At 38.3% G+C, this 108,532-nt stretch overlaps 2 protein-coding genes across 3 annotated transcripts in view; one reads left to right on the top strand and one right to left on the bottom strand.

The window, feature by feature from the left end:
- Window positions 1-11,541: 11,541 nt before the first annotated feature.
- On the bottom strand, window positions 11,542-84,957 carry LOC145999033 (M-phase inducer phosphatase-like). 2 transcript variants are annotated; one of them, XM_083135954.1, is made up of 12 exons: window positions 84,794-84,957; window positions 80,759-81,061; window positions 76,673-76,733; window positions 31,223-31,273; window positions 29,434-29,602; window positions 28,404-28,543; window positions 26,003-26,207; window positions 22,164-22,346; window positions 21,517-21,823; window positions 19,952-20,117; window positions 17,900-18,082; window positions 11,542-12,537 (listed from the first exon to the last, which is right to left on the bottom strand). In XM_083135954.1, exons 2-12 carry the CDS (start codon window positions 81,000-81,002, stop codon window positions 12,270-12,272), a joined length of 1,977 nt encoding a protein of 658 aa, XP_082992080.1. In that variant the 5' UTR covers window positions 81,003-81,061; window positions 84,794-84,957; the 3' UTR covers window positions 11,542-12,269. The 2 variants fall into 2 exon arrangements, with proteins under 2 accessions (XP_082992080.1, XP_082992090.1); XM_083135964.1 differs by lacking the exons at window positions 76,673-76,733; window positions 80,759-81,061; window positions 84,794-84,957 and adding an exon at window positions 35,392-35,573.
- Window positions 84,958-90,655: 5,698 nt separating this feature from the next.
- The window catches only part of Slbp (Stem-loop binding protein), a 22,525-nt gene continuing 4,648 nt past the window's right edge, over window positions 90,656-108,532 (top strand). Inside the window, exons 1-3 of the mRNA XM_083135978.1 lie at window positions 90,656-90,753; window positions 99,252-100,091; window positions 103,964-104,116. Coding sequence (XP_082992104.1) covers window positions 99,259-100,091; window positions 103,964-104,116 — 986 coding nt within the window. The 5' untranslated portion in view covers window positions 90,656-90,753; window positions 99,252-99,258. The remainder of the gene's footprint in view (window positions 90,754-99,251; window positions 100,092-103,963; window positions 104,117-108,532) is intronic.

The following is a 108,532-nucleotide window of genomic DNA, read 5'->3' on the forward strand; positions in this document are numbered from 1 at the left end:
ACATAAAAGCCAGCATAGTGGAACGTTTCAACCGAACCTTGAAAATGCACATGTGGAAACTGTTCACGCTTCAGGGTAATTACAAATGGGTCTACATCCTACCGGAACTCGTAAACGATTATAATCAGACAGTTCACAGCACAATATGCATGAAACCCGTCGACGTTATTAAATCTGATGTGCGGCGTTTAATTTCTACGGTTTATTGTCCAAAGTACATTCCCACAACCAAAAAATCAAAATATAAAGTTGGAGAGCAGGTGAGGATCAGCAAATTCAAACGTACATTCAAGAAGGGATTCACAAAAAATTGGAGTACAGAACTTTTTACTGTAGTTCGAGTTCTACCCGGAAACAGTCACATGTATATAATATAGTAGGGATGGGCCGATATGAAATTTTGGCCGATACCAATAAAGTACCGATTTTCTACCGATCCGATATAAAATTAGAAACGGTCCTTGAAGAACCTGAAATGTTAATTGATCTACTTAATAAATGTGTGTTTCGAGGTGACCACAGTGCAAAAGAAGTTGAATATTTAGACTTTTACTTTTTTAGATAGAAGGGCATGGAGATTATCCATAAAAATTATAACAAAATGGCAGAATTTTGCACTAAATTATAAGATTTTATCGATATATCGGATCGGTAAAATAATCGGTAATTTTACTGATACACCGATATGCCTATATCGGCCGATACCGATAGAGTACCGATTAATCGGTCCCATCCCTATAATATAGATAGACGAAATTTTGAAAGGAAGGTTTTACGAAGAGGAGCTCTCTAAAACTAAATACCCAGACACGTATCTCATCGAGAAAGTATTTCGTAAAAAAGATAAACTGTTGGTGAAATGGGTGGGACTTCCAGAAAAGAGTTAGATCAATGCAAACGAAGTGATTCTATGAGTACGTGGAACGTGGTGAAGCACCTACCACATTTCAAATTTCAAACTAAAAGAAAAAATGGCGAGTTGCTACCTGATAACATTCGTTGTCTTATTGTTGGTCTTTCCGATTGTGGAAAAACTACGTTACTGGTGGACAATTTTCTCCTCCCACCTAATTGGTTAGATTGGAAGAACAGACACCTGTACGTGTTCTCCAAAAGTTTGGAGCAATCAAAATACCAGCAACTTATGAAACTGTACGAGGGACTGGGCATAGCAACTTTTGAATCCGAAATAAAACCACTCAACTGTTGTCACGAAAATTCTGTAGTAGTATTCAACGACGTAATTTTAGAAAACCAGAATGAAATTCACAATTTTTTCACTCAAGGTCGTTACAGGAGAATGGATTGCTTTTACCTAGCTCAAACGTTTTCCAAAATTCCAAAACAGTTACTACGCGACAATGCTAATTTTATTTGTTTGTTTCGTCAAGATCACACCAATCTCAAACATGTGTGATGACTACGTAGGAGGAGATTTAAACTACAATCAATTTTCGAAATTCTGCTCTTCTTGCTGGAACAGTGACGATTTTGACATGACTCAAAAACCATATGACGGGAAGTACAGAAACAAAATCAACGACTTTGCAAATGTTGCAAAGTTACACGACATTTAAAATAGCCCCATATCAAAAAATGACAAAACGAAAAATTAAAGACAACTTGAAATTGCGCGATTACCTTGCGAAACGCCTCAAAGGTTGGAAATCCGAAAATCTTGGATTTTACGAAGAGAAAAAGCGCGAGGGTCAACCTATAATCGATGCCATATGCGGTCTCGGTAAAGAGATTAAAAATGTTACAGAACAGAACAAGGATCTCATCACGGAACTCATACCTCTTGCCGCTCGAAATTATGTCGATTTCCCATCCACGCCTCTTTCTAGCATTCGCATTCCTCTCGAACTCAGACAACCTCCGAAACTACAAGCCATAGGAAGCACTTCATCCTCTTCGGATAAGTTCGAGTTGGGTCTATTGGCAAGAGATTAATTACCTAAGCACCACAAAATTTGACAAGGATGAGGTGTTCGGATTATACCCATTCATCAAAACCAATGAAGGAGTGATTTGGAAAATCGAAAGTCACATTCGAAGGAGACAACGTAAAAGTTAACTTAGGTGAAAAAAATAGTTCGGTTAGGTACCCCGGTATGGTAGGATTGTGGGAACTCATCACCAAAAAATATCCGAAAGATTACACGGACATTATAATATTGTTGGATGCTCTGCACCAAAAAAAACGACGCTACTCAGAATCATGTCAAATCCAGCAGTGGAGAAAAATACAGGAATCTCATCAAACCTATTTGGAACAATATAAAAAGTGAAAGCGGTGTCAAACGCTACAACACGTTACCGAAGGAATTTTGTGTGGGTGGACGATGTTAGGAAATTCGTGGATTGTTTACTTGTCATAGCAGGTGAAGAAACTGCAGGTAATCGTAACTTTCACAACAAAAAGGTAGGTACCGTGGACATGATCTGCACCAAACTCTCCAACTTCATTGTGAACAATAGTAAAGGAATAGGATACCTGATCAAAATAATCAACACTCTTCCACCGAAATTTTGGAATGTGGCTGAAGGAAAGGGTCTTATGAACGACATCATAAACAAATTACCGTTCGAAATGCATATCTCAGGTTATCACTACTGTGGACCAGGTACCAAACTCGAACAATGCTTGGGAAAAGGAGACAGGGGAGTGAATCCGTTGGATGCTGCATGCAAAGATCACGACATCACTTACAACACTCACACAAATCTAGATGCACGTCACGAAGCAGATAGAAAATTGGAACATGCAGCATTCGGGACACTCATCATCAGGGATGCTTCTCTGGGGGAATGGGTTGCAGCATTGGGCAGGACCATCGCCATGAACACAAAACGAAAATTGGGATGGGGTCTATAAAAACACCACATAAAAAAAATGACACTCTTGCATAACTCAACTTCCTCCCGAACTGTTGCATAACACATTTACATTCACTTTCGATGAAGGTGATGGGAATGTCGATTTGGTCAAAGTAACGTCAGAATTTCCACCACCATGCAAAATGGTTCTCATGGAGCACCTTCGGAAAATATGCGACACAAAAAGCTTGCAAGATCTCGATGCCTTTTTTCAGACTGCAGGGGAAAAGTTGGGACAACCCGAAGCACGAACTTTCTTCTTCCACTCCCACGATATATAAATAACCGATTGTCAAAAATAAAAAAAATAAACTTATCACGTGAATTATTCACAAAACTCGTAGACCTAGTGAGAAATTAGATCAGATGACATCGAACACAGAGATTAATAATATTATCGATCACATCGCGCTGAGTGAGACAAAAAAAAAAATTATTTTTTTTCCCCAGAATATATATGTAAATAACATAGCATCATCATGAAGCCCAAGGGTGTCATGTACCAAGTACCGTACTCGAATCTTAAAACTCTGGGTGCCCTCGATGGGTTACTCACCAAAAAACAACGCGAAAAGAAACTTTCTTGCTTGTCCAAAGGTCACGGAATAAAATTGTTGCTCAGCACTCTTCAATTGAAAAGATTGCAGCATTCGAGGAAAAAAACTCATACGGGAGGTTTCATATTCAGCATTCCAGCAATTCTAGTGGCTTTGGGTGCCGTGGGAAGTTTAGCAGGTGGTAGCGCCGCCATAGCAAAAACCGTAATCAACGCGAAAAAGAACAAACGTCACAACCTAGAAATGGAGAAAAAAAGTAAAGGTGTCAAGAGAAAACATATCGACGCTTTGAGCAAGTTTAAAAAAAAGAACCACTACATTGAATCTCTGATCGAATCGTTTGAAATCGAACACTTCAGAGGCATTTTCATGTCAGATTCTTTACCCTCCACCATAAGAAAAAAAAAGTGTGTGGAGTCGTCAACTTGGACAATTACGAAAATCCAGGTACACATTGGATATGTTATCTCAGACATTCAAATACCGCTTTCGTTTTAGATTCTTTCAGGTGTTCCACCATCGGGTTTAGTAAAATATCTCAAAGCTTCCAATCTCTACTACAACAAGAGAATCCAAGGTTTCACGGACATGAACTGCAGCCACCTCTACGTTTCCATGCTAGTCTTTTTATCTCGAATAAATAACCCATCAATTCAAGATTTCCAGAAAGCATTGTGGAACCTGAAACATTATGGGAGTGTTCCATCTCACAAGCGAAACTTCGGTCTTGAAACTCACGTTGCACAACGATATCATCTATCCTAAATCCATCGCTCTTCGTGCATTCTACAGCATGTACCTGATTCGCAACGTCACCGAACACAACACCACCATCAAGATTGGAAACGAAAAAATCAGCATCATGCCAGGACAGTACAATTTATCCACTTTTGGCCGCGGTGGCTCAGTCGGTAACGCGTCTGACTACCATGCTAAAGGTTCCAGGTTCGATCCCCGGCCGGTTCAAATCCGGGAACTTTTCTAACGATGGAAGCGGTCCCGGCACCCACCCAGCGTCGAATAACATGGGTACCTGGGGGAAACCCTGGGGGGTAAAGGCAGTCAGGGGCGTGATCACAACCCCACTCACGACCGGATCAAGAAAGTGTGGGGCGTTACCCCCACACCCCCTATATGCCTTCATGCCGTAGTGCTAAGCAAAGGAGAGCACTTTACTTTTTTTTTTTTCAAGCCGAATTACCAAAAGGAGTATTTCTCTCTAAAATTCCTTGACCCACAGAGTTGAGTTGGTATCCGCAACAGAAACCGTGGATCTGGGTATGAACGGAGAGCTTTTGGGTTTCGAGAACAACACCAAACTCAAACCTGGCATCAAACACTTCGGCGCCAACATTCCTAAATTCCTGATCATCGAGACTTTGAATGTGCACTGCAACGTGGCAGAAGGCATGATCACAAAAGCAGACAATATCGGCAGTCACAAACAAACAGGAATCATTGCAACGTTCAAACCAAATTCAGAATTCATGGAACCGATCATCTTCACGCCATCGTCACCGATATACTTTCCGGTGTGTCGCAACAGAATCGATCATATAGAATTGGTGGTGACCAACGAAAAAGGTGAAGTTGTGGATTTCGCAGGAGCCATGTCAACAGCCATCATTGAGATCAACATATAAATAACTACAATGGAACAAATCAAATGTTACGAATTGAAATCTTTCCCTCCCAACCGTCGCATGTTCGCAAATCTCAACGAACCGAACCGAGAAATAGAGGTGGACATCAATGTTGGAGACTGATTCGTTCATCCTCACAGAGCAGACCTTTACGTTAAATTCGACATGGTGAAAAGGGAAAACGGAGAAGCATTTCCGACCAACAAAAATTTGAAACTCGTAGACAACTTCGTGCCTCACCTGTTCTCGCAAGTTGAAGTTAGAAAACACGGAACGATCATCGATAGAGTTGATCATCCAGGCATCACTTCCACAGTAGTGGGAACATTGAAACTATCGAAAACAGATGCCGATTACTACCAGGTTAGAGGATTCGAAGCGGGAACGAAAATCTTGACAAAAATCGCATCGTATTGTTTCCCACGTGTCTACTTCCGGGTTTCTTCTCAGACTACAAGTAGATCATGTGGAAAGGAGGTTTGAGAATCACTTTTCGCAGAGTCTCGAACGACAACAATGTTTTGATACGATACAGTAACTTGAACGCCGACGGCATGCCACTGCCCAACACCCTAGATATTAACACTAATTATTACCTCAAACTGTATGAAGCGTACACCACATACAAAAGGGTAACCATGGATAACGTGGACATGTACTACACTCCAAGCGAATTCAAAGCACAGAGACCCATGTTCGTAATCAACACGTCAAAAAGAAAGCAGGTTGTGGTCAACGATCGCACCAACATCAAAATAGTGTGTCTATTTCATTACACCCTCCCTGACGACAGTGTGCAGCGTAATCCTGATGGCAGAGAAGTCATTCGTCCAAGATGTCAAAAATGAGAGAATCGCAGAACAGTTTTAGCACCAAGAAGTTTCAAAATTAAGAAGAAGTATCAGCATTTTAGAAATCATAAAAATTTGCACAAAATTGTTAAAAATTCAAAATACTAAAGAAAAAATGTTTACGTACTGAAAAAAAATTCCAACATCCGAGTTTTGCTATGTCGTCGTCGCCTATCAAAAATTCCGCGACCCTTACAAAAAAAAGTTCCGAAAATCTAAAAATGGTGACCGGAAGTGGACGTATCTCGAAAACTGTAAGAGATATCACGAAAATAACTCGAAAAATTCCCCCGTTGACTCCCCTGTCGATTTTGACGATGTAGAGTACGAAATTTGGTGGTCCTGAGGTCAAGAGGTGGGCCAATTGCCGAAATTATTTTTTTTCGATCGCTCGTAGCTTTCGAAAGAATGATCGTAGGAACATGATTTTTTTTTGCATTAGCATCGTCTCGATGTCCTCTCCTACCAAAATTGGTATAGTTCGTCACGGAACCAAATTGACCCCCTCTGAAAATTTTCTAAGTCCAGTGTTAAAAAACCTAAAATTGCGAATATCTCAAAAACAGTGAGAGATAGGACAAAAATAAATTGAAAAATCTCCCCATTGGACAACCTTGTCGATTTTGGTGATGTAGAGTACGTGTACCAAATTTGGTGGATCTAAGTTCAAGGCGGCAGGGGGGTTTGGTCTAAACACCAATTGTCATTTTTTTTTTTTCATTGCTAGTAACTTCCGAACAGATGGTCGCAGAGAGCTCTGATTTGGTGCGTTAACATCGTCTCGGTGTCCTCCCCGACTGGAAGAAATTCAAAATGGCAACCGGAAGTGGATGTATCTCGAAAACAATTACACTTGGTCAAAATCTATTTTCGCAAATTAGGAAAGACATGCATACGTATAGGTGGTCTAGGAATTAATTCGTGCGCCTGGACAAGAGATGGCGTAACGAGCATATCGTCCCACAGTTCCGTGTATCCACACATGCGTTGAAAACTCCTGTCAGCGTGCATCGTTCGTAGTATAGGGCAGTTGATTGGCACGTCAACAACAGCATTTTGTAGTCAACTGAACATGGCGCAGTTCGTGCCAGATAAAGTGTTTTTGTCGGGTGTTCTGCTTCATTACTTTAACATGCAAAAAAGTGCTACCGAAAGTCACCGTATTTTGGTGGAAGTGTATGGTGACCATGCGCTAGCTGAGCGAACGTGTCAGAAGTGGTTTGCACGGTTTAGAAGTGGTGATTTCTGCCTGGAAGACCAAGAGCGACCTGGAGAGCCAAAAAAATTTGAAGACGAAGAATTGAGAACATTGCTCTATCAGGATTCGTGTCAAACGCAGGAAGAACTTGCAGAAGCATTAGGCGTTGATCAAACAACAGTTTCCAAATGCCTCAAAGCCATGGGAATGATTCAAAAGATGTCACATTGGGTTCCACATGAATCGAAAGACGAAAAACCATTTGCGAATTGCTGCTTCAAAGACAGAAAAGAATGGGGTTTTTGCATCGCATTTTTACTGGCGATGAGAAGTGGATCCATTACAAAATCCGAAACGAAAAAAGGCCTGGGTGAAGCCAGGTGAACCAGGTCCATCACAACCAAAACGAGATGTTCACTGTGCAAAGGTTATGCTGTGCATATGGTGGGATATGAAAGGTGTGGTGTACTATGAGCTGCTGCAACCGGGTGAAACTATTAATGGAGAACGTTATCGACGACAATTAATGCGTTTGAAGCAAGCTCTGGCCAGGAAATGACCAGAATGGGAGAACAGACATGATAAACTTATTTTTCAACATGATAACGCTCGCCCACATGTCGCAAAACCTATTTAGAAAATGTCAGATGGGAAGTACCCCACCCGCCGTATTCACCAGACGTTGCTCCTTCGGACTACTACTTGTTCGATTGCATGAATAACGATTTGATTGGACAGTGGTTCACTTCTTCAGAAGATATCGAAAAATGGGTTTCTGACTGGATCGCTTCAAAGGATGAGGACTTCTTTCACCATGGAATCCGTAACTTGCCTGACAGATGGGCGAAAGTGGTGGCTCGCGATGGACAATATTTTTCTTAAGGTATTTATGTATTTTGTGTTTGAACTACAGCTTCAATGTGTGCGTAACAACCGCACGAATTAATTCCTAGACAATATATATATATATATATATATATATATATATATATATATATATATATATATATCCTAGTGAAAGGCCGTAAAAAAAATGAATATGTTAAGTTATATCACATAAGATCGTGAAAGGTCGTAAGAAGAAAAAAAAGGATGTAACAAGAAAAAAAAATTCTCTTGACAGGTCACAACTGGAGTGAATGATTGTTACCTAACTCGTAAAAAATTGAATAGGTTAAGTTATATAACATAAGATCGTAGCATACCTACAAAGTATGAGGTGAAAAAAACAGAGTTTCAGTAAAAATTGTACTGGAACATCGTCGAACGCTATAAAATTCACAAAAAAAATTGTCATAATATCATACAACTGAGGCTAAATCCATAGAAAAAGGGGATACCTACTAAGTATGGTAAAGAACCCCTCAAATTACACTATTTCTGATGACACTGTTGTTTTAAGCTTTAGCAGAGCAGGCTTTCGGGGCATGTGCTTACAAAATGTGCTACGATTTACACAAACAAATTAAGATAAGAACTAATTGTCTTAGAGAATGACAGTCCTTTAAACAGAAGTGCATTTCATCCATATGCTAACAAAAAACAAAGCGAATGAAAAAATATAGTATGTAGAACTGTAATGTTCCTACAATCATGTGAAATTGCTTTAAAAATACTTCAGTGCTTCTTGGAGGGCAGGAGAAGGGAGGAAGGGAGATGAAAATGTACAATGCTCAAAAAAAAAAATGTTATAGCATAAATCCTATGGATACAAATCACTTGAAATCACCATAAAAGCCCATTCTTTGACAACTCTCCACATTTTGGAAAAAATAATTTAAAAAATGGCATCTACTGCTTGGCTCCCGATTGCAACTAATCAAAAATAATAATCTTGCCGCGTGAAACAAACAAGTAACAAGAAACCACTAAAGTTTCACCCACTTCCCTTCAATAATAAAGAGCCGGCAGTAAAAAAAAAAAATCTTATAATTGGAAAAAAATAAGCCACATGTTGATAAATAGTGTTCTTGAAATTCGGTTGTAGGATAGGCCCCATGGACTCAAATAATTTGAAATTTGCATATACAGTAAAACTTCTAACGGACACCTCTGAATAGCGGACATTTTTAAATTCCCCAGCAGAAATACATGGGATTTAATGGCAATATTACTTCTCAATAACGGACAGGCTGAAAGAAAACAGTCGCAATTCCTGGAATTCGACACAATGGCCAGTATTTCAAACTAGCGCATATTGTTTCATGTTACACCGAACGTATTTCTTTTTAAAAGTGCAGACAGTAGACAGTATTCTTTGTGGTTATCTTGAGAAGTGTGTGTCACTTCTGCTACAATGTCGCAGAAAACTCTTAAGGTTCAGAAAAATATAGATGATTATTTTGGACAATCTGGGTCTGGCCAGAAATAGTTAGAGCCTATTTAAAATGAAAGAGCTTTTTGAATGCAGTAATTTAACAAAGGATTACACTATGTGTACTGTATTTTCTTTTTTGAAATTTGTAATGTATGTAGGCATACTTTAGTAAATTTACATTCACTGTATGTAGTACAGTATTTTGTTCCTTGAATGTAGGAAAAAACAAAACATTTTCGCAAAGTACGTACTGTAATATGCTTATCCTATTGTGTAACATCCTACACTTTTTTCTGAATAGCGGACACTTCTTAATAACCGACATTTATTTTTCCCCCAGGCCTGTCCATTATTGAGAAGTTTTACTGTACATGTAATCCCATAAAAGATCACTCTTTGATGACATATCTATTTGTGTCCCCACTAGAGTTTTTCGCTGGAGCGGCAAATAGTTCACACTGGCAATGCTAGATGGCACATAGAATTGATAGTTCTTCCACTCGAGCGAAACACACTCGAACCCTATTAGTACACGTATTTCCGTAATTTGTCTATGGTAGTGGGTAGTCATGAAGTAAAAGACGAAATTGAAAAATAAGTGAACATAGTCATCATCTCCATGTTAAAAATGCAGTTTTGTATATCTTACAGAGATATGTGAAAATGAAATAGATGATTATGGGCTGAAACTACCTAGATTGACATTTTATGTTTCAACGATTATTTTCACATTGAAATGATGTTCGATTGAATATCATAACTGCATTTTATTATTTTGCAGAATATGATTATCCTTTTCGGTAAGTGAACAATGATGTACACGTACTTCTTGCACTGTGATACGATATTTGCAATTCCTTAGGCAGGTCTGTCAGCATGTGTATCCATTTTACATTTTGGTCTGTAGATGTTACATACTTTCACATATTCTGTATTTGAGTCTTACTTCATAATATACGGAATTATGATTTAGAATTGCAATTGCATAGAGTGGTTTCCATCCATGTATGGGTTCTAGGTTGACAGTGCTAGTGCTGCTTATTAGGCTCTGAAATACGGGACGATGCCAATCATTCCACTACGAATGCGGTACGTTCGAGCGTGGAAGATTCGAACTAGTTTGAGCGAGCGAAAGTGGTCCGATAGATCCGAATTTCAGGAACGCAATTTCTCAACACGTGACTGCTAATTTATTCTAATTGCAACATCTTTCTTTCTCTCTGCATGTTCTCGACTACTGAAGGGAGCTGGTTAAAACTATGGTGGATTGTTTTTTAATGTTCATACTATGAGATAGAAGCATTATTTTTTTATGACTGGCAATTTTAGGACCTAGCAAGAATACACCTGATTTCCATAATTTAACAAAATTTACAATTCTTTTCCACCAAATTGTCTTTTTATGGGGAAAGAATCGTGAAGTCATCGAAGAGGTTTTTTTCTTCTCTCTCTCTCTCTCTCTCTCTCTCTCTCTCTCTCTCTCTCTCTCTCTCTCTTGTTGCAAGTTTCAAGCAATTTGTGGTTGTACTTCCAATGCCAGAGCCAGATTTCAATTAACATTGCAGACCATTTTTGAAAAAAAAAAGAAGAAAAAAAGAATTGTCCAGACACTTACGTACTTACGTGTGTGGTAACAAAAAACGTTAAGTTCATTTTAAAACTTTTGAACTAGAAGTTGTGAAGGAGCTAATCTTCAGTCAAGTACTCATACTCATGACCTCACCATCAAAGTTTTGGAGATTCCAATCCAAACATGGGATTTTCCATTGTTTGTGGTTCATTGATTGTTCATTCATGCCCTTAAAAACACAACTGAATACATGAAAAATTCAATATGCTGCCTTGGTCAGCATATTGAGTTTTTCATATCATGGCAATAAGGCTTAAAGGTGTTATAACTGATTACATTCTCAGGCAGCAAAATTCCTGTGAGAAACAAGTTTACGACAATCATTTAAAGAAGTACTTAAATTCTTTAGAAGCTGTGATCTAAAAATGGGATATTTGCATTATACCTATTGTTTATCTGACATTATAGAAAGATTAAAATCCTCCATTTCAATAAAAACTACAAAAGGACAATAAAACCTGTATGTTCTGATATGTATGGAATTTAATAAAAATTTCATACAAGTAAAAAATACTTAAAAAAACAATATTGCTAGATTTCTGCAGGGAGATCATTTGAACACATTGTCTTTTTTTGCAGTGCCAAAGAAAATTCTTTTTACCACACAGTATCATTTAGCCTTTACCATTCTCATGTTTCATACTGTCCCACTGTCATTGCACAAAATACAGGAAATAAAAACAAAGATAAAAGAAACTTATACCACCAACATACCAATAAACATTTGCTTAAATGCTAATATATGCATGTTGCTTATAGTTTTCCCTGTGGCTTCATATAACACCACAAAAAGTAATACATTATTACTTAAAAGTACAATTCATGCTAATATACCAGAAGGGACACAGTCACACAAACACACACGAAGAAAAACTAATAACAAAAACCATTCAATTCAATCAAAACGTATGGTATGCACTACTTTAAAAAATATATCACACACTTACACAAAGTAATAGTTTAACAATATGATTTAGTTAAATGCTTTTTCAAGTTGTTACTTGTAACTGAGATCGCATATGGAGATTTTTCTGTGTGTTGTGCGGAAAGTTATATACCCTTCTTTTAGAACCGGGGGAAAAAAAACTGAGATCTTACAATTCCTAAAATATTAATTATATTTGTATGAAAAAATAAAAATAAGTGATCTTCAGATTATTTTGAACTTTGACCTTACGATTAATTTCAATCTACTACAAACCTAACCTCTTAAGACTATTTCGATATGCTAATCTGCTTTTGCAGTCTCCATTCCATGATTTGGACTTGGAACGGAACTGGCGAAGATCCGTCTCGTGCTTCGGATCCAACATTGGTTTGTATGAACACGGTTCACACAGTTCCTGATATGCATCAAAGAATGCCTTGTAGCCTCCATGCAGGATATAGATTTCTGGGTAATATAAAGCTGGGTAACTTTCTTTGTTGCAATCTCTGTCACAATTCCGAAGAAATCTGGAACTGAAGGATACAAATGCATGAAATAGCATCCACTGTAACTTATTTCTGTCTTAAAAAAGTTCGACATACCATTGTTATTTATGACTCGTTTCAAAGCATAAAGGAAGCAGGAATAGGGAAACAAGACATCACAGAAAAATCATTCTCGATCTTGCATTATAAAATGTTGACTTTTATATTTCAATTGAATGGTGGAGGTGAACGAACATGCAAGTTTCTTCAAAAGTGATTTCGTGAAACATCTATGCCCGGTTCGTTCAAACATTGTTAAAACGTTCTTAACGAGCTGATAGTTAACACACCACTTAAAATTTAGCAGCTTGTTAAACTTTTAATGTTTTCAAGCATTTTTATAGGCCCGTTAACTAATGATATGTTAGAGGCGTTTTGCTTTCATTCCTTGCTATTCTCATACTTTGATATGAGAAATGCAAAGTTTTGATTGGTTTCGCAGTGGACGGTAGACTGTGCGTAAGCATGTTCTTCCGAAACATTTGTTTTGGGCTTTTTTTTTGTATGAAATCCCAGGAACAGCAATAAATAAAGTAATGTGTAACACAAATACAGCTACAAATAACATAAATATATGTTTAAGAAATGAATGTTAGTTGGGTATTTACGTCAGCACACCGAAAATGTTATGTATTAAGAGTTACATTGTAATTTCTTAAGTTAGATTTAAATGTGTGCCTGCCGACTGCAAATACAATATCATAAATATATAAATAAAAACTACTGTTTTAGATTAGGGTAATATGTTTGAAGTTTGAAAAATTAAATTATATTAAAATGGCATTCCAAATAGGCCTAAAGGTGGAAATGAACGTGTGTTTGCTATAACACTTTTCCTCAACAAAAGAGAACATTTCACGAAATAAACACCATGCATAACTTAACTTGCTGTGCCATGGCAATTAAAAGATATATAAATATTGCAAGTCACTTCTTTGGCATTGATGTGCATGTGACATTGCAAACAAGAAATCTACGGTTTCGAAATAATCACTGACAAAAAAGAAGGCACGTTTCTGAATGTTGTGTGTTTTGTCTTTTACAAATATTTTTTAAAGAAAATATAAATATATATACAATACGATATTTTATATTTGATTTACCATAAATGGTAAAAAAAAAAAAAGGAGAGCTAGGACAAGTACACTGTCAGACAGTACAAGGATTAGTTTTCGAATGGATGGTAGTGTGTTTTACAAACAAAAATGTACACTCTTCTTACAATGTCCATGCATGAAACTACAATACCTGAAACTCCTTAGGACCTTAAGCTTTTTCCTTAATGAAACATACATGTGTAGTACGTACTTAACATTATGTTTGGTTATTCATTATGTGATGAAATGGTAGTCATTCAGAAAATGTACCTTGTACATGGAACAGTTGATTAATATATGTTTAGATTATATTTGATCCTGTATATGATTTATCATAACTGGTGAAGAAAAAACAAGTGCACTGTTAGACAGTATCATTAGCACTTGTACCTATGTACAAGGAATAATTTTCAAATTGATGGTAGTGTGTTTTATGTCACTGCACAATGTCCATGCACGAAAATACATACCTGAAACTGCATAGGACCTAAAGCTTTTTCTCTTATCGTTCGGAAAAGTACGTTGTACATGTAACTGTTGTTTTTTTTTTGTTTTTTTCCCACTTTCCGTATGATGCATAATAATTGTTTTGATTTTGTGATTATATTAAGACTCACATTATATTAAATAACATGTTTTATTGTACAGTACTTAAGTACAGCTACGAGCTAAGTAAGTAAATATGTTAGGCAGGTTTTCTTTATTTTTGTACTTGGTTAGGTTAGCCAGGTCAGGTTTGGTGCTTGTAGCATTTATCGCCAGGCCGCGACAGCTGTCGCTAGCTGCTCGTGGTTGCACACACATACTGTGATTCAGAATATAGAATGATGAACATTTGTGTCGAGAATTCTCTTCACTGTAAAATATTTTTTTCCATTATGTTAATTGGAGTAGGTGGATAATAATTTGAAAAGTTTGAAAGAACAATACCCTACTACTTTGAAAGGTTGCAGACTACATTGTGTAATCTCACAGATTCTTTTACATTAAATGAAAGTACAGGAAGTGCATTACCTATTTCTAGGTCAGTTGCTTCATTCTAATTTTATCTCTTAAGTCTTCTGACATTTTTCAGTTAAAAAAACAAAATTGGAATGGTAGTCATAAGCAGACATAAGGATAAACACAACTTTCTCCAGTCTCTATGTGATCCACTGGAAAATTGCGTGGACGACGACACCGAATAGTTTGGTGAATAACTTTACCTTATACAAATATGTAAAAGGAGGTTACATTATTTTAAAAAGTCATGCGATATTTAGTGTTTATGGTTACAGTGCATTAAAGGTGAAAGCCCAATGTGCATTTAAAAAAATCAAGTTTGTATAATATAACTATAAGCATACATTTTTGGCCCGACAGGCAAAATTAATAAAATATGAATAATGTGATAATCACGATGCCATTATTGACAAAATTTTAAAAAGTACATTGATACAATAATTCTCATTTAACTTAAATGTGATTTCTGATTTGCATAAAATTTCAGTTTAGTATGAATTTATAATATGAAAGAAATCGAAATACTGTACATTTTGCGATGGTATGCAAATAATGTGTTCAAATCGGTTTGAGATAACCTTTCAACACAACAGCTGGCACACGCAATTCTGCCATCTTACTTCAAACACAACACAACTCGCTGTTAAGCATTTTAATGAAGCCAAGTAGTGCCTTTAGATTTAACGACGACATTAGAGGTTTGCTAGCCTTAACGAAGGTTGGAGAAATGCCTCGATGTGCTAACTTGATTTAACGCTTCTTTAAAATTTAACATGCACTGGGCAAACCAGGCACTAATGTTGCCAGCCTATACCGCGTGAGGCACCTAAAAGTACCACCTGAAATAGCGAAGAAACCAGAAACAGTAGCGATGTGAGGTTTGCGGGAAACAATAATATCAAATGGGGCTCGTAAATCGGAGGTATGGGGTGGGTCGAAAAATATCGACAAATGGGGCATCTGGAGCAAAGTCATATTTTTTTAAATGGAACGATATACAATAACATGCATAATATAAAAGAGCACACACAGAGAAACACAACGCCGTTGGTCTCATGCATCTACTGCACATAGGAACGAAGATATGGCCATGTGAAAATATGTAAACAAACTAACAAGTGGCCCACTTGACCGTCAGTACCACGGCATGTACAAGTATGAGATGTCGGAAGCCATTGGACAAGATGAAGACAGAACGTGTTAAAGGAAGAAAAAATACAGTAGACATCGTCAGCACCATGTATTTGACAGTGTTACAGCATAATGAAAATGACCATGACAGTATGTCGAAGAACCACTGCATAAGAAGCGAAAACCTGTCAAAGTGTGTGTTCAAAGTGGTGGCCGTCAGCTGCGATACAGGCAACGAGGTGCCCACGCAAAGATCGTTGCACAGAATGTAGCATCTCGTAGGGAATGTCCCTACAGGCCGCAGTAATGCGGTGTTGCATATCCTCTGGAGTTGTTGGCACATCCCGGTAGACAATGTCCTTCAGCTTTCCCCACAGGAAAAAGTGTAACGGTGTCAAATCTGGGGAACGAGCCGGCTATTTGACAGGCCCTCCACGTCCAATACAACGATTTGGAAATGTATTTTCCACACATGCTGTAGCGCGTCTTGCACTGTGAGCTGGGCACCCGTCATGTTGGTACCACATGTCCCTCCTTGTCTGAAGTGGTATGTCCTCCAATAGTACAGGCAGTTCATGTTGTAAAAACTGTATGTATCGGTCATCATTCAGTGTCCCTTGTATAAAAAAAAGGGCCAATGAGATGTTCACCCACTATACCACACCACACGTTCACACTCCATGGGCGCTGGCATTCCACTTGGCGAAGCCAATGTGGATTTGTCACCGAACAATAGTGCATGTTCCTTAGGTTGACATTTCCATGATTGGTAAAAGTTGCCTCGTCAGTGAAGGGGATACGTGACAAATCGGGTGTGTCGTGTCGTAACAACCATGTGCAAAACCGAACACGGTCCACAAAATCATTCCCGTGAAGTTCCTGATGGAGGGAGATATGATATGGGTGAAACTTGTGTGTGTGCAGAATGCGCAATACACTTCGCTGACTCATCCCAGCATCCCTGGCAATTTCACGGGAGCTAACGTGCGGATTCACAGCAACAGCGGCGAGAACATTTGTTGCACCTGCCTCACCTGTAGTTGGCTTGTTCCGCACACGTGCTCGTGGTGTTACACATCCGGTGTCTCTTAATTTAGTAAATAACTTACCAAACAGACGTCGAGATGGCTGTCGTCTGTCCAGATATCTCTCTGCGTACACACGGTAAGCTTCTGAGGCATTCTTTCGGCATTCCCCATAAATCAGGATCATGTCCGCTTTTTCTATATTTGTGAACACCATAATCTTCGCTCTTACCACTATGACTGCTTGCTATGAACTAACACGATCTCCTGGACCTGCTATCAAAACTTGCTCTGCGTAAAGGCAGTTCTGTCAGGCACCTGAGAAGTCTTACATGCCGTGGTACTGACTGTCAAGTGGGCCACTTGTTAGTTTGTTTACATATTTTCACATGGCCATATCTTCGTTCCTATGTGCAGTAGATGCATGAGACCAACGGCGTTGTGTTTCTCTGCGTGTGCTCTTTTATATTATGCATGTTATTGTATATCGTTCCATTTAAAAAAATATGACTTTGCTCCAGATGCCCCATTTGTCGATATTTTTCGACCCACCCCATACCTCTGATTTACGAGCCTCATTTGATATTATTGTTTCCCGCAAACCTCACATCGCTACTGTTTCTGGTTTCTTCGCTATTTCAGGTGGTACTTTTAGGTGCCTCACGCGGTATATGCTACTAAAAGTTACACTGTCCATGAGTACAAAAGGCATTCACACAATTAAAAAGGTACAAAATTTCCAACACAACAGCAGTATTTTCAAAGATGACACTTGAAATATGTGTGTACTACTGTCATTCATTTCTGGATGTTTCTGTATGGTGGTGTATCTTAGAAATATACATATAGACAAAAGCAACACATGCTGCTTCAGAACGAGCCAATCAACAGCAACATTGCACACCATAAGCGGCATGACATGCTGCACCAACCTGCACTTCATTGGTGAAATCCTAAAGTGACATGTGCTTCCTGTCACTTCGGTGTGAAATCTCTCTTGAAGCTCAATTTGTCCTTATCCTTGAAGGCTAAAAACTAACAGCACTAACAATACATTGTTAACTACAAATAATAACTAATAACTTGGTTACTTACAGTGTTGGTCCTCTCTCGGAAGAAAATTCACAATGAAAGATGAGAATGTTCCTTGGAGAATTTGCTGATGGTGTCTCCTTTGAGGTTCCTTCTTTGTTCTCAACCAATTCCCTCAGTATCTGGTCTCTGGTGTACATGTTCTTTGCACCTTTAATGTGGCCACCTTCATATTCGTATGGGTACCTGAGAGAAAAAGTAGTCTTTAGATTCTAAGTATATTTACATTATTATTATTCCATGGTGGAGGAGGGAAAAAATTACACAAGGAGAATGTCTATCAAGGACTTTTTGTATGCTCCAAAGAAGCTACAATTTTCTTTCCTCTTTGTTCTATAGGTATCTTTCCCAATTTCTTTAACAGCAACTAAATAATGAAGGAGCACCCACAAGTCATTGAACCCAGAACTGCTTGCACCAAAGGTAAGAGTTCTAGCCATTTAGCTATCCAGGAGCCCTGAACATACATTACATGCATACACGCAAGTATTTACTTTCTTTGCTCTTTTCGACTTTTCCACAATAGAGCTTTCACACTACAAATATCTAGTGTAAAAGACAATGAATAGGGGCATGCATATTTTGTTTTCGATGAAAAAACAATGTGAAATAACACACTGTAATGTTCATTTTTCATGTTTTTGAAAGGTGAGATATATATTTTCCTACCATCTTGTCACGAAATGATGCGAAATGAACTGCAAAATGAGAAATTTAGAATTTATGACAGATACATCACTTTCTGAAGTCTGAATTAACTTGAGAGTTATGAAAATCATGGAAAATTGATCAATTTCGCTGTAAATATTTGAGAAGCAAAAATGGACTGCTAAAAACTACATAAATGTGCTATTACGTGGAAAATGTTTAAATTGTGTAATAAGTACAGTAAGTAAGGTTTCATTCACCATTTTAACACCGAAATGCCATTTTATATACTGCTTCTGATCCTGAAATGTGACTAGGTATTTTGTACCAAAATCTCAATCTTTTATTCACCATAAATATGTGGCTCTAACAATCGATCATATTTATTTGTGTCTTTTTTTTTGGTTCGATAAAAACATACAGTTTTATATTATCCAATGTAAGCCCTAAAATTGTATGAATACTTCAACAGTGGGTGGAATTGTGGTAGGTAGTTAATGAATGAACAAGTCAACGATCAGACACAAATCACTAGGATACAATAATTTGGCCTTCGTGAGAATTTTCATCTAGTTATGCACACTGGCCTTGTACTCATGACTTTGTAAATGGAGAAGAACCACCAGAGAAGTAGGAAATAAGAGAAGTAGGAAATAAGAGAAGTAGGAAATAATCAGAATATCAACAACTGCCCTATTGCAATCCATGTTGAACTTGTTTAACCAGTTGCCTGACACATTATTTTCCCAAAAATGGTCCATATTTTACACATTTTTTTATTGTGTGTTTGTATTGTACCAATATCGGCAATTAAGGAACAGTAACGAAATTCTATTTTTGGGATCAAATAAGGTCACAAAACTATTCAAAAAACCTCCATAATTATTAACCCGAGTTAACTCATACATATATGGAAAGTACTACAAATGTTTGAAAATAGCATATAAACTGTCGAAAATAAAATGTCTTCACATTTTAATGCTGTCCAAGTTTACAGACTATCACACATACTGTCTCACATCAAATGTTAGCCACAGTGTGATAAACCCAAAAGCATGGGCTAACACAGAGTGCAACATCGCAATCTGGGCAATAGTATCTTGACTCGCAACAAATCTTCTTTCCTCACATCACTGGAAAGGCGACAACTACGTAGTGTCACGGGAATCTGGTAGATGGCAGCAGTACCTCGACAAGCTATCTACACCTTCCACCTAGTGGCCAAAACAGGAATTAACACCTATTAAAGCTCAAACGAGACTGTCTGGGTTGGCAGAAAAGTGCATTGCAGTTGTACGATTTCAACGAGATAACTCGGGTAAATAATATGTAAAGCAAAAACAAATTCCACTTGGGTTAATCAGGCAAGTGGTTAAGAAGCGTATATTTCAGTATCGTGATACTTACCGGCAGTCAACAACAGTGAAGCTGGAAATTTCATCTTCAAAGTCCCCTCTCATGAGAGCTGCCAATGTGTGGCAGGAAATGCTCTTCAAATCTTGGTGCCTCCCATCCATCAATGGTAGCATATACGGTTTGCTGAAGTCGCCAATGAGATGAGGTTCTTGAGTTGCTATTAAGTGCAAACAGATAGAATGAACATAATTAATATCACATACAAGCAAATGCCACTTCAGTCACTACTCAAATGCCAAGCAAGTTTAGAAGTTATCCAATTTAAATACATCCAACTTTTACAAAAATAATTTCTTCCCTGATACTTCATCAGGGATGAGAGAAGAGAATGAGCTGCGAAGAAGTTAAAAACATTGTTAAAATAGTTGAAAGATTAAAATAGTATAAAAAATTAGATATCACTGAAGCGGTCAGGCATTTCTCGCAGCTAACAGAGTGATGTCAGCTTCAATTAAGGTCAGACCAAAAATTTGGAAGACAAAACAAGGTAAGCATTGTTATTTTATCTCATGTTTTAACATGTTTGATGACACATGGTCTGAAATATCACCTTTTTATGAAAATTATGTTATGTAATCAGTGATAGACCAGTATATACAGGGCATCCAGAAAAAGCTATTTCATTCTAAGTGACCAGTGTGCGGAAAGATCTGTAACAAGCACTGATTGCAACTAGACTGCAGAAGTTTCACTCGAAATAGTCACTGTGCAAATGCAAATTGTTTGTGCAAACTGGTGCTGTCCAAACAACAGAAACTGACATCTGTGATCACAGTTCAATGCAGTTTTCGATATCAGTTTAGGTTTGATCTACCAGATAAGAGCTCCATTAAGCATTGGTATATGCAATTCCTGGAGATAGGTTGCCTGTCCAATGGTAAAAAGCACAATCATGTTTTGTGGAGGAAGTGGATAGAGTTCGGCAAGCCTTCCAGCACAGTTCCAGGCACCAGGTTCAAAAGTGAGCCGCAAGTTGCTTTATTTGTTTACAACTGAAGGTTTACAAGGTGCAACTTATGCAGGAACTCACTGAACCAGACAATGCACTTTGCTCAGTCTTCAGTGGAACATGCAGGAATAACCACTCTGACACAAAGGTTGGCTGAAAATAAGCTTTTAAACTTGTAACATATGTTAACAAAACAGATTACCTTCATGTTGTTGTAGAAAGCATGGCCATACCACATCACGGGGCTGAGAATAAATGTTTTGCGAAGGGCACACTCTTTTCAGGACACCGTGTATATTAAATTTTAACAGGTATCAAGAAAGTATTATTATAAAATTTACTTGTAGCAATATTCTCCCTATGCAATACGAAAGAGCAAGCAGTCAGTGAAGACATTCAATGGTTCACTAGTGACGTAACAAAATGACTGCAGTGGGTTTTGCCTCAGAAAAATAATCTCATATTTAGAAATTTAAATCAATTACAGCCTATTTATAGAAGTAGCAGAAATCTTACTGATAAAGCAATACATTGATATATATCTATGGCTATCAACACAGAGGGAGTACCAATTGACCACCATTAACATATGAAATGCAACACTTACATATCAACACTGCCCTCTTGATTGTAGCTTCTGTTTCAGAGTAACTACGTTGTAATTTTGGTGTTGGTTTCTTTTCCAAAGAGTGCCGGAACAGAAAACCAGACTCTCCCTTGTCTCCAATTCCTTCCAAGGAAGTTGATTTCCTTCTTTTGTTCTGAATAGGACTCAAAGGTCCACATGGTGGATCTGGCCTCTTGAAAGATACAGAGGATCTGAACTGTGAAGGACTTGATTCCTCGAGAAGAGGTGAACCAAAACTGCTGCAAACAGCTCTTGTTTCCGATGACTTAAATAAACAGCTTCTGGCCTACAACAAATTAAGTCATCAAAATTAAAGGAGATTAAAGGAGACATAAAATGCATCATGAATGCAAGGCATACAATATTATATTGTGTCAAGTTCATCACAGTTTGGCTTGGTGAAACATGTGCAAAAGCTCAAATGCGGCTAATGAAAAATAAAGTGTGCCAGTGTTATTTGCAATTTTGTGAAACAAAATTACAATACTGAAAAAGTAAAAATGGCACGCAGTGTAAACTATGCCTTATAAAAATTACATAGAAACTCTTCTCTTTATAGCATGTAACTTTTCAAATTTTACCTAAGAAAAAATAGTTTTGAGTTATAAATTTAAAGAAACACTTACTCGGCTTGAAACAGGAGTAACATTTTCAGTGAGGGAAAGGCAACGTCTGAAAGATGAAACTGAAGTCTTGAGCTTTTCTTCTGGCTTTGAAGATGCAGAAGGTTGGTTTGAGGAGTTCTGATGTTGAACTATAGGTCCAGATAGAAGGAAACTAATCCCTTGCGGAAGCTGGGTATCTTCATCCTGTAAAAAAAATAAAAATGAAGTTAAATTGAGGGTGGCAATTTGCAATTATTGACCTCCCATTACCTTGGAACTCTGTTAAGTTCCTTATTTGATACAAAGATTCTCCAAACAGTCAGATGTTTACATATTGACAAAATACTAGTTATAACACCATAAGCCTTGTTTCCATGATTATGAAAAACTAAATATGCTGACCAAGGCAGTAATTTATTTATTAAAAACATAAACTAAAACGTAACGTTTCAACCTTCCAGCAAGGTCTTCATCAGACTTCACCTTTCTTCTCTATTTCCTTGGCTTCCTTCCATTTTCTCACTAGCATTCTCTTCTCCCTTCCTATCTGCTTAGCCTCATCCCACTCTATGTCATGTCCTGTTTCTCTCGTGTGTTTAAGACATAATGAACTGGAATGGGGGACTGAAGTTAAACAAAGAATGGAAGAATGTGTTAGAAAGAGTGGAAAGGACAAGAGAGAAAGATGAGAGGAGAAGGGAGAAAAATGAAGGAAAAAGAGCGTGAGATATTCTATATAAATATCTCTTCACATTCTATATGAAAGTAATTATGTTTAGCCTTTTAGGTGAAAGTACAGTTGGAAAGTGAAAGCCACCTGCTAGAAAGTTCCTAACAACTTTCTAATAGTCTGGAGGGAGTAATGTTTGTGTATATATAATGCCCCTTTTTGTGTATCTTGTTACTTTTGTACTTGATACAGAGTCTGATGAAGACCTTGCTAGAAGGTTGAAACGTTACATTTTAGTTTATGTTTTTAATAAATAAATTACTGCCTTGGTCAGCATATTTAGTTTTTCAAAATACTAGTGTATATGTTTATGTATTTTGGTCTATCTATAGCACTTTCCAGCATTCCATGCTCATAGATTCAAAATATGCCTGCCATGTATGCAAAAGTTTGCACATAAATTCACATATGCAAAAAGGTCGGAGTACTGTTCAGGGCTAAATTTCAATATCGTAATTTAAACTGCATGTATCATATTGAATACGGTCTCCTGGATAATAAAACACCACGTTAAGGTTCTCAAAATTTTGTGCCTTGTTGTTTCAAAAGCAATGTAGCAGTTGACTAGTGTATTGACTTCAAGCAGAAAAATAACATACCCTGACATTTCTAGTATGACAGTGTTGGGACCATGTTTAGCAAGAAGGTACACTTTGTAGTTATGAAAATGTGTGTGTAGTAACGTCACGAGTAATGGATTACATCAACATTTCCAAAAATTTGAGAAAAATCAATTAATTACACTGGTCAACAAGATTTTGCTTATCATTGTTTTGTGATGAATTCTTATAGATTTCGACCCACTGAACATAAATCCGGCAACAATGTTGTCGAGATATCAACATTTTGAAAGATATTAGCATATTTTGTTCTCTCGCACTGCTGGCTTAGCCACAGCAATATGAGTGTATTTACTCTTACAGTTGCTAGATGCAAGCACAGTTGCTGTTGATTTTAACTCGCGTAGTTCGAAACTCCCCTTCATGTCTACCTCATCTGTGTGGTTTATCTAGTTGTTTTTATCGGTGCGTAAATTTGAAAGGTACAAGCGTGCACCTGAATTCCTACTTTGGCCTTGTGGTGGTTTGTTTCAAGGTTGTTTTTTCGCCACCATGTCTACTACTTCAGTCTGGGTGTGTGTAAATCTGCATTAAGTTCATTTGCTTTGTTATGGAGCATGTCAGCAGGTCAGAAGTGCAAATTACATGCAGACTCGTTCTGTTATGTATGTGGATACTATATTGGGCCAAAGCAAGTTAAACATGTCATTGTGCCAGGGACAAAATTTTGTGAAGCCTATAAAGCGTACTTTGGAATGGCTGTTGGTGATCTGGACAAACCATGGGCTCCACATGTTTGGTGTGGTAACTGCAGGTCGACACTGGAACACTGGTTGTGTGGTAGCAGGAAAGGCACGCTGTTTGCATGATCGACTTGACACATTTCAAAAGAGGGAAGAACAGGTGTCAGCTACAATACCCTGACATACCATCCTCCCGACCACCTGTTCCTCACAGTGAAGATCTTCCTATACCATCGCATCCAATCCAAACCACATTTGCGGAAAAAGACAGTGATTTGGACAGTTCTGGTGACCCTGTTACTGATGATGAGGATAGCAAGAAACTCCCATTTGCTGAACCAGAAAGAGCTAGATGACCTTATTAGAGACCTGAATTTACCAAAAATAAGTCTGAACTTTTAGCTTCATGGCTGAAGGAGTGGAACTTGCTACTTCCTTCCTGAAGAATAACAAAATACAGAAAGAGACACGAGGTGTTTTCGTGTTTTTTTGCTGTGGAAGAGTTGCTGTGCTACTGTTCTGATATAAGTGGTCTATTTAGTGCAATTGGCTTTCAGTACACAATGGCAACCAGTATCCTTCAATTCCAGTCACGTACTCCATCCACTTGAAGGGAAGTTACTCAAGTGTGTAGTTGATGTTGGGGAGAATCCAATATGAGAAACACCAGTGGGACATGTGGTGATTTCAAAATAATTGGTTTTCTTCTTGGGTTACAAAGTGGGAATACAAAGTAATCTTGTTTTCTCTGCCTCTGGGACAGTCTAGCAAGAACTACGAGCTAATCCCATGAAAATACAATGTGATAAGCACAGCTTTAGTGCCCAGAGAGAAAATTCTCCTACCAACGCTTCACATTAAACTGGGGTTGGCAAACAAATTTGTGACAGCATTGGATAGTGAGTCAGCTGCTCTACAGTGCACAAAAAAATGTTTCCTAATCTGTCAGAGGCAAAAATTGTGGGTGGCATTTTTACAGGACCACAGATTCATTTCATGGGTTTGAGTGCTGGTCAAGCTTGCATTTTTCGCTGAAAAATTCTATGTAGTACATCTCCTGTGTGTGCCAAATCTTCATGTAATTTACATCTCTACGCTGGGAGGAACAAAGCAACGTTGAGTCTACAGTGTTTCAAAGGCAACATATTCCATTGCGGTAGCACTAGCAGAGACAATTCCACACAGGCAAAATAGTGACAGCAAAAAATCAGAAAAAGCCAGGCTGGCTCGGTAGCTCAGTAGCAGAGCAGTGACACAGTGTGCTAGAGACCTGGGTTCGAGCCTAATTTTTTAGCTGAAAAATGTAGTGAAAACTTTGGCAAACTTTTTTTTAAAATTAATTTGTGCATATTGTTCACCAAAATTTCGTCTTGAAGGACCATGGTCAGTTTGTTTACTGCTTTGGCACTTGTGGATAAAAATGAATGTCAAAAGAAAACATGAACACAATGGAGCCATCTCATTCTCACTCCAATCATAAGGTGGCATAATTACCTTTTGGTTTCTTTACAGTCAGACCAGAGAAAAACAGGCTGTGGGAAAAACACCAAAATTATGGTGAATAACAATTGTAGTTTCAAAATCAAATAAAACCTTTAATGACTTTTACCCAAGATATGTCGTAAACACCATATACAGTCACGGACACTCCTAGGTTGAAGCAATCTCATTGAAATTATGTTAGATCCCAGAACTGTCCATGACTGTACCATCTAAAATACATGCACAACACTATCAGCTCACCTAGAGACTCTATGTTATGGTTGTTAAAGGAACAATGCTGTTTTCAGACATAATTAATCAAAATCACATTAATACAATACTTACATGTTTTTCTTGATCAAAACCATCCAAAAGTTCATCATCTAATGATTCATTGCCAGATGAAAACCTACGAAATAAATTAGATTTTGCTGCACGCTCTGGTTTTGGTGATGTCACATTAACTGTAGGAACAGGTAATGCATTTTCTTTGTTTGGGGAAGGTTCAATATGGTGCTTCCTGGGAGCACACCCAAATGGCTCAGCAAATCTGAAATAAATTTTGCAAACATAAATATATATTTCCAGCACATTCATGCACACACATCTGATATATTTTTGTATAAGTCTGTACAATATTTTAGTTGGAAGAACAGCTAGTCACCATGTAGAAACAAAAATCACATATTCAACATGAACAGAAAAAGATTTGGCCATTGTCCATGTCAAACTGTGTTCCTTATCAATCAAATAATCAATATCCTTCCACTATTTTCAAAATGGTGATGTACCAAGAAATTTTGTAAGGAGGGATATGACTGTACAGGATGCAAAAAATCAGAATATTTCAAACCTAGCAAACTGTGGGTATTTGTGATGAATACTGTAACGAACAAATGCTATTCCAATAACATGTCACAGTAGGTAGAGTGCTACGTTTGTAAACATTTATTTTGTATTTATTTATTTTACCCCGATTTCAGCTAATTTTCCAAGGGGAAAATATCAAAAAAAAATCCAAATTTTACCATTTTTATAGCATAAAAAATAATTATGTTTTTATTATCAAAGCTCAACTACTCATTTTTATCGGGCAAAATTTACTTTGAGTTCAAACCAGTATATTTTAAGCATATATTTTCAATTATCTAGATTTTAAAAGTTACTTGCAGTATAGTATATATAATTATCCCCAACATATTTAATTATTATAGAGTAAAAATCACAAGATTTAGATAATTTCCTCTTATTTTTTAAAAAAATTTACTTTTTTAAAATTCTAAGTGTAAATAAATAACTAATTTTTTTTAAAAAATTATTTATTTGTTTTGAATAGGGTTGAATTTCAAAATCCCCCATCTATTGCAGATGTTTCTAATTTCTTTTTCTTAAACACTAACTTCAAGCAAATTGAATATTAACACAAATGTTGTAAGAATTCTCATGCAACCTAGTTTTACTAAGACAAATCAATAGTCTTGTCACGAGAATTCTTTGCATTCCAAACATTCCTGAGTGTGTGCGTAGAGATTGATGCACTTACAGGTGCGTGTGAACATTAAGACACTGACCTGTTAAGAATGTTTCATCAATAATACTGGCTCGGGAATGTCATGACCTCTCTTCTCTTGTGGGGGGGTCATGTGACTTGTGCTGATTGGTTGGCTAAGGGGAATTTCCTATTAATAGTTTTTTTGTTATGAGAATTTTTGCATTCCAAACATTCCTGTGTGTGTGTGTGTGGAGATTGATGCACTTACAGCTATGTGTGAGCATTGACCTGTTAAGAATGTCACATCAATAATACTGGCTCGGGAATGTCATGCCCCTCCCCTATGGTGAAATCATGTGACTTGTGCTGATTGGTTGGCTAAGGGGAATTTCCCGATTAGTAAATTGAGGTTATAAATAGAGGTTTGTTTATAATTAAGTACCTAAAATTATATAGTTTTTGAGAAGAAACATATAAAAAAGTAAATATTTATTGCAGTGTATAGTTTATTTTTTTTAAATTTTCTATTTTTCTACAGATTTTTAATAATATAAATTTATAATTATTTTAATTAAGTGTATGTTATCCTAAAAAATTATATTTATATAAAACCTAATTATAAAAAAAATGAATAATAAATTAAATTACACTAAAACAAAAAAGAAATTACATCAATCAAAGAAAACTTTTCTACTTGTGTTAGTTTTTAAAACTGTTTCGTTTTACACTTGGCAACTCACAACACCACGAGAATTTCCCCTCACCAATGCACCTGGTCACAGCCGATTGGTTCAGCGGTTCACGTGACCCTCCCTGACTTTCGAGAGAAAAGACAAAAATAGAATTTCCAAGTCCATTCTTTGGGCGGAAGCATTTTAGTGTGATGTCCTGTAAGAACCAAAGGAACGTTAACTCCAAAAAGGCTGTTTTCGGTTTTGTTTAACATTATCTCCTCTTAAGAGCTCTATTTGGAGTCAGATCAACGTCTCTTCACCCTAGCAGTGAAGTAGCATCATGTATCTCCAATTTAGTGACTTTTTTTTTAGTCTGACATATTCCTAAGAATACATTATTTTCTCTCTCCTGTAAATTTTATAAATTGGAATTACGTCCATTGGATTTTCACACAACTTGTCTCACTTGCGTTGAGTGAAGCGTAACAGTTGCTTGGACTAGCAATCAAAGGAAAATCTCTGGTCAGGGGTAAGTCATTGGCTGTGAACAAAATTATGAGTGGAAGCATTAAAATTTTACCTGAATCTCCCTTTTGATTCATCTTTCTCTGAAACATATGCACCATATCCACTATCTTGAGAATTTGGATCAAAATCATCTATTTCAGCCTGATGCTGATGCTGTTTAGGTGAACTTACGAGTGGTTTGCCTGAAAAAAACTAAACATACACGAATGTTAGTGTTGATGATATTTGTTCGAGTAAGAGGTTAATCTGTATAATTATAGGCAGTATATAGCATGGATTTGACTATATTCAATGTAACATCAATAATATCTCGAATACTTCACAAAGTTTAAGGCCTGATTATTAAATTCAAGCAAAATCTTTAAATTTAAATTTTTGAAATGTGTTGATAAAACAAAAAAAAAATGATATGGACAACAGAGGTCACTAAAATTAAACAAATGATGTGTGCAAACTAAGTTGTATTTTGCTTAGTATCCAATATTTTACTATGTCAGCACATGCTCTCATCACTTTTAGTCTAATACTAAGTTCTTGAATCACTACCTAAAGTAGTTTATGGTGAATTATTTGATATTGCATAGAACTGTATACAAATAAATTAATAAAACAACATATCATTTACTTTTCATTAGAGTTGAACGAATACCACTTTTAACAGATACTTTTACTAATTTCCACCAATACAATACTTGAAAATTGTAATAATTCAAAGCAGTTTAGAGTGATTCTAAATCAAAAGTTCTAAGTAAATCAAATTAAGTTTTCCATCAGAACTATAACATATCAATCTATCACAGCTTTGCTTTAAAATATTAATAATTTCACATATGAGAATCATTTTAATTGCGAAATTCATTTCTCTACATAATGTTGTTGAAATTCCTATACAGTGGAACCTCGATTTTACATTTTTCAGGGGACCAAGCTGCACAAACTTAAAAATGCAGGAAAATGTAAAAATCAAGGAAAATTTTATAAATATTTTTTGTTATGTTTGGACCATCATGATTGAATGTATAATGCATGAAAATGTAAAATCACAGTATTAGTATTTAATCCTGAAACGAATTAAAACCTACCTTTGAAGGGCTTGTCAATTTCTCAGGGCTGTTGCTGCTTTGCCTGTCCTCCAGTTTAGGGTTGCCAAGCTGAGACACATTTTCCTTATTCTTTGAAATAGTAGTGTACTTTTTGTCATAGTTAAGAGAGAATGCATTGAGAGCGACGTGTCGAAGTGAAGGCTGAGGCCTGTTTTGTACAAACCAAAAATAATATAAAAAAACACATTAAACAAAATACATGTACGAAGTTCTGATTATTTTATGTGACAACTAAAAAAAACTATACTATTCATCCGTGATAATTCATCAATCTTCCTATACCATGAAAAACATACATACAACCTTTGTCAGAAAAGTTCCAGGACTGATTTCTTTATTCTTTACCTATGATATTGAAACACAAGAAATGGGTGTTATTCAGTTACCTGATATGTGTTCTGAATAATCATGGCCTTGGAAGTGTTTCCATGTAAACTCACTAGGTGGCAGGGCTGTGATTTGCAACCCACTGTTCGGCTTGTTGGCACATTTAGTTGGAAGTTACTCGAGTGACGTGATGGACGTGGATTCTGAGCAGAGTGTTAACATTATATTCTCTGTTAAGTTAGAAAAACCTCTAGTGAAACATGGAATATGATACAGCAAGTATATGTGACAAGGCATTATCGAGAAACTGTGTCTTTGATTGGCACAAAAGGTTTTGAGAGGGCAGATATTCAGTGCAAGACGATCCAAAGACAAAGATGATTAAATTTTTTTATGCTAAAGGTTTTTGATGCACCATGAATATCTGCTTGAAGGATAAACGATAAATCAAAACTTTTATATTGACGAGCTGAAACATTTTTGACAAGCAATGTGGTGGTGCCGTCCTGATTTGTCGGCATCTTGGCAGTGGTTCTTATTGCTTTGAGTCCAAGAAAATCTGGACTAGCATCGTATCCCTGCTCTACCACATCTCCCATATTCACCCGAACTGTCGCCGTGCGATTTTGTTTTGTTTCCCCCCCATGTGAAAAAGCCGCTAAAAGGGAAGTGTCATGAAGATATTGTAGCAATCGAAACAGTTTTGCAACAGATGTGCTGAGAAGCATCCCGGATGAAGCTTTCTCTGCTTGCTTCCATGACCTACAGAAACGGTGGCAGCTGTGCATAGGTAGCCGAGGGGACTATTTTGACAAGACCTAGGAGCATTAGTCCGTAAGTTGAATAAATTATTTTTTACGAGCTCAGTCCTGGAACTTTTCTGACAAAGGTTGTATTTGGCTTTCTGAAAAGCACATTAATGAAAATGATATTGATGATAGTAGTAGAGAATGTTTTTGAATAAAAAATGAAGTTTCATTAAATAATGTCACAGTAAATCTTCAAATACAAATATGCAAAAGGTAAATATTTTATGAGAAACCCAAGAAAATAATTTATAATTATAATACACAAAATTAGCCACAACTTTGCATGTCCTACTGCTCAATTACCTACTTTCGCTGCACTTCTCTTGTGCACACGTTCAATATAGCATGGAATTGAGACCGAGGTGAAAATAAACAAAATATGGGAAAGCGTAAAATTCGGGAATATTTAGTAACGTTGCTTTAATGGGACTATGAGGATTGAGTGTACAATGTGAGAATATGTATTGTACACACAAATATCCAGGATTGTACTGTAGTTGTATTGGTGGATTGACTGTTTCATAAATTATGGTGTTGTTAATCCACAGCACACAGGGAATTTAAGGTGCTATTTTATTGTAGAAAGTAATTTTGGAGTTCTAATGAGTTAATGTATTCAACTTGTTGCATACCTGGAGCTGTTGCTGCTGTTACTGGTCACATTAAGGACATCCTTCAAGATTCTGAAAGAAAAGAACAACACATCAGCATTTTAAAAAAAAAGAAGAAGCAGCAGCTCCAACAAGAATTAAAATTCTTTCTCACGTTATTTTGCATCTTTTTTTTGTAATCTATATGATGAGGATGAATGATGAACAAACGAATATCTGTAGGAAATTACATCACGCAAGTAGTTTCATTTCAATCAAAGTACCCTTTGCATTTATTATCATGATTGATTATCCTAACTGTCCAAACCTTTCATAACTAAGAAAGAATTAGATGAAGTGATAGCCTCTTCAGCCCTAAAATCCACCCTTTTGCAGCTCCTCTTTGTTTTTATCAACAATGAAGGGTTGTCAGCGTCATCGCATAAACGTGAAACGAAGAAACAAGAGAACGCGACTGGCCGGGCTTGTTACTATGCGGTGTGCGAGTGCCAAGTACTGGACTATTATTACTGTGATTTGCGAACTATTTCTCTTGTGTACAAGTATTTTTTTTTTCTCGTCGAGGATGTCTCTAAGGCCGGTATCAGATTCGAGTCCATCGCCCAAGAAAAAGAAACTTAAAAGGTATTGTATTTTTAAGGACGACAGGTTGTAAGAAAAAGAGGAATGGGTTAAATGGATTCGGAAAGTGAACCATTACACTGCTGAGTGTAGGTTATGCATCCAAAGCTTCAGTATAAAGAGTGAAGAAAAACGTGCTATACAGGTACATTATGCTTCAAAAAACACAAAGACAATTTAGCTAGTACTAAACAGAGTAATATTTTATCCAGATTTTTTGTTAAAAAATAAACCAAAGAAGAGAATGTTCTAACAGTGACAGAAATAGTATCAGCATATCATGGTGTTTTTCACGGCATAAGCTATAATGCACAAGATTGCGGAAATAAACTGCTACCAAAACTCACACCAGATTCAGAAATTGCAAGCAAAATATCTTGTGGTCGAACTAAAAGTGCAAGCATTATTGAGAATGTTTTGGGGCCCCATTCTCAAGAATGTCTCATTCAAAATTTAAAAACCGAGAACGGTTATTTTAGCATTAGTTTGGATGCCTCAAATGTAGGAAATAAAAAATTCTTTCCTCTAACTGTTCAATATTTCAATCCAAAAACTGGGGTGAATCATGGGGTTCTAGATTTTTACCAAGAGTCAAATGAAAGTAGTGAAGCTACTTGTAATTGCATCACAACCATTCTAAACAAAAATGACTTGGATATAACCCATATTTCTGCATATGCGGTTGACAATGCCTCTGAAAATTATGGGAAACAGTTTCAGTTTATCAGAAGTTACTGTTACATAACAAAAACATTATACAAGCAAACTGCAAGTGCCACATTTTAAATAATTGCGTGAAGTCTGTCGTAAAAGCATTTAGGTACATTTATATCGAAGCATCTGTCATTAAAGTGTACAATGAATTTTCCACATCTGCCAAACGAAACTAGGAGCTAAAACAATTATTTGACTTTGTTGATGTAGAATATAAAACAGTTCTAAGACACGTGCCTACATGTTAGCTTTCATTGTATCCTGCTATTGAACGCCTTCTGTTAAACTGGAAAGATCTTAAGTCTTACTTTTTATCCCAAGGGAGAGGAGAGTGCAGTAACATGCTGTGGACAGTATTCGGTGGAAGTGAGGATGATGATTCCATTCATTTGTGTACATTATGGTTTATCCATAATGTGCTTAAATTATTCAACACCAGCATTCAGCATTTAGAAAACAAGTCTTTTATGTCCAATGAGTCAAGTGAAATCTGAGCTTCAATGCAAACAAAATGATAAATTTTATGGCAGTGAAGCAAAAATAATGTTAAATAATATGAAAAATGAAGACAAAAAGTAGTTCGAAACAAGTGCAAATGCTTTTTTTGAAAAAGCGCTAATGTACATTTCAAAGTGGTATAATTTTGAAGATTCAATTTTTAAGAAAATGGCTGTTTTGTCCTTACGCAACCCACCCACATGGGAAGAATTTGAGAAGTTGATTAACTGCCTGCAGATCATCATAAATTTAGATCAGCTGTACGAAGATTTTTGTGTTCTGAGAAATATAATAAGTCCCTCAATAATGAAACCGTGGAAGAAAAGTGGATATCTTTCTTTGAAAAAGCTCCAGAATGCAAAGAACTTCTAAAATTAGTATCATTTGTGTTGTCAGTGCCTGTTGGAAATTCATTTTGTGAGTGAGTGTTTAGTGTAATGGGCTATATGTATACAGACACGAAAAACAGATTAAGTGAGAATCAACTAAAAGGTGAAATACAGGTAAAAATAAACTACAACATGACCTGCATGGAGTTCTACGATTATGTGAAGGGTAGGTCTGACTTAGTGAAAAGAGCCAAATCTCAAGATAAATACAGGTTTAAAGTATCAGCTGTGATGGCTGCCTCTGCCACATCCAGTACAAGTGATGCAACATGCAACTGAAGCATCGCTGTCCCTGCATTTTTTGTAAGTATCAGTATCAGATTTTTAAAATAGCTTAAAAATGCATTCGGACTTTTTTTTTAATAATCCTAAGATTTGGGAAGGGGTTGTCCTTGCTCCGGAATTGTTCAGCTCAGAGTTGGAACCCTAATTACACCTACTATAATGTTTAAATCATTAAAATATACAATGTATGTTTTAGAAAGTGGGGAATCAAACATAATGTTTATTTATGTTTCAATTAAATTTTACTTTGTAAATTAATTCTCCAATAGCTGTCCCACAGATATATTTTAATACAGAAAATCCAGAAGTTCACTTGTAATTTGAATCAAATTTATTGCAGCTTCCTAAGGTTAATTCACATATAAAATAGTGCACAAGCAGTTCATATGTTAAGAATTTTATTATGGTATAGCCAGCCTACTTGTTTTATTTATATATTTCTTTGAGCTTACACTGAATTGATTGATTATGCACATGGCAAAATCACATTTCAATTTATAAATGTGTCAAAAATCCTAACATTATAATGACGACCATCATGCCACAATGGTAAGCACAGCATGCTACAAAGCCAGGAGTCCTAGGTTTGAATTCGGGGCTGGGCATGGGTGTTCCTTGTGAGTGTCCCTTCATCAATTTCATCATATAATTCCTCATCCTCATCAATGTGATTAGCCAATAGTGGCAGAAAAGCGATGATAAATAAGAAATCAAATCAAACTTAAAATTATAAATATTTGCATATTATAATTGTAATTTTCCTAAATGTCTAACCTCTCAATCTTAGAGTGCAACATTACAACTTATTTAAGGATTAAAAAAAAAAAGTTTCTCCTAACTACATAAGAGAGTTACATATGAATAAGGTAAATTTACATATAGCTGTTTTATATAAGGGCAAGATGGTACCTGAAAGGGGGGAAAAGGATGAATTCCCCCTCATTCATGCTAATTTTAGCACTGGAGGGATAATGTACTTTTTGCTTAAGAGAAGCTACTGAAATTTCCCACCAATGGAAAAGTGATTTATTACTACCATATTAATATTATTACATTTATGTTACAAATTCATGACCCTACAACTACTTTCCTATATTCAGTATCATCAAATGTCACATTTCACCTTCCTGTTATTATTTATAATGCAAAATAGAATCAAACCTGGCCTAATTATTTTATTTTTAATTGTAATATATTTAACGTGATGCATAAAAGAACATAACTAAAAAAATCTCAAAGAATAGATTTTGCTTGTACATAGAATATTTTGTTACACTAAACAGAATATTTCTTACTATAGTAATAATCTTGACTTTGCAATATGGGAAAAGTGGCTCTTCCTGTCATAAAATCTGGTTGATGAGTTAGTTAACACTTCCTAATTCCTGTATAAATTACTGCAAGTTGGAAGTAATATTACTTATTAATTGTAATCGTACGTGCATATTTTCGACCTTTGTTACTCATATGCAGTGATTCATCCATTCACTCACCCCCAATACCCCCCCTAAAATTTACACAATGGCTCGATATATGATAATTTCGCACTAAATTTACCTTTACAACCCCCTAAAAAATGACCTTGCATCCCCAAATGGAAAATTCTGGACAAACCCCCGTCCACAAGAATACGTTTTCTTGAACAGCCATATTCCAGGGAATTTACTTGCAATATCTGATTACCTAGAGCATGAGAGGGAAAGGTCACAATGGTCTGAACATCTATCCCAATACATGTCTTCCTTGTGGGGTCCTAATTCGGACCCTGCAACCAAGCTCGCACCAAATGAAATTTGGCGCACGGCCAAAGATCTCAGTCTTCAACTTCACGTACACAAACGCTCACTAAAGAAGGAAGGCTTCCCTCCAAACATCACAAATGTGCGCGCCTCTCGTGCAACACACCTCCTCCGACGGCACGGGCGCCAATGAGAACCCGACAACGAACTGCCCCACCAATCGCTGCACTGGGTCTTCTTCGCCGTGAGGGGCAACGTACTACAATCAAAGCAACATTTTCCAAGGACAGAACTGGGGTTGACAAGCCTCCTGCATCCTGAACAAAACATTCCAAGCCAGCCAGCGGCAGAATTCACTATGGTGCCATGGTTTCCAACTTGCTTTTTTGGGGCCACATTTGGTCCTTTCGCGCTCGGTCAAAAGCACAGTAGCACTCTTACAGGGGGGTAGGAAGGGTTTCTTTTGGGGTGGGGGGAGTTAAGTATACTTTTCTTAGTAGTCAGTCCTCATTTTGCCATCTTTTCCTACCTCTGACGTTCTTTTATTTTGGAATGCTAGGCCAAAGGGGAGGGAGGTATGACCCCCACCAACCTCTCCTTAGGGTCGTCATCCTTTGATATAAAAAGTGTTGGAAAATAGTAAAGGAATAACAACCTGCCATGTATATGTCAGCATTATTAATTGTGCTAGAAAGTAGAAAATTTATTATTTCCGTGTTGTTTTCGCATAAAATACGTAAAAATGTGCAATTCACAAGGAACACGCAATATACTAAATTCACGACTTTGTACGAGTGCGATCCCATCACATTCGGATAAATGAGTTGTTTGTGTAGCTCTTAAAATTGTGAAATATACCAATTTTTAGCTATAAGAAGGGAAACCTGGCTCCAAATCGAGTACTTTTAATGTACAGTCTCTAACGATTACCAAGATATGAACGTCACACTGATTCACCTCGCAGGATCGTCATTTCACCACCAACTGTACGTTCATACTTATTTCTAGCTGCATATTTCTACCAATGGGTTAACAATTTAGTATGTTCATTATTGATCCAACAGCACTCTAAGAACTACATTTTAAAAAAAATCACCCGCTCATTGTACATGCTCTCTTTTATAAAGTATTCGTACCCGTGATCCCTGCTTCGGTAGCTTGCTATGATGATCACTATTCTATTGAGCACGAAAGTTTTAGATTCGAGGTAAGGGCATGGGCATTGTTCAAATTTGTTTTAGGATGTCGACGGTTTGGTCAAAACAGGTGGAGAATAGCATCATGTTGGCGTACGCCGAAAACTTTTTTTTTTTTTTACTCAATAGAACACCGAGACAAATTGTTGATCTTCAGAAAAGCAAGTCAGAAGTTTAAGTTCACTTTATACTCGGATAACCTGATCGGGACAACAGTTTAAAATGTTATCTGAACCACTGTCAAATGTACTTTCATCGCGAATCGAACCCGGAACTCCTTGCAAGGTGTCAGCTTTACCACTACGCCATCATTATGCAAGAAGCCAGTTTGTATTTCATATATTATTGCTGTAATTGAGGTAAAGGCGACAAGCTTAAAACAAGGGATATGTATAGTTTATATTACTTGAGCTAACAAGTAGTCTGGTGACAAACTTCCACGAAATTCTTAATTGAATAATGTCCGAGTAAGTTTCGCAATGTCTTGGGAATTGTGTTCGCTACAGAAAGAAAAAAATAAGTATCATGTTCTTCGCCCTGTTTCCAGAAAACACAACACATACATCTCATGGCGCCTTGTCGTCAATGATGCTTGACTTTCGTGGCAAACTATGTTCGAAAAAATTTGGAAAGCGGCTCTTCTTACATAGTAGTAACACACGAATCTTAGGGCTTGGCAACACTGCCGAAGTTCAAGCTCTTTGAAGTCGTGACTGCGCGCTGGGATCAGCTGGCAAGCGGGGAGAAGTTTGCTGGAAAAAGGAAATTCCATCCCAGTGGGGGCTGTTTTGTCGTTCAAGTGTGGGAGTGTTGATGAGGGTAACAACAATAAGTTGAGCTCGGAATTTTCTATGTGCAGAAAAGGGGTCATAATTTCTATCATTGCAAATGCAATTTCTATCATACCCAGAACAACAGCTCTTGCCAGGCTCAAACGTTCCTAACCTGTTCCCGCAAAAACCACAGCTACAGCGCGTGCCAGTTGACATCTTAAAGCGTTGCCATAAATTGTATCTCTTTTTATGGCGCAGATTTCGTATAATTTTCAAGTGGGAGGCAAGATGGAAACACTATTGCATTAAAACATACAAACAAGTTTCTTGTTCGTTGTGAGTACAAGTCACCCCGTATCCCCCCGGTCCGGATTTCAACAGCAGCTCCTAGTGTTGAAATACAGTACAAACTTGAAGAGAGTTGTAGTTATACACAGAGTTTTTGCATTGCAATTTGGATCAAATTCAGACACTTAGGTCGAAAACAACTTTTCTTTCCAGGAAATTATACGCCAATGTGGTCTGTTCCTCGAACTTCGTTGTGGTGTAACAATGAAATGCTATTTTTTTTTTTTTTTAATGAAAACTGGATAGCCGGTATGTGTTTAAAGGTTAGTTTGGTAACAGGTTTCAGTGGACACCTTCGCTTAAATTAGTTTCCTTGTAATTTCTGTGGAATGCGCAAAAACACCATGGAAAATAACCCACCCAGTACGGGTGATCCAAGACGAACCTTCCCGATAACTCAATAACAAGTTTCAGAGTCCGATCGATCACCTGTGGATTCACATATTTCGTTCTTCTGGCGTGACGTAAAATTCGAATCGAGGTCAACCTCCTTCGTGTATAAGATGCACGAAGTTTAGCAAGCATTCGAGGACATTGCTTTAACTAATTATAGTTTTGAAACCTTCAAGAAGTTGATCTACGACATTGTAGAAACGAAACGTCTCAAAGAAAGTCTAACGGTAATGTGCACATACTGACATTCCATATTGACAACTATTACACATCAATCTTTACGTTTCGTCATTCTACAGGGGCATTGGCACTTTGGAGCTCCCTCAAAGGCGGGTTCCAGCCCACCATAAAGTTGCTTTTGCCCATCCATCTGCCCTCGCAATTAGCCCACGAAGATTTTCAGAATCTTCTTAATAGATCAAGAATCCCAGACACACAGAATCTGGGGATGAGGAGGAAACAAAGGAGGATACAGAGGAAGAGAGAAAACAGCAAGAGAGAGAGAGGAAATGAGGAAACGGAAGGGAGACAGAAAAAGAGAAACAGGAAATGATAAACGAAAGAAAAGAGAGAAACGACGGGGAAAAGAGAGGAAAAGAGAAAACAGAGGGAAATGGGGAAACAGAGGAAGAGAGGGGAAACTAAGAGAAAAACTGACGGAGGGGGGGGGGAAGAAATGAGGAAACATAGCAAGAGAAGATACGAAGAAAAAAGATAAAGACAGGGGAGAAGAAAGAAGATAAATTATTCGTCCACCAGAACGGAATCTGTTCGAACGCCACTTCATCTCAAGTTCTCAACAATACACAATGATTGTCGGTTCGTATCAGAAGGATGAAGGCTACACCAGAAAACACGTAGGAAAAACTAGACATTCTTAAGAAGCATGAAAAATCTTTGTTCCATACCTGTTGCTCAAGCCCCAAAGCACCAAAATCGTGGCAGTTGCTGTGTGAAGACGATCTTGACATAAAACCCGAAAGTATTCAAAGGGTGGCGGTGTCGCCAGGACCTGAACTCGCTAGATCACTACAATGTGGAATATTCAACACAATTCCGTAGTAACCAGTCATAAGACATTTCATCGAGACTTGCGAGAATTTAATCAATGAAATCGAACGAGACAACCAGTTTTCGAAAAAGCAGCTGTTTATGAATATATTTTTTCAAGCGAACGAGTAGATCAGGTTGACAATTTGTTGTCGGACGATGAAGACCTGTAGAGTAAAGAGTACTGGCATTTTTATAAAAACTACTTTTCGTTATTTCTTTAAACAAAAAAGGGAAAAGATCGAGAAAAACTCGCCTCTTCCTTACAAAACACAATGTTCTCAATTCAAAAAGACAAGTATAAGGGAAAATTGAGCGTTCCACATTCGACTATTATTCATCCATTGTAAGAACGAAATGCTTTCCCATTTGTTGGTTTCGGTGTTAGCTTGCCCGTAAAAATATTGGACGTAGCTGTACAGCTCACAATAAAGATCTCACAACTTCCAAATACAGTAGAATGTTTGTTTGTTAAGTTCACTTTATGTACAGATAGGCTAATCGAGACTGGACCTACAGTTTAAGCGGTGCAATGTGCCTCTACCGGGTATCGAACCCGGGACCCTTAATTACAAGGCGACGACATTACCGCTATGTCGTCGGGGAGGGCAGAGCCGAGAAATAACCCAGGGAGGAATAGGTCCTATAATTCAGATAACTAATATAAACATTTCAATTGAACTTCCGTCATAAGGAGAATGCGCAAGTCAAACTAAGGTTAAGTAGATATGTTGGCGACACTATCATAAGTCCTAACTTCAAACCTTAAGTATTATTCCACATCCCAGTATTATTTTACACTCATACCCAAGCTAAGAACGTGCAAGTTTCTGACGTTAATTTTGTACTGCGCAATTAAAGGGTCAATAATTATTACAATGTAACAAAAAACACAGTATGGGGAAAATTGGATATCCAGCATCTGAGGTGCGGGAAATGTTAGATAAATATGTGTATTCCGTCACGAGCTTGTGTGTTAGCACATGATTGACGAGGCTCGCTGCTCTTATACGACTAACCCACTACCTTTCGAAGGTTATTTTTTTATATTTTTGCCTCGGATTATCGAGACTACTGCAGCAGCTAGTTGAGTGATGTGGCTTTAACACATGCACTAGCGTACGCAGGATTCTTTTTCGGAGGGGGTGGAATTGTAACTGTGAATATCACACAGATGCGTTCTAGAGAGGGGGAGACACAATAAAATATTTAGTACTTACCATTTTAACCTCATTTTTAAAAGTTGTTCAAAGATAAAAATGGTAATCGGGGGTGATTTTACGGGTTCTTTACTGCTTTCATCTGAAAATTTTGGGGCTCTGTAGCTCCTTCAGCCCCCCCCCCCTTGCGCGCACCAGTGAACACTTGGACTATATTTACACGTGCAAGATTTCTGCCCAGCTGCTATTCGAACAACCAATGAGATTTCTCACAAGGCACGTGTATTTGCTTACATTGACATCATTCTTACAGGTGGCATAAAAAAGTTATAAACCGTATGCTAACAAGTTCTGAAAGAACGTGTAATTATCCTAACATGAGACTGCTGGCAAGGGTGGTTCGCTGTGTACCTACAAAAGACGAGCCTGCTAAGTAAAAACTATAGTAGACACAGAAAAAAAAAGTCAATTTGGACGTTACGTGACGCTCGTAGTTTCCGGCTTTAGAGAACATGCTTTGTAAGCAAAGCTTGGTCGTCAAAAAGATCAGACAAGGTGCAGCGTGGTGCGAAAGCTGCTTATTGTTATTGATTGATTGCGAAAACTGAATGAATGAATATCATCCAGAGCGTATTGAAAGACCATGAAAACTGACTACAAGGTAGCCTCCAGACTCTCTGATATGGATGGACATCTTGAAATAGAAATGTATTTTGATATTCACGTTGCTATTACGGTATTTAAACAAGGAACTTTCCCACCAAGTGTCTATGCACTTCCATTTTATATTTATCACGAAATTTGTTATTACATTTTGACGGCCAGTCCCACCCTTGACCCCGCACCCGCGCCAGACTCATTTCGCGACCAAAGTGAGCAGTCATCCAAATTTGTCTCTTTGTGTCTGCTCGCCATTGTTTGTCGTGCGGCGCCTGTGTCTGATCTATTGGAAAGCGGAACAGATATATATATGGCAGTCAAGGAAGGCCAGACTAAGGCGCCGCACCGTGTTTGATCTATAGAGCGACCAGCGTAATTTTCTTTACACTGAACGCACCGAGCCTGAGGAGAATGAAAGATGATTTGATGACTTGCCCCCACTTCCTAAATCCAATGACGCACTCCCTCCAAAAGTGATATCTTGTCGTCAAAGGGTACTGGGTCCGATACCCCGTTAAGGCATAATATACCTTCTTATAGTGGTTCGGGTCCCACTTTAAACTGTAGGTGCAGTCTCGATTAGCCTGTCTGTTCATAAAGTGGACTTTACACCCATCAAAAATTAGCATATGTGAGCAAAAGGTGCCTAGGGAGCGGATTTATATGCACTATAAATTTTAAAAGGGAGCTTAAAACATGGTATATTATGATATAATCTGTGTGTGTATGTATGCTCGTATAGTATGCGTCATGACAGCACCAATACCCTCCTATCTCCCAGGAGGCATGCCATTGACAAAAAAAATCCAAAAATTTGAAACAATTCCAACGTATAGACCGTTCGATAATATTAATTGTTCAATATGAATGGTGAAAACTATTGATTTCTATTATTTGTATTTTTACTATTAACAACTGAATAGTAAAAATACCCTCCCTTACATGCAAAATTTGTAATAAAATTGGATAGATACCCACAACACACCGGTGTAGTATTTCAAATATTTCCAGGTCGGGAAGGGCGGTTGCCATAAATTCTTTGGGAGCATAGCATCCTCCAAGGGATGAAAATTTGCAATGAGAAGGGGAAACGCGCCCCCACCCCCCAAACTCATGTATAGGCGCGAAGATAAGGTATTCAAAGTTAACCACCAAAAATGACACCCTGCTGCTGTCAACGAGGTCTGGAACTGTGACTCGTTCATTTTTTATGTCGGTGATTGTTGCGAGAGTGGTTTTCTTGATATTTGCAGCAACAGTTGTTTCCAGTTACCGGATGTACTTGAACCAACTAGGGTGATAGAGGTTACTCCTGACACAGAGGACTAAAAATTGAAGAGGCAAATTGAAATAAACGATTGCATGAAAATAACTTCCAATACATGCAATAATATGCATTAAAAGGTACATACAACTTACGAAATAAATAAATCCGTTAAAAGCATATTAACTTACCTCAAGGAAAAAAACAACATGCAAACATACAAAAATCCGCCCCCTACGTACAAAGTACTAAGATACCTATTCAATTTTTCTTCGGCTAAATAAGGATAATATATTTTTTAAGCCACAAGTATAAGTAGAAATTAATTACGTTCGTCAATTTCGTTATACAACAAAAGTTTGCGCCCAGTGCAAAGTCACTACTTGACCCTCGAATACCTAAACATAAAAGTAAACCAGAAAAAAAATGTCAGCATAGGCAGAAAGTTGACGGCAGGTACAGTTTACAGAAAATCAAACATGACGATTTTCTTGTGCTACACGAAAAAAAAGGAGCATGAAGCAACTGGAGATAACATGCATGCATTATCAGCAAAAGCACTAGTGTAAAAAATCTCACGGTTCAAACATCCGGTTTGTAAGGAAGTAGCAAGCAAAAACTAATGCTGAGTGGGAATGCTTTTATTAATCCATACTTGCCAAAGTCTCTCAGTAATTTGAGAAGGTTTAGGTTACTGCAGGATTGAGTTTTTTGAAAACGAAACCAAAGCCGCATGAATTTGAGTTCTTTGAATTCCACTTTTATGCACAGGTAGGCTAATCGTAACTGGACCTACGGTTTAAAATGTAATCAGAAAACCAGTACGTGCCTCCACAGGATATCGAACCCGAGCCCCTTATACTTATCTCCAAAACGACGGATTCATATGTTCTAAACTGACAGATTACACACTTGTTTATGCAATAAAATTCTGAAATGCATTTAAGCCGCATGTGAAACTTTTAAAAATTGGAATTTCTAAAACAAGTCTTGTGGGCACTGGTTGTTTACTACAATGAAAGAAAATATGCTTCCTTGAAAGATAGAGTCGCACATTTCAGGGAAGGTTCAGGAACGGAGATCTTTCGTTTCACGTACGTCCTCCGAATTGCGACTAGAGCAACAGAAACTAATGCACAGGGAGCAGGTTAAGATTAATTGATCTCGTTCTTTTACGTCGGTTTTCTACCACTTTTGGCTAATCGCGGCTATGAGAATGACTGATGATGAAGGGACACTCACAAAGAACACACATGCCGGACTTCGAACCCAGGAGCCCTGGTGTCGTAGCGCGCTGTGCTAACCACTCCGCCACGGAGATCGGCAGGGAGCAAGTACTGGGATCGTAGCAGCTAATGGCGAAGTAGCTTTATTTTTGTGCGTGTGTGTGTGGCAAGGTCTTTGACCCTTAAACGTCCAGGCTGTTTTTCCTGGTATTTGTGCTAACGCCGACCGAGTTTCAATGGGAAATATAAAATTCCGTAATGTTACAATTAAAATTAACATCTCGGAATCTTCGAATGCTTGAGTTACAAATCCTACCACGTTTTATTCAGAATAGATAAGCCTATGGCCGAAAAAACATTATTCTTTATCAAGCACAGACAGGGACGTCGTTAGGGAGGGGCACGAGGGGGCACGGGCCCCCCGAAAAGTTCACGTGGCCCCGGCAAACTGTTCTACATTTGCTAAAAATTTTACAAATATTGCAAAATAGTGTTTCAGTACATTTTGCTTTCAGTTTGAAACACTGTTCTTCAATTTGAGTGGCACGAACCCCAAACATTACATTTCTTTCTCGTTTTCCTGGTTCTAGCTATAGTGGATGTCAGTGTAGGAACCTAGAACTTCGATGTTTCTCTGAATTTTGAAGGGGCGGTCTTTCCACCCCTCAACAACAGGCAGGGTTGGGCGTTGGATGTTGTCGTTGCGTCCAAACAATGTTTCGAGCTTGAGTAGTTTTTGACCAGATTGAAGAACAACCGCCTGGCAGCTGTAAAGCACATGCATGCAAACAGTTACAAGTGGTCCCGAATCAGAGCGAAATACAAGCTAAAATAAGTACCATAATGATGGCAGGATGCCTATGTAGATTATCATATCTTCGGGTAAGTAGTATTCGCATCAAATAACTATTCTACTATTGAAACAGTCTAAAACACGCAACATGTTAAAAGTAATTATCTTCACAAACTGTACGATTTCTTGAGTCGCATATTTTTCTCGATTTCGTGAAGACCAATTTTGAGAATCCTCCTTAATTAATTGATTGATTTAGTTTATTTTACTTCGCGTTTTGTGCCTCTTGGCTAATTTGCGAAAATGGGGATGAGTGATGAAATGATAAATTTGATGAATGGACATTCACAAACAACCAAGCCCGAGCGGGATTCGAACCCGGGACCCTTGGCGTCGCAGCGCGATGTGCTAACCATTCGGCCACAGGCGATGGCGCAGTGATATCGTCATTCCCTTGTAATCGAGGGGTCCCGGGTTCGATACATGGGTGGAGGCACATAGTGATCCGGATATTACTTCAAACTGTAGGTCCAGTCCCGATTAGCCTTACTGTGTATAAAGTGGATTTAAAACACCAACTCAACTCAACTCCTTAACAAACGTTTCGAAGAATAAAAAAATTAAACATGAACAAGTAAATACATTTTTGTCATTTTGAAGTAAATTATTATTATTATTGTGGCTATTTTTGTTCGTATGAATCTGCCTCACACAGTAAGTTTATTTCATTGAGTCAAGTACAATACCCAACCCTTGCAATAAGTCACTGGAAAGACATGTGAGGTTGCACATATATTTAAGCATCTATAAACAAATAATAACCCGTGGTTCGACAGCCCTGGAAGGGCTTTGGCCTATCTCCCGACTGGCAGTCCCTCCCACAATCCTACCTAGAGGTGTGGAGATCTTTAACCAGTAATGGGATGACGTGGGGTCAGCACGTCGAACCCCTAACCGTTATAGGGGATATTCGTAAAGAATAATTATATTCTTGTGGTAAGGAGTCGTTGTAATTTAACAAACTTTATTGATTTATTCCATCAGCATTATTTAAAAGAAAGTGCCATACTAAACTTACCAACTTGGCAAAGGCACATTGATTGCTTAATGAGACATTTTCCTTGTGTTGCAGAGCAGGTTCAGTTTTTGTAGTATTGCAATGTTTTACACAGTCCGTTCGAAGAATTTTGAGAACATTGATGTTTTGTCAGAGGGACCACAGCCGAATAAATATCTTTGGATGTTTTACAGGTTTCATCGTATTTAAGAATGTAATTTTCCGGTGCAACTTTCCTCCGTACAACATGTATTTTGCCACTCAGGCTGAAGAACCGATTCATAGGTGGAACGAACTTGGCGATTGGCTCCATGTTGAAAACCGACTCAAGAAGTACCGCAACCGACAAAACTCGAAGCGCTCGGATCCTACTGTGACATACAATTTGGTTGAACACAAACAGATGTGTTGGTAGGAAATGCGGTGATTTTATGGGCCTTCCGTTTCTGGGAAGTCGGGGACCTTTTGAAAACATACTTTCCCTTCATGCACACCAGAGGCCTAAGCCAGGTCACCCCCTCCCACAAAATCTTCTCTTCATCTGGCTCTGTTTATCGGCTGGGCACAAACAAGAAGATTTAGCTGCAGGTAGCTAGGACATTTCTGGGTTAATTACTTTATGGTTCAAGATGGACATATGCTTTTCAATTTGCAAGAGACAAAATTCTATTGTTTGTCCCTTTTCTGGCGGGAGATGAATGACAAAAATGTCGCGGTTCCCTCAGGTTCCCACACTCAACCCTTGTGCTCATAACCTGCAATGAACCATAATAAGCCTTTGTATTGTACCGACTCCCTTGGTAACTTTCCACGAATTTTCAAGAAACATCGCCCTACTGTGTTGATTGGTAGACAATTGATGATTGTCAGATAGTTCGAAGTACAGTTTCATCCGAGAAGTGGTTCCATAGTTAGCTTCTGTAAACGCGAGATTCCGGTAGGATCACGGAGTGCTTGTGCTCTCGTTTTCATACATTGCGAGTGAAATTTGGATTGATTTGGTTCATTTTACTTCGCTTTTCTGCTTCATTTGGCTCATTGCGAAGATGGGGATTAGTGACGATATGATGAAATTGATCAATGGACACTCACAAACACCCATGCTCAGTCCGGGATTCGAACCCGGAACACCTGGCATCGTAGCACGATGTGCTAACCACTACGCCACGGGGCCGGCGACGTGAAATCTCGAGTGTGAAGCTGCCAGATTGTTGTCCTCCCGAAAAAAATGATCGACCAAATGTCCAACATATTGACGTTCTAAATTGGTGTCCGACTACAACACAGGAGCAGGGGTTTGACTCCCAGGGCGGTTGATCTCACATGTGATGAAGAATAAGTCACGTTTCATTTATGGAAGGAAACGAGGTATGAAGTAAACTTTTTATAGTAGTGTGTATGCTCTAGAAATATTACGTTTAAAAATTCTGCATATTTTTATGACTTTTTGTGACTTTTCTTAATTTAGACCAGGGTTGTCAAAGGTCCAGGAAGCCATAAGTTGTAATAGATTTTATTGGGTTCCGTTGCAGGACCGGAACCATTTTTCTCGCACAATTTAAATTCGGTCCAAGTAGGGTATTGTTTCATTAAGAAAAGGTTACTGGATCGTATTTAAATTGATCCGGAAAAATATTCCTGCACCGAATTTTAATTGATCCGGAAAAAAAGTTTCCTGGACAGTGTTTAAATTCAGCCCCAAATAAGGTTCCTAGACCGTATTAAAATTCAACCGCAAAAAGATTTCCTGCACCGTATTTAAATTCATACGGAAAACAAGTTCTTGGACCGAATTGAGGCCTAGAACTCATTTAGGCTTGCTGATTTTCTCTCCTGGACGGGAATTGAATTTATTTACAATTCCTGGACAATTAACAACCCTGGCCTCCACCCGCAAATGCAGACGCTGTGGCTGCTGCTTAGGCGGGAAAGTTGACTACACATACAAATAGAATTAATCCGAAGTTATATAACAAATAATTGTTACTTACATAATAATATCATGAAATATGGAGTGCCACAATACTTATCAAGCATTTCCTGTTATTTACCTCTAGTGGGAGCGAAAATCTTTTGCTTCGTGATGAACTCGGTTCCTGCAAATTCAAGACGGCATTTTCTAATTTTCATTTCTATTTGGGCCGATAACTCCGTGGTGGAGTGGTTAGCAGGTTACGCTACGAAGCAGTGTGTCCCGGGTTCGAATCCCGGCCTGGGCATGTGTCTTCTTTGTGATGGTCCTTTCATCAATTTAATCTTAACTCATTCTCATCTTCACGATTAGCCAAAAAGTGTCAGAAAAGTGAAGTAAAATGAACCAAGTCAATCAATCATTTCTATTTCGTTATTTTACGCCGCTTTTCTACCTCTTGGGTTAAATGCGACGATGAGATTGAATGATGATCGGAAGGAATAGCGATGCGAGAGACATGTTGCAACCACACCTGTCCAAGGTCCGAAACAAGGACCTGTGGTTTCGTAACGCGTCATGCTCATGCTTCGGGAGTGGATTCCTTTGAATGAAAAACTATAAAAGTAGGGTGAAAGAAAACAACATTGTACTGCGCAAAAAAGCCATGTTTAGGTCCTCTAAAGGAAACTACAATTATTCAGTAAAATTAATTTTGAAGGACAAAGCCTCCTAAGTGTTTTTCCATTCGGTGACGCGTGGTCATCATATCGAGTCCCATCTAGTTTTGAGAGTGGAATTCGCTTACACATTGATTTCAACTAGCTTCCCAATTGTCCTCACGATGTTTGGCCATCACAGAAATTTTGGAGTTCCTACCAGGGATCGAACCTTGAACCTGTGTTACCAAAGACGAGAGCGCAATAACTTTAGCACGCGGGAATTTTGTTATTTCTATTGCCATCATATATTCAGAGAAAAATAAGATAACTTTTAAGAAATTAGATGTGTGCATAAAAATTTTTATACAGTGTCATCGTTCTCCAAAGTATACACTACGACGCCACAAAAGACTCGGGCATGTCCCATAGAATAGTGGTTAACCGTGTCGCCTTGCACTAAAGGACGCCGGATTCGATTCTGGTATAAACAATATACATGGAACGCTTATCTTGAACTCATTACACAAACATTTCATTTTCGCACCGTTGTCATACTGGATTTTTAAAGACTGTCTAGATGCCATTAAGTTAATAAGTTCATTCTGCATTTAGATTCCCGAATAATGAACGTGGATTTCGCGAGTCTATATTCGTAAATTTTGGGGGCTACAGGAGAAAATAATGTTCTCTTCCAAATAGGCTATATATATATATATATATATATATATATATATATATGTATATATATATATATATACGTATATATAAGGCACACACACACATACTGTACTTATATGTACTTATATGTAGGCCTATATGGTATAGGCTATTAATAGTCTGTTAGTTTTTAAAGGTCTGATAGAAAAATCTTAAGTTTTGGGCCCCCCCAAACTGATCAACCTAGCTACGTCCCTGAGCACAGAAAAATAAAGTTTTAAAAAAATATTTTTTCGAAATTTCAAATTCGGCTGGCCCTTACCTAGGAAACGCCGCGACTGAGGGTTCAAAACGTTACGTGCACTTGATAATTTCAGAAGGAAAAAAATGTGTCCCAAAGTAAAGCAACAAATCCGTGACCTCAAACAAAGGACAAGAGTGCAACTGTAAAATCCTTCTTTGTTCTTCCTTCGATCTGCTTTCAATCGGCGCCTATGTAAACATATGACTTTGCTGACTTCCCTATAGTAATGGCAGAAACATGACTCACTCCCCGTTCCATTAGCACCCTTGCGAGAATTGGAAAGACAAGCTTTAGTTAGCAAACAATAAAGGAACACTAGGAAGCAACTGAAGAACTGAAAGGAATGTTCTGAAAATCCATTAAAAATCACAAAAAGTACACATCCTATCTAGGACTCCCTCCCCTCTTAAATATAGTCTGAATCAAATTACAGTTCATTAACAAATAAAAGACCGGAAGTTTGGCAAAATGTATTTTTTCTTTTTCTGCATTTATTGATAAAATTGTTCCTGATGTACTGTACATAAAAAAGGTAAAGTGTTCCGCTGTGCTTAGCACCACGCCATGAAGGCGTATAGGGGTTGGGGGGAACGCCCCACACTTTCTTGGTCCGGTCGTGAGTGGGGGAGATGTGATCAGCACCACGCCCCTGATCGCCTTTACCCCCCCCCCCCCCAGGTACCCATGTTGTTCGACGCTGGGTGGGCGCCGGGGCCGCTTCCAACGTTAGAAAAGTTCCTGGATTTGAACCGGCCGGATCGAAACACGGGACCTTTAGCATAGTAGTCAGACGCGTTATCAACTGAGCCACCGCGGCCACTTTTTGTACTGCATACATTTATTATGTAGAAAATTCCTCTTATTTAAGTATTATTAGAATTGCCAATCTTTCAACACTGAAGGAGAAATGTGTGAGAAGAGAGTGATTCATGAACAGTTAGGATGGTCTTTGGGTTAACGTACATGATTGACAGCTGATAACCAGCTGCAGAGTGACCTCATCACGTCCAGCTTCAGTGACAAGTCCAACAAGTTGTTGACCCACAACGACGGGGCATAGAAACCTAGGACCGGTGCCTGGTTTCTATTTCCAAGGACTCCATCTTTAGTTAGGCACTGCACTTTAGACGTGTGTTGTCATCATGCCGAAATGTAGTGTGCCAAGTTACACTGTTATGTGCGAGAATTTGGCGAACACACATTTTCGACAGACGGTGCTATTCTTCTCCTTCAACTATGAGAAAAACATTTTATATCCCAGCGAAAAGAAATCTGCGGTTGCTAAAATAATAGAACAGAAGATAGATTACCCTCATTCCAACAGTGACCACTTCACGCAGCAGGCAATCTCAATTTTCTCTTGAAATCTGCAAAGCTTTCATGGAAGCAGGAATACCTTTCTGGAAACTGCAAAACAAGTCACTGGGGACATTCCTGGAGAAATACACTAAAGAAGTGGTGCCATCGGAATCTATATTTTAGTGTCGACTACGAGACAGGTCTGCAAAGATTGATTGATTTGCTTTATTTTACTTAGCTTTTTGTGCCAGTTTTGGCTAATTAGCGAAGATGGGGATGAAATGATGAATGGACACTTACAAACATCCATGCCTAGGCCGGGATTCGAACCCGGGACCTCTGGCGTCGTAGCGCGATATGCTAACCACTCCGCCACGGGGGCCGAGCTCTGCAAAGAATTCGTGCTGAAGTTGGTGGAAAGAACATCTGGATTTCTATAGACTCTATGGGACGCTATTTTTTTCTACTTAGCCAACGTCATCATTGGAACAATGGGACCAACATGCGGTGAGTCATCATCATTTCTTCTCACCTCGGAACAACTAGAGAAACAATGGTTCATCGATAAATCAGTTATTCTCAAATTCCCTTCTTCTGCTCTGGCCAGAAGGCGTACGTCACGATGATGTGTTACTTTTAATCAGTAATGCATCTCATTACATGAAGGCTGCCTCAGCATTAAAAGTTTCTTCCAGAACATGCTTCATATTACCACACGATGCACAGAATCACAGAAGTAGTAAATGTGTTGCACCCAGAAGTGGATATGTTATTTCACACAAAATAAGATTTTTCTGAAATCTCACTCCTATTTTCCACACAATAAATGCCTTCTTGCTTGCCTATTTTAACCAAAATAAATACCTGAACTTCCGGGCTCTACTAATGACTAGGGAACGGATTTTTAGGTACTTATAATAAATTAATAGGCATAATTATTATTTAATAATAATTTTATGCATACAAAAGTTACTATCTTTTGATTATAAAAATATACAATTTATCATATTTTGAAGTACTGCACCACCATATGCTTTCCAATGTTCTCCGTAGTGAAGATCTTCCAGTCATCCGTGAGTGGGCGCTTGTACAGTCACGGACACTTCTGGATTCGAACAATGCCATTTAACTTTCAATGTGATCCTTACAACCCAGAAGTGTCCATGGAGAACCTTCTCTCGACGCCGTAGGAAGTTATTGGTGCAAACGTCATCCCACGGCAGGTTTATGGCTCCCTGAGGCGTATTGGTAACGTCGCCTTGTAGGTCGTAGGTTTGATATCCGTTGGAGGCACATAGTGGTTCGGAACCCACTTTGAACTAGGTCAAGTCCCGATAAGTCTATCTGTACATAAATTGGAGGCCGGGAATAATGTTGGCCGTGTTTTAACTGAATCATTTTGTAACTAGGATTCCGTCCCAAAGCAGTCCGCATATTTGTTTGGTATGCTTCACCTACGGTCTCTTGAATTGCCTGGGAAGTACAGCGTTTAACAACGGAGAATGCCTCCTCATCCAGTCAGTTCACTGCACATTTTTCCAATTTCGTGAAGCAAGCTGGAAGATGTCGAACATTTGCACAGACGCTGATACCCTTGCTGTTGCATTGCTTCTTTTGCAGCTCGGATTCATTCAAGGTCTCAAAGTTCTAGGGTTTCAAACCTTTGTGGTGGAAACGAAGGGTCGGTCGTTCTTAATAAAAGTTATTTTTAAAGTTGAGCGAATGGTTTAAAAGGAGTTTTTAAAGTCAATAGGGCTTTTAGGCATTTATAGGAATTTATAGTTCATTTAGGCATTTTTAGGTCCTGTAGAAGTTCAGTAGAGGAGTTCTGTGTACATGAAACGAAAAGATCTCTAAATAGCATACATCTAGGACGCAGCAATATATATATATATATATGATGATGAGTTGTCTGCCGGAAGGCAGGTCTTTTGACCGGAAAGTCGTTAGGCAAGGTGAACCCATGGTGGTTTGCCATTGCCTTCCATGGGATGAGGATGAAATGGATATTTACAAACAACCATGCACGAGCGGGATTCGAACCCGGGACCCCTAGCGTCGCAGCGCGATGTGTAACCACTCGGCCATGGGGTCCGGCAATATATAGAAATCCGTTCCCTACTAATAACATACTTCAAGGTTCATGTAGCATCAAAACATGTATTTCCGAACATTATCTGAGCCACAGTATGTTAAAAAAAGTAGCATACAACGCGACAACGCTGCTTAGTCTAAAAATGGACTAGCCCGGCGTTTAAAGCTTAACAAGGACCACATTTTTGTGTTTGACGATGTTTCAGCAGTTCCTTGTTATTGGACAAAGATTCGGTATAAAAATTGGGTTGAAATACGAAGCAAAGACATTGAAATCAGAATTAGTTGCAACAAAAGACGAATATACATCAAACAACGTCGAAACGCCAGTATAAAATTTCAAAAATCTTATTACTATTAAAATCCACCCATGTAAAGCCAGGGAAACTGAAAAACTTCAATAATTCAAGTAAATTATCCGGTTCTGAATTATTAAGGTTACGCAAAGTTACGAAATATCGTTACAATTGAAGGGTCAGCGGGAAGAAGGGCGTTAACTCAGAAATCTTTCTTTGGGGGTAATCAACGAAAGCTATCTCCATTCTCCACCCTGCATCTCTTGCTGGAATATGGGAACATTCGCGTATATTGACTACAATATACATGAATATTGTCGTGTTCCAGCAAGAGATGCAGGGTCCTGATAGTTTCGTTGATTACCTCGAAAGTTTTCTGAGTTACCCCCTTCTTCCAGCTAATCCTTCAATTACTCACTAGCGAAGCGTGCTCTGTTTAAGGAGGCAAACTATACTTTAATACATGCAGCACATACATTCCAGTCGACAAAACGCAGGCCGACGGGAAATTACATCAAAATATATCCCCCACTCCCTCCGGAGCTTCCCCGATGGCGTAGTGGTAACGCTGTTCGCCTTGTAATCAACGAGTCCCGGGTTCGATACATAGTGGTTCGAATCCCACTTTAAACTGTAGGTCTGGTGCCGATGAGCCTAATGTGGATAAAGTGGAGTAAAAAACTTCAACTTCCTCCTCGATGGCCTTATTCCTCATTTCAAAATTCTTTATTTATATAATAAAATACTTGCTCACAGTTTCTTTTACACAACTAAAAAACACCCATGCTCGTTTTGGCAAATTCACAACACAAACAAGAGGGACAACATTCACTTCACCACGCGTTCATTCCATAACTTCCACATGGTAGCCTATGTCCCCCTACATTCCGAAAAGCTCTGAGGAAGAGAAAAGTGCTACCAATCTCGTTGCTTAAAGCCATGGTGAAGGATTTCCACGAGGTTCTTCCCTCCACGTCAGCTGCGGACGGCTGGACTTTCGGCCGACAGCACAAGGCATTTTAGAAATGTATACTGTATAATAAATTTCGAAAAACCGCTATGATATTCCGAAGTCTGAAACATTACACATGCTTCGAATTCCTTCTAGAGCAGTGGTTCTTAAAGTGTGGTACGTGTACCCCAAGGGGTACATAGACGACTTGAAGGGGGTATGCGATCAGCTAATTTAGGAAGAGAAATGTCGAGAATACCCACACGGCAACATTTTTGCTGCAAGGTGTGTATAGCAGACTTCGTTGTTTCAGACATCATGGTTTTAACACTCAACAGGAAAATGAGGCTGATTCTGCCACTGACACTCCTATCTTTGTTTCATATGTTATGAAATAAAATTAAGACTAAATATGGAGCCGAATCTCCGCTTCAAAGTTTCAAGTGCACAATCAATCAAGAAACTGTCAGGCTATGCAAGCACATCCAACTCACTAGAAACACTGAGGATTTACAATAAAAACTCCAAAATTGTGCTTGACAATTTGTTTCTTTACAAACTTATTTTTGTATCTTTACTTTTTTTAATAACTGGAAAAATATGCGAAAATGAAAGTTTTCAATACACTTCTTAGCATACATGTTTTTCACATTTTTATTTTTGTAACTAATCATAAAGATTGTAAACGTAGGAAAAACCAAGTACAATAATAAACGTAGGTTGATTGATTGTTGTTTTAAGTTCACTTTATGCACAGAGAGGGTAATCGAGACCTAGAGTTTAAAGTGGGATCCGAACACTGTACCATGTCCCTCCACCGGGTATCGAACCCGGGACCGCTTGATTACAAGGTGACGGCGGTACCTACGCCATCGGAGAGGCCTGACAGGTGAGAGTGAGGCCGGCAATCGGTAGAAAGGCCTCGGCGACAATGGGCTGTCACACCACGGGTTATAAGCAAAAAATAATAAACGTAGGATTCTAATGTTTATTTGTTTACCATCTTTCCACATACAGCGGGAATGCCATTTTGCTCTATTGCACATACACGCCTCCAACATATCAAAATTGTTGCACCAATCAGGCAACCAAAAAAAATCCCAAAAACCCACTATTCGGAGAAAACCTATTTTGGGGTGGGTTATATTAGACGCGTAGTTATGACTAAAGGGTACAATGAGAAAAAAGTTTGAGAAACCGCTGTTCTAGAGCATTCATGTGAATATTCGTGTGGTTTGCTTTCGCTGTTGTCTACATATTTGCAATATTTTAATAGGCTTAAGTAGTCACGGAAATATTACGAATATAGACCACGTGAATAATATCTTAGAAATTCAATGCAGAAGGAGAGGAAATTTTGGTAACGGCTTTGCAAGAGTCGGCCTAAAGCTACAGCCGAGCCTTAAATAACTGCTTTCCGGAGAGTGAAGGAAATGGGTTGAAGCTTAAGATTAAATTAAAAAAATATTAATAATAATAATAATAATAATAAACTATGGAATCATAGGTCATTACAACAAACAGGGTGGCTACAAACAAGCAGAAATGAAATTCCCTGACTTTTCCAGGTTTTCCAGGACAAAATTTACATTTTTCCCTGACAATTACAAACTAAACTAAATCGATGTTTTTGCAAATGGAAATAATAAACTCATACAGATCCAGGTATGGATTTTTTAAGTACCAATATTATCATCTATTCTGTATGGTTTGAATTCAAACTGCAAAATAGTGAATTTGGAAAATTATTACAATTCACAAGCTAGGGAAGAATTACGGAATTTTATCATATGCAGTAAGTTTAAAATAAAATACTTGATTATTTTTAAAGTTACGACTAAATGAGATAAGAGTGAAGAGTGATTGATTAAGAAATACAATTTGTAATTTATCAGTCTCCTTATACATTCTCGGTATTATACGTTGATATTTCCACTAAGGTTTGGAACCCTCTGCTTGCAAGAACCATGAGTGCGGACTCATTTTTCGATGCATAAAGCTACTTCTCTCTTCTCTGTAAAGCAAACAACTTAACTCTTGCATATAAGTGAAACAATTGAATTGTACAAAAGAAAGTGTCCTATTTCCTTACATTATTAATGGGATATCTGCTTCAGTATCAGTATATCCAAGTGAAGTACTGTGAAACTCACAATTATACCATTATTGCTGACGAAAAGGGTATGTAGGTATTAGAAATTTAATGCAAGGCATTTATAGAATTGCATTGCATAGGTACCTGATTTACCTAACCACACATTTAAAACAGGAACACACTGTTAATAACATCTTCTGAAAGTTTATATACGAGGGACGTCCTGAAAAAAGCTCCAATGGTGTCTATACGCAGCACTAGTGGTCGGAGAGCGACACACACACGCGCGCGCGCGCACGAAGGTAGGAAGAAGTGGCATGTAGCTGTAATCTGGTACAGTTGCAATGCAGCAGTTTTAGGTGAAAGATTGCAGCTCTCATAAAGTCTCCCACTGACTGCGATGTAGCCTACGTGTAGTAATCAGATTTTTGCATGCTCAGAATTTGGCACAGACCCACCAGCAATCGTCCGGACGTCGTGAGTGATAGTATGGTCAGACGATGGTGCACACAATTCACGGAAGGCCAATCGAATGTGCACAACCCCATACAGCTGAGTACACGTGGGCCCTTTGCATCACTTCAGGTGAGAGATCATGGACCATTCCCCGTACAGGCCTGGTCTTGCATGTACCGACTTTCATCTCTTTGTTCAACTGAACAGGTTTCTGGCAGGACAAGGATTTGACAGCTACACTGCGGTAGAGATAGTTCCAGTCTTTGCTGTCAGACACATATGCAATGGGCATACAAAATTTAGTGCCATGCTACGACAAATGCCAGAACAACGGTGGTGATTATGCCGAAAATTAGGTTAGGACTCTCACTGTTACTAATGCAATAAATTACTACTGATATTCTTGTTTTATTTATGCCTAATCGGTAGGGACCTTGATATTTTGTTATTTTTTTCAAATTGGTGTATTTCTTTTATTTTTTACTATTTGGTGTTATTTTTTCCCAAATTCACATTTTCATTTTAGCGCATTTTCTGGCAAATATCTGAAATTATGCCTTCATGGTGTTTTTAAACTACTGTTTCAAATTGTAAGTCACATGGCCTACGCTTCTTTGTGAGAGTTTGATATCTTGAAAGTTATTTTCCATACCCCTTTTTTAATTTTAAGGTAAGGGTTTTAGATAATGGAATTTTCCCTGTATATACTGAAGGGTGCATAATGACCATAAGTGGCGGCGCACCCAAAAAATGTAAATCAATCAATCTCACGTGACAAATACCGATATATTATGGCACCAAAAATTGGCATTATTTTCTTTTTGACTTGTTAGTGTTACATTTCCCAAAATTCGCGTTTTTGTTTTAGAACATTTTTCTGCCAAATATACCGAAACTTAATACTCCATTGTGCTTTCAAACGATTATTTTAAATTGTAGGTCACATGGTCCACGTATTTTCGTGACAGTTTGATATGTTGGAACAAATTTTTGAGGAAGTAAAAGCAAAGTGCTCCCCTGCACTTTGCCATGAAGGTGTATAGGGGTGTGGAATTAGGGTCCTACACTTTCTTGATCACGGCTGTAAGTGGGGATGATGTGATTAGCACCACGCTCCTGGCTACCTTTATCCCTCAAAGTTTCCTCCAGGTACCCGCTTGATATGACGCTGGGTGGGGACCGGAGCAGTTTGAATAGGTGGAAAAGATCCCGGTTCTCCCCTGCAGGGGATCAACCCCTGATCTCGCATGGTAGTCAGATGCTCTAATGACTGAGCTCCATTATTTCTCGCTTGACAAATGCCGATGGTGCGCACTTAGCTTGGTAATCCAAAACACATTTCGCGTGACAAATACTGAAGATGTGGCTACCGTGTGACGGTAGATAAGCACTCAATCTCCTGTTAGAACCCTGCCACTTTGCTCTGTGATGCAAATGGTTTTGATAGAAGTTGAAAAAATCGTGGGAAATACACGATTTAATGTGGCTATCGGAATTATCCCATGTATAACAAGCATTATAGTTTACTCTTGAATAAAATGTTGGAAAACTTGCACGTTCTATGTACACAAACATGGCCTAAGAGTAGAAAAGACAAGAATTTTGGATTTTATGGAATTTTTCGTTGTTTTAGGACATTTTTTTTTTAAAAAAAAACTCTCAAAACGCCAACAATTCGCATTTTATGCCAAATTCGCAGTATTTCGATATTTCGAACGGGCGCAAAATGTGTCATCACTGCACATTCATGAACACAACTTCGCAGCAATTACCATTTTTCACAGTTTTCGCGTTTGCGAAAAATCAATGTCCCTACTAATTGTAAATTACTTTCTGGCCACCCTTTGTATAAATCAGTAGATGGAAAGTGAAAATTTAGCAGGACTGGCAGAGAAAAGTCAATTCTTGAAGAAAGTTATTTGCTATTTATTTTCTATTAGTATTTTATTTCATAATATCGGACATTTAACTTCACTCAGTGAGATATTAATGACCATGTCTCACGAGTTTAAACAGACAGGACAGAGAGTGGAGTTAATTTCATTGCAATACTAGTGTTGCAGTAAATTTGAGGTTGGGAGCATGAACTTGCCAATTTTTATAACGTTCACCAATGCAGATTTGTTTCACTTTTTCGTGATAGTATTCAATATATATCCCGTTTTGTTGGATTCTTCTTGATATCTAAGAATAGTGCAATGTCACTGTAACATTTTGTTAACTTGTGCGAAACCAGTAATACGTTAGGATGTTGAAAGAAAACCTTCGTAAGCATTGCTACATTAAATAAGGTGAAGTGTGCCGGAAGAGTAATAAAATTCCAGCAGCATATTTGAAGTCTAAAGCTCTTCTTGTTTATGCATGCGATTTTTGTTGGATGTTGCAGTCCGAAGACATCCAACAAAAATCAATTCCACACAAGTGCCATGCATGCAATTTCTGTCGCATGTTGTAGTGAGATACTTTGTCGGGTGGCGATATTCGACCAAAATCGTATGTATCAATGGAGCCTATTTGTTTCCATGTTCCTTCAGTTTGTCCAACAAAATGCCTTACTACGATGTCCGACAGCTATCAGACGGCGCCACCCGCTCCCATTCCCTCCATCTGTTGACAATTCTGTCCCCTTACTACTCCCATACGGACAAGAAAAAATGATAATTCAATGCATTTTCCATGTAATATTTAGAGGCTTAACACATTTTTCTGCCCCTCCGAAAATCTATATCTCTCTCTCTCTCCCTCCCCCCTCCTCCTGGCATCACTGTTTCTGGCGCTGTGGTTGTGTTGTGCATAAAAGGGGCCTAAAAGTTGAGGCCGAAACTTAGCAACAAGAGTTCCATAACGATATCTTAATAAAAAAAAGTCAATCAAGACAAAATTCCCTGACATTTCCTGGTTTTCCAGGTCTGTCGCCACCCTGAACAAAGGTATGCACCTGTTATGTTCTAAAACCATCCCGAGTACGGAGTGTTTCAATAACAGTGTGTCGCATTAATAAAAATAGAATTTCGAGTTTCATAGCATTTAGGACAGCGGTTCTTGAACTTTCCTAGACCACAGACCCCCTTCAGAGATCACTCGCCCTCGCGGACCTCCAAAAATTAACTCAAAGTTTAAAGCCTGGAATTTGCATCATACATATTTATTTCTAGTGTATCATCACTTAAGGAAGGGAAAAATTAAATGAACGCACACATTTAATTTTTATTTGCATTTCATTGTAATGTCAATTGTAGATATTACATTCAATTAATCAAAAGTATATAAAATACAATTTTTGTATTAATAATGAATACTAACAAGAGATGACACAACACTACTTGTTAATCTTATTTCGTGTGAGAGATGATGATGCTGGATTTCACTGACGAGTCGTGATATATCGGGCTTAATGGTAGAAACCTGAATCCTAAGTTCTGATTCTACATTTTCCAAACGGTTTCTGTACTTCTTTCTAAGATACAGTGTAGATGAGAGCAGCGAATGATTTTTCACATAAGTAGGTTGTTACGAAAGGCATTAATACTTTCATGGTCTTCTTTGACAGTCCAGGAAAATCATCCTGTAAGTAAGCCCAAAAGTTTGCAAGTGTATTTTCTTTGAACTGCATTTTCAGAGCATCGTCCGTTGTTACCTCCATGAGTTGGTCTTCTGCTTCTGTAAGCCCTTCTACTTCATGCACGCTAACTGAAAATGGATCCCTGGTCCAATTTTGGCTTGCATCAGGCACAGGAAAATATTCTCTGAACGACTGCTGCAAGCGTTTCAAATGTTGTGCGAAGAGTGACTCTTCTTCCGTGGAACGAAGAAAATTTGACAAGTATGGGAAGGTCTCATATTTTCCATTCAGTATACGCTGACGCCACAACTCCAACTTTTTGATCATTGCTTCGATCTTATCTTCAACTAAAAAGATGGTTACTTCTTCTCCTTGAAGACTTAAGTTCAGATTATTTAAATGGATGAAGATATCTGATAAGTACGCTAACTTGACTAACCAGGAAAAATCATTGAAACGATCGCTGAGATTAAATTGCTTATCCAAGAGAAATATTCTTATTTCGTCTCTCAATTCCCAGAATCGAGACAAAACTTTACCTCGTGACAGACAGCGAACTTCCCAGTGAAGCAAAAGTTGATGATATTCACTGTCCATTTCTTTGCGAGCTGCTCAAAAAGACTTGAATTCAGTGACTTGCTTTTTATGAAATTGACAATTTTCACTGATTCATTTAAGGTCTGTTGAAGCTCTTCTGGTATCTTCTTGGCAACTAGTGGATCCCGGTGTAAGCAGCAATGGAACCGTGTTGCCGAGGCGATTTCCTTTATTCGTGCTGCAAGTCCAGTAAGCCTTCTCGACATTGCTCGTGCTCCATCTGTGCTAACTCCAAAGCATTTGAACCAGTCCATATTATGAGATATTATAAACACGTTTAAGCTGGCAAATACTTCTTCAGCTGTAGTGTGCGTCAAATAGGAAATGAAGAGTAAGTCCTCCTAAACATTTTTGAGATGTTCATACCAAAAGCGCAGCAATCCGAGCCAAACAATCAAGCGTCCCCCCACACGAGCACCATCCCAGGCAGTTCTCAGCCAAAAAATGCGTGCTGTTGCTGTGGGCACTGGCGATGCTTAGTCATGTCTACGTTTTCGGCTTATCTACTTAAATTTCTTTTACCTCAGTAAATAGACACCGTAAATTTGTATAATTTTCGTTCTCTCATAATCTATTCTTATCACTAAAGAGTAAATGCTCTTGTCTTAGTCTTTTTCCGAACCTTTGTGGAACACGGGGAGGGTTTCGCGGACCCCAGTTGAAGAAACGCTGATTTAGGTCATAACGTTTGGGCAATTTGCAGACCTAAGAAGAGAGTCCACGACAGGCCCGTACCATGGATTTTTTGAGGGGGGGGGGGCAAGCCTGAAACCTTAATGTTATATACAGGGTGTCTCAAAAGTAATAGCGCAAACTGACACAGGTGAAAGTAAACGATAACAGAAGCAAAAAAGTCTCGGTAAACATGGGTCTGCAAACGAGCAGCTTTCGAGATAATCGCGAATGTGTGATAACAAGACGTCACTGACTTCATTGTTTGCAAACGTCGTCCTAGTTGGTAAAATTCTAATAATGTGTGCGAATGTGTGGGTGCAGCCGTCACTGACGTCAGTGTTTGTAAACGTCGTCCTAGTTGGTAAAATACCAATAATACAGTATGAAAAATCAGGAGATATCATTGCTTTTTTTGAACATTCTACTTACTTTAACAACTTTACTAGTACGTATGTTCTACGTTACAATTACTGTACACTCGTACCTGTTAAAGGTGTTCAAGTGTAGTCCTTCCATGTGGATGCAAAACTGTACGCGATTCCGCATTGAGTTTCGAATTCTTTCGAACACTCCAGGATCATTTCGGAATTGATCACAAGCATGTACAATTCTCTATTCCAGTTCTTAAACCGTGTCAACGGGAGTGTTGTACATTACGCTTTGGAGGTGACCCCAGACACAAAAATCTAAAGGATTTAGATCCGGTGACCTTGGAGGCCACGGTACAGGCCCGGCTCGACCTATCCATCTTTGATGATATCTGTGTGTTAGATGTCGTCTCACAGCAGCAGCGAAATGTGCCGGTGCTCCATCATGCATGTGCCACATACTCTGATGTGGATCAAGGGGGAATATCCTCAAGCAATCCTGGAAGATCATGCAGCAAAAACCAAAGGTACCTCGGTCCATTGAGTCTTCTTGGAAGAATGTGTGGTTCAATGAGACGATCACCTAGTATCCCTAACCACACATTCAATGAGAAACGTTGCTGATGCGGTGCCTCATAAACAGCATGTGGGTTACACTCCAAACATGAGAATTATGAAAATTAAAAATATCATCGTGTCTAAATAAAATGTTACTTGCAAAACGAGGGTTGAGTACAACCTGTTGTTGCACTCACTGACAAAACGTCACTCGAGGAACACAATCCGTACTGAGACACTGAACTCGTTGGAGGTGGTAAGGGTAGAGTAAATTGCGATGTAAAATTCTTCATACACTACTGCGACTTACTGACACTTGTGCGGTAATTCTCCTCGTCGAGGTTCCTGGAGAGTGTTCTACTGCTTCCAACACCATATCCTCAACTTCAGGCGTAATGCGTGCAGGTCTACCTGCTCTCCTACCATGTTCGAAGCTCCCATGTTCTTTGAGGCGCTGATGTACCCTAGTAAATGTGCAACTCTCGGGGTGCCTTGGAGCAGGGTATTTTTCTTGGTACAAGCGTGCAGCCTCCCGTGCATTGCCGTTAGCCAAACCATACACAAAATGCATATCCGCATACTCTTCGTTGCTGTAAGGTTCCAATTTCACTACGCAGTCCAGCACAACTGACGTGACTCGCACAGTACGATTAGACTGTGTACCGATTGTATCCATACAACGTCACCTCTCGGAAATGTTCTGTTAGATTGCAACGCCAGCTCTCGGAAATGTTCTGTTTTGTAAACAATAGTGTTGTCCACGAGACGAGACTTTGGTCTGTCTCGTCTCGTGGAAATGCTGTCCCGTCTCGAAAATATTAGTTTGTCCCGTCTCGTGTCTCGTCTCGTAAAAGTATTGCAAGATATTATGCCAACAAAAGTTAAAACCTGGAGACATCACAAAATATTATTCTCGAAAATGGGTTAAACCTGTAATCACTTTCCTCGCTGCAGCTATAGGAAGAATAAATATGATTCCTTAATCATAAGAACATGAGTATATCAAATAAAGTTTGTTGGTTATCAATAGCTAGATAGTCTATAGAATCTGCCTTGCTTTTATGGCCCCCATCCACTCTTTATCCATCGTACACGCAGGGAGCTTTCAGACAGAAGAAACACGCGACAGGCGACAAGCCACACGGGGGTTTACACTGAAGTGACAAGCGACAGAATCCCCTTCCGTTCCGTCTATGATTCGCCGCACGGGCAGTATCAACAGATCGAGGTGATTCTATGCTCGATATTAAGAATATAACCCAATTTGAGCGACAAGCAAGCGACAAGAGACACATGGTGCTTCGGTTCGGAAGGTTACGTTTACTGAGGGTTCGTATCCAAACGAAACATGTTGCTTGTCGCTTCTCTCCTGTGCTGTGGCTTGTTCAATGCGACAAGCGACACGAGTCGCTTGGCAGCGAACTTTCAGTAGTCAATACAAGCTTTCGAACAGAATACACACGAAAAGTTGCACGTGTGTCTTGTCGCTTCGGTATGTTGTTCACGGAAGCGGGGTGAATGTTTCCCTTCAGACTGAAGGGGATTGTGTCGCTTGTCGCTTGGGTGTGAATTATACGTGTCGCTTGTCGCTTCGGTGTGAAATTTCCAGATAGTTTTCAGGTTGAAGCGACAAGCGACACAGGGTTTTCGCACCAAAGCAACAAGCGACACGCTTCTTTACGGAGATTTCACACCGGAGCGACAAGTGACACGCGACACAAGTTGCTTTGGAACGAGCCAATCAACAGCAACGTTTTATAGCGTAGGAGCATGGCAGGCCGCACAAACTCGCGTTCGATTGGTGAAATTATGAAGCGATACGTGTTACGGGTCGCGTGTTGCTTGGATGTGAAATCTCCCATAGTCTATAAGCAAGCTTTCACTGTGAATTCACTACCAACAGACAGAGGTGACACTATGCACGCTATTAGAAAACGGCCCAGTCCGAACGACACGCAAGCGACAAAGCAACACATGCCGCTTGTCGGTCTAGTCGCTTCCGATCGGAAGGTTGCATTTATTACTGAGGGTTCATTTCCAAGCAACACTTGTTGCTGTCGCATGTCGCTTATCCTATGACTTCAGGAAATTTTATGTTCGTTAGGTCAAAGCAAAGTATCTAATTGAATTAGCTTTTTACTAGGTTTTTAGTCGCGGTGGTGTAGTCGTTAGGGCGTCTGACTGCTAGGCGGAAGACCCGGATTCGATTCCCGGAGTGGGTGAATAAAGGTCGGAATTTCTCCACATTGTCCCCACATAAAGCAGCTCCGGTGCTCAACAGCCTCATATCAATGGGTGCATGGGGAAAATCCTGGAGTGCAAAAACGGCCGTAGTGTGATGCTGATCACTTCGCCTCCAGAGTGACCTTTCCCCCACATCCCGTAAATGTGCCTTCATGGCATTGTGTTATATGCACTTGGAACTTTACCTTTATCTATGTTTTTAGTGCGAAATCTTTGGAGTTTGCAACCAGCACTCGAGGCTGCTGTGGATTTTGAGAAGAGAGGCAAAAGTGAAAGAAGGGTCTGTTTGGGCGAGAAATTTTATGACGATTGTCGCCAGCATGGCTGGAAAAGGGCCGTAGTAAACAATGGCAGTGACTGACTACCTCCGGATCGTTTTGCGCAAGGATGAATGGAAGAGAGCTCTTGGGGTAGAAGATAGTTGCCAGATTTAAAGTATTTTGAGGAAATATCCGTAGGAAGATACAGGGATTTTGCAAGTTAAGAAAGCTGGGACACGAGGCTAAAGTCTGGGCAAATTCGTTAGGGACAAAGTGTGACGAATTAGGATTTTTCGAGGGGGAATCTTACAGATCTTTTTTCGTGTAATAGAAGCTGATTTGGGTTTCTAAAGAAAATGCTTTATTCCGAACAAAATAAATATTTGCAATTGATTTGTTATTTTGTTTATATTTTTCGAGACTTTCGAGACGAGACGAGACTTTTCACGAGCAGTCTCGTCCCGTCTCGTGTCTCGTCTCGAAATCGAGACGAGACAGGTGGTCAGTCTCGTCCCGTCTCGAATTTTAAAAAGCCTGTCCCGTCTCGTTTTCGAGACGAGACGGGACATGTCTCGTCTCGTGAGCAACACTAGTAAACAAAGAGCAAACCTCGGACCGTGCAAAAGTAAAGCACTCGGTGTTTACGAAATGCAATCAATGACGGCTTGTAACCACACATTATTAGCATTTTACCAACTAGGACGACGTTTACAAACAATGAAGTTAGTGGCGGCTTGTAATCACACATTCGCGATTATCTCGAAAACGGCTCGTTTGCAGACCCATGTTTACCGAGACTTTTTTGCTTCTATTATCGTGTACTTTCACCTGCGTCAGTTTGCTATTACTTACGAATATATAATTGTCATGAAATATATGTCAATTATTAAATAATGAATTAATATCACTAATGAATTAATTTATTTATTTATATTTATAAACATATATAAACAATTAATTTGCTACATTTATAAACTAGCAAACTAACGACTGGTTCAAAATGTCAAGAAATTAGAAGATAAGTGTAAGATATTCTTTAATTATTGCTTTTTATTAAAAATAATTAAATTTTCATACATTTATTGTGTTATGTTTTTATAATGGTGTAAATCTATTAATGGTTTCTTGAAAGGAAATATTTCCTTATCAGAGTTGTAGCTAGAGATTTCAGCGCCCAGGACGAGAATGATTTTCGACATTCAGTATCTAATGTCGTAATATCAATTAACAGAAAGGAAAACATGGTACTAAAATAAATTATATTTCCTATTTACACTTATTCCTTTCGATACTTTATCGCATATGTTGTTTTTTCCCCTTGTTCAGCAGTTTCTCCTCAGCATGAAACACGTAATCACCTGGAATATCTGGGTTGCTTTTCTATACATTGTCAAAGACTATTAATTTGTCATAGTCGAGCACATCATTATCCACCCTTCTCTCGACCCCGCATTCATGGAAGTCACGTGCTCGCTCTAGCACCCTCGGCAGCTGCCGTGGAATTGCTGCGTATAATTCCTGAAAAAACAGCCATGAAAACTGTTCCACCAAATGTTACCTGTATTACCATATACGCAGTGCCAAATGCGGTGCGCGTCAGGTGGTGGGCTAATTACTTCTCGCGAGTCGAAATGGAACTCGGCAGACCCCAACGGTCAACGGCCGCTTCCCTCCCCACACACGCAGTTTCCTTCCGCCCAGCAAGGAGACTCGACTTTCTGCATGAGAGTGATAGAGGGGGGGGGGGGGTAACGCATCCGGATGTCCCTGGCGTTTCGGACTGGTACTTGCCACCGACAGGAAATTCAAATTGACCGTTTTTGACCCCCTGAGCAGTTCTATATACTTCCAGAATTACGTTGGAACGACTTTGCAGGTAAATGCCCCGATTCAAGGTCGAGGGCGCATAGGATCTCCAAAGAGGGAAAAATATTGATCGAGTCAAAATAATCAGGGTGGTGTTTGTGGCGGGGTTCGTGGGGAAATCTTGTTATAACTTTTGGCCCGTGGAGGGGGGATACTACATACAATTATTCATATAATATTGCGATGGTTCAAAAAAATAAGTGACTGGAACGTCTTTCACTGGAAACTTTTTCAAAACACCACACCAGAAATAACCTTGCTGTGCACACGTAGTTTCGAATGCAATATGTTCCGTTTGTCCGATAATTTCCACAGCAGTTTGTCATCAAATAATCTGTTGGGGGAGGGGGTGGCAGGCTGATATAACAAAAATTAAACTTGTATTGAAGAAGTGTGACCTGAAACAATACCCACTTTGTTTATTCATTCATTTCTTGAAATGAAACACTAGCAGTCATAACCTTAGTGGGGTCGGTATCGAGACGAGACGTGTAAATGACAGTCCCGTTTTGAAATATATAGCACTGTTGAGTCATTAGGCTCCCTCCTAGCCAAATGATTAGCGCTCTGGCCTTTGGTGCCAGCTGTTCCGGGTTCGTTTCCCGGTGCAGCTCAAAATTCGGCGTTGACACAGTGTCGTGAGGACAATTCGGGAGCTACTTGAAAACAATAAGTAGCGGACTCCGACCAGAAAACAGCGCCGATGGAATTCAATGCGGTCACCATGAAAGTGGGTCTTTGGGCTACGAAATTTGTTTAGTCACGAAGTTCGATTTCCTGAGCTACAAAGTTTGACAATCAATATCTATCTGACCTTTCACTTTGGTAATTCTTGTTTTGTTGTTATTATTATTATGTACATGGGCGTAACTTGGGAATTAACTTTTTAGGGGGGGAGGTACGAACTTGAGGTTTAACTTTTGGGAGGCAGAGTCGAAAAGTTTTTCATCCCATAGCAATAGTGTCCAGGATAAGTTGCTAAATAACTGTTACATTTGCGAAATCACAAATACTATTATTTTAGCTCCTCAGGTCTTAGGATGTTAACAAAAGTATCCTTAATTAGTAAATTTTAACAAACCTGATTTTTGGGGGTGCAAATGCCTTGCCCCCGCCAAGTTACACCTATGATTATGAAGGTGCATCAGTCATTCAAACGAGCGTTTTGGTTTGTGATTATATTTCAAATTGTCTTCAGAGCAACTTGGTGAACAAATTCGTATTATTGTCAATAAGAGTATCGTCCTGGAACCAATGCAGAGGACGCAGTTCGAAACATCAACGAAGTATTTGGAAAGGATGTGCCTAATGAACCGTCGATGGTTTGAGAATTATAATCATCTTTATTTACCCGTTTACCAACTATTACACGGGTAAGGACATCGATATTTTCAAGGAACGTTGGAACTGGGAATTGGCCTGCCCCACACTCATCATTGCAGGGGGTAGACTTTTTGATCATCTAGTCACATCAAGAAAAATAAAAAAATAATGAGACTACATCTATTCCAACTTATATTAGGTTTTGAAGAAAATTTTGAAAAAATATTTTTGCACTCAAGTTTCCGCTAACAGCAAAAATAAAAATCCTTAAGCAGTTAACAATCACGGTTAATGCCTGAATCACACGAAGCTAGATTTCCTGCTGGATTTTCCAGTTGGACTTGGACTAGTTGTGTAGTACTTGCTCATCTGCTAGTTTTCGCCTCACACTATACTCGTTACCGTACACGGTACACAAGGCATTGCACAGAGCAAACAAGATACAAAGATAGACTAAGCCAAGCGTCAAGCTAAGTTTGCAGCAGGTTTTATGTATCAATCCGCACGAGAACTGAGCTCAGAATCTTCCGTGCCAGTCTTGCCTCAACCGACGAGCTGCTTACATCGTAGACACTGAGAAAATCCACAGTATTGCCAACCGCACAACACATCAAAACCCGCATGCATGTCAAGCAGAATGTATTTTTGCTTTTTTTTTTTGTCTCCTGAAACATAAAAATTTAGAAGTACTTTCTGCGCATAGATTATTTAATAAATGTGTCATTACTTAATATAAATGCGAAATAACTTCTAAACATGAGAGCATGTGTGTATATTTCGAGCACGCAAAAAGAAATATAAACAAAGATAAAAGTAAACAACGATAGGCCGGCCCCTCTTGAATTTAATGACAAATTATTGTTTTTGGTTTAGAAAGAAATACATTTATGAAAAACTTGGTTGCTTCGTTCGCAATACATCCGTTACTGTAAGACACACCCACGTCAAGTTATACCAGCAAAAAAAAAACAAAAAAAAAAAACATGATTTGTTATTGGTGACAGGTGCATTGTCTGCTATTACTCTGGTTTCAATTTATGAATCACTTCACTAAACCAGGATTCAAATCTTGGTCTGTCCATTTCTTGCTGATAATCACCCTTTCTTTGCACGGAACAGTAAATATGTTCCTTCAACAAAGCCTTCATTGCCGCCAGTGGGTGAAACAATAAGCCTCCCCCTTCCCCTCTTCTTTTCTCGTCGGTTTCTTCAGCCCTGGCGGTGGTTTTGCACGGTATAATGTCCTTCAATGTTTGGTTCAATGTACGCACCCCGCCCCTACCCCCACCGAGTTAAAGCACGTCTCGTCCAAATAATAAACATATTTCTTAACACGGCGATATCTTTTAATAGCGCGGAGATTCCTTTGTCGTCAAACAATAAACAATCGTGTCCTCTTCCTAAACTTAAACAGCAAATCATTCAGCACCCGGGATACAGTTCGTGCGCACATTGACGGCAAATCACCTTACGCCCTGTTTTACTTTGATCATGTTGTCGTAAGGAGGATTATGCATTTAAAACAACTTGCTTGATTTGAAGACCTTTTCCCTTCGGATGAAGCCCAAAATAACACTCGGGTAAAACCGCGCGCTGTACAGGAGAACTCGATTCAGCCATTTTCGCCGCTGTATAGCACCATTATTAATCAATCACAATTAACATAGGGTTAAAATAGTGGGATGTGCAACACTGGTATCACGGATTCCACGCGCTCTGCAACGTATTCAGTCTTGCTCGACTCGCTCTTGATCTTCAGCGCAATACAAACTCCAGTTGGCGAATCTGCGGATCCTAGTTTGTCTGTACAGTGATAGCAACCGATCAAGTACATAACTGCTAATGGATATATTATTTTGTCTGCATTTTAAAAATTAAATAACTGTTTTCTTGCAAGTATGCAGTTGTGTCATAATAGAACACGTCTCAATGGAACTAGCGCGCACGTTTGGATCTACATATGCGAAAACCTGCTGCAAAGTTGACTTGACGCTTGGCTTAGCCACTTGAGAACGAACGGCGAAGAATAATAGCTACTGCTGTGATTATTTCAAATTAAAATTGAATGAAAAGCATGGGCTGTAAATTGACTCGAAAGAAAATATGGTAATCAAGGTATCAGTGACGTGCGGTGTTAAATCAGACAGGAGAACAGGTCACCTGCACTTGAGCATTCCTGGAGTTGCCAAATGAAGAAACTAAAGTTACACAAGTGCATCCAGTACAGTGCTAGGGTCAATTATAATCATCCTTCTTGAATGATGTTTACATCACAAATTGTTTTGAGAAAAAAGTAAATTTAAGGAAAAAATGCATTCGGGGCAATTTTTCCATGGACGTTCTTAAATACAAAACCAGTAGGCCAACTGATTACCACGTGGGTGACACTGGTCCAATTTCCGAAGTAGACGATATCAGATTTATTTTTTCCAATAATATCCCTGCATAAAGTAGTTGCGGGGCTCACCCAGCATTCAAGTGATTGATTGAATGAGTTGGTGTCTCCACTTATGCACAGTAAGGCTAATCGGGACTGGACCTACTAGCCCAGTCAATAAACGTTTTATGTCGGGAATAATTCCGTAAAAGCTGAATTTTGGTCAGTTGTTAAAACACTACTAGAAGTGCAAAATCCCAAAAGTCCCCACCCGTCGTCGCAGCGTTTGCCCCCCAAACATCAATTTCGCTGACTCTCAGTAATTGACCTATGTCTCCGTAACCAATGGTCCTAGGCAGGTAATATTTTTTTAGTCTAAATCGTCATTAGATGGATTACAAAAAAGATTCTGTTCAATTTTTCGATAATGTTGGTGGTTTTGCCGTAATTTAAAAAATAATCTTCAAAAAGTTAATTTTTTCTAGTACTTTCTGAGGTTTTTGCCTTGTAACTTTTGAACAAATTAAATGACAAAAAATTGTTTGGAATAAAAGTTGTAGCCTAATTTATAAGCTTTAAAACAATATCAGTTTTAATATATTTTAATGGAAGATGCACCATAAAATGTATCTCCAAATGGAGGACAGCACCAAAAAAAGTGCATCTTTATCACAGTCTGGTGGTTAAGTCCGGAATCATTGACTTTTCGATAAAAGCATGAGACTTGGTAGAATCAATTGTTATACCACTTAAGACATGTTCTGACGAGTAGCCAATCGCCATCTGCGTGCTGATGGCCTCCATCTTGAAAAGAGTCCGCCATATTGGATGTTTTTGATTTGATATATCTCTGGAATGGTGGCACCTGTCAACTTCAGGATTTTTCAGAAATGCTCCAAATAGTGTAAACTTTCATAATATATAAATAAATCTATTTTTGAAAAATAAAAGTAGTGGTTTTGTAGAAAAACTCACTACAATACTTTATGTGAATAACTCAGAGTTAAAAGTCTTAGTAATTCTCGAACCATACAATAGTATTGTATATTTGGTAACGTTACGAGATGTTTGTCAGAAGACTTTAGACAAACTAAAGCCTTAAAATACTATTTTTTTTGTATTTATAAATTTACCTTAAAAACATTTTTAAGAGAAATTCTATTTATGTACAACCCAATTTGATATCTGAAAGTAGAATTAATTGAAATTCTATTAAATAATTTTATTATTTGAAAGAAAAAAGCATTCATTGCAATTGATGATACAAAAATACTGACATTTGTTTTACAATATATTTTGTAATGAATTTCTCATTACATCGGTTCCTTTTTTGATCAGGTCTTAATTCAAATCCTTCACATTTGGATAATATAATACAGGCAAGATTTCCCATTCAACACCAAACACCTATACCCTATCCTGGGAATCTCTGGAGAAGTCCCGCGCATAACGGAAGAGAAGTGCAGAAAGCGAGCAAAGCAGTACACGCTGATGAAAACAGCTGGTAACTGCAGTCCCTTTTGCCCATCCACAAAAATCCAGTTTCCTCGCAAAATTTCATTGTTCAAGCCCCTCTTGGGCAGAGACTTACTTTCATTCGCTTGCTCCATAGATTCCCGGGACAGAGTATAGTACTCTGTGCTTGGTTGTAATGGTTTTGAGAATGAAAACCCCACTTCAGATTCCAAATTTTGATGTATAAAAAGTTTATTTCATGAAGGCTCTTTCCCAGGTGAAGCTCTCAATTGAAGTTGTTACACTGAAAGTTTTGGGCTTTTTTAGTTCCTTGCATGCACTAGTCTTCGAAATTGAGATATCTTGAGTCAGGTTCTGTGTTAAAATTGACAAGGTATACATCCTTATGCAGTTTGTAGAGTACATACGTTGTAGTCTTATGGGCATGTGCTGTATTCCTCACATGTCAAGCTTTACTAAATGATTGATTGATTTGTTGCCACTTTATGCACAGAAAGGCTAATCGGGACTGGACCTACAGTTTAAAGTGGGATCCGAACCACTTATGCCTCCACCGGGTATCGAACCCGGAACCCCTTGATTATAAGGCAACGACGCTACCACTGCGCCATTGGGGAGGCCCTACTTTACTAAATGAATCCGTTGTACCAAATAAGAAGGAATTTTGGTTTGCTCCAGAGTTTATATCTAGGCTCGTCCAGTAAGAACACCGCAATGCATTTCAAGGTGGAGCCTCGCAACATGATGACTCTCTTATTGTCTTCATATAGTTGTGGCTAGCCGGGAACCTCTGAATCCAGTTCGATATTTTGAATACATGTATATGTATATCAATATCAATATGCAAAAGTTGGAACTAGTGTTTTTAGAAGATTTACGTTTTTTTTTAGTGATGTCTACTCATCATTGCTATCAACTCATCTAGTTCATAACATGTCAGCAACAGATTGTTTCTTTACTTGCAATTATTAATTCATCAGATCTTGAAAGCTGAAAGGTACTCTTTTAAGTAACTCATTCACTTTCTAGCATTTCTAAACCCGAAGGTTTATGGCTGCAGCAACAAAAGCCTTCCATCTGTTTCTATCCTGGGCAAAATCAATCCAATCTTTTCCAACCTGACTGATTTCCTATAGATCCATCTCAACGTTAATCCTCCATCTTCGTCTTGGTCTTCCTACTGGTCTCTTAGCATCAGGTTTCCCAACAAAATCCTGTAAACTCTTCCTTCCTCTCCAATTCGTGCCACGTGAACTGCCGAAAATCCGGTTCCGGATCCGAGAGTTTTGTATCTCAATCCCATTATAATATTACCACACCTTAAAAGGTATGATCTTCGATTACAAAGAAATTTCTCATTAGTTAGTCCTACAATAATTTTTTTGTTGTTCCTAAAATACTTGCCTGCACTATATTATGTGAATGTGAAGGACACGATTTTGAGATCTGATCAAAGAAGGGAAACAAACTTATGAAAAATATATAGCAAAATATTTTAATGAAAATGTATTTTTCTTTCATTCATATTTTCAGAAATCAAATTGGGTTATATACTATATCTTGTATTTCTCTCAAAAAATTTATTGGAGGTAAATTTATAAATACAAAAAAATAGTATTTCAAGATTTAAGTTCGTCTAAAGTCTTGTAACAAACATCTCGTAACGTTACCAAATATACAAAGGCTGTCGCAGAGAAGGTGAGACTAATTCCTGTATAGGAAAACAGCGACATCCATTGGCTAGCAAATGTAGTAGGGTGAAAATTTGGTTCATTAGCTGCCGATTGAGACCAAAATGAGCGCAATAGGTCTGTGTAGCAGTTAAAAAACAAGCATGTACATGGATCCCTCCAAGAATCATTAAAATGAAACAAAAAAATTACAACCTCAAAATTTTTATTCAGAATCAGCCATATCGAGTAGACGTAAATCTTTTTCAAAATAGGCACCATTGACAGCTAATCAAGCGTCCATACACTCCTGCCACTTTGTGAATGTCTTTGAAAATTCATCGTCAGGTAGCAAACTGAAAAAAACTTGTGCTGTGGTGATCACCTCTTTGTTCATCATGAAATGATGACCATGTAAAGCAGCCTTTAAAAGTGGAAATAGCCAAAAGTCGCAGGGTGTAAGGTCCGGGCTGTATGCTGGAAAATTTCTATTTTTCTCTTTGTCGCGTAATCCTGAAAAGCCCGCGTGGTATGCCGGCATGCGTTATTGTGGTGCAATATGAAGGAGTTCTTCAAATGCGGCCTCTTTTTTTGCTACGTGCTGGCGCAGTGTCTCAATGGCTCCTTGGTAATACTGTGGCTCTACTCAGTCTGTCTTGATCGGCATATGCCTGTTGAAACATTGCATATGTTTTTGCAGCACTTTTCTCTAAATGCCATTTATCTGTTCATCTTGAATACACAAAAACCTGGAGGGGTAAACGAAACATGTTCCACGTAAATCAACACAGCTGCTCACTAACGTGGTTTTGCAAAATGTGACAACTTGCTACGGAAACAGAATGAGTTATCCTACACAACGCGACTAGTACAGCATTTGTACAATACCATTGTATGATTCGAGAATTATTAAGACTTTTAATTCTGAGTTATTTACATAAAGTATTGTAGTGAGTTTTTCTACAAAACCATTACTTTTATTTTTCAAAAATAGATTTATTTATATATTATGGAAGTTTACACTATTTGGAGCATTTCTGAAAAATCCTGAAGTTGACAGGTGCCACCATTCCAGAGATATATCAAATCAAAAATATCCAATATGACGGACTCTTTTCAAGACCGAGGCCATCAGCACGCAGATGGCAATTGGCTACTCGTCTGAACATGTCTTAAGTGATGTAACAATTGATTCTACCAAGTCTCATGCTTTTATCAAAAAGTCAATGATTCCGGACTTAACCACCAGACTGTGATAAAGATGCACTTTTTTGGTGCTGTCTTCCATTTGGAGATACATTTTATGGTGCATCTTTCATTAAAATATATTAAAACTGATATAGTTTTAAAAGCTTATAAATTAGGCTACAACTTTTATTCGAAACAATTTCTTGTAATTTAATTTGTTCAAAAGTTACAAGGCAAAAACTTCAGAAAGTACCAGAAAAATTCACTTTTTGAAGATTATTTTTTAAATTACGGCAAAACCACCATTATCGAAAAATTAAAGAGAATCTTTTCTGTAGCCCATCTAATGACAATTAAGATTACCTGCCTACAACCATTGGTTACGGAGATATAGGTCAATAACCGAGAGTCAGCGAAATTGATGTTTGGGGGGTGTTGAGGGGGAAGCGCTGCGAGGAGGGGCAGGGACTTTTGGGATTTTGCACTACTAGTAGTGTTCTAACAACTGACCAAAATTCAGCTTTCACGGAATTATTCACAACATTGGCCTTTTTTTGTTCTTCATTGACTGGGCTATAGAGTTTAAAGTGGGATCCGAACCACTATGTGCCTCCACTGGGTATCGAACCTGGGACCCCTTGGTTACAAAGCGATGAAGTAACCACTGCGCCATCAGGGAGGCTCGCAGCATGGAATTCATGGGTAACAGGGGCAAACCCTGGAGAACTGGTAAAGGCAGCTGGAGCATGCTGGTATCCATATCACCTTGCACATCGCAGTGCAATGCACAGAGGATATCTTTGCCTGCGTGCTATATAATCAGCAGCTACTAAATAAAACATATATTACAAAAAAAGCAAAACTAGCATTAAAAAAATAATCTGAAATGCAAAGCCATACACTTACAACAAGCAGATTTCCATTATTTAATTTTATTACTCAACCATACTCTTTTAATTAGGATGACTAACAGTACAGGTTAATCTGGGACTGTCTGTCCATTTTTGACAATAGTCGTGTGTCCGAGCCGATTCACTGGGATGTCTAACATTAGAGGCATACATATAACCACTGTCACGTCCGGTAACAGTTAAAAATTAAAAAAAGCAGAAAGCTGAATTAATTCCACTAAAAATGTTCTTAAAATCAGCAAGAGCACCCATTTCTTCATGACTTGTAGTATTCCATAGTCAGGGATAAACAACGTGGGGACCTGCTGTTTCCACTGAGCAGTGCAGTTACATGGAATGGCTAGACTCCTGGTATAGGACACTGACCTCAATGTGAGAGGGTAGGAAATACTAAAGGCAGATTGCCTATATTAAGGGGCTCTTGTTATCGGGGACGAGGAACGAAACAGATCGTGGAAATCCAACCTCCAGATGATCAAGGTGCATTTGCAGTTTCCCGCGCTTTCACAAGCTGCGCATCATCTGCTGCATGCCTTCACTGAATAGTCTCGAGCAGCAAGCCATGTACTTGTACGTAAAAGCATAGGAGTTTACGCACCCCTTCGAATTAATAGGTACATCATGATCATACCTTTAAGTTAAACCTGGCAACTGAAGAAATGCATGACACACTCAACACACATGATGTTGTCTGTGGTTTTTAACATTACTTACCACATCTTTTGAAAAAAACTGGACGGTACAATGAGATGAATGAATTTTGGAAGAAAACTCACTATAGAACATCCATATCATGGAGACTAAAATATCGAAAAGAAAAAAAACTCCAATTACGAGCCGGTGTATTTGAAATCATGGACACATAATAAAGTTTCTTTTCGAGAAATTGACACTGCCAATTCATTGGCCAAACGTTCTAAATTATTTATCTTGTAGTCTACGGTTATTACAAGCATAAAAACACAGTTTTTCGTTGTGATGCTTCAGGAGAACACACGTACACATTTATTTTTAGTTTGACTTATTCTAAATTATTATGTTCAACTATGCTGTAAGCGAATTGCAAGGCGGTTGTTGGGCAGAAACACTTCCATGAAAACCAAGTCATGCCACTGTATAAGATCCATTTTTTTTACAAGTTTTAACAATATTTTAAAATAAATGCATATCAACATGTCACTGGTGAATACATTGCTGCTCTGTTTACCATTTAAGCAGCGTGACAATCAGAATTACACCATGCGACGATTACGCGATAAGAGGATATAAACCAATTTTGGGACTGAAAAAAAACAGACAGGATGCAACAATTATGCAGTAAAACCCGGTATGTAGAAAAGTTGATAACTGCATACACAATGAAACTAAAGAAATATTTTCCATCATCTATGAACAAAATTGCATGATTTAAATCTTATGCAATCATACAGTCAAAAATAGGCATGAGTTATGAACCTATTGTTAGGAAATATATATCGTATATATACTACGATCATGCAAACCTACCTGTTTTCTACAGGTGTGTCACAAACTGCAGGTGAACTAACCATAGGAGAAGATACCAAATCTGAAAAAGAAAAAGCAAAAAATAAATTGTCCAAAAAAAAATGTCATTCTTAAAAGAAGTCTAACAAAATTAGAATATTTATGGCAATCAAAAAATTAAATGAACATGGCTAAAAGTGCCTGTTGAAGGTTTATATCGCAATTCACTAATTTGGAATTATTTTTCATCTCTTGCTTCCTCCAGTATATAAGAAATTTAACACAAGGATCTGTGCCAGCATGATCATGGGCACACTAAGTTGTAGTGACTCAGTTTCAATGGCATTGTAAAAAGTCCAGGTGTTTGTGACTATACCCTGACATACTTTGGTGCCATTGATTCGGTACAAACGTGTCTCAAAATATGGAAGAAAAATTAAGCGTAACTGCTGCCGGGCCGTTGTAAACTTCTTGAGGACACGTCTCGACATCACAACACTATAGAATTCACATCATTTTCTCCGAACAATAGCTGATGTTAAGACCAGTTTTATTTTTGCATTTGCATCCCATATTTGTATTTCTGTTTCTATTTGGATTATTTTGCATCATTTCATGAGGATGAATGAGGACTGTGGTGGCTTAGTGGTAATGTCGCCACCTCGTAATGAAGGGGTCCAGGATTCGATACCCTGTGGAGGCACATAGTGGTCCGGACCATACTTTAAACTAACTCCAGTCCTGATTATCCTTCCTGTGTATAAAGCGAACTTGAAACTCAAACTCAATGATTGATGAAATGCATGTTGGGGTAAACACAGTGATACATCCATGACTTAAACAGTGAACAGAAATATTCTAAGATGCAAGGTGCTGAAAATTGTCCATCACAAAAAATGTATTGTGCAATACCAAAAAATGAAGTGTTGCTGCCTATTTATTTAACATTGGTTCCAGAATGGAACCATGAACTGCTCCATCAATAAGAAAAAGACCTCAACAAACCAAAGCAGGCAGTAATTTATTTTCTCCTCATGCATCCCCTTCGTGTGTGTGGTAACGGTTCCAAATGTTTAATGATTTTTTTCAGTTTCATTGGATAAAGACGAAGTATTGCAGAATAAAAATGACTGTTACAGTAAATTTGAACCTTGGTGAAAGTAATTACCTATATTTGGAGTTCCGGAAAGTGCAATTAATTGGTGAAAAAGGACGTAAAAAACTACCAAATGCAAATATTCCAGCTTCCCATTGACAAGGCATTCCAGAGTCTACTTCTGACACTGAGCTTGAAGGGTTGTCATGCTGAGAACAGCACCAACATGATGAAATGTTGAAAACATTTAGGGAAATTACTGTAATGCTAGGAGCTCTAAACCTGGTCCACTTAACCTAACAAAAACATTTAGACGTTATTTGAATACTAAGAACCCTAAACCTAATTTGCCTAACCAAACTATGAAACCACTTCACACTACACATGTGATCTAGATGGCAGCAGCAGTCTGTAACCACGGCAAAGGTAAACGAATGGTTGGTTGCAAGCGAAGATACATATAGGAGTATACGGAAGTGAAAAAACATTCGCAAGCAAACATGCAGTAAGAAATAGCTAAAACCCCAAGTATGTGTCAATTAACAGACAAATAGAAATCAAACCATTAAAAAATGCCTGTGTACCATGATGATATCGGAATTAAACAATCAGAACTTGGGTCAAATATTTTAATACATTTATAATATAAATGTTTAATTTGCATGCCTTGCTTTTGTAAAGAAAAGGTCTAAATAAAAGGTACAATCCACTGCAGTCACATATTTCTAAAAATTAATCTAGGAGGTTACTGAAATTTTCAGTAGAATTTTATTTATCTTTACCTGTCAATTTTCATAATAAATAAAATACGAGGCACAACCAGAAAGTAAGTTTCCCTATTTTTTTCCCGTGAAAGTAAACATAATGAGCCGTGTAAATTGTGCATGCGAAGCAGAGCTAAGACGTATCAATCATATGCCAAGTGGACAGATCCCGCCCAGTGCCAGTAGCGAGGCAGCAGTGGTCCGAAGTGGTAGCTCGTATTCCTTCTCCCGCCGCATGCCAGTAGCGAGGCAGCAGGGGTCCGAAATGGAAGCTATACTCCTTCTCCCGCCGCATGCGAGGTTCAGTCGGTGATAAAGTTCCTGAAAAAAACAAAGCATTGCGCCAATTGACATTCATCGTGAGCTCTGTGAGGTCTATGGGCCGAACATTATGAGTAAGCAGATGGTGCGTCGCTGGTGTCGGCAGTTTTCGGAAGGTCATCAAAGTGTCCATGATGAAGAGTGCAGTGGGTGTCCGTCCCTCATCACTGATGATCTGGTTGAGCTGGTGCGGCAGTGCATCGTAGAGAACCGTCACTTCACGATTACGGAGTTGAGTAGCCTTTTTCCGCAGATATCGCGATCCGTGTTGCATGAGATTGTCACGCAGCGCCTGCTGTTAAAAAAATGGTGTGCCTGACACCCGAACACAAAATGAAACGTTCAGGAGCAGCACTGACATTCCTGCAACGGTACCATGATGACGGCGATGATTTCCTCGACAGGATCATCACGGGCGATCAATGCATTGGCGGCATAGTGGATCTCCGGTCAAGAAGAAATTCAAACAGACGCTGTCGGTACAGAAAGTGATGTGCACCGTCTTTTGGGACAGGAAGGGCATTTTGCTCATTGACTTCCTCCCCAGAAGTGAAACGGTGAACGCTGACCATTACTGTGAAACACTAAGGTAATTGCGACGTGCCATTCAAAACAAGAGGCGTGGCATGCTTACCGCAGGTGTTGTGCTCCTCCATGACAATGCTCGTCCACATACGAATCGGCGCACAGCAGCTGTTTTGACGGAATTTGGCTGGGAGTTGTTTGATCATCCACCTTACAGTCCTGATCTGGCTCCCAGCGATTTTCACGTTTTCTTGCACCTCAAGAAATTCCTGTTCTCCGGTGAGCGTTTTGGCAACGACGAAGAGCTGAAGACGTCTATCCCACGCTGGCTCCATTCACAGGCGGCAGAGTTCTACGACAGTGGGATCCAAAAGTTGATACCACGATACGACAAGTGTCTCAATTCTGGTGGTTGCTATGTTGAAAAATAGCTGAACCTTTGCTGTACCTGTTGCCAATAAATGGTTTCCTGAAACTGTGTTGGTTTTTTTTTAAAAAAAAATAGGGAAACTTACTTTTTGGATGCGCCTCGTACCATAACTCTTCATTCCAGCTTCTTTATCCATTTACACCTTTCTTAAAATTATTTTTGTCCTTCAGTACTTACCATCTCGTATTTCTTAACATTCTCCTCATTGTCCTGCACCATTGCTGTGCAGCCTAAGGCACGAGCTTTGGGCTCCACACAGGTCTGTTTTTCCTGGGGGAAGTGTAACAACTTTTCGTGAGATTTCAGCCTGTGTATGGGACTGGTGCCCACCCACCATTGTGAGGAAATTAGGGAACTACGAATGAGTAGCATAACCCAGTCATAGAAAATCAACAAGAACTGGGAGTCCGTCGTGCTTACCACCCCATAACTGGTTGGATGATGTGAGGCCGACAGTCTGTATGTAGACACTGGTCCTTATGAGCCACGAGTTATTTCTTATTATTTATGCAACATTCTCCTCATTTAGATCAATTTTAGTTACTGACACTAAGAGCTTTTGCACTCCGCACTTGAAACCATTCTATATAAAAAATTAATTTTGTTATCACATGCGATCAATATGGTGGCACATACAAATGCATCTTAACAAGAAGTAAATCTTAAAGCCACTACACAGCCATTCATCCCAGTGTCCATATATTTAATCTATAGGCTATGTTGAAAATATGAAAATACATAAACTTTGAAGCTATTGTACAGTCATGGACACTTTTGGGTTGTAACGATTCCACTGAAGTTTAATGGAACTATTACAACCCAGAAGTGTCCGAGACTACATGTGACACGTATATTTAATCTTTAAATTTCATAAGGAAATAAAAGTTTTCACACATAAAACAATTGTGTTGTTCTGCACACACCTCTTAAAATAAATAAACTCTATGTACACACATACACATAAAACCTACCATTTGAGAAGCTGTGCTTGAAAACACCTGGACTTTCGACATCTGAACCTATACTTGATAATGACAATCTTCTAGGGCGAGGAGTGCCAAGTGATGTTCCACTTAAATTTAAAACAAGATCAGTAACTGGAGAAAGGCCTGCTGAAGTTATTGAAATATTCCGATCACATGGCGTGGGTGATTCTTCAGATTTAAATTGAAGCAACAACCTTTTCCTATGAAAATCTGTACGAAGGTGGGACATCCTTTTATTGTATTTTCTAGAAGATGAGCCAATTGTATTCTCCAAAAACCAGTCAATTCCTAATAAAAAATAAATTCAAATTTAGTAACCAAGATATACAATATACATATAAATAGCGCTAATGTTTGTTCCAACTATAAATAACCCACATACGGCAAGTCTCTCATTTGTCTTACACATTTGACAATTAAGAGTGAAATGGTGAGTAGATGCAAAAGGACAAGCACTGCATTCCCCTGTATCAAAAAAAGTGCAAGCACCATTTCTCTTTTTCAAAGTCACAATTTCGTGATCATGATGACTGTAGTACAGGTACGGTAGAGTCTTTAAGCTGAAATTCATGTAGCTATCAGACACCTTGGATAGGTGATAAATTACTGCTTGAAAGAAATCTGTGGAAACATTTCAAGATGGGGCCAAAAAATCTCAAATCTCTGGCCTAGTCTAGCTCACTGCACTTTTTGACACCAGGTGCAGTGCAGGTACATTCCATGTCAGGCTGGCAAGGAAACTGTATTGAACCAAGTAGACACTGCACACAAGAAAAGTAGTGTTCGAGTTCGTAATATTCAACAAATGATTGATTTGGTGTTTTAAGTCCACTTTATGCACAGCAAGGCTAATCGGCACTGGACCTACAGTTTAAAGTGGCCACTATGTGCCTCCACCAGGTATCGAACCTGGGACCCCTTGATTACAAGGTGACGATGCTACCACTGCACCGTCGGTGAGGACCTCAACAAATGACTGCTGCTTTATACATTCATTTGATTGGTTAACACACACCTCATGACCACACTGTACATCACTCTAGCACGTAGTGCAAACATCAAATCAACAGTGTTTCACTTTGTAACAAACTAGACACATGAATGCAGTGTGTCAAATCATGCACCGAACTAGGCAGGGTCTCAGTCTCGACTACATTTCAGAGATTAAGAAATGTGTATCATGGTAATTTTAGGCTATCGCTTATCTATTGGTTTGGTAATGAAAACTTTAAAATATAGCCTAGTATGTTGTTGGGGCCAAAGTGGGGTAGCAAATCACTAATGTTCTGACCAATTCGAGTGCCCTAAAATTAGATTGTTTGATCTTAATTTTTCATAGCAGTGAAATGCTTTGAAGGACGGCAGACATGTAAAAATAGTGTTTTGCACCAGAGAGAGAGGAGGGAGGGGGGAAAAAATTGTGGAACATTAAAAAAAGTTCATTTTTTATGACGACTACATTTGACTAAACCCGCACGATGAGAGAACCAAGTCAGACTTTTCATCTCCACATGTAGGAGTTTCCAAGTCCAAAAGTGGTGTTGTCAGATGCTTGAATTTTTCTCCAATCATAAATGACACCTTCTGCTGTCAACATGCACCCTTCGCTTGCAGTTCAGGGAGAGGCAGAGAATGGGACTGTTAGGCTTAGCTGCACCTTGGACCTCCAGTTGCTCTGAGGCATAAGTTTGGCAATGCAGTATACCATAAAAATTTCCCATCACCATGACAAATGAACCAACCTGATTGGTTCAAGGGTTCATGTATCCCTTCCTACTGGACAAGAGCCAAAAAGAGAATTTCAACTCTGTTCTCTCACCATGTTCGGAATAGAGAATCATGAAACTGAGAAAAACATTACTTGTAAGTGCAGTTCTCCGTAATATTCAACAAATATATAACATACATACTACTCACATGTATTCTGTTTACCTATGAAATGAGTGGAAAGCATATTCATACACACCAAATTTCATTTTTGGTCGTTTTATGTTGGTAATTTTGACCATAATGTTAAAGAACAGCATAAAAGATATGAGAGACAATATTCTGATTACACTCTAGCTAAATATGTGTGTACTGAAAATTAAAAACAAGAACATTACAAAATTCTTCAACATGACATAACTAAGGCACACAAAATATGTGGATACCCAATACATCATCATCTTTAATATTGTTTATTCATATGTAAACAAATTCCTACCACCTTCTACCTCCCCATTTAAGCAAATCATTTCTCAATTTGTTCAATGAGGGTCAAAAGCAAAGCATTCTCTTAGAAGCATCAGATGGGGTGGCAGTACAATTATAAGTCAGAGTGAACAAAATGAACAAGAACATTAGGCTTCAGAAGCAATGTAAATCATCACATCAACAAAAGCATTTCCCAGATTAGAAGTATGTCAGCGATATACGAAACTGTGTTACTAACCTACATACAGTAAGGCATCATCTATCATTTCTTGACTACCAGAAATTGGGTCAGCATAATGAATCTCAAGAGGTGACAATTTGCTTGAAAGCATGAAAAAATGCCTTCCCACTAGACTTGTGGAAACAAGTAATCCTACTGATGTAAGCTAATATTTTTGGAATTATATGAGAGTCATATTCTGCACCACTAAATATAGACTAGCACTGACTTAAAATATCTTCCTTAGAACCAACTACTAGTTCGTCAAGAACTTAATGAGCTAATCCTATGTTTCTTTACAGGACTAAGATTGCAGTATTTGTCGGCAATCTAACATTATGCGTAATACTGACCAATGTCATCACGTTATTCAAGGTTCTAATGAAATTTGTTATAATTAATTAATTTTTAAAAAAACAGCTTCTTTTTAGTTACAATGTCCTCCACTAAACCTAACCGACTAGACTCTACTTTACGTCCTTATTGCCTTTTGGTGGTAACTGATGGGAGTTAACAATACTGCAGGCTTGTCTTTGTGTCCGCATTGTGAATGCGTGTGCTTTGCTTGTTTGCGTGGTGATTGCTTCTTTGCGCTCTCGGTGCGTTGTGCGTGTGTATGGTGCATGAAAAAGAACAGGTTCCAAAAACTTGTAGACAGTGTAAAATACATTTATCCCCAGTAATAATTTAGTGCATCGTTCAAAACCGTGCTTGCAGACAGCCGGCATCTTTTCGGGTAAGTACCTTTTTCTTTTTACACTTTCTGTTCACGATAGCCCCACTAACCATTCACAGGTAGCCCCATGAACCATTCACGATAGCCCCACAAACCATTCATGTTAGCCCCAAAAACCATGCATGGGTAGCCCCACAAACCATTTACGTTAGCTCCAAAAACCATGCACCGGTAACCCCACGAACCATTCACGATAGCCCCACGAACCGTTCACGGGGACGAGGTATGCCTACGAGGTTAGGTTAGGCTCCATTAGCACTCATTTCACCCCTATGTGCTTCATCATCGAAAAATGTCCTCAGTACGTTCAATTACGCATATCCGGACAACATCGGTTTTTATCGATTTCCTCCTCCAGGTAATTTTTCCTCGCTTTGGGATATACGTTGTTGAATTCCTTACACAATAAGCTTTCCAATGATGTATGACATGTATTCCTTATGAAAAGGACGTAAAGTAGAGTCTTACCACCTAACCAGGTCTTCTTCAAAGTTCAATCATTTGCGGACATGCGACGGAAAGGAAGTTTATTTTGCACATCTTTCGTTATGTACTAATACATTGAGGGATCACTAATCGCAAAATTGAACTTACGACCCTTATCTCTACCATTCCATACCGACGGCTACCTTGTAGAGATTAGTGTCTTGCTGAAAAAATAAGCATAATGAAGAAGATAAAAGTACTAAATGAGGTACAGGTTTACACTTCATAAGGTACGAAGATTTTACATTCTTATTGAATGACTATTGCATGAAAAAGTTAATACATTTTATGTGAAAATACGTCCAAACATTGTTCAAACTGAAATATTCACTAACTTAGTGTTTTGAGTGAAATGAAAAAAATAGTGAAAAACAAACTTTACCTGTTCATGACGGAGGTTGCATAGCGATTTTCCATAAGCCAATTTCACCTTTGCCGGTATTCATATTTTCTTGAAATACAAAGTAGAGCATTTATTTTTATGCATTTTCATTCTTAAAACATAAACTCAGTATCACAAATTGATTTTATGTTTATTTTTGTAGTTTTGCACCAACGTATTTGAAAGTGATGCGATGCGAGGCGAGGCGAGTGAGACGACTACAGCTAGAGGGCAGCAGCGGCCAGTGATATTAACCGCAGACAACAAAATTTTCCTCGTTTCACAATAATTCCCTTAGTCTACATATGAAACACAGCTAGCTTTATATTTTATTTAATTACTAATAATACGGACTGATAAGATAAAATACATTTATAATCAAAATAGAGGCTACTACCCGTATTTTGATCATAATACACGAATATATTAAATTATTAGTAATATTTTTTCTCCGTAGTTTTAATTTTGCTTTAAAATTCCCTTAAGTCTACGGAAAAAGGGCGTCTTTTCTCATTTCTATAATTTTCCATGTAATCTAGTAATTTGTACATTGATTGATTTGTTGATTTGATTTGCTTTAGTTTATTTCGCTTTTCTATCATTTTTGGGTAATCGAGAAGATGAGGATGGCCGGAAATAATGGGTGGATTTCAACTTAGAACAGCGCCAGGATGTCGCAAATTTCATAGTTCACTTACATGTTACGACGCGACATTGTTACTACTTATTTATTATAAATAATAACTTTTAAATTATAACATTTTTCTCTGTACATGTAGGATTGATTGATTTGATGTTTTAAGTCATGCACAGTAAGGCCTAATCGGGACTGGACCTACAGTTTAAAGTAGGATCCGTCGAACTACTATGTGCCTCCACCTCATACGTCAGATGCAAATCTCCGACTGAATACTATGCTGTCGTATGTCCATTGGCAAATATAGCAGGAGGGTCACAAGCTATGATCACAAGGGACACGTGTCCCTCCCAAAAGGAATGATTAATGAAAAGTAGTGATAGTATTATATTACAACGAACAAAAAATATTCGAACAATCCTTTACTAGATAGTAAAAGAATACACTAATACAATAATCGGGACTAGATTTACTATACACTTAAATAGTAAATACCTAAGTCGACTAAATCTTTACAGGAAAAGGGACTTCCTGGTTAAAAGGCAATAATGTTAACTGGTGGACACAAAGCGAGATAATTCGAAGTCAAATATTCCCCATGTTTGTGACAAGGACAAGTTCGTCCGAGGAAATTAATCCTTCATGTGTTCTCTTTCTTTCTCGAATCCAAAGCTTGGCATGGGTGTTCTTTGTTTTCCTTCATCAATTCAATAATATCATCACTCATCCTAATTTTCGCGATTAGCCAAAAGTGGCAGAAAAGCGAAGTAAAATATACGAAATCAATCAATATGTAATCATTGTTAATACAAATATCACAGGACTACTACTATTTCACAAAAATGCATTAATGTTTTCACCGTATAATCAAAAGGTCCAGGGTTTGTTCGCTGGTGGAGGTACAGTAGTTCAGACCCCTGATCTGACCGCAACTTGGACCTAGAACAAACCCTGGTAATAGTTATCTTGATGTGAATAGTAAACAGTATATAAAATACCTGCACTTTATATTTCCCCTATGCGTGTCAGGAGAGCTGATTGAAGTTGGACCTACATGGATTTTGAATACACTATTTATTACGAGGGTCACTATTTATATTTTGAGCCTTGGCAACACTGATTGAAGTTAGGCGCGATTTGACGTTTGCACGGAATCGTCTGGCATTATTGACCATAACGTACTTCAAATGTTTTGTCAATAGCTTCATTTGTGTTGTTTATGTTGCCTTGGAGATTGCGCGACAACAATAAAATGGAATTAACTCGTGAACATTTTCGTGCGATGATTTTTTTACGATTTTCGACGTGGATTATCAAGACAAGAGTGCATCGATCAACTTACTTCCACATTTGGCGATGAAGCCCTATCCTTTGTCACTGTGAAACGCTGGTATAACGAATTTAATCGTGGCCGCCATTCGCTCACCGACGAGATTCGCGAAGGTCGTCCAAAATCAGTTGTTGTTCAAGAAAACATTGATGCTGTGCAAAACCTAATACTGCAAGATCGTCATGTGACATACTGTGAGATTGAGGCAACCATAGGCATTAGTTCCACCAGCATATATAAAATATTACATGATCATTTAGCTGTGAGAAAGGTATGTTCTCCTCGTTGGATCCCACACAATTTGACAAAGACTCAAAACGACGCTCGCGTCAGTTGGTCCAAACAAATGCTCAAAAATACTATCGTGGTGTTAATTAAATATGGAATAATAAGGTCCTTCAGTTCTAGCCGTATAGCAATTTACATCTTTTATGAGTGGTGTGTTCTGTACGTTGACACTCTCCTGTTTATAGTAGGCTACCAACTTGACTCAATCAAATAATTTAGTTTTAGCATAGACGGTGTTAAAGGCGGAGCTACTGCGGAGCATGCGCACTCGTCTGGTCCCCCTCGAACATCCGGTTACGCTTACGATGCTATGGACGTTAATATGAAAGGGCAAAATGGAGATTCTTTTACAAGGAAATAGGGTGTCAGGTGTGTACATATGGTTGCACAGTTCGATCGGGAACAAATTTATTGAGTCAAGTATCACCTCGTAGGTTTCCCAAGGACGTAGAGAGACGAAACCTGTTGATACAAGCAGAACGAGGAAGGATTGGTACCCGGAAAGGATTTTTACGACTTGCATTTTGTTACAAGCATGTTGATCGTTTATCTGCGTATTGTGTTGTGGTGAAAAGCACGCCTCTTAGTGCGGTTTCAAACCGAAGCGACACGCGACAGCAGTGGTTCGTACCGAAGTGACAAGCTACACAGGCCCATTTAGTCTATAAATAAGCATTTACCGTTCATGGGAAATCAAGTCTCAGGCGACACAATACACGCCATTGGAAATCTGAGCGACTTCGGTTCGAAAAATTTCATTGATCACTGAGGATTCACTTTTTTTAAGTGGCACGGAGATTACACACCGAAGAAACAGCCCCTTTACTCTAAAGGAAACAAACAATTCACCTTGCATACGAGGACAACAAAGCGAGGCGACACGATGTATGGTATTGAGAAAACAACAGTCTATTCCAAGTGACACGTGCATTTTCTCGTGGTGAATTGGTTCGAAAGGAAACTTTCAGACTGCAGCGAAACCAACATTAAAAAGTAAACAACACCTTCCGAACGACAAATTGCAGGTGTCGCTTGTCGCTCGGACTGGGCCGTTTTATCAATACCGTGCATTGTGTTGCCCCGGCCTGTTATTTGCGCAAGCGTGACTGGTGAATGGTTTGCTTCAGATCGAATGCTTCTGTGCGAAATCCCGATATCGCTTGTCGCTTCAGTCTGAAAACTCCCTTGTTGCTTGAAGTAAATTCGTGCAAGTGAAAGTGGCATGTCATATCATAGGTTTTCCCTAAATCCCTCAGGCTGAAAGGCGACGTTGAAAGCACATATATTTACTAGCATTTGTTATGTCTGCTGCAGATTTGTTGGCAATGACTCACTTACGAATACTTTATAATATAATATCACTAGTTTCATAGAATTATCTTTCCCTCACTTTTCCATTTACAAAATAACTGAATACCTAAACGTTCGTCGTGCGTGTACATGAGATACTGGCGGCCACAAAGACACATCATATTTTAATAATCTGCTCTGCAGTTGATCATCAGACGGATTCTAGACGTCCACTCCTTCATAGTAGAACTGTAACAAATACCTTTCTTGACAATCGTCGCACAACTGATGAAAACAAGCGCTCATTTCTTACTTCATATGCCGGTGAATCTGCACTGGCAACAACGGGGACTGGCCTAAACCGGAAGTTCCGGGGGGACCGGGCCAGACCTCACCGATGTTTATGTTTACAATTTTAACACGGTCTTTATATGTGCGTGTGACCCTCGCTCAAGATTCCTTAGTCATCGCAGTTAATCCATGATTTAGGGTGCTTGGCGCTTTGCCCTTGATATTCAAAGTATATAGCTTTTTTTACGTAAGTATATAGCATGCATGGATGTTCCTTTGTAGTGGTTGTTTCATATTTATCGTCTTGAACAGAAGCATTGCTGTATTTGACAGAGGTTTTGTAGAAAAATCAGTTTTGAATCAGTCAGAATATTTCTTGAATTATGAGATAACTGAACGGTTTGCAAATTTTTATTCCTGTGATACCATTGCCCTGAAGGGTTTCGCCCAAAACTCTTTTCGTGCTTGGAACACTTGAAAAGTCTTGCTTGCAACAGAATGCTGGATGCCACACTGTCTCATTTGTCTGTCCTTCCTTGCCACTGACAGAGAACTACGTATATTTTTATCTGTAGCATTGATAGTAATTGAACTCTTGGAAGTACCGCAGATGGTTGACGTGTTCTCCAAAGCACTTGCGAGTAGTAGAAGAATCGCACTTCGCTAAGTAACTTTATTGTTTCTAATACTTAAAATATATATATATGTCATCTTTATTTTGCAAGAAAATTAAACCTATCCAAACAATTTATTTTCGTAATTTATATTATTCATTTATACTTAAATCACTAGCTTCATCTCAACAAAGACGATGATTTATGGAATAATAAATGGGAAAAGTATTTTAGACCATTTGCTCCGTCTCCCAATTGGAAACATTGCAACGTACCAGAATGGCATATCTCACGAATAAAAAGAGCAAAATATGAATAAGTGTTTTCAGGCGATACATCACTGCAAGCCTGCATTGATACACTTTGCATGTACAGTCACGGACACTTCTGGCGCGCCGTGCCCCGTACAACAATATTATTTTTCCCATTACTCTTCCCTAGTCATTTTTCTCTGGCACCGTTACTGATTCATTCAGATAAGCCACTTCGGAACGTGACACATTAATATGTACGGAACATGAAAACGTCATCAACTCATTTCCCACGAAAAGTGGAGATGCGACAAACAATCTGGTTGTGCAATTACGCGTAAAAAAGGTTTTCTGCATGATACGTAAATTTCGCGTAAAATACGTAGAAAATGTAAAGTACAGCCAGCAGCCGACGAGAAGATCGCTGAATGAAGGGAGACGGGGCACAGAGGGAAAGGGAGGGTCAGGTTCATTTGCAGAATTTGAGGGTGGTTGGGGGTGGTCGGGGAGAAGGAAGTCTTGTTTTCTTCTTGGCGGGTCATTGTCAAGCTGACGACAAGAGTTCTGGCGGAAGAGCACCTCACCCACGCTAAAGAGTGGAGTCGCCTGGCAGTACGTCACACCTCTTCTGCCAGCGCTCTTCTCGTCGGCTGCCAGCTGTACGTAAGAAACTATAATCAAACATAAAAATTGAAATAAAGCTTTTTTTACGATGGTTATTAAAAAGATATTTGTAAGACGTATAGGACCAATATTAACATGTTTCTCAATTTTTTAAAAATATTTGAAAGAAAAACTTAAAATTAGTGAGGGTGAGGTGGCTGCATAAACAATTTTCAGAAAATAATGATTTTGTGCTGAAATATATAAGAAAATTAAAATTAAAAATGTTTTTGTATTACTAATTTTCGAAAGAAAATTAGTTTTTTACATTGGCGTGAAAAACTGGTTTCCTATGCGACGTAAAATACTAGAAATTTACGTAAAAAAACGTAACGAGTAAATACCTCGCCAACCTTGTCTTCGGCCGATTCCATCAGCTTTCTTGATGTACATCATAGATTAAGATTAGATATCATGTGTTGACCGTAAGTAGCGTTCGCTCCCACTGAACACCAGTTACTATCTTGAGTTACTTATGTTGAGTGATTCTGGAGGCGTCCCGCCTAGATAGTTCCCGCGAAAAGTAATCTCTAAACGCGTTGCAGAAAACTAGTGAAAAAAGTACAGGAAGAGTTTGCATGAAAAGCGAAATTTAGGTAAGATGCAGCTTACTTTCCAGAGAAAAAAGTTATTCCTATACAGATCAGTCAGTTAATGCATAGAGCATGAATATGAATGTTTTGGACATAGGTCTAAATTTATGCGATTTTATTAAATGGCTCAATGTAGTTAATAGCGTAGCTTTCTAAACTTCATATTGCAGTTACTACTGTCACCCATAATTCGTAAGCCTTACGTAATATGCTTGCATAAATTGTCAAGTTAATTGTTAAAGAGTTACAGCGAAAGAGAAGAGGGTCTGGTCTGCACCTTTCCTCGGACAATGTCCTATATAAAGTATCGTATAGAATAGAATAGAATACTTTATTAGTCATTAGACAACATGATTGCAATAGACTTCGTCATAATAAGTATATAAATGTTAATATAAAAAATTACAAAAGAAAAGAAAATTAAAAATACATATTAAAATATTACACAATACAGTTTTCATATTAAACTACATGTTTTCTTACAGCGAATGCAATTGAAAAATAGTACTCTATTTTGATTACAATACAAGCCATGTACAAAATCCAATTTTACAGCTCTGTGATGCATTATGAATAGACATTTACATTTTACAGGCCCTGACAAAAGTGTTTTTCAAATTCCGTGACACAATATATACAGTATCGCCTGAACGGATTTCTTCATTTTTACAGAAGAAACTACTTTAATCAATTTCTCTGACGTTGTGGAAGTTCGTGAAGGTGATTTCTTTGATCGTTTAAACTTTCTGACCCGGAATTCCTTTTTCTTTCCTGAGAAATATTTCAGGTAACAGTTTCATACATCGGAGACACATTTCTTCAATGTTACACAAGAAACTACTTACGAAAATGAGTTTCTCCAAGGTTTACAACGTTCGTCGTGGTATTTTCTTTCATCGTGAAATATATTTGACCAGGAAATCATGTATTTTTTCAAGAGAAATTTCTCACCGATGCACAATTGCCATTGCTTTCATTTTCTTGCCCTACGACAACTGGATGCTGCGTACGTTTGATGACGTAAGCCCCTGTGAGTGTTTGAACCCCCCCTTTTTTTACTATGCTTGCCTAATGTAACCAAACATAACCTAACCTTATCGGAAATGGTTCGTGAGGCTATCGGTCAGCTACCAAAGATTGAAACACTGCATAACCACAACGTGAGTCAAGATGTGCCCGCTATATTGTGTGTTCCGGAAGCGAAGAAAGGAATAAAAAAAAGCACTCAGAATGTGAAAAATTGCTTTTAATTTCGTGTAAAAAGCATAATGGCACCTTGAACTATGTTCCGCAATACACAATTGGTACGTACGAACCATGCGAAACACAAAATATGAGATTTTAATGTGTCTCCGATCTATGAAACTGGTAACATATTTCCAACACGCAGAGGTGATTTCTGCCATTTTCTTACTATTTGCCTGCGTTCGATGACATAACCCCGTGTCAGTGTTTCCAAACATGCTTTTTGTTTCCTTAAATCTAAAACCATCTTTTCGACACGTAGTGGCTGTTTATGTCGTAAACCCTTTTTAATTTTTTTTTAACTGTGTTTGCCTAACCTAACTTTATCGTGCATGGTTCGTGGAGGTAATCATGCAAGAATCATGGAAGCATGTAAATAAAATCGTCATAGTACGTAATTTTCGCTGTTTATGTCATAAATCCCTTTAATTTTTTTTAACTGTGTTTGCCTAACCTAACCTAACCTAACCTAAGCTTATCGTGCATGGTTCGTGGAGAAAATCGTAATGGTACGTACTTTTCGGTCATTAAGGCTTGAAACACTGCTTGCGCACTGCAAATCGACAAAAAACACAAGCACGACGTGCGATGATCCTTGACGAGTGCACAACATATTGTCTGTTACACAAGCGAAACAAGGAAGACAAATAATGACCCTTAATATGAAAAGTTGACACTATTTTATGGGAAAAGGCATAACTTCACCTTAAAAAATCTTCCGCAATGCAGAATAGGTAAGTATCAATGCTAAAATTTACGAAACAAATGAATGAGAGGTGTTCGGGCGATACTACATATTTAATGCGAATTGAATAATCTCATTCCATTATGTTGAAAATTTTGCTGAGTCTTGCATAGTCTAGCGTACGGCATTTCTATATTCAGATTGTGCCTTGTATTATAGTGATGTACGTTAGATCGCAACCTAAAACTGGGGAGGTTTTGCTTTATGTACATTAAACTATGATAAATATTTATAGAGGGCACTGTCATAATACGGTATTCCTTAAAGAATTCCCTACATGACTCCATATCCTGTACTCCTTTAATACAACGTATATCCTTCTTTTGCCATTTAAAGACTTCCTTTGCACCTGTAGAGTTTCCCCATAGTAAATTACCATACAGTAAGTGTGAATGGAAAAGAGCGTAGTACACAGAGATCATCATTTCTACACTTACAGACCTTTTTAATTTCTGCAATACATATAAGGCACGGGCAAGTTTCTTACATAGTTCCTGGGTATTAACTGATCGGTTTAATTTTGTATCTAAATATATGCCAAGCAATTTTACATAATCCTGATTATTTAAGGTGCATGGTAGGTTATTTAAGTAGAAAAAGTTAGTTTCTGTTTTTGTCGTATTTAACACCAAGCTATTTGTTTTAAACCATAAAGAGGAAGCATTTAACATTTACTTATTTTTGATACTAAGGTTAAGAATACTATGATCATTTGTAATAAAGGTAGTGTCATCAGCATAGGTAGCTGTTTTATACAGTAGGCAATTAGGTAGGTCATTCATATAAACTAAAAACAAAAATGGACCTAATACTGATCCTTAGGGGACACCAGACAAAACATCTAGCTCATCAGATTTCTTATTATTAAATTTTACTATCTGTTGCCGATTAGTGAGATAAGACTTAAGAAGGGATAGTTCGATACTTTTTATTCCATAATATTGTAGTTTTTTAAACAAGATTTCATGCGCAACTGTATCAAAGGCCTTACTTAAATCTATCAAAGTAGTACATGTATATGAGCCAGACTCAAAACCATTAATTATCTCATTTACGACCGTCTCTACCGCATTAATAGTAGATAGCCCCAATCTGAATCCAAAGTGGGCTACATTAATAAGTAAATTATGTTCAAAATAAGGGGTCAATTGCTTTTTTACACAGTACTCTATAATTTTAGAAAACACTGGAACAAGGGATATAGGCCGGTAGTTACCAGGGTTATCTCTATCACCCTTTTTGTGGATAGGGACTGTTATAGATATTTTTAGGTTATCAGGAAAAATACCATCATTTAATGTCCATTAATAAGATATGTAATTGGAAGAGCTATTATGTCAAGTATATACTTTATAATAAAGGTTGATAGACCGAAAAAATCTTCACTATAGGAGTTTTTCATTTTTGACACAATAATTAAAATTTCATCCGTACTAATCTGTTTCCACTTAAAGTTTATATGATTAAATTGTGGGAAACTTTGCCTACCAAGATAGCCATTAAGGTCATTGTTGACATTGTCTTCATAGTTCACAGGAATTTCACAGGAATTTTGTTTAACTGTTCTTGATTGTTTATAAAGAAACTATTACACTCATTGGGTGTGATACTTGGCAACTTTGTTTCGTCCGTTATCTTAATTTCCTTTTTGATTATTGACCAGGCAGCTTTGCATTCATTACTTGCCTTAGCTATGTACTCTTCATTAGCTTTTAGCTTAGCTAATTTTATTTCCTTTCTAATTTATTTTTTAATCTCATTATAGTTCAATTTAGCAGTTTGATCGCCATTTTTGGCATTATCATAACATAATAGCTCTAAGGTTCGCTAATTTAGGAGTGAACCATGTTAGATGTGTTCTCATTTTCTTCTTACCAGTGCTGATAGTTCTATATTTTATTGGACAGCACTCATTATAAATATTGACAATTATATTTGTATGTATACAAAATAGGTCTTCATAAATAGTATTGTATTTCAAAATTGTCAGCTTTTATGTGTGATTTTTAAGACTGGGAACACTGACCGACTTCAAGACCTGTCTCCAAATATTATTGGCATTATCTCGTTCAATGTGACAATGCTGTTAGGAACAGTTTCAAGGATTTATTGAAATTCAACATGTGACAGAAATGGCCCCGCACAATCTTGATCATGCTAGAGGTAATGCGATCTGTAAAACGGGGGGGGGATTTTGGCTATTTTATTCGGTAAAAATTTACTATCCTTCGGACACCTTCGTCAATTTTTGACATTCGTACTTACGTATCTGCTTCGTGGAACATTCCTGAAGGTGTATTGACGTTGTTTTGATGAAATTAATTGCAATTTTTCACATTACCAGTACGTCTTTCTGATAGGCCTTTTCGCTTGCCTGAGACGAACTAACCTAACCACGCGCCAATGGTTCGTGGGGCTAGCACCAATGGTTCACAATTATTTCCAATTTCTAGATCCTGATACTAACACGACACCAAATTTTAACTATGTTTCCTAACCTAACAGAACTAACCTATCCACACCCCAATGGTTCGTGGGGCTAGCTATTCTCCGTCGGAGAATTAATTTTCAACGAGCAACATGAATTTTAGCTACGAAACATTCTCACATCACACAAAACACCTTCCCGATGTTTGACAATGCTACTGGAACTTATTACGGTAAGTAGCTTCTTCTGTAAAAATAAATAAATGTGTCCGAAGGATAGTAAACAAGTACCGGTGGGTAAGATTTAGTGCTCTTAACATTAATAAAATATCCATAAATGCTTTTGTTGTTAGGCTAGCATGAAAATAATTTCGAATGCTTCCAGCACCTGATTATGTTACATCAGGTGGTACCCTTGACCCTCTGTACCCCCTGGAGAATGTGATATATTTTTCATGGTTTATGAAGATTTTGTTGCTCATGAACATTTTCAGGTGATTTTATGGTATGAATGTACAATATAGAGAATGTCTCCAATTCCTTTCCTACTTCTTATACTCACTAAATATGCAGTCATGGTAACCTATCTGGAGTTAAGATTTGGTCGTCACGTGTAAAAATTGTACACTTACGTCCATATATGTTGCAAAATTACATTCTTCATTACCACAATCATTCTCCATACATAAACATAACCATGTTTGATGATACCAACAAGTGACGTTCGGCACTCGTTGCGCTGTCTACAGCGTTGCCACACTGTCCCTTCGTTACTTGCAGAGCATTATTTGTTGCTTCGTTACTTGAAGATCATTAATCGTTGAAGCATGGCGGAACAGAGGAGTGATAAAATTGTGATCATACATTGGAATTTTTCAAGCTAGCCGGAATGCTATACAATCCCACAACCTCCGAGGATAATGAGGAAGATGATGACAGAGAACGATGAGGTAGAAGAGCTTGTGGAATGTGGACTTTGATTAGAGGTAGGTTTGGCAACTGTGTTCGAGCGTTCTTCTAAAAAAAATAGCGTTTTGTGCAGTGAGGAAGCTAGTGCTACAAAACTTATATTTTGTTACAATATGTGGTCATTGGGAAAAGATTTAACTGATATCCCCATGAAACTTTTTCCGGTAAGGTTAGGGTAAGAAAGTATCTTGAATTTTGTTAATATTTGGTAGATTAACTAATTTTGGCCTTCTGATCAGTACATTATGAACGGGTAGCTGCACGAACCATGCACTGGTAGCCCCACAAACCATTCATGGAAAGCCCCATGAACCATTTCCAGTTAGGTTAGGCAATCTTAGTTCAAATTTTTTTTTAAAAAAAAAATCTCAACTTACATGAGCTTTTTTTCATGATTTCCAAACGTGACCCCCACATTTAACAACAGATTCATGATTAGAAGGCCAAATTTAGTTAGTATACCAAATATTAATGAAATTGGAGATATTCTCTATATTCTACATTCGCTCTTCAGAAGGCTGCGTGAAATCCTCCACCCTCGATTTCTAGCACATTCCAAATTTTTTTTGTCCAAAATGAAGTTTCATCTAAGAAAGGGTGTTTTTAACTAGCGTGGAAGGAAATTTTTAGAGATCTACATACTACGAAACTTATATTTTTGTAATATTAAAATTCCTTACCTATGTAACGTCATTACGGTTTTTCAGGCTTCCATAATGGATTCATGTCACAGGGACTCTATAGAAAAAAGCGGTAGAGGGTGGTAGGTCAATTACCCTAGGGGCGGAGCCTGGAATCCGGGGGGCAATTTTTATGAAATTTTTTGTTTAGCCCTGAAAAAGCGACTGTCATATATCCATCGGTACGGGTATGGGTGGCTGCAAGTAGACTTCCACCTCACAAATTTAAAAGGCTGTATCCCCACTTTAAACGGCTGTACGCTTGTAAATATTTGTTTCCGCACTCGAGAATTTTGTTTTTCACAATTTGCAAAACACAATCTTCCTAAAAAAAATTTCCCTAGCGAAATCGAGGGTGGAGGATTTCACGATGGACCCTAGCAGAACAGCCTGAAGGCTTTGTGCAAGTGATTATAGCACCCAAAATGACTTCCCACAACAGCAGCTATAATTTTACGTAGTTAGGTTAGGTTTGATACTGATAGTTATTTTCGACGTGTTCTTTCGCTATTTTAGTGTGCATGCAAATAGTTTTTACTAACAAAAAGCTGCAAAAATACTCTGAAATTGCAGGTTTTAACTTATGTCGGCCATTGTTTGGCATCAAATATCTCCGTTATTTGTGCTTTCCTAAAGCTGGAACCACTTTTACATTACATAAGACATTGAAATCTGTCGATTGAAAGAAGATTCGACGTAATTCTTGAGGGGGTACAGTGGGTAAACAGCCACCATCAGGTCTCAAGCATCAAACCCCCTTTGAGCCTTGCATGAAAATTCATCACCATGTCCGTAAACTAAGAACAGCTGCCCAGTACAGAGCACAGATGCTAATGTAAATTAATTTTCAAATCATAATTTCTCTGGCAAGTCATACTTAGTGAAACTTTTAACCTGCTAATTAGTTTCTTCAAGCTTCAAACTTGCTTCCCCAATTGTTTCCAGTATTCTAAAGCACTTGCTAAGGTTCCTTACTTCAGAAAAATCATTAAATATTCAGAACTGTTACTGATACCAGTGTCCCAACTCATACTTGTTCCATAGTGTAGAAGAAAAACACTAAATCCCTGATCAATGCAGGTTTATTTACATCAAAGAACTCTGTATATCTAACGTTTCAAAGTCTGTATCAGGGCCTTCTTCAGACTAAGAAACAAATTCAAAAAGGCCCTGATATAGGTTCGAAATGAAGGCATAGTTTTTTTTTTTAATGTAAATAAAACTGCCTTGGTCAGCAGGTTTACTGTTTTTGTAACTTGGAAACAAGGTTTAATTGTAACTGTTACCATAGTGTTACTTGGAACCTGTTGGGTTCATTAACCCTCCGTCATCCGTTCCCTCATAGTAGCACAGATGTCCCGTGCGTGGCACTTGGTGCAACCCTATCAAAACCTACTTTATTTAGATGAATTATTCATGCAAATTGATGTTGAATTATTCTAGCGCTTACTGGAAATCAGGCGATATATATGAACACAGTCAATTTTGGACATTTTTATTAGCTAAACTAAAACTATATAAACTAAAAAGCGTTAGAGAAAATATCACATAGAAGTACACGCTTAGACTTTTGCATCAAAATATTATTCCAAAAGTAATTAAAATTTTGCCATATAATAAAGGAACTAAAAAATGAACTCACAATTCACAGAATTTTCAACATATTTTTCAAAACTAATTGAAATCATACAACTTATATGGGCTTAGAAAGGAACTATTTGTTCCAAAATTCTCATTCAAAAAATTGCTCTCGCAGAAAAAGGAATCAAATGAGTAAAAACAACTCGAAGAAACTTAGAAAATATTAAAATTTTCAAATTTCATTATGTTTCTTCTACTTTTACGAGATATATGTGAAAAAAGATATACAAACTCAAATAAAACTGACCGAATGGTGTCACTTTTCAATATCGTTATTTTGACAACTCTGACATTTCGTATGGGTACTGCAATGGTTTCTGTGTTCAATTAATTTGCATTCCGAACAACGTACCATCGTTTTATTCTTATTTCCTCCAAATTCATGGGTGGAGTGCTAAGATTTACGATAGGAAACGTTCCCATGTGCGGTACTGAGTGCTGTCTAAGGGGGACCGGTATGTAAACAAGAGAAAGAACGCCAGAAGAAAGATGCGAACGCCTCTGTGTTTTCGTGGGAATAATGTAGATAAGTTACCTAGTGCTTTCCAGATCATTATTGTACTGGTAAGGAAAATAATTCAAAATTTCAGAAAAGGCGGCACGTGCAGGTTACGGAGGGTTAATGTAAATAAATAAATATAAAAGACTGCTTCTCCCTCTCTTTCTCCCTATTCCTGTCTTAGAATTTTTCAGTATTATTGTGTTATGGCTCAAAATGTATGTGATTATTTGAAGAATATGATTGATTTTTATTTGTTAGTACTTTCACATAAAATTGATTTTCTCTTCCGTAGATTTCTCATGAGTGTTGAAGATAATGGTAGAATGTTCTCAATGGATGAAACTTCTGAGGAGAAGAGTATGGACTGTTCACCCAGTTTTGCAGAGAGTTCAGCACACTGTGCATCATTCCCTTTTAGCAAATCCTGGGTAGACATGGTAGAGGAGGAAGAGGAGGAAGTGGAAATGCTGAAGTGTGATGATAAAAGAGCTGTTGAGGACATGAGCGAAGGAAGCAATTCCCAGTGGAGTGTTGGGTTAACTACCATTAAACAGGAGCCAGGTGCATCCACTGCTAACTGTCATGTGCAGAGTAGTTTCGAAAACGTGAGAGTGAAGCAAGAGCCAACTGATGAAGATTCCCATCATCCTTGTGTGAATCAACAGAGTGACGTGTGTTTAAAACAGGAAGTGAACGAAGTTATAAAAGTGAAGCAAGAAAGAGACGAATCCGTAATAAAACAAGAATCTGTTCACGGGGACGTAGAGCAAGCAAAAAATTTCAATCACGATGTGAAAGTGCATGTTAAACAGGAGATCGATGCTTCAAGTATCAAGCCTGAGTCTCTCAAAATGGAGATTTCAGAGAGTGCAAAACTAGAAACACCAAATGCTTCAAAAAATGGGGAAATCAATCAGGTTGTAGGAGCTGCAAAGCGAAAAGGAAAACCTAGAAGAGGCCCTTCTAGTATGACTGAAATGGTGAGGCGTCATGAGGAATTCCAGAGGAGAGATAGGCAGGGAGAAAGGCAAAGAGAAAAGGAGAACATGACATCAACATCTGATTTTGGCATCAGCAGAAAGAGACCCCGAGAACACAGCTTGGAACTTGGCGAAGAGAACCCCTCTCTCAGGTAAGATTTTTTAACAGTAACATTCATTGTGGTTGTCTGTGTTACGACCTTCATCATTAATTTATAATGAAACCACATTGTGGTGGTGTTTCCAAAAGCCATGTTTTAATTAACATTATCTGTCATAAGGAAAATGTTGCTAAATCTATGATGCACATGACAGAGAATAATTGAGAGTTAAGAGATTTAAAATAGTACGTGATAAAATGCTAAAACATATGTTGTCATCTGTGAGGCACACACTGAGAATGTAGAGGGAACATCCACAGAATCTTGTCATTACCTCAAAGGAACATCCATGGTTCATTACGAGGGTTACTATTTATGTATCCAGAATAACAAAAAAAGAATGTATCATTGAAAATGGTTTTATTGGTTTTCAAAATATTCTCCATGATGATCGATGCACTCTTGCATACGTCCATTCCGATTGAGGTATCTCGAAAACATGCATTTTGAACGCATCAATCGCTTCTTCTGGTGTCGAAAATCGTTGACCACGAAGCTTATTCTTCATGTACAGGAACAAAAAGAAATCATTGAGTGCTAAATCAGGTCTATAAGGCAGATAACCCATCAATTCATTGTGTTCACCGGTCAAATACTGAGTTGTTTGGACCGATGTGTGACAACTCGCATTGTCATGGTGAAGAATGATCCTGCGTCGCTGGTTTTTTTTTTCTGATTTCCCCAAAGACTTCTGGGAAACAAATGGTTGTGTACCATTCAGAATTGACGGTTCTACGATTCTCTAGTCGCACTGTAGCCACATGTCCATTTTTCCCAAAAAAATAGGCGACCATTTGCTTCGAAGTGCTTCTTGCACGAACAACTTTTGTTGGGTTTGGCTCATCTTGGAACACCCACACCGTCGAAAGCTGTTTGCTTTCGCCTCATATGCATAGATCCAAGATTCGTTACCTGTGTAGTTCTTATACACGACTTTTGAAGCACCACAATTCTATTTTGTGAGTATTTGTTTGTACCAATCAACACGAGCCTTTTTTTTGAGTGATTGTCACATTATGCGGGATCCAACGTGAGCAAATCTTCTTCACGGCTAAATGTTCATGCAATATCTTATGTATACTAGTCATACTAATGCCCAGGGATGACTCAATCTCACGATATATCACATGACGATCTTGCATTATCAGTTCTCGTACAGCATCAATGTTTTCTGGCACAACAACCGATTTTGGACGACCTTCTTTAGATTCGTCCGTGAGCGAACGACGGCCATTATTGAATTCACTAAACCAGTGATATACAGTGCTTTTAGATGGTGCTTCATCACCAAAAGCCGAAGTGAGTTGATCGATGCACTGTTGTTGAGATAATCCATGTCAAAAATCGTAGAAAATTATTGCTTGAAAGTGTTTTCGACTTAATTCCATTGTTGGCCACCGATGAAATTTTCAAGTCACTGTAACAAACAAAAATAGCATCCGTAAGCACAACGTTCTGGGTACATATACCATAGAAATGTCCAACTTTACGATGGATATATTAGATGTTACCTAGCGACATTAGTGTTGCCAGTTCCGTATACATAAATATCAACCTATGTACTACCTTAATTAATGAATGTACCCAGATGACTGCAATGAATTTTGTCTTGAAAGACAAACCTGGGGCTTTTGACCCACTGTACCCCATTGAGAATGATGTTGATGTTTTATAATAGACATATTTTGATGTTTTACATATTATAAAACTGGTTGCAGCATGTGGAAGGCACAAATAACTAAGATATTTGATCCCAAAGTATGACCTGCGTGAGTAAAAACCTGCCATCTCAGTACTTTCGCCGCTCTTTATTAGTAAAAACCATTTGTATGCAGCACACTAAAATAGCTAAATAACACATTGGAAATTACTATCAAATTCAAACCAAAAACAAAAAATTATAGCTGCTGTGTTTGAATGTCATGTTGTGTGCTATATTCACTTGCACGAAGCCTTTGGGCTGTTTTGCTTCATGGTAAGGTAACAGACATACTTTACTTCACAATAACACATTTCCGCGAGCTAAAACATTCAGAAACAAGATAATCTTCATAAACCATGCAAAATATTTCACTTTCTTGAGAGGGTACAGAGTATAGTTGCAAAAAAGCTGGCTTTTTTGAATGGACAGGGTTATTTTTCTTCGATAAACAGCTTTTTTGGAAAAAATCGGAATTTTTGGCAATTAGAGCTAACCTATTTCACTTGGTTACTGTTATGAGTGTACAGGTTTGTAGTGACATATTTGACAACTAGCTAAAAGAAATTTACAATGCTGTCGCCTTGTAATAAGAAGAGGTCTGAGGTTCAATCCTCAGTGGAGGCAGAGTGCTTTGGATTTCATTTCAAACTGTAGGTCCAGTCCAGATTTGCGGCCAGTCTTATTTGCTTCTATACTTCAGTTTTAATGCCAGTGTTTTTCAACCACTGTAGCGCAAAAAGTCCATTGCACCCAGGGTTTGATGACTAAGTTTTTAAATCAAATTTTATGTTTCACAGCAAGTCTATACATAATTGAACTATGATTATGCCATACTTGATATATTAATATTAATTTCCATATAAAGTTTAAAGATCATAAATGTATTTGAGTGAAATAGTCTTGTAAGAAATAAATTTACTGGGCTGTGGTCTCACAAAGGTTGAGAACCACTACACCAAGCAGCCAAAATACATCACTAGTTGCTCCATGACCAGGTTTTGCTGCCATTTAACCAAACTATACATGATGTACTGGAAAGTAAGAATACAAATATATATATTTTACTGAACATAAAATTTAGTGTAAAGAGATTTGATACTAGATTTTCAAAAGGTTTCTTTTTTGTTTCATGCATGTGTTCTTATAACAAATACAAACATTGAAAATCATATCATATACTATTAGGTCCTATTAAAAACACATACAAAACTACTCTAGTTATGTGAATATGTTTATACTACATAGATATATTTAATAAGCCTACCGAAATATGAAGATAACACTCGGAAAGTACCGCCCATTCAAAAAAGCCAGCTTTCTTGAAAACCCTGTTTATAGCTAGGAATTTCATATGGTAAATTGTATTTTATATTTAGAAATGAGTGTCTATTTTACAGTAGGGAGATAAATACTGCCAATTTCTGTATTTTCATTGATTTGGGATACTTTTGTGAAAAAAGCCACAGCAAACCTCATCCCCCCCCCCCCCCAAGATAGTTGTTTCCAAAAAAGCAGGTTTTTTCCCCAACCACTTCCAACTCTTGTACAGAGGGTCAAGGGTACCGACATACACTGCATATTTACTGTTAACTGGATAGTCTTAAGAAAACCTGCATTTTTGGAACAATTGTTCATTTTAATTTAGAATTGTTCTTTCAGAAAATATTTTGTATCTAGTTTTTGTATCCCCTACTTTTTAAATAATTAGGGCCATCTGATTTTACACTGTGGTTCAGGTCCTACTTTAACCTGTAGGTCCTATTCTCCATTATCCTCACTAAGCATAAGGAGGACTTAAAATATTTTTTTACTTTCAAATAACCCCAATATAGGACATAAATTAATATGCATGTTGCAAGTGTCACTGTGAAGGTTAATTGGAAAACTTTTTTCTCACATATTTATGTATGTCGATGGCATCCCTAGAGTCAAAGAGTGCATGGGGCTTAGGGTATTACATTGCAAGGGGGGGGATCAAAAAAGAAGTAACACTTTCCTCATACTCTCAATTTTGGTGATATGTTGGCTGTTTTCCTGTCATTGCCAGATTTGTGGGAAGTTTGCATATTCTTCTTGTGCCTTATGGTATGGCTTATTATGAAGTAGGTTGTATTTTACTATGGAATTGTTTGTTTCTTATTTTTAACTAATCATGTTTCAGGAGAAGAGAGGACTCTGGCAGTAGTGGTGTACGAAGATATCGAAAAAATGTGGAGTATGAAACAAATCCAGAGGTACTTAAAAGAAGGCAGAAACAGATTGATTATGGGAAGAACACAATTGGATATGATCGCTATATGCAAATGGTTCCGAGGTAAAGTGAATCCCTAATAATACATACACTCAATAAAGCTCTTGTTTACAATGAAATCATTTAGGCAAATCAGGTGAAACTTGGGTTGGCTCAATAGTCAGTTGATACAGGAATGGTGCGGTATGCCTGAAACCCAGATTCCAGTCCTGGTTGAGCCTACAATTTTTGCTGAAATTTCTACAACAATAATTGTGAATTGTCCATGTTCAACTAATGATATTTGGTTCTTACCTTTTTTAGAGTTAGTAGAATAAAACTGCTGCATAAAGTTAAACCTTGAGGAGAAACACATCTCAAATGAACCCAATTTTATTTTAAAAATTGTACATTTCATATTTTCAATGAAAAAGCACGTGCCATGAACATTCCTCAAAATACTTTGTAAATATTTGTTATCATGGTGAGTAGTTGATTCCTCTTGATGAGAAATCACAAATTCATCAATTTCATCGTATTATCACCCATCCTCATTGTTGTGATTAGCCAATAGTGCCAGAAGAGTGATGCTAAACAACAATAATCTGTTGAGTTTCCCATTGCCTTTATGTGTGAATATTATAGAACTTGATTATGTGGGATTAAGTGTTTACCTAAAATATACTGATGTCCTTTTACATGCGGCCGCGGTGGCTCAGTCGGTAACGCGTCTGACTACCATGCTAAAGGTCCCGGGTTCGATCCCCGGCTGGTTCAAATCCGGGAACTTTTCTAACGGTGGAAGCGGCCCCGGCGCCTACCCAGCGTCGAATAACATGGGTACCTGGGGGAAACCCTGGGGGGTAAAGGCGGTCAGGGGCATGATGCTGATCACATCACCCCCACTCACGACCGGATCAAGAAAGTGTGGGGCGTTACCCCCACACCCCCTATACGCCTTCATGGCGTGGTGCTATGCACAGGGGAACACTTTACCTTTTTTACCTTTTACATGCAGTGTTCACGTGAAAAATTGAAGTTTGGGAGTTTTGCTTCTTTTAATATTGAAGACATTCTGATTAAATGTTTTCATAATTTTATATTTATATAAAATAGGGATGGGCCGATATGAAATTTTGGCTGATACCGACAGGGAGGTGCAGTCTGGCATTCGGAAAAGTTCGGAACCATTCGTAAACCTCCACGGATGACGTCAGCCACGGGACATGTCAAAGACGAGCACCAGCAACGGCATAGGAATTCACACTTCTTCCGTGTTTTCGGAAATAAATTTGTTTTAAAATCGAATGAATGTTCTAGTGTGTATGTATAAGTAAATGTATATGTATAGAGCAGACTATATCTAGTAAACTGTGTCGCTGAAAGTTAACAATCAATAGAATTACATCTAATGAAAAGCGGGAAAGCCGGCTCGGAGGTGGAGCAGAGAAGTTTGTTCAGAATTTTCTATTTGAGTGGTGTAAATTTGTGTTTATGGGTGTGAAAAGTTATACTTAGAGCCAAAATGACCACAAAGTTGTCCTTTGTAAAACATTGTGTGGGGTGTTAGGGCGAAGTTGTTGGATAAATCACTGGGGCCGAGACATTACAACTTCATGTTTTATAATCCAAAAGTTGCTTTTTTAGCACTGTCATCCTGTAGTGTCTGCAGTTTCTTTATTTGTTCTTCAGCACATTTTAATTTCTTTTTCAGAGTTTCCAACACACTATCTTGTTGGAGATTGGGTATATTGGGTATATTTCCAGTACTCAAAGTCTCTGAATTATGTGCCATGCAAATTCTTTTGCGAGGAGACAACTCTTCAAGCCTTTCCACTGCTCGCTTTCGAATCTGACGTTTATTGGCACGTAAACTCCGATCAGTTATGTCATTTGGCTATTGAACACTACTAGAATTCACCACACAACCACGCAAATGTAAACATGGTACAGCGTTTCTATTAAGCTGTGGTCTACAGGTAATAAAACTCAGCAGTTCTGCTTTTAAGTTCTGTTTGTAATTGGCATACAAAAAATGCGATGAGCACATTGTCTCTGTTTTGGTGTTAACAGGATCTAATCTCTTCACTTTGAAACCCACATCTTGCACGTAATCGGATCCTTTGGAAACGAAAAATAGCACGTATCCAGGAATTCCTTTCGGGGAGGTGCGTGAACACCATTGCCAGTGGTGGCAATTTGGTTCTAAAACGGGGGGGGGGGGGGGGTTTGCAAGGAAAGTTTACTTTGTCTTGATAGACAAGGCTTAGCATTAAGAGGACATAGTGTGGAGGCAAGAAAATGGGGAGCAACTATCCCTTAAATCATCGTCACTGTTTAAGGCTCTCATTTTAATCAGAACGTGAAATCGGGACATTTTTTACCACTCGACTCCTGTTTCCATGCTATAACTTTGTGTGCATGGAACCATCTCAGTATGTGTGCTTATCAATTTCTTCTGATCAGGATCAAACCAACCATCTGTGTACCGGAAGTGCTTTTACAAAGCTGTTACACATACACGAGATGGACAATCCACTCGACAACGCGAGATTCAAGCTGTGGGCTGCGAACTGGACACAGACAGTTCTCAAATATTTCTCTCTGATTCAAGCCTGAACACTACTAATGTGTCTTGTCCTCCCATGTTTGCAGCTCTTATAAAAGCAGAAACCCACCAAATTGTTCATATTCAGGCATTAGCACTTGCAAGTGTTCAAAATTGTCTGTCACAGCTTCCGCAGTCTTCTCACACATCGGCACGAAACAAAGGAAGTCTTCTAGAATACAGTTGGATCGCGAAACAATTAATGCACAGTGAAAATCCTTCCGTTCCCAACACATCTAATGTTTCGTCTCCCAATATGGTTAAATGCTTACTTATTTATCTCCAGTGATGTGCCCAAGGGAGGGTTGGTGGGGTCATAGCCCCATTTGAACGTCAAAGACAGGAAAAGAAGGCAAAATGAGGACTGACCACCAAAAATAGTATACGTAACCACTTTCCCTTCCGAAAATCCTGGGGACGTTACTCGTTATCTCGGACATATTTTTGAAATCAAGTCCCCAGAGGTTTTTATGATTTTGTATTGGAGACTGAAGTAAAGCACCTTGTACATGATCAAATAAGTCATGAACAAGTCCTTGAATTGAACGCTTAAAAGGAAATGAAGTTAGAAACAACGCAATTTTTCTCATTGGATCCAAGGTCCTGTCAAAGTATATCTATTAGGAATGGTTCTAATTAACACATATTTATCCTCATTATATTCTAGAATGTTCCGCAGATAAACAATTCATAGATATTGCCAGTAGTTCGACTCCTCTTATTCAAGACAATTCCTTCTCGCGTCTTCCAGAGATTATAAATTACAACGAATCGCCCTACGTGTGGAGCTACCTTTGTTGTGCAGCTTCCAAATACTGACAAGTCTCTACATAGTGCTAAAGTTCACTGCGACAACACTGAAAACTCAAGTAAAGTTTACGTGCAATATTATCAACAACAGGGTAATTCTTCGTCTTGCTTTCATAAGTATTTCTCTCCTTAAATTATTGTCACATTATTCAAGAATATAAAAACCTAATTTTATGTAGTGTAAACTGAAAAATTACCTGATGGGACTAGAGCCACCTGATCCCCATCTTGGATACGTGCTAGTAACAATAACAGGGTTATAGAACATTCTCAGTCATATTATTGACGAAGCCGAAAGCCTAATTTTATCTAATGTAAACTGAAAAATTTCCTGGAGAGAGGGGGGTCAAGCCCCCTATACCCCACTTTGGATATGTGCTATTATCAATAACAGGGTTACAGAACATTCTCCGTCTTGCCTTGATAATTATTTATCTCCTTAAATTAACGTCACATTATCTTATTTCACACAAGAAACCAAAATCCTCATTTTATCTAGTTTAAACCGAAAACTTTTGCTTGGATACGTGCCTGTCCTACTGTATTTCTTGCGTTGTTCGGGCACAATTGCGTGGCATTTTCCTGAAATGTTATTGTTGTTGGAAAAAATTCTCCACTATCACACAAGAGCTACAGAAGAAGGAAACACAAGGCACTTTCACGTTCCCTCACACAAATGCAGTTCCTATAACAAGCGGAAAGGTCAGTGACAGAATCAGTTCTGTCCCGTGAGTGACGTCAGGGTTGGGACCGCCCACGACCCTCTTTTTTCAGCTTCAGGAGGGAAGACTGCGCTACTTTCTCAACTATATTATATACTTACTTTGGATACCGATAAAGTACTGATATAAAATTTACTGATACCGATAACCGATATTCTACCTATTCGATATAAAATTAGAAATGGTCCTTGAAGAACCTGAAAGTTTCATTGACCTCCTTAATAAATGTGTTTCCAGGTGACTGCAGTTCAAAATAAATTGCATATTTAGACATATAATTTTTTAGAAAGTAAGGCATTGAGATTATCCATAAAAATTACAACAAAATGGCAGAATTTTGCACTAAATTATTAGATATTT

Source organism: Lepisma saccharinum, chromosome 1, assembly GCF_977018435.1.
Source record: "Lepisma saccharinum chromosome 1, izLepSacc3.1, whole genome shotgun sequence".
NCBI classification, from domain to species: Eukaryota; Metazoa; Arthropoda; class Insecta; order Zygentoma; family Lepismatidae; genus Lepisma; species Lepisma saccharinum.

What these genes read in the sequence shown, in the direction of transcription:
- LOC145999033 (XM_083135954.1), bottom strand. Translation starts at nt 81,002, where the DNA reads ATGTCCCACCTTCGTACAGATTTTCATAGGAAAAGGTTGTTGCTTCAA. An exon ending in GAATCAAAAGGGAGATTCAG is followed by an intron (nt 26,208 to 28,403) that starts GTAAAATTTTAA and finishes AATTTATTTCAG; the next exon opens with ATTTGCTGAGCCATTTGGGT. An exon ending in CAAGAGGGCAGTGTTGATAT is followed by an intron (nt 20,118 to 21,516) that starts GTAAGTGTTGCA and finishes TGCACTTAATAG; the next exon opens with CAACTCAAGAACCTCATCTC.